The 144179-nt window shown below is 37.3% G+C and overlaps 3 protein-coding genes across 7 annotated transcripts in view; 1 reads left to right on the top strand and 2 right to left on the bottom strand.

Annotated features, from left to right (window-relative positions):
* The window catches only part of AGMO (alkylglycerol monooxygenase), a 182446-nt gene extending 157303 nt beyond the window's left edge, over nt 1-25143 (bottom strand). For all 5 annotated transcript variants that reach the window (XM_042888540.1, XM_042888542.1, XM_042888544.1 and 2 more), the window contains exons 1-3: nt 25017-25143; nt 18232-18362; nt 6303-6454 (exon numbers count right to left, since the gene is read on the bottom strand). In XM_042888540.1, the coding sequence (XP_042744474.1) occupies nt 6303-6454; nt 18232-18362; nt 25017-25121 (388 nt within the window). In that variant the 5' untranslated portion in view covers nt 25122-25143. The remainder of the gene's footprint in view (nt 1-6302; nt 6455-18231; nt 18363-25016) is intronic.
* Nucleotides 25144-44091: 18948 nt separating this feature from the next.
* On the bottom strand, nt 44092-97064 carry MEOX2 (mesenchyme homeobox 2). The gene is made up of 3 exons (XM_042889050.1): nt 96152-97064; nt 57781-57953; nt 44092-45367 (listed from the first exon to the last, which is right to left on the bottom strand). The coding sequence occupies exons 1-3, from the start codon at nt 96660-96662 to the stop codon at nt 45143-45145; spliced, it is 909 nt and encodes a 302-aa protein (XP_042744984.1). The 5' UTR covers nt 96663-97064; the 3' UTR covers nt 44092-45142.
* A 1101-nt stretch (nt 97065-98165) lies between these two features.
* LOC122189412 lies at nt 98166-135610 on the top strand. The gene is made up of 5 exons (XM_042888582.1): nt 98166-98186; nt 99886-99956; nt 127605-127745; nt 129811-130039; nt 133923-135610. Coding segments are annotated over exons 2-5 (618 nt in total). The 5' UTR covers nt 98166-98186; nt 99886-99954; the 3' UTR covers nt 134169-135610.
* The last annotated feature ends 8569 nt before the right edge of the window (nt 135611-144179 follow it).

The raw sequence follows: 144179 nt of genomic DNA, 5'->3' as shown, positions 1-144179 counted from the left end.
AAGTCTTTAGTAACTTCTCTCCTTATATCCTTCCATCATCCAACAATTATATAAAAGCTTATATATAAAATATAATAAAAGCTTATGCCTTCTCAGACTAGATGCTGAACCCAGATCACCACGCTTAATTCCTCACCTATAGCAACAAGCTATATGTACTAATTTCTCCTCTGGAGCACAGCTTATAGTAGTTCTAAAAAGCCAAAAGTCAGCAGTCAATGCCTTTTTCTGCAATCTAACCCATCAGAGAATTTGTTATTACCATCAATCTTAGTACCCTCTGGCATATAACACACTTAGTAAATCTATTCACTTGTAATCATCTTCTGAAGATTCAGAACAGAGAATTAATCAAATATTTTCTCTCATTCTCATCTTCTAAACTTGTCAGATCACAAGAATTTTCCAGCAAGTCACTTATCTCACAATTTCTAAAACAGAACAGAAAGAGGTCTGTGATACCTGCGTGTGCTACAACACATTTAACGGCCAAAATACATCCACCTCAAATCAGCACATTATTCTTGCCAATATACAAGAAATCAATCTTTTACACAATACAATACAATAGCAACCTGAAGACAATACAAGCAAGCTCCTATAATTCTGCAGGATTCTGGACCACTCCACGTCAGGAAGCCTGATTGCAGCTGAGGGTTTTTCAGAACAACCTTTTCTGAAACAAAATGTAGACTTGGCTGTCAGCAGAAGTGGTATCATTTTGGTTTGGTGAGACTGATTGTGGGTCTTCTGCAAATTTACTGCCCACTCTGAAAATTATATAAAAGGAGCACCTCTTGTTTCTGAGAAGAAATGTAAAAGATATGGTTGTAAAAATAAGGATATAGAAACAACAAAAGTTGTAATTTATTTACAGTGGAATTTGGCGGCAGGGAATGAATCATAATCACATGAACTCACTCTATTTATTTTTAATTCATGTTATGCTGTCTGCAGGTATTAGATTAGAATCAATGAGAAGACAGAACAGAAAATATGGCAACCAGCTACGGCTTTTGCTATTTTTTTGAAGCAAGCAGAGTCAACGTTTTAATATCTTGCTCTCCCAAGCCTGTTTAAATAATAAGAAAAAATAACAACTGCCAGAATGACAAAAAATGTATTCTCTAAAATTCACAAAAAAACATTTTTCTCTTAATCACTGAGTATCAATTCCCTTTGCAATCAATACAAGCTGTGACAAGAAAAAGAGCACAGCTTCATTCAATCACTTGACAGTTTCCAAAGTTTTCTGTCTTTCATTGGGGCTGAATTAAACATGCTAGATAATCTATATGCTATATAATCTATAAGCTTACAAACAAAACAAAACAAACTAAAAAAAAATACTCACCACACAACCATTCCTTTGCACCCCAAATGGAGCCTCTGGCATGTAAGAGAATATTTTCATTTACTGCTTTTCCAAGGGAAATGAAGGTTTTTCTGAAAAGAAAACCTTGTGTTCCTGACCATGTTCCCAATAACAAAAGTCAGACATCATTTCAAGGGAAATTCATTATAGTAAAACTTAAATCCCTTAAACCCAAAATTATTTCAATATACTATCAATTCTTAATATAAAATCTGCTTAACAAGTCCATTTTGATATACTGACTTCAGACAAGCACATTATAAAATGCAGATGAAAGGAGCACTTCAAAGGGAGGAATGGGTCAGATAAATAAAGATGGCATGATCATATGATTCCAATACACTCTCCAAAAATGAGTGGTGAATATAAATGCTGAAAAAAAATTTAGGCTCTACTGTCTCCTTCTTTAACAAGCTTGGAAGTTCAAACTCATCTTCTCATTGAACAGTAAATATAGCACTGTGCTAGCATCCAACATGCTAACATATTAGCATTATTAACTGCATACATGTATGATTAACAAAAATATTTGGACTGGTTTTTACTCTTGCATATCCTTATATTTTTAACAGCATGAATCATGAGACATTGTCTGTCCCCATTTATCCATATATGGTTTATAAGGATGACTTATCCACCTGTGCGCTACTGATTCAAAAAAAGCCTTTTCTGTTCTCCCTAAAATCTCCAGATACTGCACAGATTCTGTGCAGTAAACATGGCTTACACTGTCTCAGTCCTTGATTAGTGGGCAATTCCTGTACCACTGCTAAGTTGACCCCATGACGACTGAAAAGAGTTAGCTTTCTCTCTTAGGAAATCCAAGAGAATCCTCTTTCTAGATACAATTTCAATGATTTCATGTACGTAGTCACCACACAGCAGGTTTTTCAGAATTCAGTGGGTGATGTAAGGAAGAACAGCTAGGAATTGCTGAATTGTTCTATGAAATTGTAACTAAAGATGCTTATTGGGAAAAGGGAAAGAAGCTACATTACAGGTAAATAGGGCTAAGAGAGACCCTATTTTAGAATTTTAGGAAGTTAAAAGTTCTAATTATTGGAAATCTTAGAAGTCCTCCTCAGCACACTCAGCTGAAACATTCTGCCACAGATTGGAGGCATGGCCTTTTGAGGGCAAAGCCAAAATGACTTCTTGGGGTTTCTTCTTTGCCTTCTGACTCCTCAGAAGTTGTTTCAGCCAAACACTTGGTCCTATGGAGTGGGGGAATATGAAGAGTTCAGAGGCTGTTGCTTCAGAATATGCCTGATTTATTTCTTATCCACCATAAATAGAGAATTATTAAGAGACACTCCATTAACTCAAAAGTTTACATAGCAGCTGGAGAATCCAGCTAGAATATACTTATCAGCTGATGCCTGTTTCATGTGCACCACACGTAACTCAAAGCATGGGCTGATATTGGCTCAGGCTGCTGCTGACAGGGACCCTGTCACGTATCCCTTCTGCAGCTGACACGGCCGCCTCGAGCCTGGCAGAACAATGCAGCCGCCAAGGTTGGCCCAGCCAAAGGAAACTTGCTTCTCCCAGGTTGTCTGAGGGGAGGGACACTGAAGCAATGGAAATTCCCCAGCAGTAAAGGAGAACAAAAGAAAAGGTGTTGGAAGCTGCTGTTAGAAAGAGACAGGCTCTCGGAACCTACCGACTGCCAAACCAGTCTCCCAGGGCCTGAAAGCAGAGAGAAGAGACCCCAAACCGTCCTCAAAACCCACTGCTCATCACCAACCTGTCTCTGAGAGACAGCTCCTTGTTTTTGCATAGACCAGGAAGTCTCTAGATTTCCTTCCCTGATTAAAAGGTGTGGCTGCTGAAGAAATTAGTTTACGGAGTCTCTAAATTCCTTACTGCCGCTATCATATATCTGCCACAGACATATCAGTGAAGCCAGAGCTCAGGGAGGAGCGTGCTCCACCACAGCTAGAGCTCTGCGCTGCCTTGGGACCAGCAAATCCCATTTTCCAGCAGGAATAACTCTGCAAAGGACTCTGCACCTGGAGAGGAAGCTTGAGGAGTAATCCATACATGCTAGATTAACATGTCTGCTAAAAATCCCCTAACTCACGCATATCCTTCCCCCCATCCAAACAAAAAAAAACCTCAAAAAACTGTTATTTTACAGCTTATTTTCTTTAGTAGTATGGCCATACTGATTGTTTCTACTGAAACAATGGAAAAAATTACAGCAACTTATAAATTCATTAAAACACCGAGAGAAAAAAACAGTGGCTAACTAAATTCTCCCATTGACTGCCATGGCTTTTGGATCAGGCCCAGAAGAACGCTGGAATAAGTGGTGAAACATTTTATTTTCTAACTTTTCAGTAGCTACTGCAAACAATGGAAAACACGAGCACATACTTAGAATAACTTTATCCTTTACAAAAAAAATGAGGTCACACCTAAAAATACTTCCTCTTGTTTCTGTATAACTTCAGTTTATGATAATAGCTATTACACACATATAGTGAAGAGGAAAAAATAGCTTCCCAAGTACTGGGTAAAAACTTGATATTCCACATTAGAGTTTCTGCTCCAGAGGAAACTCTGAAGTCTGAAAGGATTCAGCTCTTTTATTTAAATAGCAGACTGAATAATCCAATTATTGGAAGGACAATGTGAAAATAAGGTAGTAAGTAGCTGCAAGTTTGTCTTATCAAAAAACTGCTTGGAGACAGGAAAAGCTATGTGATAACGACAAAATTTATCTGAACTTTAGTTCTTCATTTTGAAACAATTAGTGCCGTTATTTACATCCCTAGACAAAGTCCACACAGTTTGAATTTCCTGGGATATATACATGTGCTACTAATTTGTAACTTTGCTCTAGAATCCAAGCCTGAATCATCAGGCCCTGTCACTTTCTAGCACAAGGGTGTGTTTGTCCACTTATACCAGAGACTGATCCAGCATCTCCACATCTCCAAATGCGGAGATATTTTTCAAGAATCTACATTTTAAAAGCATATCCTACATTCAAATTTTCCTTTCCAACTTCTGAATCTATCTACTTTTTGCAGCTGTGTTGCCTTGTTCCAGATATTATCGCTACTCAACCAGAGGAAGACTGTTGTTTATGCTAAAATGCACATTTAGAGTGATTTTTCTATAACGCTGCATCAGTTCCCTGCTGAGAACACAGACTTGACAGCAAGCAACGTTCCTGCAGCCTCCAGAAAACTAACTTAGCTTTTACAGATAGCTCAGTGCTGACCTTGAGACATGAACAACATTTTACACGTTTTCCATAGCATCGTTACGTACTGAGAGAGCTATCTTGGATTTTAATTCTAAAACTGCTAGCGTGATTCATTTCTGAATACGCAGTCCCAATGTTCCTCTCAAAATATAGAGAAGCAGATGAAAGTGAATTCACAGTTGCTGTAGGAACAGAAAAACGTGCAACTGCTTTAGAAAGCATAGAGCTGATCCTGCTTCTTTCTCTGGCACTGGGTATTTTACCACTGACTGGTGAAAATGGAGCCAAGATAGCAATTTTCTAACAATTTCAGGCAACAATTTTTCAGCTAAAAACACAGGAATATCCTCCCACCCTGGTCCAGTCCTCAGCCGGAGCCGCAGCCCTGCCAGCACTGTTAATGTCATTGTTTGTGAAGCATATTCCCAGTCTCGCGCACACCCACGCAGGGCTCCAGCTCCCAGCCACGATGTCCCCCCGGCACATTGTTCCAGCTCCCCACACTTCCTCACCTCCTGCCCCGTCCCCCTGTGAGCCCTGGCCCCCCACACCATTGTTTGTCCCCCTGCACCCACCCTGCATTGTTCTCCCCACCTGGGAGGGACCTTTCCTACCTCCCACTCCCCACAGAAGTTCATGCTTTCTCACCCACTTCCACATTCTCCACACACCTATTGGCATCAAAACATTTTCACTTTTTGAAAGCATGTTACATAAACTTTCATTACAACATTTCACAGCTTTTATGGGTTGTGGGCACTCTGCCTTGAGAGGCCAAGTCCAAAATATGAAACAATAAGAAGACTTGTACTTCTTCACTCCGGGCTTTTGTATCAGTACTAATCTTAGGCCTGATCTAAGTGTTACTGGACTTGCACACAGAACACAAAAGGATAGACCAAACATACACTGTTACCATAGAAGGAAAATACATAATGTATACAAAGAGAAATTGACATTATTATGCTCTCACAGTATACAAGAACGGAAGTAACTGGCATGATTTACACAGCCTCCACTGTTACAATAAATACAGGTTGAATCCTTTTCAAATTCATGTATAAGGCCAAGTAAAATAAAATTAAAATAAAAGAAAATTTAAAATGTACTTCTCGAAAAGAGAATAGTAATAACATGCAAGTCAAGCATTAATTATAGACAGGATATATAAACATAAATATAAACATATGTGGGTGTGTATATACATATGTACAAAATGTGTGCCTATCTAAACAGAGTACAAAAATACTTTCATTCATTTCTCAATTATGTAATTATTGATATTTTTTTCCATTCAAAATGAATAGAAACAGATGAAGCTATCCAGATAGCCTATCACTGTTTTGGCCACCTTGTTTTCTTTTACACTTAATTTTGTATGAAGCTGTATTTTTCACATAGGCATATGGGATACTATAATACACAAGTTATATTTGCTTCTCATTCCTTTCCTGTAAGATGCTACTTTAGCTATGCTACTTTCAAAAATATACTCCCTCTTTCCATGAAATCATATCTATTAGACAAATAGTATGATTTACAAACTGTACATCAAGCTTAAAGTATCAGTGAATCTTTGTTAATCCTTGAGAATAAAGCGGCTAAGCATGCCCAAAGTAGATTAGGCATAGAGACAAAAATAAATACTTCATTCTATTCAGAAATATTTAACACAGTTGATATTTTAATACACAAAAAGCTCACACTTACCATGACTGATGCGGTGAAACCAGTAGTATGCGAAGTCCACTCCCAGAAATGTCAAATACCATGTCCACGGTGAGTCCCAGGGCAGTTCAAAGAGTCTGTAGTTATTCCATACGTAGATGTAACTAACTAGGTCAACACTTCTGAATAAAACACTGAAACAGAAAACCAAATAGTTTTATCAGTCTATTTACCACAGGAGTCTTTTTGTAACACACATAAATTGTGCAAGCCTCACAATCTTTGTCAACTAATAAAAACAACACTGACTTCATAGATCTGAAGGAACAGTACTACTGAGTTTTTTAAAACAAGCTCTCACCCACTCATCACCTGCATTTTGGCATGAAGCATGCTCATTAAGCAACCATTAAGCAGTCATTCCTTCCAGGTGGCACAGTGCTTCTGTTCTCACCTGCCTGGAAGAAACTCATTAATTCTCAAGTTCAAAGTAGTGGCAATCATTTTCAATTTTCAATTGTATGATTATTGTAAAAGAACTAAAATCTTTACCTTAATATTGTAAATATGATGCAGTTTGATATGAGACTGAGGATGAGTAAGAGAAATTACTAGAGAATCTTACAGGCTCAAAAACTGTGCCCATGAGAACCTAATGAGTTTTAACCAAGGCAATGTGCAAGGTGTTACACTTGGGTTGAGGCAATCTGAGATAGGAGTACAGACTGGGAGACCTCGCTGAGGACAGCCTTGCAGAGAAGGACTTGAGGTTCCTGATGACAAAAAACTGGACTTGAGCCAGTAGTATTTGCTTGTAGCCCAGAAGGGGAATGGCTTTAAACTAAAAGACAGGAGATTTAGGTTAGATTCTAGGAAGATCTTTTTTACTCAGCAGGTAACAAGGCACTGGTACAAGCTGCCCAGAGAGGTTGTGGATGCCCCACCCCTCAAGGTATTCAAGGCCAGTTTGGACAGAATCCTGGGCTGATCTAGTGGCTGGCAACCCCACCCATGGCAGGAGGGCCTGAACTAGATGATCTTTAATGTCCCCTCCAACCTAAGCCATGATATGATTCTACGATAATTCCTTTTCTGAAGTTCCTGACTGGTTCAGCTGAGTTCAGTATAGAGTGGATTTAATGCTAGGATTGGCACACAGAATGTGTGAGAGCTCATTCTGAGGATGCCATTTGTCTCTGTCCATACCTGCTCATTTTTGTGTCACTATTTTTCATGTAGACGATTTCAGTGTTTTAGTTTACTGCACAGCCCCCTAAAAAACTTGAATCAACAGAACTAAGAGGACATATTATATCCTTTCTCTTCCAAAAGCTTGTTTTACAGCCTGGGAAAACACTGATATGTCTTACTGGCCATGTAGAATTGTACTAAACATTCTTGAAAATAGTATGATCATGCACTGTCCTTTTCAGTAGATGGACTGAAATAGGAGGGAATCTCAGAAAATGTTTCCTTTTCAAGTCAAGAACCATGCTCTCACTGAACTTTGTGGTCATCTTCATATTTTCACGGAGACATATATTCAGTACTTCCATGCCTCCAGCATTAATACTTCTTTCCATAATAGTATTTTAAATAAAATTATTAACAAGAAACAAAGTAAGCTAAAAATCCAAAGTTTCCAATATTGGGCATCAAGTAGGATAGCATTACATCCTCCACATCATGCAGAGAAGATGAAGGAGGTGCTCCTTGGGAAGATGAGAAATAATGTATTTTCCCCGGCCAGCTGCCATACCTTACCTGCAACAAACTCATTCCTACACCTAATACAAATAAACCAATCCACGTTTTAGGCAAAAACAAAATGGCAACAAAACTCAAACATTTTCATTTTGGCAACAGGCAGATTAAAGATTTCTCTTAAGTTGCAATGGCAGGTGTATCTGCAACTTCAAAAAATCAACTGATCTATGCCCAGAAGTTGGACCTTACACACCTGGAACATGTTTAATTTTCATAAGAGCTGTGTTCTATAAATATTTTTAAAGAAGATTATATATGTCCAACCAGATTTTTGCTATTCACCTCATGAGGCATCTGTAAAGGTTAGTATAAATTCTCAATCACTTTCACAACAGGTCAGAAGGGAGCTGATATTATTCAAACACAAAGAAATGGGCATTTCTTAACATCTTTTCAATGGCCAGGAAATTTAAAACACCTTTTGCAACATACAGTATCAGTTATTATTAGGTACTGTTTTCTTACTTTATTCTTTTGCTTTTATTAACATATAATGCCTTTGCAGTACATCCAAAGATATGTGGACTGGTACATTTTCTCCATTTTTGATCAGCTTTCAATATTTCACCCTTGAGTCTTTTTTTTTTTCTTTTCATTTTTTCCACAAGTTGAGGCCAAGGTGTAAAACTTGAGCTACCCTTACAACACATTTTTTATGTGTAATTTGCTGTACAAGTCAGAATTTGCTTATTCTTTCCTTCATGCTTGAATCACAATTCTACAACACATACCACTAGCTGATTACTATAATTAATTTGGAGCAATCCATCATATCACTGTGCAATGCTGGAGAAAGAAGAGTTGCTTAGCTTTTTCTTTTTTTTTTTTTTTTTAATTTACAGTGTGATAGATAGAAAAGTCCAGAGCTTGCATTCAATTACAACTCCGAAAGTTCACTTGGAGTTTTAAAGGTTTATATTGCCTATTTTTTCTCCCTCAAGTTCCATTTTCACTTCTTGAAAATACTGAGGAGAACTTAAGAAAACGTTTTCCTCATTTAAATGTTAGTTTTTAACCATAAATATGACAGAAGTAGATAGCTAAGACTTTTGTCATCTAGTCCAATCCTCTGCATAAGGAGTAATAAATTCTAAAACAGAGAGATTACACAGAAAACCTTATTATATACATTACATTGATTAGTCTTCTTGGATTTTGAATATTTCTACTGAAAATTTTCTTATGATGTACAAAGTAGGCACTTAGGCAACTGTTTTGACTCAGATAGATGGTTTTTCTCTCTTAGTTTCTAAAGTTCATACACACTTTATTTAAAGGTGACAATATTTGTTTTAATAAACCATTTCCCCTTTCTCCTTCCACTAGGTCAGATTATCACTTCCTCTGATTAAAAAAGTCCAAAAAGGAAATTCTGGGAGATGAACTCTCCATGTGGACATGAAGATCTACTTACAGTAGATCCCAATGGGATAATGAAGGAGGGAAAAGGTGGAGAAAATTCAACTGGAAGAACAGGCGGCTGACTCCTGGCAAAAATAACCTGTAAGTCCTGTTTTGCTTCCTCCAGCTCACAGATCAACCTTTGAGCCTGGAATCAGCTTTCAGAAAAAGTCTTCCATGGTCCCCAGAACAGTCAACGAAAGTGAGAAGGATCAGGGGGCAATAGCTGTTGTCTCTCTAAGCACAGGGAAAGAACTGTATATTGAAAGTGAAGTCCGCAAGGAGACAACCTAGGCTCTTGCCACTGCTGCAGTCACCACCTCGCATCACACTGGGACACGACCTGGGGCCCCTGAGCTAAAAAACACAGCTCTACAGCTGGACCTACAAAGCCTCAGCTCTCAAGAGCTTTAACAGACTTGCATCCTTGGAGGTCAGACACAGAGGGAAACATGTTAAGACACCTCGGTCAGGAGGTTATATTATCATTAAAAATAGTGAGGTATTACTAATACATTGTTTCCCTGGGTTAAACAAATTAAGTTTTCCCAGCCTGATTCAACTACATCAATGTAAAGTTTCAAAATGTTGAACAAAGGCAGTTTCTCCTCTGTAATTGGAAATTATTCAGGCTATATACGTAACAGCAGGATATATGAATAATTAAAAGGTCTGTAAGCTTTTGTTTCAGCATGGAAACTGTAAGGATTTCCATTTCCAAAGACCCTCATAGAGCTTTCTTTTTCAGATGAAAAATTGGCTCCAGTCACAATTGAAATAAACATTTTGATAATATGAATTCAGTAAAGAAGAGAAAGGGGAAGGAGGTAGAAGAGCCTTGAGAAAATGTCCATTTGCAAAGCAAAGCAAACCTTCTGCAACTGAAATCCCCTTTTATTTCCTGTACAGGTGCCAGGTTTTGAACAGACACCCAATTTATTACCTTGTCAGCTGACTTATTAGGGTTGACACAAATCGAACTGAAATATGCCTGACATACTGCAGTCAAGGCTTTTTTCACACTTTAGCATAAAGCCAAACTTTTCACAAGATGGAGGGAAGGGGAGAGGGAGCTGTGGGAGTTCTATTCCCTGTTTTCTATCATCAAGATGAATATGATCCTCTCCCATTCTTAATATGCAAAATCAGTCATGAAATAACCTAAGGCTAAAAAATAATTCACCAAAATGATACATCTGGGAAATGATTATCAGGCTCTGGAAAGCCCTTGATTACAGGAAATAGCACCTACATTTTGAAAAAATGTTCCCACCAGACACAAAAGCTGAATTAAATGCTCTCCTCTTCCTCAGTATGGCTTTCTTCTCTGGCATTTTAGTCTAAATAATGCAAATCCCTGGTTTTCCTCACGTGGAAAAAAATATTATCAATTCCAAAGCAAAGTGAAATAGAGGTAAATTTGGTATTCCTACTAGCTGTGCTACATGCCCTCTTAGTCAAGATGTCACCTTACAGAGCTGTTTTTCACCAGACCTGATCCTGCTACACTTTCTTTTTTTGTCCTCCAATTCAAGACACCAGTATTAACTTCTAATAGTGGGTGGTATCAAACATGAAAAAAAAACAGGCTTTGGAAGCAAAAGGCAGTATCTTTATTCTTAATATCTCCTGCCTGTATAATCTGAGTCATTTATTCTTTTCTTTGCTCTTTCATACATAAAGAAGCAATCAATTTTAAAAAATCAATATTAAATATTTAAAATATTTTTGTCAGAAATTCCACTGCCTTTCACAATACAACCCATGGCAATAACACCTCCCATCCTAACTTCATATGCAGTCCTTTGGTAAATTTATGTACAGGTTATCTTTTAAAAATTTTAAATTCTTTATTTCTGTACACCTGTACTTCTGACAAGGAAGCTTGTTCTTCTTCCTTTATAAAATGGAAATTGCATTTCTTAGATCTATTTATACCTAGCCAGAAGGCTTAGTGGTAAAATGAGTTCCAGTAAATTCAGGACATGCAGTGTTAGGAGATACTAAAACATCATTTTACATGAAGCAACAGACCTGATGTTTTAATGTTTATATAAATAACACCATGCAAGTGTAACATAAGAGCTTAGTATGTTCTTTTGATAAAGAATTTTAATCTCTCCTACTTGCTGAAGAGTGGCTATTCCACTGAAGTCAGCAAATCTGCATTAGCATTTGAGTTAGATTAGGAACAAGCCTATTATATTCTCAAAAGTCACATAGGCAGAAGTTATGAGTTATCTAGAACAAAGAAAGAGGTAACACAACTGTTCTCATAGTCAAATAGCTTCAGTGAGATATAGTGCATCAAATGTTGAAGTAAAAAACATTTACATAATTTTTAGTGAACAGCTTTTGCCATGATTCTGAATTTTTCAAGTCATAGTTTGTTGTTCACACAAGACTAATATTTTCATTAATTTAGAAAATTACGGAGAAATTTTTCCCCAATTTCCATAACGCAGCAAACGGTTAGCCAGTTCAAAAATGCTACCCCGGTGCTCCATCTAGTGGAATTCTGATTTAAGCCCAATAAATGTTTTAGCAAAGACCAGTACTTTACCCAGAAAAGTACCCTACATAGTTTGGAGTAGGTGGTTTCTAAAAAAAGAATTCCATGCATGCTCATGAAATTTACCTTACTGAAAAATATAGAATAAAAATATATGCAATAACTAAAGGTTTTGAGAAATTTGTATATTTTGTGAGCTTCAGAGATTACTGAATTTAATAACATGTTTTTGATAAGAGTCAACTCAGTTCACAGCCTGTGTTTTCACAGAAGACCACAAATATATCTGAGAATAAATGTTAACAGATGGTTTTTACATTTCAAGACATGCTGGTGCAAAACTGGGCTCTGATATTTATGAATTCAAAGACCTTTATTTGGGCCACTGTCTAGAAAACAAGAAGTGATGCAGTACTAAAAATGTAAACAAATACAAATTCTGAAAACTGCTGTCTCATTATTAAGAGGTTACAACTCAAAAGAGCGATTGGCTTCCTGACAGGTTTGCATGAAACATGGCAAGCTCTTGAACATCGTCGTAGCGACTAGTTGTTTCAGTCAATTAGTTTGAGAACATCCTGATTCTCCTAAGACTCTCTCCTATATTCTGCTCTTTAATGCTTAGTACCTTATACATCATTTCATTAGAAACTCCGGAGCCTTAAGCTCTGGCTCAGAGCTTTCCTTAGTCATCACCAGAAAGTAGCACGCTACGCACACCAGGCTGTCCACAGCTACTCACTGGTACTCCTGCACTCTGCCAGGAGTTGTGCTCACACAGATGCTTTCCAGCATGTCTCAAACAAAACAAATCAGGTTTGCAAAATTCTCCGTTCAAACTCCTGACTGTCACCAATCTGCCCAGGGGAGTACCCACCACTGCCACAGGTGGAGATGGTAACAGGGGTGCAGGGAGGTGGTGATGAACATATGATGGCAGGCAGGAGGTTCTGGCGTCTTTTACGGGCACAGCTAGATTCAAACTTTTGCAAAGCCAGTGTAGCTTATACCAGATTTATAAAGCTGTGTTAAACCAGGACAGCAAGAAAGTAGCAATATTCATGAGGATTAAATAATCAAGTATTTACTGAGTCACCCCCACTCCATTCATTGATGATGAAGTAGGCCAACAAGAAAAAGGAATTAGAGCAAACCAAGATTGTTCATGTATAGTTCCTGCTACAAGCTTAATTGAACTGAATTAGAAAATTCCCTTCCAGAGTCAGGTCTGCCTGCTGAAAATGCTGCCAATTCCCATGCACAGCCATACCCACTTTGTGATGCTGTTTATTCTATTCTAATTGCTTTACCTACAGAGAATTAGTGACTTATTTCAAAACTTATTCTTACAGAGCTGTGAGGGCTGTGACCTTTGGCAAAATGTGGGAACAATTAGCAGAGCATATGAGACAGTGCAGCCAGGAGGATATTATTATGAAATACATAACTGTGCAACTTATTTGAAGAGAGGGAGGAATGGGATGGTGAGTAGATTCTGTCTCTTCAAACTTGTTATCTATTAAAATTTTTTTATGGAAACGTCTATTGACAGGCAGTGTCCAAATTGCCATAGACAGCTGCTGAAGTTGTGGAGCTGTATGCTGCTTCACTTCAGTGGAGACTAAACCAGTCAAGCTGCTGGCTGCTAGTTCTACTCGCCTGCCTATCTCTCTGCAGTTAAGCAAATACCTTTCGCTCCTATACTGATCTGAAATGCCTTAGCAAGGGATCAGATAGACATCTTAACTAACACAAGAGAAAGGGATGACTATGTCAGTGAACATAGGAAGAAGTGCAGTAGCCAGAAGTACGGTTGGTGTAGAGGCTCAGCAGCCTTGCTATTTAATCAGGTTAAGCGATTACCTTCCCATTTTGGCCCCATCTGCTCATCACTGCCCTAAGTCTGGTGGTTACCAGCCCTCAGACCTGCCAGCATAATTGCATGCATAGCTGCTCCCTGACCCAGCTCTGTCAAAATGAATGCAGCTGAGGTTAAACACCTCTTTTATAGTTCTTGGGGGGCTTTTGTTTCTGCTTTTAGCTGGATCACTTTGTCAGGACCAGGTTAGGGAGCAATTAAATGCACAGTTACGTTGGCAGATCTGAGGGGGCAGCTGGACCAGAAGCAACACATCTGACCATGGTCTAAGTAAACAGCTGTCCAAAGCTTTATTCAAACAGATGTGGAGAAAAATGTAGCTAATAAGTCTTGAAGTGAAATTTTAATTTACAAGAGACTGCACATATCAAATTTTCTTCTAAGAGATACAATCACTAGCTTAGGAGATGATAATTTTCCGCAGTTTTAAGCATAGTGAAATACCTAGGAGGTACTTTAAATGGATGTATTGATGCAGGCCAGTATTTTGCATTCTGTTAGGACAATGCCAGCTTCATGGGGTTGTGAACTGCTTGCACCAGTCTCAAACAAGGGCATTCTAATCATTTCTGCACACTGTTACTAATTAAGCATTGAGAGGTTCTGTTTTCAGACCTCAATTTTACATACATTTAGAAGTGGGTAACTCAGTTCTACAACAAAAGAATCAAATATTACTAATCTTGCTACCCTGACTGCTTTTTTCCATGACCATTTCTTGTTCTGGTACAAGATTTTGTGAAGCCATGGTAAGAACTGATTCAGATTCGTATGATGGGGGAAGGTGCTCAACGTGCTTCCTGGGCCACTTCACCACAGAGCAACACAAATACTGATGCTGGCAAAAGGGGAAAGGAAGATCAGAGACAGAAATAAGCAAACAGAATACAAGTCAGGCAAGGGTGTTTCATTTGGCAGCAGTTTTGACCTAAAATGTATGTGAAACCACCCCTTCAATCTAACTTCTGGAATTATGTGAAATCCAGATCTGTACAGAACTGAACTGTACTGGTTTACAGGAGAAACAGGATTTGTACTCCTCTGAATCAACTACTGCTGATGTGCATCTGAGTATCTGAGCTGTGTAATGTGAACTAACTCAAAAGCATTTTCTGCTTTCTTATGTTCACCACCACTTCAGAGAACTTTAACCTCCCTTGTTTCAGAAAACAAAGTCTTTAATATATAAAACTTGTAGTGTTCTCTTCAGAAATAGGAAGTTCATTGCAGATTTGACTGACAAAACCATTAGACATATAAATTCGCACACACACTACAACTGTACTGCAGATCTGTGCTCTAAAAGCTGGCAATTGAGCATGACCATAAAGAACAGAGACTTTCCCAACTAGTTCGAAAATATACCTACCTCAGTTATCCCCCAAACACTTTTTGATTTGATTTATGTTCTGCTGCTTTAAAAGAAGAAATGGGCCAATATTAAATAATGCACATACTTGTATAGAGGATACTTATACCAAAAATAAACTTTCTCTTGGGACAATATTTTTAAAGCAGCATTTAAAGCTTCCTGGCAATGGTTTGTTAGAGAAGTTAGTTATTTACTTAGAATAAAGTTCTCAGAAATTTTTAAGCCACCAACATTTAAGTTGCAGGGAATAAGGTTAATAATTCAAATTTTTCCCTTTCTTCCGAATTACTTTTCTTTGTATATAAAATCTAGCAATCACACATGCAGAGGGATGCACAGTATTGTATTAAAGCAGAGAAAATTATATTTAAGAAACGTATGGACTATTTTAGAAGAAGTGATATGTATACACAAAGCAACTGTACTTACTGTATGCTGTAGAGTCTAATAAGTCTAAAACAAAACACATTACCTTCTCTGATTAGACTTTTCCTCTTGCACCTATATATATATTTTTTTATATTTGGCTAACAAATATCAATAATTTATGATTTGCATTTTCTCCAACAATGAAGTAAGAAACACTGAATAAATATTGTTTTCCCTGAAGAGACACAGTACTTGTTATACAGACTGTGAAATGGAAAAACATGCTCACAGAATGAATATGGTCTGTGACTCCTAATTTTTCCATAAAATCTAAAGACCTCCATGCAGTGACGCATCTGAAGCTTCATTCTAAATAATAGACTGAAGCCCACCATTTTAGACTCAACCACAGATTTTTTTTAAGGAAGTGGCAAACCATTGCTGCTAGTTGAGAAAATGAAAATTAGTCCCTGGGAGAGGATACAATCAATGGTGTGTTAATCTAACCTTCAGCTGTTAATGATTTGCACTCCTATTTCCCCTGATGCTGTGGGTTCTGCTGAAATATTGTTTTAGCAGTTTCTGTCAGCTTTCCCTACCTTTTTTTCTTCCTGAAAAGGAAAGACTGAAGTGAAAATCTTAGCAACGGGTTTTGTGCGTGCTACTTTTTTTCCAACCCAGTTCTTTCACACTATGGAAGCAGAGGGCAGAAGGGTAAACTGTTTTGTTTTTTCAGTTCAAGCCTTTTTAGCTATTCTAACATTTCAAACTCTTCCTGTTTATGAAAGGGTATCTACTCTAAGCAGTTACTATTGGAACTCTGTTATTAACATGCAACTAAATAGTTTACAAAGTCTGTTGTTTTGCCTGCTTCTTTGATATTCAGTCAGAAATTTCAAAGCTTTTTTTTTTTTGAACCACTGAGAAGAGTCTTGTTTGTCCAGCCATGAGAGAGTAGTGCAAGTGACCCACTGAGGCTTCTTGTGCTGGTAAATCAATGAATAAGTGTCCTGATCCTGTAGATTTGCCTGGTCCTACAAAGTTTGCGTTCCTTAAGGATCGTTTTGTTCACTCAAAATAACTTACAAAATATTTCTTATCCAAAAGAAAACTGCCTAGCCCACAAGCCAAATTCTGCAGCAAAGTACTGAGTGCCAAAATAATAAAAGTACTCAGCACCTTGCTAAGCTGCGTTCCACACATGCAACATTAGTTTTCTTAACAAGCATTTGTTCCAGGAATTAGTGCCTCTGAAGCATTTTAGTATTCCTTAAATGCAGCCAAAAGACCTCAAAAAACCATTTAAACTTCAGCACACATATCTCAGTCCCCATGTTTAACTTCATCTGTCCTGAATATTTCAGATAAGAAAAATAAACATGGTAAATCTGAAGCATACTACTGTCTAGAGAAATATGAATATGTTAAAGAAAATGATATTTGGACTATCTCTGCTTTAGCTGCACGAAAATGAGAGTAAGCTTTCATTAGTGTTGTGTTTTGGTGCACACAAGTTCAGTACTTAAATTTGTAATTTATCCTAGCTTAAAATATAACAAATTCAATGTTCCTCCTTCACAATCATGTTCACAAGTCTTATTAAAAGTGCATAAAATTGTTTGAATACAGACTTCATGCTTTTCCTTTATTACAAAGACTAAAAATACTGTACAAATTCAAACATTCAATAAATAAAGTGGATGACTAGCAGATTTCAGAATTTAAGTAAGAAGAAAATGGATATAACTTGTCAGTACAGATTTTTGTTGTTGTTCCAGTGCTTTTTAAATGTATTTTATCACTAACTTAGATTGTAAAATTCACAATGACAAGAATGAGGGACCTGTAAGTAGTGAAGACTGCATTTCACAGATTCAAATCATTTAAGGATGATCAAATATATCATCCATATATTTCTGTGTGGCCAAATTTAAGAACACATTGCCTATGAATGAGGAATGTAAACCACAATCTAAAAAAAGTATTTGAGGATGAAAGATGGCTCAAAGGACTAACATGGACCTGGGATATATAAAGAGAGGAAGAAAAAGTAGAAATAGAGAACAAATGACTTCATTACTTGGCACTGATGTATCAGTTTCTGAAATATGGAGTGTATTTGAGACATCAACACTAAGAAGGCTGAAAAACTGTTGAGGATTTAAAAAAGAACTGTGGGAATATTGTAAAGAACTGAAAATATATTATACAGTCAGATTCAAATAATTGAAACTTTTCTTCCTGTAATGAACAAATTATATGCAATGATGGTAATCTGTAAATTCACACCTAGGAAACAGAAACCTAACCCCTCTTTAACAGAAAAAAAAGTAATAAAATCTACCATCTGGAAGTTCACATAATGAAAAGTAAGATCTAAAACACAATATTCCCCAGAATTATTTAGAGTATCTGAAAAGCACTTAAGAATTAGTCAGATTCCCCATTAGTATATATTTAGTATTTAATAATAGGCATTTATTTAAAATACATTCACCATGAAGTAATTCAAATTAATCATATGACTTCTATGCAGAACAGAAGAAATAGTGATCATAACATTTCTCTCAAGCATTAGAATCTTTTAGAACTCCACTGAAATCAGACAAGATAATGACTGAATTCAAAGCACTTTGAAAATGACTTTAAGCAATATAACATGCATACTTACTCTGGAAGTCGAGATAGGATACCCAATGAAAGAGAACTTATGCCATCATTGATCCGACCTGGCAATTTATGCTGCTGAACCCAGCTGACAGCAAACTCTAACACAATAAAAGCAATGAAGAACGGAATGCTCTGCAAAACAACGGAAGAAATAAAGAAATCACAACACAAGCAAGATTAGATCCACCTTTTCAGAATCCTTAGAAAGAAACTTTTTACTCAGAAGGTGGTGAGGCTCTGGAATCACTGCCTGAAGGAGGTGTGGATACCCCATTCTTGGAGGCATTTGAGACCCCTAAGTTGGAAGGGCCAACCTAGAATAGCCTGATCTAGTGGGTGACCAACAGCTGGTGCATTGGGAAGGTTCCTTCCAATCCAAGCCATTCTATGATTCAAAGAGCATCTTATGTCACCATATACTTCTCAGCTTGTATAACGCGATGGAAAGCACAGCAGAGCAGCAAAGTCCCAGGCCACGGAGAGTGAGGATCTACTCAAACACAGCAGCAGTGGGCACAGAAACAAGAAACTGCTTACCTTCAGAAGTCCTGTAAGGACCTCATGTAGGCAGAGATCTCCAGATGAGATGCCCTCAGCTCCACTGCCAACACTTAAATGAAGTCAGGGAGGGGTAAAGCCAGGATCTTCCTTGGGTGGCCTTACCTTCCTAGAAGGCACTCAATCACTGGTTCAAGCTGTGACTTAGCATTTCCTTTACAGGCTAGCTGTCATCTTTCTAGCTACTCTTGCACCCTGATAAATCCAGTAATGCTCCTCGTGGATTTTATAAACAAATACAACCTACTAGTCTTTCATTTCATATATACAACCAGCATAAATCCAGTGCAATAACTCCATGCCATATAAATTTATATTATCTGCACATAAATTCTTGAACAGCAACAAAATAAAATACAAAACTCTTTCCAAACTCATTTCTCATATTTAAGTAAATCAGTGGTAGAAGCAACATTAGTGGACACCTCTAACCCCAAGGTAAAACAGAATCTGCTTTCAATTTGTTATGTATTTTTTTGATAGCGTTCAGCTACTGAATCCAGCATCCAATAACACCATCTAAAAGAGATATTAATGTGAGGTTTTTTTCTACTTGGCCTATCTATTACCACGCTTTTCGCTGCCGATAGTAACAGCTCTTCTGTATGAGTTTTCACCAGAGAACCTAGGAACTATGTGAACTAACTATGAAGCCCATTCTGACCTTGGCCATAACATGTTTTCTTTGCAGACCAAGTAGCAATGATGAAATGCACTCTTTTTTCTTTTGTGTTGGCACTAGCTGTGAAATCATTTTCAGCCTTCGAGAAGTAAACTGTAATATTGTGTGAGACAAGCATTTTTCAGTCACAACACTGCTTCAGCCTAGGATTTAACTCACTGTATATCCTGAGTCTCAGATCTACAGACAAATTGAAAACACACAAGAACAGCGCCTACTAGTAAAAGGTATGGGCATAATTAGTAATAGGACTGCAATACTACGACAATGTTATGCTTCATCACTGCAGATGGCTACAGCTATTTTCAAGTTTTCATCAGCATCCTGAAGAATGAAAAAAGACAGACCAGAAGTAATTGGCAGAGCATATGCATTCAGGGGTTTTTGTTTATTTGTTTGTTACTGATTTTTTTTGTTTTTATTGACACAGAAGTCCTAACAGTCTTTGCAGTTCACGGAAGGAAACAGTGATGATGGAGCAGTGACCAGCCCCCACCAGCCACCATCTCCACCACAAAAGGTTATGCAGCAACAAAAATAGGAAGCAGCAATTTTCCTTTCATCAGATCTCTGTGCATGTGAACATTACTTAAACCATCTCACTCTGTAGGAAAATTTAGGTCACCTTTTCTGTGGTATTATAAAGCATAAAATTCCCACCATGTTTTTAAGGGATAGAGAAATGCAACATCAATGAGTTTTTATCCCACCATTAATTGGAAGCAGCATATTGTCAGCGATGTCCCTCTTAGTCTTCTATCACTGCCCCCTTCAAGTGACCTGCAGACACGTGGATCCACACACTGAAACCCTCCACAGTGCTTGTGACTATCCCATATTTTCATGGAAGAAGCATGATGCTTCTGCAAATGCCACTGCATTTTGGAGGGTGCTCGTTTTTGTTGCCAAGTGAGACATGATCCGGGAATTCCTAACAGGCTGGGACACCAAAGAGACTAAGATGGATATAGACCAGATTGCTCAGTCAAAAAAGAATGGGATGATTCAAACCATGCAACCAGCAAGAGATTTATAGTGTCTAGGAAATGTGAAAGTTCATAAACTGCAGCAGCTCAGGGTTAGGTTACAATAACAGATGAACGAAGATTAATATCAACATGGCACTTTTTAATTTAGATGCCTAGCTTGCATTTTAGATATCTAAAGGCCTCCTTGGGATACCCACTAGCTGATGATATAAAACCTTTGAAAGCAAAGGAAAATGTAAGGATAAAACCTAAACAGTTCCCAGCAAAAACAGTGTGGTAAATCTGATACTTGAAACAATAAAAAGCCACCCTCCATTTGAAATCATTGAAGGATTCTAGAAAAATATAAATGCTTCTTGTTTTATTTTAATTCCTTCATTTCTAGGTTATTAATGTTGTGTTTGTTCTTTTTTCTTTTAGTTGCTATAGCTGAACAACAGATCCCTAACTTATCCAACAGGCCAGATAATTGTGCTTGCACAACTAGCGGAAATAAAAATGGTCTTTGCAAGAACAGCTAAGGAATATTTGACCACAATATTAAGAGTCAGCTTTAGCATAGACTAGAGGCAGGTTTGAAGTTATAGATATGGAGCAGCAGAAGCTGCACTTCAAATTGAATGGACTCAGAGCAGAATAACTGGAATTCTTTTTTCATGAAATGAAAATAGTATACAGGTAATATATGATGCTTGTATTCTATGCAGCACTTTACCTATAACTTCTGAAATGGTTAAAATACTTCAATTTATACTAATACAACTTCTTTCCCACTGACTTCATTAAATATTTTCTTCCCACTGTGAAGCTGTGAGGCAGCCAAGATTTGACAGCACTTTTTGACTCACAAACAGGGAGTGTCAGAGTAAAGAGGATAAAGAAACATTCAGGCAGTCTTAACCCCCTGCCCATCAAGGAGCTTGGAAAATTTGTGACATACCTTTTAGTATCTAAAAAATTACTACCTCTCCCCCATACATCCACATTATGCTGTGTTCAAAGCAGATCAAAGTGATCAACTGCATCAAGACTAGCATGTACTATTTCTATGAACATAATACCTAGTAGTTATTTTCACAGGTCAGGATTTCAACAAGTTACATGCCATACAACCAAAAGCAAGTGGAAAAAGTGTAAGACAGCAGAAGGGTAACAATTAAAACTGAAAAAAAGGAGGTGGTCAAAAAAGCAATTTCCAGTAGCCTAAACATTTGTTTTGTTGTTTTTTTGGGTTTTTTTTTTTTTTTTTTTGCTTTGTTTTGTTTGGCTAGTAGTCTTTTTGATTGATTGTTGATTTGGTGGTTTGTTTTGGTTCTTTTTTTCTTTTTTTTTTCTTTTTTTCTTTTTTTTTTTTTTCCTCTCATTTATAATGACTATAAAGACATTTAAGGAACCCCAGGAGGATAGATAGTTCTGGCAAAATTTTTAAGCATTGCCTCTGCAAGCAAACTGGTACAAAATTAAGCAATAGCCACTGTTTGACTCCTGGGTCAGAGACAGCAGCTGGCCCATTTTGATATCTTCTGATCTATAAATGTTTTATTCTGTTTCCACTTTCTTTCTCTTCATCCATCACCAGAAATGCTTAAAGGGGATTTACGTTAGCTTTTGTGGGTTTCGTGAGTAACTGAGCCATAAATTGAAAGTCTTACATCGAGTAAGAGAGTTTCCCTTACAAGTAACCAATACTTAGAGAATGTGAAGGACCATTTTAAACCAATTTTTACTTCATACAGTTGCAAAAAAATAGTACTCTCAGTTGAAACTCAGCATAAATTCACCATTTTATTGCAAGCCTTGAAACAGTTTATTTTCTTAAAGTCCCAGGTCCTCATAATGTAAGAATCTCAACTTTCACGCAGAACTAAATAAGCAGGTTCTGTGCCTCATTATTTAGAAGCAAAGCCTAAAAATGTGAATTGAGTGTAAATGTGAACTTAATTTTTAGGCTCTACAAAGTAAAGAGTAAATAGCAAAGAAAAACAGTAATTACAAAGTTTAATGTTTCCATTTTTGAGCTTTCAGCAGAAGGAACCAGTGCTCTCTCCTCTGAGGTCTGAGTACAGGGAAGTCTTTATTGAGCATAACTGATAATTCTAGAACACAACAAGAAGTGAAATTGTTTCTGCTCATGAAAACAACGATCAAAAAGGATTCCCTCCATCCATCTACTAAGTGTGAGAGAATCCAGGAAACAGAGCACACAAAGTATATTTTTAGATCCATAGCATATGATGCTTGCAAAAGGACAAGGTAAACACTGGTACCCTTTGTTGGAGTCAGGGTCTTCTAACCTGGGGAAATATAACTAACTTGTACTTTCTCTTCACTTTCTTGAACTAAGGGGAAATCATGGCTTTCAAAGCCTACATGACAAAAGCACAAATAAAAATTCCATGATTGTGGTCCATAATTTGGACCTCTTGTCACATAGTTTTGCAGACCAGCTATAAGGGTTATTTCTCCATGTCTCTGCTGCAGAGCTTTGCTTACAGGTCTTTGGTAACTGATCAGCCTATGTTTTGAATGGTATCTGGGGCCTTCACACACAGATATGCCAACAAACAGAGCACAGTGCAGAGATCTGGAACCTCTCTGACTCTGAAAATTGAAGCAATATAACCACAGAGAGAAAGTGCATTGAACAGGTTAGGCTAAGTTACTTGGTTTTCAAAATCAGAGCTACTTCGCTATTTCTGTTGTTTGCCTCACAGATGTAACTACATGACTGAGTCCAGATCAAAGGAGCTGCTCCTACAAAATGACCATTCAAATGAACTTGAAGGTTCCTTCACCCTTCTAAAGACAGAAGGTACATATCCCCACAGCTACATTATGTGATCTAATGAGCTAGGAACATTATCTAGTACATGACAGACCAGACAAGATCTAAATCTCACATCTGAAGCTCAGATTAAACAAAAACCCCCCCCCCCCCCGGGGGGGGGGTAGGAGTCACTAATTTAATCTGTAGCTTGTTTCACATCATCATCATCACCACTGTTTTTTTAGAGCGAGTAATCTGAACTGAAGCCTTCATTTATTACCATCTCAACACAGTTACAAGCAGCCGGAGAGGAACAGAACAGTTACTTTTACCCACAAAGGTACAGCCAGAAGAGCTCAGACCAAGGTTATAGAGTTGAGATAGTTGGACCACTATAAGACTTTTACACACAACAGATTTATACTGACAGCAAATACATCAAGACGGATTCCAGCTAGAACTATTCCAAGACAGCAATTACAGGAAGTTTAACTATTCTGAGAAACCTTTTCTAGTGTAAGTTTTTTGCTAAATACACATTCCCTTATAAACTTATTATGAGAGCTATACAACAGCAGAAATCTACAGGCATTTCTATAATGCTAATTAAGAATACTTCTGCAAATATTCTTAACTGTGTGCTCAGTACCAGGAATAATGGGTTAGGACAAGTTCTGAGCAGAATAGGCAACAAGCTTCTATGGCAGAAGGAAAACCAGGGATGCTAAGGAATGGTGCTGGCAAGAAAATGTGTGACACTCAGCTGAAAATGTGGGAATATGGGAACATTAAAAGAGATAGAGAAAGGCAGTAGGTAGAACTGGAGGGAACAATCAGCTGACTAGGCAAAACTGTCAGGCTCTTGACAGACCTCCTTGACCATCACATTATAGCTTAGTTGCACAACACCTCTGAGGAAAGCAATCCCTCAACCAGACACTGTGTGCACAGGTTGGGTTTGCTTATCCTGTCCTAAGGGACAATGTCTGCTGATAGCCACCATCAGCAGTGGGTTGCTGAATGCTGAGATTTCTGGTAAGCTGCTGACAGCACTGCACAACCCCATAACACCCCCACTACAGCCCAATAGCAGCCGCTGCACGGCAGTTCAAGATATGTGCCATGATAAATATGTGCAATTGGTAGGACAGAAGGGAGCAAAGGTACCTCCATGAAAGCAGATACGCCGGCAGAGTGGGAGGGGAGAAAGTGACACACTGCTGCCAAGGGAGCTCTCACACTGGACCTCTGTACTCTTGCCTCGGAGCTATAGGAGACAGCACTGTCCCAACACAAATATTTGTTCTCATTCTCTTAAACAACCTTTGTGGTTTTTTTTTTTTTCTTTTTTTTTTTCTTTTGAATATGAATTGTTTGTTTAGTTTTTTTTTCTTTTGGGCTGGTGGTACTAACTTTAAGGGCTGAGAGCTGACTTTTTGATCTGTAAAGGTAGGATCTTGGCCTGAATAGCCTGACAGTGCCATGCTTTCTGCTTTACTCAGCACTGCCAATTTGAACAGCATTAACATCAACACTCAGATCTGGGCTGCCCCTCTGAAAACTCTACCTCCTGCTATCAGGAGTAAGTACTCGAGCCTTCATTTATAATGCATTAGAAGAGTACACAGCTTGCAATCAGTGAAAGATAAGGTATTTCATCTTACTTTGGGTGCCCTTTTGAGGTCACATCTTCCCCAGTCCTCTGGAAAAAGGCAGGTGGTGCATTGGCACAGGGTGGGTGGAGAAGCTGGCAAAGGATGCCCCCGGGAAAGAGAAGAGGGGGCTCTCACCTTCTCTACGTAGTCGGGCACCTCCTCCAGCGTGCGGAACGCGCTCTCGCTGGGCGACAGCACGTAGAAGAGAGCTCGGAGCTGCTGCCCCGCCGTGGTGCCCATGGCGCCGCCGCTCCGCTCCGCGCCGACCCGGCTCTGCGGCTGCCGCAGGTGCGCCGATGGCGGGGCCGTCCCTGCGCCCGCTGCACGGGGGCACCGCGGCCGCGCCCGCTCTGACCTGCAGCCCGGCCCCGCGGCCTCGGTTCGTTTCTCCTTGGCGCTGAGGTCTTTGCTGCAGACAAACTGCCTACTTTCAGAATCATGCTGCTGTGCAGATTCTTCTCCTATTATTTTTCAGTGTGTCATTGTGTGGATGACCTTCCAGTATTTGAAGGGAGATTATAAGCAGGAAGGGAAGCAGCTTTTTACCTAATAGTGATAGGTAAGGGGGAATGGCTTTAAACTAAAAGAGGGGAGATTTTGGTTAGATGTTAGGAGGAAATTCTTTACTCAGAGAATGGTGAGGCAGAAGCACAGGCTGCCTGGAGAAGCTGTGGATGCCCCATCCCTGGAGAAATTCAAGGTCAGGCTGGATGGAGCCCTGGGCAGCCTGAGCTGGCGGGTGGCAGCCCTGCCCAGGCAGGGGGGAGGAACTACCTTACCTCTGACGTCCCTTCCAACCCAAGCCATTCTGTGATTCTTTGTTTTCCAGAAACAGGGTGAGGTGTCCCTGGCAGTTCTGATCAGCTGCTCTGGCCAGTCAAGCACTCCACCTGTGCAAAATTCTTATTTTTTAGTTATAAGAAGGGCTTATCAAGCTCAATTTTCTATTGCTCAGATTAATGTGATTACAGCGAAGGCAGTCTCTAGAAGCCACTTATCATGGTTTCCTTTATAAAGGATTGATATGAAAAAACAGTAAAGTCTATTTCTTGCTTGTTCACTGTAGAAGTTTTACAATGACTGGAATAAGAACAGGTGTTGTACATTAGGCTGTTGATCTGAAGCTCAGAAACATGCATTTCCCCATCAAATGTTTGTCAGTCAATCTTCATATGATTGGCAGTTGTAATAGTCAGAACCTTTGTGATAAAATAGATTGTCCAGAAAGAAAATAGCATAATATCCCAACACTCCCTTCCTCACAAGTGTTCAGTTTCATTTACAGTCTTTGCAGATGAAATGGACTGTACGTTCTGCCATCAATGATCTCACTACACACACTGCTAAGTTGTTCGGAAAAAACATCTGCCTTGATGTAACCAATTTTTTTGAAAGGAACTGTGACAGGTACTGTGAGCTGAATTTTTTTGTTTAGGATAAAAAACATGTAGAATTTTACATTAAAATAATTATAATAATGCACCTATGATGTTTGGAGTCATAGAGTTACAGAAACATGGATTCACTAAGGTTGGAAAAGACCTTTATGATCATTATTCCAACTGTCAACCCATCACCACCACTAAACCACATCCCTCAGTTTGAACAGTTAAAGTTTAGATTTGAACAGTATCTTACAGTTTTAACAATGTAACACTACAATAGTACAAGAATACAACTTCACTGGAAATATTTTATATTAAGCTGAACAGAGCACAAGCAGTTAAAAATAATCAATATTTGGGTATTCTCTTAATGTGCCTAGTTTATGCTAGTAAAATGATGTTGGTAATACTGAAAAACTTAGTAAAAATCTTTGAAAGTGCATCCTTGAGTTCCTAACTCCAGTGTTAATTAATGGCTGTTTGAGGTTCTTAAAAAATTATTTCTAATTATTAAATTCTAAAACCTCAATTCATTTAAATGAAACTTCCATATTCACCCAAAAATCATGCTTTTCTTTCTAGGTAGATTTACAGTATGTCGAAAGTTTTCGAATGCAAAGTCATATGGTAATAAATGCCTTTTCACTTAGATTAGCCTAGGTATTCCTGTGGCATTACTCTCGCATTCTGGCTCCTTGACCTCACCCTAACTGAGATTCTCAATCGCAGCATCCTAGTAGGCTACACTGAGCTGTCGCTGGTGTTCATTTTGCTTCACTAGCATCTCACATAGATAAAAATGATCAAACCTGAATCCCATTTAAAAAAGGAACAAAAATAATAAAAATAAATGTACCGGTATCTGGGGATTGATCTGCTGCAAAAAGAACAGTTGCCAGGGCAGGGGAGCCAGGTCTACTGGGGATATTTGAAATATAATTGAAGAACAACTACTTCATATTACACCCTTCTGGGAAAGAAGGGATACAACAACAGTTTTTTGGAACTCAAAACTTTTAAAATTATTTTGGAATCCCTTTTCAGTGTAAATTGTCACTCAAGTATCACGACACTGAAATTCTTGTGTTTGAAACTAGAAGAAACCATTCGGATTTGATTATACCTCACCGGGGAAGCAGTTGGTTGTGTTTACCAATTTCTGTGCACAAGGAAGAATAGATAGATGACAGCAATAAGACAGCTACACCTCTTCTGAGAAGGAGAACAATTTTTAGATGGTCATCCATAATCTGGCTGTACAAATGTCACTGATGTTCTCTAAGCACTGAAATTTGGCATACAATTTCAAGTGCTCACTCTTATCTTTGTTAAGAAAAGAATGGAAAATTAAACATCCAGGAATGTTGCTTTAGTGAAAGGCCTAACTGTTCACTAAACAATGCCCCCTCCATTCACTGACCTTGTACGACCTCCTTAGAAAGGCACCGATTTATTTTTTTTTTAATAGTAAAAAAGACACACAGATTAACAGCATTTTGTGGGTTTTTGTTTTGTTTTGTTTCTCCTCAACAATCGCATCCTTTGCTGCCATCAGAAATGCAAAAGGATGTTCTGTCTGGAGACTGTGATTTTGCTGTTGACCAGCTGATCATTCCAGTAACCAAGGCAACAAAAGCCTCTGTTCTACTTAGAGGAAATTGGGGAGCTGGCCTAACACTGTCTGTAGGTGGATCATATTTTGTTTTCTCCAAAGAACTCTATCCCACCCACTTCATGAACTGAGAACGCCCAGACGCTTCCTGTTTGGGTCTCTCTGAGCACTAAACCAGCACTAAATAATAAACTCATAAAGGGAATTAGGGCAGGTTGAAACTGGGATGAGCAATATAGTCTGCCTTGGCAGTCATTCACAGCAACCTGAATCACATCCAGAGCTGGGCTGGGTTTAGCATACTCTACTTACGTGCTGATATCTTTGTGTGTAGAATCAGTTTATGTAAGTATATTGTGTAGATATAATAGAATTTTCTCATATCTCTGATCCAAGTATTTAGTACCTATATTTAAGCTTGGCAATGAATGTTATTAGGAGAGTGCATCTGTGTTGTTACAAATCTGTTATTACAAAATATTTCAAACGTATTTCCAAGTGATAAACCCTACATTGTATGATACCTTCTCAAAAATATTCAACATTTTTGTTAGCATTAAATAAGCTAACTATATTAATGACCAGTTCTTAATGACATCATAACTGACTCCAGAAACCTGCAGTAAGGATATGCTGTGTAGTGATCATCCTAACATCATGCAATTAGCCATTTGTTGCAAACTCCGCTCTTTTCTTTCTTCTATGCAGGACTGCTAACTATAGAGCAGTAACCAGACATGAATATTCTTGATTAATTGTTCAGCTCATTCAAAGATTGCTAAGATGTCCAGAGAAAGTAATAGAGCTTCTGGTGATCTGTCAGTGAATCTCTCAGTGATACTAAACTTGAAACTTAATCCTCCACGTTTCTTTGTTAGTATCTGTTTTGATCCTCTTGGAGGATTTATTTTAAACAGCGATGTGCCTGGTGTCTTTCACCTTTCTCTTTCAGAAAACAGATTTTTTGCTATCATTCTTAAAATTTTCCTCTGTTCCCAAGTATAAGGACCATTGGAATCAATTGCACCTTAGACTCTGGTGATCCCCATTTGGTGGGTCAGCTGCTGATTTTCCATTGAGAGCAGACAGCACTGCCATCCCCCTTCTCATTTATAACAGGCCTCTTCCTCCTCTCACCTTGCCCTGGCAACCAAATCAAATTCCACGAGTTGATTTAACTCACAAAATTGCTTTGCAATAAACTAGTCCAGAAGATGTGTATGTGTGCATATATATATACACACACACATTATTACTGCTCTAGTGTGCTAATTGGCTTGTAGAAGCCCAGGACACAAAAGATACAACCACACAGTTACAAATCAGAGATGGAGATGGTGTCGAAAAAAGACTTCATTTCCACAGCAGCGTAATATTAGATCAGCTGAACAGCTCATGGATTCACTGTCTCCTATGCATTTGCCAAGTACAGGTTATCATGCATCAGCATGCAACTACATTCAAACAGTTCACATTTCCTTTACATCTTTTTAGTAACTGCCTTTTTAGTACTTATCTATTTATTTATTTTCCTGGAAAACCATCCTCTAGTAGGATGGAAGCTTTTCCTGTTATTTGCCTGTTCACATAAGAAAGAAACATTCTGTGGTACCCCTTATTTTAGCTGACACACAGATTAGATCATAGGGCATCTTCTGCAAGGAGAGAAAGATGGTGCTGTCCTTTGATCCACAAGTGATAGCCAGGCTACAAGAAAGCTAGAATGGTATAGTCCATGAAACACAGTAGGTAGAAAATCTAGCATGGGATGAGAAGGCAGTGGTCTGATTAAGGAGAGAACATAACTGTGCCTGAGAACTGCAGGAGGATGGCTCTCCAGGAGACTCCATAGAACTTGTTTTAACACAGAAAACTAGACAAGGCTGAATAATGAGAAATACAGAGTTTGAAGATCACGGCCCACCCTATTAAGATAAAGTGAGTATCAGAAAAATTGACATTTAGGCTTATATTTGTATTACACTTCTATCAGCAAAACCTCAGTTTTCTCTAATTCAAAAGTTTTAAACTTTTAGTTTAAAAAAAAAAAAAAGCACCACCAATAAAAACTACTAACAACAACAGAAACTCATTGCCACCAAAAAAAACAAAAGCAACCAAAATAATAAGGAAACAGAGATAGAAAACTCTTTAGTGAAGATGCTGTGCTGACTTCAAGGAAGAAGAGGAAGTTCATCCTGAAACTCTAGATTTTTAGGAGCCAGTAAGAAGCAGAAAATACTCAAATCTATTTGCATGTTAACCTTCTTGAGCAGCAAGAGTTTCCCAAGGGAGCCTAAGTGGTTTCAGCTCTCCCCCACTTCCAGCTACATGCTGTATACTCTCACTGCTTCCCTTGTGTAAGCTGGGGTGGTCACTAGGCACTGAACTGAGCCATTTCAAAATGCTTAATCAGCAGAAAAATTAGCCCAATAAAACAAAAAGCCAAAACTGGCTTCAGTTATTATGAACTGAAGTCAGGAGACATTCACATGGAAAGGATGATCAGGAAGACACAGTAGTCTAGATTCTGTCCTGCTGAGGAAAGCTTGGGAACTTGAGAACGTCAAATATATCTCAGTATCTCATACCCAAACTCTGTAAAAAGATGTTTCAAGGCATGTGTTCTAACTAAAATGATTGTTCATCCACATGGCTCATTTCCTGGCTGCTGAGCAGTACAGCTGTCCATGGGTTGCCTCCTAATCTGTCCTGCCCATCAGGTGTTCAGCTACAAATGTAAGTAACTGGTGAACTCTCAGTTAGGTCAGAACCAGTATTGCCCAAAGCTGGCTTCTTGTGCTGCTTATCTCTGTGCAGCCTCTAACAAGTTACTTTTAAACCATGCACATCTTCACACCATCTGATTAATTCATGGACAGTTCTGATACAGACACAGCTGCCTCATGAGTCAAGAAGCAGTCATCAGGGTCCAAAGCCTGAGGAACAACACAGGAGCTAATTTTTAAGGTTTTTTCCTTATTATATTTTTCCAGCATTTTCTTCTCTTGAAATACTTTAACCTTTTGTTCCCTCTGTGAAGAAATATGTTTTGTTTTTTTTGGTGGGAGAGAGGATGGGATGGGAGTTGCTGGAAAAATAAATTCCATCTTCAAGGCAAGCCTATCAAATAACTTTAGAAGAACAGCCTGCCCACCTGTTGCGGGTGTTTCCAGATTTTATTTGGCATGCTCTGCTATGAAATTCCCCACACTTTTATTCCTGAAAAATCTTTTTAGTTTAGTTTATTAGGAACACCAAGAGTCAAGTTGTTGCATGCTGTAACCTGCGTGGTACATCAGCATTATGTAGCACACAACCTTAGATCCAGAGTAGATATCATCCACATCAAAACTATTTGATCAGACACATAGTAACTTTTTTAGTAGGTCTTTGTATTATCTGACAATTGATTATAACTGATTATTTGGTATAACCAGAGCTATCTCTTTCATGTTTTTAAATTAGGTGCATGTGTGTCAACACCAGATAGATCTCAAATTCTGAAACATCTCAACACAGGAATTATGGCACACACTAACACTTCACGTGCGCAGGCACAAGCCATTTGGATTATTTCTGAGTTGAAGTGTGGGAAATACCACCTTTCAAGCAAGACTAGTAAAAACACTGACATTTTTAGCATAAAGAACAGTCCTAAAGAATCATAAAGAATCATTTCCCCTATATTCAGCACTCGTGAGGCCGCACCTCGAGTACTGTGTCCAGTTTTGGGCCCCTCACTGCAAGAAAGATATTGAGGCCCTGGAACGTGTTCAAAGAAGGGCAACAAAGCTGGTGAGGGGTCTGGAACACAGGCCATATGAGGAGAGGCTGAAGGAGCTGGGAATGTTCAGCCTGGAGAAGAGGAGGCTCAGGGGAGACCTTATTGCTCTCTATAACTTCCTGAAGGGAGGTTGTAGTGAGCTGGGGGTCGGCCTCTTCTCTCGTGTCATTAGTGATAGGACCAGGGGGAATGGTTTCAAGCTACGGCAGAGGAGATTCAGGCTGGACATGAGGAAGTATTACTTTTCAGAAAGGGTGGTCAGGCACTGGAATGGACTGCCCAGGGAGGTGGTGGAATCACCGACCCTGGGGGTGTTCAAGGAAAGGCTGGATGTTGTGTTGAGGGACATGGTTTAGTAGGAGCTATTGGGAATAGGTGAACGGTTGGACTGGGTGATCTTTTAGGTCTTTTCCAACCTTAGTGATTCTATGATTCTATGATTCTATAAAGATTATGCACATATATCTTTGAACAAAAACAGGAGAGTTGTCAGCAGAAGATGTACTTAAGAAATTAACTGGGTGAAATTTTAAAGTTTGAGTTGTTCAAGCACCATGTGGCATTAAATAACTATTTTTCTTTATCATTGGAAACAGGGCATCAGTTAATTCCCTTAGGAAAATCAAACAGTTTCTGTTCCTACCTATCATGCAAATCCCCTAGTTCTTGCTCAAGAGAGAGATTCTTTTCGGTGAGTAACTCCCTTAAATAAGCTATGATGAATTACAAGTGCTGAGTGCAATGAACAAGTTTTAATAAAACAACTTACTTAAAGATGAAAATCCCCTTTTATTTTCTTGTAAAATTTCTTCTGGCAGACAACAGTCCTCCAGTGCCAGGAAATCTGGTGGGAGATGGACACCCCACTGTCCCATGGAAGGAAGCCTACTGCCACTGTCCCCTACCACTCAGGGACTAGTTCTCAGCTCTGGCTCACCCTTCTCCATACTCTCCCTTAGGAGAGGTTACTCCCTTTCCTTGCCTTTTAGACACTGAATCCATGCAATGAATTCAGACATGACAGCAAAAAGGAACCTCCCTCCTGTTGCCTAAAGTCACAAGGTAGTAGCCTCCCCCATCCATGGAATTCATCACCTATCAACCTTACAACCCACAGCTGGTTCTCACACTGCTCCAGGGTCTGTAGGAAGATCCATTGCTTCATGTCACCCTTAACACTTCTTCCTCAACACTTCCTCCCACTGCTCCTTTACCCAGTGCCTGAGGGCCTCAAGCAAAACACATCTCTCACCTTCAAGAAACATCATATGCTCTCCACAGCCAAAACCTACAAGCAGAGAGCATCCACCTGCTCCAATTCTTCTAATGCACTGCAGGTAAATCACTTATCACTCATTGGGAATGCCATACAGTACCACTCAATCTTGTAGTACCTGAAACATTTGCAGTATATTCTTTATACTCCAGCTGCCTCTCAGTTACCAAAAGAACTGATAGTTGCACCTCTACTAAAATAAACAGGTTCTTTACTAATCAGCAATCAAGACAGGTGTTGCAAGTCATTTTTGATTAAATCTCCCTCTCAGATGAGAGCTGAAGATGTTAGCTCCAAAACGTCCTAGAATTTTGTAGAAGCAAGTAAATCTGAAATTCAAACTGAAGAAGTGTTAAAACCAGGTCAAGACATAATAAAACAATATCAGCAAATAACTACTACAGTAAAAATAGTACTGTCAAAAAAAAAAAAAAAAAAAGACCCACCAAAACTAAGGAAAGTAAAGGAAGGCCAGACTGTATAGAATTACCATGCTTTTAGGCTATTGGAAATCTAGAGCAGATATGTAGCTAAAGATCTCAGGATAGAGTATCATATGGTGAGGCAATTAAATGGCACCATAATTCATAAGCTCTGGAACTATATGTTAAGCTTAAAGACAAAGTGTTTCAATCCTTGAGTGCTTTTCAGTTTGCAAATTTAAAGCTCATTTTATGCCTGAGACTTTTTAATGTATTACAAAATGCAAGAAAAACTCAAAGTCATTCAGTTAAAATGAAGTATTAGAATACTGTCAGTCAAATTACAAATAATACATATATCACAGTTCACCATAGCAAAAACTTTTTTTTCTTTCTTGCTATCAGTTTTTTGTATCATCAATACAAAGCAATATAGAAATAGAAATTTCATTTATTCATGTACATTACTTTAGGGGAAAAAAAAAGACTATCTGCTACAAAATCCACTTATGAAATGCCAATTCTTTCTCTTTCATTCCAGTTCCAAAATTCAGGTCTCCATATATTCATAAATGTTTCTAATCTCTTTTTATGTTCAGGGAATGAAATAGTCTTCAAATTTGTATGTCATAAGTATGGAATGTATTCCCTGATATTTAGTTTTGGGGAATCCTTCCAGTGTACAGAGTAATTCATACAGCAGCTGTGGTCAAGATGTCTATAAGGTTTTCTTTTCTGAGTTGTTTACCTGTCATGAAACTCTTACTGATTTAATATCTGAGCCAAAGCCTAATCAAAATAGTAAAATTTGTACGTGTAGTGTTTTGGGGGTGGTGAGTGCTTATGGGTGTTTTGTGGCATTTTTCCAAGATGCTGGGAGATAAAATAGTGGAAAATTGATTTAAAAACAATAAGATTTTCTTGAGTTCACATGCAGCTGTCTGGGTCAGTTTTGTCTACTAAAATAGGTTTGCAAAGTATCAACTCCATAATTTTTACATGAATCATCCTCTAATTTTTAAGGGATTCATGAGCTACCTGGAGAATGCATGCTCATTCTTAAAAGATTATGAAATCCAGTACAATCTGCATAGTCCATCTGAATAAAGCAATTATACTTAGAAAGTAAGTTATTTTGTATTTATCTATTAAAAAAATATATGTTGACCTCACAAATCTCTCTAGTTTGGTGCAGATTGGTCATGTTTAAAACCACAGTTCTCTGTCAGCAAAGCTGCTGTTGACATGTTTGAGCCATTTCTGTGATGTTAATCCTTTGTTTCAGACCACAGAGAGGAAAACCTTCGGATATGGAACACAGTGAGAGGAAAGATGGGAAGTAGGGAAACCAAGAATAAACACAGGCTTTTCTCTACCAACTCTGCAGAATTCGGAGAAAAATATTAATATAAAAGTTAGGCTCTCTGACATGTCTTATAGAATACAGGAGTACCTTTGGCATGCAGGCACTGTCACAAAGCTAAAGGAATTTGAACTTGTTGCCCTGTGTCTCCAGCTGAGCTCTCAATGGTTTTTCACCTTTATATATTTTTTTAAGTTTTTTTCACAGTTAAACTTGAGCAAACACTGACTATTATGTAGTGAACAAGAAAAATTTTCAATAAAATGCTTCTAAGAAGATTTTTTTTTTTTATTTAGTTAGTTGTAGTTGCTATTATTGCTTGTTTTGTTTTGATTCCCTCTGCTAGAAACTAGACACAGTGATCACATGCAGATCTGTGTTTGTTTCAGTGTTACATTACTGTAACTAGAATTAGAATCTGGACTGAAACATTTGGTATGTATTCTGAACCAGCAAGTATGCAATTAGGGTGTAAAATGTTGATATCTGCCACATCGAATAGTTCAGCTCCAGTAAAGCACATTCCTACCTGAATTCCCTCCACAGACATCTTGAATTAATTGACATTATTATAATAAAAACATTTTGGACCTTACGTCAATTTCAGAAACTGGCATTTCAGAAGCTGAAAGATGTCCTCTTGTTTGGACAGATGAAGAGAAGAATACTTGTTACATTATTTTCCTTGACTATTCTAAGCAACAATTCTCCCAGTTGTTCCACTGCTCACATTAATACTTAGTCTAATGCTGTTTTTCTGTTTCACACCTATGAGAAATACCAAAGCTACTGCTATAGGGTGGAAACATCTCCAAATTCTTAATATATGTCCACAAGTCTCAATTTTGCTTTGTAAAAGGCTTTGGTGGTTTTTTTTTGTTTGTTTTTGTTTTTTATGATGACTTTTCAACCTGGTTTACAATGAGAAATCGTTTCAAATATCAGAATTCTCCACAGTACAAGAAATACATATTTTTTAAAAGCTCACAGATTGAGTATGATCATAGGTTTGACAGAGATGTAGTAGATTTGAGCCACAAAGAGTGCTGGTGAGTAAGGTTAATTAAATTCAGAGAAATTATTTCTCAGATACATCATGAAGCCTTCACCTGATTTCATAACTCACAAACACACACATGCACAAAAGGATCTTAAACGTCCTTAAAAATAAAAAACCTCTATTGTCCTACACATCACAGTATCACTTCTAAAAGGGAATCTCACGCTTTATGCCAGTTTCGGATATGCTTCTTCATCTTGGAGAATGTAAGAGTGGGAACTGAGAAATTTTTTTTCTTTTCAGGCAAGATATCATGCCTATGCATTATTTTATTTTTGCTAGTCTGAGTAATTTACTACTGCTTTACTAATATGTGCAACGTCATATCTCATATATCTCATATAACATTCATGGTTATATTGCACAAAGTGCAGCTGTAGGCTGTGGTTAGGTACATCATTATTCACATTTACTTCTTCTGTTATTCTTTGAATTGTTAAGCAGCTGCAAATCTTCACCTCAGAGAGAGCTGCACAGCAGTGATAGGCAAAAGTAGAGACAGTGGGGTTTTATAGTTTTCATAAAGCTGCCTATAACTTTCAAAATGATTCTTTAGAAGCAGATTTAAATGTCTGAATGATAATATAGCCTTTATCTATTAAAATCTGTGAGCAGCCTACATCCACGTTGACCCTCACAATTCATCAGATCTCCAGAAAAACAAAAGGACTGTTAAAGTGAGAAAGCCTTTTGCTATACTGGACTAATTTTCTGATAGTCTGAGGCAGTGGAATATTCTTGTATATGTTTGTTACGAGAATTTAGTCTCCTGCCAGAACAGAAAAAAATCTCTATATTGGAGAATCAAATACTGTATTCACAAAGTCTTTCAGAAAGGCCATTGTAGGATGGACTCAGTCACAAACTAGTGTCTTCATCCATATTTAATCCATCATATGATGAGGTATTTAATGGATTTTAGCCTTTGACATATTATAGCACAGGAACAATTTCTGTGCAGTTTTTGGCTTTGTTTTCCTTCCTTTCTAATGGAAACCTGAAAGCTTCTGTTCCACAAATTCCATGAAGAACTCAATCTAATGAGTTAGATTTTGATTGGTATTCAATTTGGGCTAAGTAATTTTTTTTATTGTTGTTTTTGTATTGTTTTATTTGTTTAATGAAATGTCTTTGGTATGTTTCAATAAATGTATTTGTACAAGGTCTGCTTTTAATTTCAGTAGATCCTAACTCCAGCTTCATCAGGCTTATCTTTGCACTGTGGCTGAATCTTTAGTTCTTCTTTTCTTAGTCTCATAAGAGTCAGTATAACTTTTAACAGGAATCTGGCTGAGCCAGAAAGGAAATCATCTCAATAGCACTGCATGCCAGTTCTTTGTGTACATCTCATAATCGCAGTATGCTAAGTCAGTCAGAGGCTAAGCATTATATTGAAAACACAAGAGGAAGTCTTTATCAAAGTAGAACTGCTCTTTGTGATAGAAAACTAGTAGTTCAAAATCATCCAGATGTCTCAGGGTTGATAAAAAAAAATACAACAGTGCTAGATACGCAGTTACTTAAAAGACTGCACTTTATCTCAATGTCATATCAATTTATTGTAAATATTTTGTCAAGGGTTTTGTGTAAGGCTGCAGAAAAATTTTGATTACTTTCATCACTGATAGAGCAAACAGTGCAAAGCCTTACTGTCAAAAGGAGTAAATGTGCCTGTATTTTCCTCATCCTCATTTTTTAAACTGCTAACACTGTTATTCATTCTGAACACCCAGATTACAAAGAGTAAAAAGGCTGTTTATTCAAAAGACTTTCTGAAAACTCCATAGGAAAGAGGAAGCCTTGCATTTGTAGTGGCAATCCCTTACCTCCTAAAAACACTCATCTGCTAGAGACATCTGGCTCAGTGCGGTGAGTTTTCATCTTCTGTTGGGAGGGCTGATGTCATGTAAGAAAGTCAGGGGAGCATACTAACTATTGTAAATGAGAGGCAGCAGCAGTGCTTATCCTGGGAACTGGGACTCCTGGATCAATTGCATGCCTGCCTGCAGCCCCCATGTGTTGATTCTGGCCCATTAATCATCCCGTTAATCTTCAAAAAGCTTAAAAGTGCGAGTGTATGGGAGAGTGAATATAGGTGAGAATTTGCAGGTGTCATTCACAAAATACAGCCATCGTTCTCCTTTCCTTTCAACAAACAGTCCTCCCAGTCTATTATGAAGCACAGAAGGAAATTCTTTCCACCACCTTTTACCCTATCTAAAATTTCTGAGAGCATCAGATTTTTAACATTTTTCAAGACTGCATTGTAAATATGAAGGAGCAGCAACTTCATCCAACCTACATCTATTAACTTTCATTTTTTGAACATCACCACAGTGTATACCACTGCATGAGTCATCTCAGTCCTGTATCAACCAACTTTTCAATTCTCTGCAAATGTTCTGCTGTACTCTTTTGAGAAAGAGCAACACATGAGAACAAGGCAATTCTAGGCAATTCGAAGGTTATATCATGCTTGACACCTGACTTCACTTTAGTAACACCTGCCTGAACAATAATTAGCAGGCCACTTTTAAAGAAAGAACTTCCATACACCACAGATGGCATTTTTCATACCAGACAGGCAACGATGTATGTTGGAAATGAGCCAAACTGTCTGCAAAAACTGTGAGAAATTCAAGACAGACATCTGAGTGGAAGGAAAGTTTTACCTTCCTCAACACCCCTACCTCCTCTCCCCCCCCACAACCATTTAGAAACATCTGTTCAAACCTACCTCTGTATAATGTGCTTTATTTTTCTTATCTACTAATGCTACAAATTATAGTCAAAGGAAAGCAGCATTGCAAGTTTCTTTTATATTGGTTATGAAAACTATGATTTAATAATGTAATGTGATGACTTGCCAGCTATAGAAATCCAATATTATACAACTCCTGTCAGAACCAGGAACAAAATTTTCTTAACTGGCTAGTAATATGAAGTTCTCAACTCACATTTCTATAAAGTGGACTTAATTTTCACTCAAAACTTTGTTGAAATCAGGATACTGTGTGTCATAACGGAGGCACAAAGTCAACAGTCACTTTGGAAATTATTGGCTAATGTCTTAATCCTGGACTGCTCTCTGATTTGTATGAACTTTTGTGTATACCTTGGGCTAAATCCAAATATCTGTGAAATCCATCGTAATCTTTCCATTGCCATCTATAGGGCTTAGATGAAGTCCTTTGCTTCCTTGGAATAGTTATACTTCTTTTTAGCAAAAATATTCTATATAAATGGAATCCTGAGATCTTTTCATAATAATCAGTTGTCAGAATCAAATAGCTTATGCATAAATACTAGTTTTAGAAAAGGACCAGGTATATGTTATATTTAGTAAAATTTACGAACTAAAAATTGTGCATTTTTTATACAATTCCAATGAATAATTATGGACATGAGAATTATAGAAATGCATATATAAAATTATTTATAATGTGTCTTACTTCCAAACTTTTTTGCCCCCAGTACTTTTTACTCTCCTAAATGCATTTCTGTGGTGGTTGCATAAAATATTCTAAGGGTACTTTTCAAGATACATTTTTAATTTGGGAAAATGCCCATTTCAGTATTTTCTCAGCTGTGCATGTGACTTTCTTAGCAAATAATTTAGTAAGCATTCAGAACAAGCATATTTCTAAAAACCCCGCAGACGTAAGAAACATACACAGTGGCTATATAGTCATTGTAACGCTAAAGATGAGAATATGTCCCTAAGTACTATATCACTTATATACATATTTACCATTTTCATTCCTTCAGATAGTTTTACAGATGAGATAATTCAAACAAGGAGACATTAACAACATGAAGGCCATAATATTTTCATGTATGACAAGAAAATTCTTAAGGAAATCAATTATTGTGATGTTTACTTGAAGAATGAGCAAATCTGAAATTTGTTGTTCATGAATATAAAATAATCTTTTTCAAATTTTCTTATATTGGATGATAAATTTTCAAAATTTGCAGATAAAATCCAATCAGCAATAAAGTATTTTGTCTTTCTTTTGAGAGAAAACAAATATTTTTTTTGTTATTTTGTTTGATATAACAACTAAATAATTAAATTCAAATATATAACCTGAATAGAAATATACATAATAAATAAAAATGAATAAAATAATGATATTTCTGTACAAAAAACCAAAACCATTTATGGAAACAACAGAACTCAATTAATGGTCTGAATAGAATACTATTTTTACTATTGTTTAATGTTCTTATTCATATTCTTATATCCTATCGCAATCATACTTTTTATTTGTGGTTTGAAGAACCATGTATTTACTCTTTATTGTGAATCATTTGTTGACAAAAGGACTCAGGGTCTTGAGGGTTGGAAGAGATTATTATAGTAATCACTCAAGGACCAAATAAGACCAAAAAAAGAGCAGAAAAGTGTCCACAGTGCAAACCAAAGTGGTAATAACTCAAAAGGTTTGCTGGGTCCATGACACAAGTGACCAGGACAAATTTCTTGAGTTCACCATCATTTACTCAATAAAAGTACTTTAAAACATACCTTTCTTTAAAAACTCTTTATGTAGACAGAGTCTGTCTACATAAAAGCACTGAAAAATAAAGGAACTATGATTTTTCCCAATTATGATTATTATTTAATGAGCTCTTCATTCACAGTTCTTCTTGGGTTCTTTTCTAGTTATTGATACAAAGCAAGTTTACTGCTGAGATAAGTTTTTATCAACTGAATGTAATCAATGTATCAACCAAGTTCTGCAGACAGGAGTTGTGACGGTTCAGATGCCAAGAGAAAGACAACAAAGATTAATAAGTCTTCAAGCACTTGGGAAGAAGTAAGAAAAAACTGTGAAATCAGAAACCTCTAATACATTTGCATTTTATACAAATGACTGTGATAGCCTCTTATTACACCACATGGAGGCCCTGAATAACAGCTATAGACCTTAAACTATATGGAAATTGATCCACATACTGTACCTTTCAGCTGTAAATGATGTCAAAAAACTATGGGACCTAAATTAAAATGGATAGAAATACATAAAAGCACATGAGGTCTAGTAAATTCTTATTAATATGAGGTCATAGTGTGCAACAACAGTGAGGCCATATGCCAGTTATTACAGGCTATATCAGGTACACTACCTTTTTTGAATGAATATAGACATCAGGTTGTGTACAGAATTCTTCCTTTCAGTACACACACACTGAGTGATATTAAATTATAGTACATTATTGGTTAAACACTGCTCTAAAATTTCTTGAATCTTAAATACTGCATGTACCCTATTAAATACAGGCTCACCCAAGAGACACAAGTAACTGAAGCCAGGAAATTTTAAACAAAGGCTCAAGCTGACTTTTTGTCCCTAACTTATATAACTTTGTTTTCTCATACCAACTAAGAGCACATGTCCTAATGCTATTTTATTTTCGTTCATTTGTGCAAATAACATTGCAGCAGTCTTCATTTAAGAAACCAGGAAACTAGCTTCAAATCTTGCATTTGGTGGAAAGACATATAGAGCCTCTCCTTACATTCCATTTTTGCTAATTTTGATCCAATGGAAAGAAGTTTAGAAAATATATTCAAACTGCTTTGAATAAGTAATTAAGTAAGTCCAGTTAGTTTGCAATGGTATTGTTTTAAACACACCTCTTGAACAACCATTGCCAAAATAAATCTGAAAAACATGAAGGCACAATTAACAAGACAAAATAAAAAGTCGACAGCCATAAGGGAAGAAAAGGAAACCCTGCAAATACTATGTAGTCTTGTACCTCAAAGACAGTAGAAAGAAATTAATTCCAATCATTTATCATGTTGAAAAACTGTCAGAGATCACTCCTGTCCTACAGTCAGTTAGATTATCCGTGTATTCAGATTCTATCTCTGATTCAATGATATTTTGAGCATCAAAGAAAGATGATCTCTGGGCAGATAAAATATGTTACAAGTCCTTAGAAGAAGGGTTCATCAATGATTAGACATAAAACAGATCAGTCACTATTTAATAACAGAAACTAATGAAAATAAGTAAACCAAATGAAGTTTCATCAAACTTCATTCTATCAAGTGCCTGCAAATTGCAAATCACAATATCAGGGGTTGTCTGTGCCCACCCGTCAAGTGGTATACTCTTAGCCATACCGTATGGCTGGATTGGTGAAAGAATCCTTTGTTAATCAGCAAGCAGATAAAAAACCCAGAGTATAAAACAAAACTTTAAGTTATAGTTCAGAAGCCATCAAAGTTGTTTTCAGGAACAACTTATGCTAAAACTTTGATACAATTCATAATATGCTGAGTCAGTTTGTTGATTCCATAAGCTAGTTTTGGAGTAATTCGTATGTTCAGAAGAAGCCATAATACCATCTGCACTGATGAGTTTTGAGTAGAATTGCTCACCCAAAAAGCACTGTTAATGAGCAGAGGGTTCACTGCTGCTGTACACGGCTTGAGCATGAGCTAGTGGAAGATGTGTCTGGATTTCCATGGGGCTGTGCTTGTAAGTAAATTCATTCAAGATCATAGTAGGAAGCTCACTGTGCTTAGAATTTGTAGCTTCAACTTCTGCCAATGTGGGATCTCTGCACTATATTTCGCTTTGCAGTGGTCTAACCACAAAACAGTTGTTTGAAGCCAGCAAACGTTGCTACATCCAGTCAGTGTTTTTTGGCCACATTCAAAGTCTTATCTCCTTTTAAAATATGGAAGACAATCAATTTTGCTAATCTTCCCACACTCATACTCCAGTGTAAAGTTACATGATTTGGTGCTTTGTTTGAAGATTTACTTAAATAAAATTATATAAAAATTCTCCAAGCAATTTACATTCATCTGCATGTTTCTCTCCTTATCCCTCATATCTGTAGAGATTCAGCTAAACAAGGAAAATGGAAAAAGACAATCCTCAAATGGAAAATATTCTACCTTGTAGTGAGATTATTACAGCTCATGATTGCCACCATCACACATATTGGCAAGTATTGCAATCAAATCACACAATAATACATCTCTCAAAATGCCTTGGGCTAGGAAGACATCGCTGGTGCATTTCAAGTAATGTAAATAAGCTATTTCCATTTGTACTGTGAAGTGTCATCTCAAACTTGGCAGAACCCTTTTCAAGTTCAGTCTTAAAGTGTATAAAAGGCACTAATCAATTCCGTGTGCTCAAAAAGGCATTTTGGCAATGATAGTATTTGAAAGATAATAATACTCTCTTACATCTTACATAGTAAAATGGGTCACCTAAAATTTGACTAAAAGTCTTTGTTTTTATAAGAAGGTAGTATCTGAAAATTCAAGGTGGTTTGTTTTAATTTTTTAATTAAGTTTTTTTCATTCTAAAATTCAGGTATATTTCTTTTAGCAGGGAGCAAAACTAGCCTAGAATAAGAAGTATTAGTCCGGGTCACTTTTTATTTCCTATTTTGATAATCACCATCACCACTCAAAAACTTTCCCATTTAGTCATCAAAATGAAAAATATCAAGTATTTGCAAGCTGTTGGATTACTTCTCTATCCTCCTTGTACACTTAGTAATTTTGTATGAAAAAGGCATTTGGAAAAGAACTGAGAAACAAATAGCAAAACCCTTCAACTCCTGGAATCAATAAAGTACTCTTTAAAGTCTTTAAAGACATGAATTATCTACTGTTTGGATATTTTAAACTAAAGGGATCATGACAACAATTAACCTGCAAGAAAGATCAAATCTACAGTGGAAAGGATTTAGAAAACAGACTCAGATCTCTTGATTGCATTTAACTTATATGATGCCCTATTACTCCACATAGCAGAGCTTCAGTGAATACTCTCAAAGACATGCATATTTTCCACTTGCTCCTTCTTTCACTCTGCATCTTCTTTGCTGAACACACTTGAATTAATCCCTTACATTTTTGGAGGTATTTTAATATCTTTCTCTTGAACAGCACTATCATAAAAATTATGTCGTAAGTGTGCATCCCTTTCCTGATGTTTATTCATTTTAATCCATTTCAACAATGTCCAACAAAATAACCCTTTATATTCACTCTAGATCTGGAAAAATGGTTGAACAGACTCTTGTTGTTTTTGGCCAAAGACATCAGTAGCCTCTAGATGCCTTTTTCCTGCTGAAGGAAAGAGTTTCCCAAATGGATGAAGGTAGAAAGTTTATCCAAGATTAAAAGCCTAAATTTGAAAATGCAGCTTTGTTTTGTTCACAGATGAAGTTCTAAAAGACCCAAAAAAGTCAGAGTTCCTTAGGACTTTTACAAAACAACTCTTTTAAGTTTCCTGTGAAATCACTGTAGAGAGACAAGAAATATTTAAAAAGGATTATTTATTAAACATTTTTCTTTACAAAGTACAATCAATGGTTTGCATTAAATTTTGAGTTTTGGTGTTTGCCTGTATGTACACAAAAGCTTATAACAGAAAATGTGTCTTGATTTTACATACGGGACACAATACTGAGTTACCTTCATATTTTGATTCCTACCAACATAAACAGTTGATAATAACTTTCAGCTTACTGCTGTTTTTTAAACTGAAGATGAAGCAACATTTCCGCAGAGTCGGTATTAATCAATGTACTCAGTGATGACAAAGTAGAAATGAATAATCCTTTCTGGGGTTTCCACTGAGCATGAAAATTTTCTGGCAGGTTACTGGACTATCCTTATGATCCTAAAAATCATTTTTTGCAGTTATAAGATAAGAAGAATTGAGGAGCTAGGTAAGTTTAATAATACCCTATTAGCAGCAGTTGATAGTAAATGCAACATAACGTTTGTTTTGTCTGTCATACAAGGACTTGTCCTAGCAGATACTTTCTCTACTTGAACAAAAGTATCTGCATGTATTGTATGTCTTTGGCGAAACAAAACAAAAATAAAGAGACAAAAAGCCATTTATTGTCATGAGTGACTATTGCCATCAGCTAATATGAATGCATTGCTAAAATTAGTGAAGACAGGAAAATGCTGTAAGGTAAATATATACAGAGTTAAAATACATTTCTTATCCACTAGATAGTGATTTTGTGGCACTGTGGTTTTCAGAATATAACGTCTGTTGAGAGCAATGTAATTTTCAGTGCAAGCTAAAGCAAAAAATACCTGCCCGCTGTCATAAACATGACAAACAAATCTGGAATGTTCAATGTTCCACTTCTCCACTCTTGAGGCACCTTTAAGACATGGCACTTACTGTAAACCATCTAAAAATCAAGAAAAACAGACACAATAAGCCTGAATCTTCCATAACAACTTTAAAAATCATTGCCAGAGTCACTTGCATACGTAAACGATGCCTGTGTAAGGCTTGCCAGCAAAGCATCTTTCCTGAGAACGGAGCTGGGACACTCTCTGTGTATCATAAGTGTGCGTGCTCAGAGCTGTGATCGCTGTCATGGCTGTCATCATTCGCTAGTGAGTCCCCTGTGTGCTGGAGACCAGCTGCCCCAATGCCAGAGAGCTCGGAGGGGAGCAGCGTGCCTTTTTTCACATTCACCAGTTCCTTTTCCCGGGCTGCTGCCCCTTGCTGGCCTCCTTTTACCCGCTTCCACTTCATCCGTCTGTTCTGGAACCAAACTTTTACCTTTGTGGAAGAAAGAAAAAAAAACAAGAAAATAGAGATGGAGTCACTGAAGTTTGATAATCATCTTCCTAGCTGTAGAATAGCCCTGCCTTTTTGGTTAAAAGTGCCTCAAGGACTCCCTGAACTGCAAGAGATCAAGTCTGGGAGGGGATGAGAGCCCTGGGGATGTGAGGAGAATGACTGCAGGGGATGGAAAAAAGTTACAGCAAGAAGGCTGCGGGCCCAGCTGCAATATGCATCACTGCTGTCATGCCCTCAATGGGAAGACCTCAAAGCCCTTTAGAAAACACTGGAAATTCAACATGCTCTTGAAAAATGCATTAATGCCATTCCACAGATAAAGAAACAGAGACACAAATGAACCCACAAGGGACTGGACAGGAGATCCCAGCTGTTGAGTAGTCCAGTGTGGTATCCACAGTGCTGCTTATTTTCTAATTACGTTTTAAAGGAAGCTAATCACTTTGGAGATGAACTTCCACTGAAAAATTTTCAGTGTTTTCAGCCTGTTTGTTTCTGTTAACTGGTGGGTTTTGAGCAGAGCACTGTAAAAGTTCTTTTCCTCTTAATTCGCTGAAATGCCTGAAAGAGCATTTCTTACAGTCAAAACTTATTACTTCCCTGTCTATGTTACAAATGCGTTTAAATGAACCTGGTTGATAAATCCTTAATTCTATTCCATTTATTCACATTTTTCACACAAATAAACACCCACAAAGGCAGACAACAAAGCAGTTATAAATTTGAATCAAAATCAGCAGTTAATCAAATAATTTCAGATAAGAATGGAAAATAAATCAATGGCATGAAAGATTAAAAATGTATCTGTACATTTGAAGTTACATTATACCCCAAGATTTTACTCCAGCTGAAACTCATTTCCCCTCCTCCCATTCTCTGTATAGAAATATATGGAAAAAAAAAAAAAAAAAAAAAAAAAAAAAAAAAAAAAAAAAAAAAAAAGAAAAAAGAAAAAAGAAAAAAGTAAAGCTAAATTATTTGCACAGTTCTAAAGTACCAGCTCTGCAAACCACAAGCACTCTTTTTCAATAGCCAGAAGAAAAAAAATAAAAAGGATGTGCATAGCATCTGTCAAATATATTCGACTAGATTAAAGGCTGATTTCAAATCAGCTTATAATACTGTCACTGAAAACACTATTTGTGAATGGAGGGAAGATTGTTGGATTTGATCCATTTAGAGTTAATGTTACTAAAAAATCTGATACATGTGTGTCTGTGCAACACATAATATGAGGGTTCCACAGAAAAATAAACAATATCCGCAACGTTTCCCTCGGAAAAAAATGCAAGAAGGCTTGCAATGCCGGTGTATTCTCATCTGTGCTTAGCAGAATGTGTTTTAGAGTTTTAAAAGAAACAGCAAGAAACCGTCACAGCAGGACACATTGTACAACATGAGTAGTAGAGCCACAAGAATGCTGTCTTGCTGAATCTGTCTTATACATCCAGGAAACACTGTCGTGTTTAACCTTTACTATCACTCAGAATTTTATATTAAAACTTTACTGCAACTGAATTGATAGCTGGCATCGTGATTTGTATCTATGTGTGTGGGAAGGAAGAAAGGTATAGCTATTTTTTTATACTCTATGCTCCAGTTAAAGCCAATATGAGCTGTTAAAGCTGGTCACTTGGGAAAGAGCAAAATGATTCCAGGTTAGTTAAGAGCCTTAAAGCCCAGAACATCCTTTCTTTTAGTCAACTCATTAGAAGCAAAGCATCTGGTATGTACAGTGAAATGAGCGTAAAGGGGAAGGTATTTGTTGGTGGCTGCTGTGATATTAGGAATTATCATACTAAGATCACATATCAGATGTGTCCAAGCAAACAGTCTTCAAAAAGTGGCAGTATTGGTGCACCACTGACAGCAATGTGGGGGAAGTTAAAATGTCAGTTTGTTTATTTTGTGTTGTGTTGGTTTTTTTTTTGTTTGTTTGTTTGTTTTTAAGACAATGAATTTTTTTCTTGCAAAAGCCATGACTACAGTGGTGAAGGGAAGTATCGTAAATGCAACCACAGGCACAATCCAAACGCCAAAAATCAATAGGCTTTGAGTTCACCCTGGTACAACAGAATATTCTCATCCTACTTCTGAAATAGTGGCCCATAAAATTTTGTTTCATAAGAAGAAATAACAGCGCTAGCAAGAAGTTTTAAAAATCTAAGCAATTCTCAGAATGCTTTTATGTTCTTGAAGAAGAACAAAATAATAGTGTATACAATGAGTGGCTTCAAGAAAAATAGAAGGAAACACATAAAACTATTAGAATCCAAAGGAGGGCTATGAAGATGGCTAAGGGTCTAGAGGGCAAGATGGGTGAGGAGCAGTTGATGTCCCTAGGTTGGTTCAGCCCACAGCAGAGGAGCTGAGGGGCGGCCTCATGGTGACTGCAGCTTTCACAGGAAGCAGAGGAGTTGTGCTGAGCTCTGCTATCTGCTGACAGCAACAGGGCCTGAGGGAACAGCATGGAGCTGCATCAGGGGAGGGACAGGTAGGGGCTAGGGACAGGTTCTGCACCAAAGTGGGATGGGCACTGGGACATGCTCCTCAGGGCAGTGGTCACAGCCCAAAACTGCCTGAGTTTAACAAGTGTTTGCACAACACACTCATAAATATTGCTTAAATTTTGTGTAGTCCTGTGTGGAGCCAGGGGTTTGTCTCAATGATCCTTGTGTGTCCCTTCCACCTGAGGATATTCTATGATTCTTTCCAGCTTCCAGGTAATGATCAGAAGAGGTCATCATTCTAGGGAGTTCCTCTTCATTCAGATCACCTATCAAACTGGTGATAATTTAAAAAAAGAAAGAAAAAGTTTTTTAAAAAAAGTCTTAGGGATTTTTTAGCTAATGATTTCAAACAATTCACATCTCAGTTAAAGAATATTAAATAAGAAATTTCATTATTGGTATGGCAATGATTTTTTTTATAATATAATATAATGTAATATTATATAGTTTACATATATATATAAAATATAATTAATTTCAGTGAAATTTGTTATTAAAAATAGTGTGAGATTATTTTTACATCATTTGCTGTGTTAATGTACTGGGGTGCTCATATAGGAGAACCTAATAGTTTAGGTATTCTGTCTCTTTCTCTATATGTATATATCCTTATTTCCTTCATTTTAAAATACTGAAATCCACTTTTAACCCAATTCAAAGCACACTAATATCAGGGGGGAGTGTTTCCATCAAGTCCAGTGAACTCTATATGAGACCTCTTATGCTCAAGTGCTAATAATATGTGACAAGTCCTTCACTTGTTATTTCCTCTGAAGATCAAATTCAGATATAGGAATTCTGAACTTCCTTTGGAGCTGAAAAAGTCAGTTATGGCAGGTGTAGTAGTTTCTGATATGTGATCCATCCATATTTTTGTAACAGGAAGGAGGTGAAACAAACTATGTGAAGTGCTTCAGAGTATCATTTGTTTCAATTCATGGAAAACTGCCTTTCAGTTGCACAGATTATTTGAAACTTTGAAACACACACCAGGCAGTGCGAGGTGAGAAATAATGTGGGAGGGGAGGGAAGAGAGGAGAATATGAAGAGAGGAGAATATGAATGAAAAAAAAAATTAAAGAAACTTTAGAAAGAGAAAAAAAGATGGTCTAAAGACATGAATTTGAAAACCTTGCAGTTTTTTCCCAGTGGAAGAACAAGTTTGTTCCATTTACAACTTAAGCTAAAGCTATGACAAACTTGACAGTGTAGGAGTCCTTTTGCACTGCTTTAGTTATCTTCAGCAGGAGCTGAATGTGCTCACCACCTCCCAGAATCAGGGTCTGATTGCCTATTATGTATTAAAATGCACTCCCTCTTCTCCTCCCTCTGACTAGCACAGAGTAAGTATATAGAGCAAGCATATGTATATCTGGAAAACAAAGGAAGTGGAGGGAAATGAATGATATTAAAGATGATGGTAGCATTAACAGCTGTTTCTACATCAGCACTTAGGAGCCAGTCTATTGAGCACATCTGCTTACTGGCACGAAAGCACAGCCTCTTTTCCCTTAGTCAACAAGTTGTTTAGCATCTGCATCTCCACATCTGATGATTAGGCTGTTACTTAAGATTTGAGTAAATGATATCACGTTCTGCGTCTCCTGATGTACCAGAGAAATGTTTTTGCTGTGACCCATTTATTTTAAGGAGTACTTTGGAAGAATCACAGAACAAGATTCAAAACAAGGGAACTGATATGGTTAGTCTACACTACTTCAGTTATCAGTATATCCTTAGATATAAAAGTCCTTAGTAAGATTAGGAACCACACTGTTCTGTCTTTTACATATAGTTTCAGTACAACTTCATTTTCTGGACATTAGCACATAATTTTGGTTCCAAACAAGCACATCACCTAAAATGCTAATTTAACAATCCTTCTTCAGTGGAGCCCTTCAGTGACATGGAAGTTAAGAATAGTTAACTTATACCATGCTCTATAGATATTTCCTTTCGACAAAGGACTTTAGCATTCTGCAGATATAGAGAAAAGATTAATAGGTATTTTCTACAATTAATGATTATTCCTTAATAAAGACATTCTTCTCTCAAAAATTAAGTGTGATTGAATTCAAAATGAGCAAGTACAATAGTGAGACTTTTTCTATCAAGAAAATAGATATTTCTCTTTCAAAATGCTCTTTTCTGAAATCTTATCTAAAATTAAGTTTTCTGTTCCAGATTTTACAGGCATAAGTCCCATACAAGATTAAAATGTAAGGCACTGATACCTCACAAGCCTTAAGTACTGGAAACAAGAGGGCTGTGCCACTTCAGGCTGTTGTTTAGCTACAAGAGATGCATATTTTTAAGTACAAGCCTTAGAAGTCAGTATCCCAAACTCTATGCCTAAACAATGTGTCAGGAAGAACATATCACTAAGCCTTTTAAACATTTTCTCCCAGGCCAGCCACTGTCCTTTTTCTTGGATTGTTGTTTTTTTAAGCCTATCAATTGAATTTCTTCTAATGCAAGTAAAAATATGGAAAACAAAAAATAATCCTGATTTTTCTAAATTAAAAAGGAAAAGAAGGTTTACTTCTTGATTTTCTTTGGCTTTGAAAATGTTCCTTTTATTTTTAGATAGTACATTTATCTTGCCAAATTTTAAAGAAAGTCAAACTCCTGAACTTTACAGAAATCACTGATGTTCTACAGCTGAAACTTACCTTCTTCACATATGTAGAGATAGCATTTTCATAACAACTTATTCAAAACACTTATAAAAGCAAATAGGAAAGGAAAAAACAGGCATTTTTCTTTTCCTCATCTTGTCTATGAAAAAAAAAATAAGGTCAGCATCAGAGAATCATAGAATGGTTTGAGCTGGAACAGACCCTCAAAGATCATTAGTTCAACCTTCTGTCATGGGCAGGGGGACCTTCCACTAGATCAGGTTGCAAGAATCAAAACCATTAACTTAAAATTGTTTTTACAATTGAAACTATCAACTTAAAATATTTTCAGAAACAAATAAAGATAAGATGAGATTTTAATCAGTTTGATACATGAGTAGTTTTATTCAATTGAACTTAATTTTTTTCCTTATATAATTGGATAGAATTCACGTTTTTAATTAAAAAAAAAAAAAAATCACTCGCAATTTTAAAATATATTTTAAGCTTAAAACCAATTTAAATGTGTGGATATTAAATGTCTTCTAATTTATTATAAAATTGTATCAAAACATATCAGTTAGAGAAATTTAACTTTTCTAAATTATTAAGTGGTACCAAAACCTTCTGATTAAAATTGCTTTAGTCACCTTCTCAATGATCTAACATAATCTACTCAGTGTTACATTACAGAGCTTTGCACCAAGTACTCACAAGTACTTTGCAGCAGCTGTTGAGAAAAAGGGGAGTTTGGCAGGTGCACAAAGGACAGCTGTAACTTTTGGCACCCAGGAAGGTGTAGGAGGGAGTTCTGGATTTTCATTACATAAAAGTCAGTTGAGGTTTGGTTACTGCTTAGGTGATACATTCTGCTTTATACCTCCCACATTTCGACAAGGATGGAATAGACATTATATTTCAGAAGAGAGCAGTGATAAAAGTATTTTGTTCTCCTTTCAGAAATCTTTGACAGCAGTCAATTAACTCCCTGTGCTCCCTCCAAAGAAGTTCCAGCTTCTCCACCAGTGCTCTTTGAAATTACTTCCACGATCACAGTGAATCAGTTAACTACTCAAAGCTTTTCTGCAATAGGTTTCAGGACTAATGCACTTTAAACAGAATTGGACACAATGCATTTCAGGTTGTTTCCTCCTCCTGACTTGCTAAGAGTGTATTTTTGAGTCTCTCTTCTTTGTCTAAAGGCAGACAGGCAGCTTGTGAGGTTACTCCTAGAACTCCCATCTACCTTACCCTCCTATAACACATCTTTTGGGGGATTTGCCTTTAATAAATTCCTTTGCATATATAAAAGAAACTTACAAAAGAAACACAAGGTGGAAAACTAACTTGTGAGGAACGTCTGCTTGAGATAAAATGCTTCTTCACAGCACAAAGTAACCTATGATAGCCCTACAGGACTCTGTGGCTATAGAAGTCATTATCCTTGTACAGGAAAGAAGCACCATCACTTGTATTCATTTAAAGCAGTTCTACAGTTACTTTCCAAAATAAGCCAATCTTACGCCTTTTCATGGCAAACTAACTCAAAATTAACATCTGTTTTTAAAGCTAGTAAGCCTCAAGAAGCTGAAGCTATGTTCAGCAGGGCCTCCCTAAGAAAGAGCTAGTGAAACTAGAAAGAGATTCTACATTTAAAAAGAGTAAAAACGATTCGTTTGTACTTTTCCAATACCATTTATTCTGATTTATTTATTTTCTTCATGTAACCATAAGTCAGAAACTTGAAAAGTTTTTATCTCCTTGAAGGGGTTACAAAACAAGCCATATCTTCATTAGATTTGTGCTTAGGAAAGGGTAGGGAATAGCAGAGCCTTACAGTCTTTGTAAAAGTAGCCATATGAGGAGCTAATATTTCTATCTATTATTACATGCACTGCTTTATGTTGCTTATTACAATCATATTTCTCCCCACCCAGAACTCCATGGGGTTTCTCTGCAGGTGTAAAGTCCATTCACAAGTAACAGCTTGAAGTACTTGGATCTTTGCTCATGGAATTGCTTGTTTGAATTCAGTCAATGTTGCAGCAAAAGCAAATATACTATTTGAAGTTTTGCCATATACATTCTTTTTCTTGCAAATGAAACTTATGCACTAGTTATAATTAAGTTTGCTAGCGGCATTCTTTCCTAAGAGAATGAATTGAGTTAGCACAGTGACTCTTACAGCTAGTATTTATATTGCTCAAGACAAACATAGAAGTATTATAGAATTTTATTTTATTAACGATGTTACTTCAAATAAAACAAACAATCCAAATGATTTTAAACCATGCAGGCTCATTATTATATTGTGCATAGAGAGTGTTTAGCACGTGGAAGCTTAGAATGAGCAGCCGCCTTTCAGAGAAGATTTGACAGCACAATCAATCAGACAGATATGTTCAACTATGTATGATCAATTTATGAACTCTCAGGTGGAGTCTTTCTCTTTGCATTGGCTGTAACCTTATCAGTCAAATTCAGTACCTAAAAAATTCTGTGATTAAATCCCCCTGAGCACACTGATGCTGAAAGGGATTTTAATCAAGTCACTTGTGATCTAGGGCTGAGGTACCATTTGCATGGGAGAAAACTTTCTTTTGGAAAACTTCTTTAATATTTTTATAACCAAAACAATTTAATGTTCCAGTGTGGTTTATGGCCTCAGTGCCCAAGGTACTATATCAACATTACCTAAAAGCATTTAACTTATGATGTTGCCTCCTTCTTTTTCTGATAGAAAGGAGCATTAAAAAAGTTCTTCGTCACTCTTCCCAAGTTGGTACTACATATAGGAAAGCCAAAAAGAAACGCAAAAGTACTCTTCATTTAGAACAAAATGCATCCCTTGTCAACACACAATCAAAGGTTTCAGGCATTTTATAAATGACTGGTGGCTTCTGGGTGGATATTGGAAATTAAAGCTAAGAAGAAATAAACATTCTCGTTGCCATCAGCAGAATTTGATCTGACTAGGTGGGATTTTCTGTTTATGTTGGCAAACAGAAGCATTACGTATTTTGACTGTTTATTCCGGTAACCTTATCTAGCCTGCAGAACTGTAACATTGCTCTTTTGATTAGCTCCATGCAAAAAGATCTTGTGAGGTGGAAAGATCTCCTACTCTTTCTATATTTGGCAAGATCAGTTCCATAAAAATGTCCATTTTACCACGCCTCTGATACCCCACTGCAGCTGCTTCCTCTCCTCATCCCACAGTGAGATATTAAAAAGCCTGAATGGAACCTTCTCCAAGTTTATCTGGATGTACAAAAAAGCCAAGAATGCGCTTGTCAAGGTTACAAATATCTAGGGAGTGAAGATATTTTTTAGTCTAACTGGCTCTTCAAAATATAATAGAGGCCTGCCAGCTGAAAATTATTAACTGCTGACTGAGCAGGGATTGTGAGTGCACTCCATAGGACATGGAGCAGGAATTATATGTACCTATACTTCTGGAATCCTTACAATTTCATAATAGAGCCATCCTACCACCAGATGTGCTTATAATGCTCTAAAAGTGCATTCTTAATATCTAGGCATTTGAGGTACTTATTTCATTTCTTTCTCCTGTCTTGTAACTCAGGTTTCCTTTTCAGGGAGTGATAAGATTAATTCCTTCTCCTGGTCCATATGCTGTGTGGGTTTTTTCATTATTATTTTTGTGAGATGGCCTTCCATGGGTCATTTATATTTGAACTAATTTTGTAAATTTTTTTAAAAGTCAAATGGAGACTTACTTTGATGACTGCAGAAAATGTTAATACCCTTATGTAGCATTTAATATGGTCAGACATATGTTTTTTCTACAGCTTGATTAAATGCCAGAAAGGTAATTATGAAGTGTTAGTTGGTCAGTACCTCGTTTAAGCTGCAACGTATGGTTGAAATTACCACCATAGTCAAGAGGAAGATAAAGCTTTCTTGAGATAATAGACTATGATCTATCTCACATCTTGGGAAATAAACTGAAAGTTGTAACACTACAATACTTTTCTCAAATTATTTTTTGCTCCTCTTCCCTCTGAATAATATAATGTCATGAAAGAGGAAAAAAAGAAAAAAAAAATGAGAAAAAGAGAAGAAAGCAAGAAAGAGAGAGAAAAAGTGAGAAAGAAAGAAGAAAGCAAGCAAAAAAGAGAAAGAGAAAGAAGGGGAGAAGGAAGAGAAGGAAGGACAGGAAGAGAAAACAATATAGAAGAAGAAAAAAAGAATTCTGAAAACAAATATGCTAAATAATTAGGCCTGATTGTTTCTGAGGGGATACATTAGTTCATAAGATATCCACTGCTGTTTTTTTTCATCAGCTGAAGCAAATTTCAATTTTCTTTGGGCAAATTCAGTCTTTCAGGAGCTTGCATCATATATATTTACACAGTTATACAGTCTGTGATGAAACAGAGGTTATAACTACTTGCATGTTTGAAGATTTCAAACAAAGGAATTACTGCCAACCAGGTACCATTTTTTTACACTGCAGCCTTTGTGGTAATACAGGATATGGAAACTACTTCAGAAATATCATTTCTGCATCTCTGGAGAGAGTGATCTGGGTAACCCTACTACTGTGTTCTTATTTAGTCACAATGATTTTTAGAGAAAGGCATGTTTTCTTGTATATGTTTAAAATAAGCATCAAATCTGACCTCCTCAGCTGGAACAGCTAGTAAAAAAAAGGAATAACAGCAGCATGTAAACAAATAGGTGCAATTATCCCATTCATGAATAATAATTCACTCCACTAATGATGAAAAGACAGGTCCTGAATATGAATTCAGTTTATTCATTGAAAAAGAAAGAACAATTAGTCTCACAGCAGATCTGTGCTAGAGTTTTTTCTGGACACTTTTTTAATCACTGAAATACTACTGTGTAACAAATATGTAAGAAGATTCAAGCCTTTTGATTTACTGCTTTCAGTTTCTGAAGACTGCCATACACCATGGAAACCCATGCCCAGTTCCTTGACTATTTTTGCATTAAAGCAAAATATCTGATTTCAAAAAAAGACACTTCTAACTGATAACATTAGAAATCACACCATTACCTGGCTCAGTGTGATCCAGAATCCAAAAACTATGCCTAGATTTTCCTTTCAATTTTCCTTTTCTTTTGGATTAACGATATAGATTTTACGCTATACCTTTTTTTTTTTTCTCTCATACTACCTTATTTCAACAAGATATTGAACTGGATTCTATGGAGATGAATATTTTTTGTTTTCTAAATAATAGTGGCTTTAAAAAGGAAGACAGGAAGGAAAGCAAGGAAACAGGAAGGAAGGAAGGAAGGAAGGGAGGTGTCTATAGCAGCTCAGTTATCACTCTTCGACAATCTGGGGAAGGACAGAAGAATTATTTTGGATAATTAGGTTGGCTAATTATAATTCTATAGAAATTATGAAACTTACCAGGACAATGAACAGAACTGACATTATATGACAATCAGAAAACAAATATACCTGTAACTTAAATGATTTCTCAGCACTAGTCTTGCATAGGATGCCTTTTCTCCTCCAGAGACACTATTCAGTATTTACCCTTACAGTATCTTAAATCCTTTTAATCTATCTACTTCAATCCTTAAAGGAAAGAATAAAACATTTTATCAGGGACAATAGTTAAATTCCAGATCAAATTAACTACTATTGAAAATGGGAATATGTTTTCCAAAGTCAGCAGATTACTTCCCATAAAGTTGCACAGCAAATAGTTAAAAAATTTTGCTGTTGCTGCTCAGTTTTACACAAACTTTAACTTGTTACTGAGGCAAGAATTCATTCCTTCTCTTAGCTGCAAAATGAGGTGTGGAAGATATTCTAATTGTCTAGGCTTACATGAGTATGAATGAAAAGGGCAGAAAGTTATCAGTTGTTGGATACAAAATTGTATGCTTTATAAACCGACATATTTCAGTAAAGGAAAATGACCCAATGGAACCCAGTAACATCTTCAGGTCAAACAAAAAAGCATTGGTTTCTGCTTGCCAAGCTGGAAGAAAAAAAAAATTCTCTAGAAACCTTCAAAGAAAATTGTGTTTCATTCACATGTGTGAGTGAATGAGTGTTCACGTATTCACAGATTCTACCTGAGATGTATAGTTACAGAAGATGTTAATGAAGCTCAAAGCAACTGATTTGATAATTTGTCATACATAGTGCTTGTGGTATTATTCTTACCATCAAACTTGGTCAGTGAAAATATGTGCACATACAGTATTTCTCCACATATTTTTCAAATGTTATTAATGTAACAATAGTGTGATCTGATGACTCTACACACATATAGATAGTTATCTCTACTCAGTGTTATTTTAATGCTGTCTCGTGAATTAATCATCATCTTACTGACTGTAACTAAAGCAATCTCTCAATCATTCCTGAAGAAAGAATGACGACTTATGGGTGTGCAAAATGCTTTCAACTTCAATGATAAAACAGTAAATAACATTTCATCAGATTTGATGTTCTTAGGTCCATTATTCTAAATGCCTTTAATAAAACACATCTTTAAAACACATATGTTAGTGTAATTACTGTTTGAAAGATAACTTGACCACCCATTTAGTGTGTTGGGATGAGATCCTGGAACACTTCTGTACGTATTTAACATGAATATTTCCATTAGAAATTGATGTGACAACATGCACAGTGAAACTTGAGCATGTGCAGAAGTGTTTCCCAGACCAGAGCTTGGTGAGCAGGAAACCAATAACAGTGATAAGAAATTCCATCATCTCCTCTGCTTTCACAGCACTGGGTAAGATAAAGTGGCTAAAAATGCCTGTATTCCAGTTTTGCTAGTGTTCCCATTCTTGCTGCCATCTGGAAACAGGATGTTCAGAAATTCTGGACAAATAGCAACTGCATACATTTAATAGACTAAAACAAGATGCTCATATTTGTTGCATGCAGGCAAACTGACTGCTTGTGCATACAGTACTTGGGTCCTACCACTCAGCCACATCAGCGTGGACAGATTAGAAAAGATATGCACCAGTTTAATATACATATTACTTTTGTCTTCATTTCACATCTCTGCCTCCAAGATAATCTAATCTGTAGGTGGCACATGTAAAAATAAAGATTACTTGCATAACAGAAAATAGATGTATATCTCTTTGATACAAACACTAAATCTGATATATTTAGATATTTGTAAATAACGTAAGCAAGAGTTCTGCTTTGAAGAGTTACTAACCACTAAGCATAACAAATAATGAGAAAGCATGAAAGCATTTGAAGTTCATTGTTTTGCATCATTACCTGTCTTTCAGTGAGGTCAAGGTTTACTGCTATCTCGTATCGCCTCAGCCTAGTCAAATAGTTATGATGAGCAAATTCTGCTTCCAGCTCTCTGATTTGCTCCTTGGTGAAAGCTGTCCTTTCCTTCCTGGGTTTACTGTTGACCTCTGACTTGTAGTTTCCTTCTTGGGAATCTGGAAAAACAAACAAACAAACAAAAAACAAACAAACAAAAATGACACATTGAAGTGTTGGAATTGTACAGCTAAATAGTAAACAACCTCAAATTTAACAACACTGCCTTCTGCATAAGTTAAATTCTTTTTTCAGAAACACACGCTTGTCTTCATACCCATGGATCCTTCCCTGTAAATCAGGAAAACAGCAGAAACCGTGGCAGATATGAGCTGCTACTTCCATTCATGCATGTCAAACATTTGCTCTAAAACCTTGCAGTGTTTCATTTCCGTAATGGTTCTCTGTAGAATTTCTGCAGTTTCAACTCTTTACATTTTTGGCAACTCTCAGTGCATCCAAACATTGCAGGATGTATATCTTTTGATTACTGTTTTAATGAGCAATACTTCAAGAACTGTTCTCTCCTATTACTTCACTTGAGCTCAAGTATTTTAAAGAATACACTTTAAGGTTTATGTTTTCAGTGAAAAGAAACAGACAATTCGTAAGAAATTCAACAAACATCAGAAAGAAAACAGCAAGCATGTCCCATGTGATAATGGGAACCCTCTCCTACTCAAGCCAATGTGTAGGTAAGAAGGCTAAGACATAGCTAGTAAGCTAGTATCAGTATAGAAAATTCCTTACTGCTACAGCTGATCACCTAAGGAGTACAATTGGTGACAGAAGAGTTCTATTTAAAGTTTGATAACCGGTCTCCAGGTTCCTCAGAAGCAGGTACGTTCAGTACACACTGAGCCAAACTACTGGACTCAGTGATAGCAATTCTATGGCTATTAGTAAGGAATGTTTAAATAAAAAAAGATCTAACAGTGGGAGGAGAAATAGACAGACAGACAGACAGACAGAAAGAAAGAACAAACGAACGAACGAATGAAAGAAGGGAAAAGAAAAAAGAAAAGAAAAAAGAAAAGCAAAAAGAAAAGAGAGAGAGTGAAGAAAAACAGAGGAGGATCAGACATTTATATGTTTGGGAATGATACAACACATATAAATCCAAAATTAGCAAGAGAACAGTAGGAGTATCATTAGTCAAATTCTGGCTTCATGAACCATCTTAAAAATGTCACAGATAAATTCACACTTCAGCTGCTTATTTAAATAGAAACCTGCATCAACAATCCAAATGAAAGCCCATAAGAAATCACTCCCTGGAACTCTGTGTCAAATGAATCATCAACATGCCTGAGATAGTCCAACTGGCCAGTGAGTCCAATTTCAAAACTACAGGCAACTACCTACATTTTGTAAAGGTACAAAGGTATTTTGTAAAGGCTTTAGTTTTTATCCATTACTCTGTTGTGTAGAAGAGAATTGAATTTTTTTTCAGTCAGGGAAGTGGTTGATACTTGACTCAGTGCTAGAGTTATTAATTTATATTTTAAAGCTGATAGCTTCAAATCACTGAACCTCTTAGCTTGTGCTGACAAGACACAGAACTTTGTTTCAAACATGGTGTACTGTTGGTGTGCGTACTGAGAGCATATACCAAAGTGGCTGAGTGAGTATGGGAGCTGCTCAGGTCTAGCAGCAGCTGGGCTTCTCCAGGAAAGACTGCACTACAAGGCACATCCATTGGGTACAGCATGGAACCAAGGTCTAATATCCAGACTTGGCACAGAAAACTTGACAGATCAAACCAAGATCGTCATTTTTCCTTTTTACTAGTTAGTTATACTGTCACCGTAACTTGATTTTTCACTTGTAACAATATGCATATAGCTTTAATTCCCCAAAATTCCCTCTTCTGCCACCTCATCATGGGCCTATGTAGGTCCAAATACCATATAGATGACCTGACCATAGATACTTACGCTCCTATTTTAGCTTTCCACTGAAAAGAGACCTCTGAATTATTTTATTTAGCATTCTGACCTGCTGTTATTTATACCAACAGTTTCATATGTTTGAAAGCAGGTAGAAGTGCATGTTGCTTACCTACAGAATGACACAGGAATATATTTCATGCAAGTCACTGCTAAAATCCTCCTAGCATCCTGGGTAAACCTGTGCCCATGTAAGGCCACGAGCCATGCAGTATTCCCATGTCAGTAATTGTAACAAAGATTCATGGATTACTATTTTCCACATTAAAAGTTGTGACCTTAAATAAAGGTGATACATTTACAGATGACAACGTCAACACTGGAATTTCATTATTGCAAATAAAGACAAAAGCCGCAAAAAGCAACAGAACTTGTTTTTAAGTGGCTATTAACTTGTGCTGTGGTTAATAGTTTAAGGCAAGTACTCATTCAAGCATCTCTCAGGAGGATAGTAATCTCTGTAAGTGACTGAAAAACTTTTTCTGTCAGTGAAGGGTTCTGAGAGGAAACCAGAATTAATATTCAGCCAGTAATACCCTAATAAACCAAGTCATCCTTTGGGCTAATACCCAAAGATCACAGTTCTGTGTTCTCAATTTATAAATGGCATCAGAATCTAAATTTCAGGTTCCTGGGACACTGATGTAAGGAAATGTAACTGCAACAGTAACATTCATCCTTCATGTTTGCCAGCACAGAGAATTCAGCACTGCTAGCAACAAGAGCCCACACAGACCCTGTGTGAATATAAGCACGCATGGACATCTGATTATTCAGACATTCCAGCCATTGCTGGATGCTACCTTTAAGTAAATGCCAGGTTGAAAATACTTGGCAGCTGCAGTTCTGTCAGCACTGTGATTTCATCAGTAGACTGACACAGTGGCAAAGTTTCAGTCACTTTTTTTCTTTTTGATGCATGCCACTGAATGCATTTGCCTTGCTTCTTGCTAGGCAGACCCTAGCCTACATGCTGGAAATTTCTTCTGTACACAGATCTCTAAACATTTTCTCATTTTGTCACACACACCTGTCTGGGTTGCCATGGTCTACTAGAGTTCCTTATTCTTCATGTGCAAGGCAGGTTAAACAGGTATTTTGACTAGAGAATATACCTGCTTACCTTTCCTGTAACAACAGAATTTTCGTATCTGTATTATTTCTAGTGTGTTGCTCTGTAGTATCTTTAAACCCTGACAGACAAACTCAGTGTCAAGGCCACTACAGCTCTACTAACAGCCTTCATAGCTTTGTGTGCCCACATAATTGTCTTCAGGAGACAGAACTGCAAGTTTAGCTCTTCAAGTTCATGTTGAAACATCGTAAAATACATGGAAGAGCTCAGTCATGAGCCAATACATTTTTTCTGTTGTTCAGTGTTCATATTTACCCTCTTTGATATACCATAAATGCGAAGAATTTAGAATATTTTTATAATTCATCTCACATTTTGAAACGAGTCTTGTCAACTACATCATTGACGATACCTTCACTGAATCATACTTTTGTAAGAAATCCGTACTTTGTAGAGAAACTTGCAATAGTCAAGATACTCTAAAATAAACGCATTATACTCAAAGTTGGAGAGGTACGCAGAAACCTGAAACAAAGATCACTTCCTCTTTCTCAGTACTGAGGTCCATGCAACAGTAGCACTGTCATTTTTGAGAATCTCTTTTAGCAAAGTTCTGGCTAGTAAGACAATGGTATTTTGCTTAATGCACTAGAGATAGTAAAAAAATTATCTAGAAAGAGACTTAGGTGGGTGTCAGTTGGGTGAACACCAGTTTTGAACTCTTGCCATCATTTCATTTTCTTTGCTATAGTGCTACTGTAGTTAATTTTATTTTCCACTGATATCATGCTACGAGGAATACTAATTTTTAGAAATGTTATCACCTTAAGTTGTTGCTCCACCTTTCAGAGCCCTAAATAGAGCTTTTTTGATTGCATCTTTTTAAGTCTCTGTTGAACCAGGACTGGGAGCTCCCATTTCTTCCTGACATTTGGGTCTCTGCTCACATCACCTGACTAGTTTCTTTGGTGGAAAATGGGTGGGAGACTTGGAAGAGATTTTTGGCAGAACTAATGTTAGCTTACATCTGTTTTGCAGCTGTTGCAACTAAAGCAAAGAAAAATGTCCCAAAAATCTTAGTTTTCTTCTACTGGCTAAATCTTATGCCAAATGGTAGGTGTAGAGTCTGAGAACAAAGCCTACGGGGATCTAAGTTACAGTCCTTGCCTCTCAAAAGGAAAACATAAAATAAATGCAGATGGTAAAAACCACATGATGAAAAATATATCAATCTATGTTGTCTGTCTTCTACCTTCTCCCAGATGAATTCTGGCAATCTCTCAGAAGACACAACTAACATGTAGGTATTAGTACCTTATCAGTCTCTTTTTGCAAACCTTTGTTCTTTGGATGTCACGTAATGTAGGCAGTTAAATGCTGCTTCAAGGAGGGCAGGTCATACCATTTTCTCATAACTGTTCTTACTATTTTCCAACATCTCTTTAATGTCTCCTGGTAATTAAAACTGCTTGTTGATAGCGGATGCAGAAAGTATCATCTAAAAAGGCATTAGAAGTTTAAAATGACTGTATAAAAGACAAAAGGATTTCAGAAGCTTAGATTTTTATTAAGCTTAATATTAGTTCAAAAATTATTAAAAAAAATAAATTACTAATTGTGCTAGTATCCATCCTCCAAAGTTAATCTTACCGTACTCTTAAGAAATGATTGGTGTTAATTCCAATGTCTGTATTGTCAGAGCTCCTTTTTCCTTTGTTGTACATCACTGAGAGATAAAGCATACCAAGCAAGTACAGCATCTCAGTGTGGAATAGATCATTTTGGCAATTTTGCTTTTGATATGTGCTTAGAAAAAAAAATAAAAAATAGAAAATAAAAATAATTTTAAAGAAAGGACTGCTCACGGAATAGGAAAAAAAATACCAACCAATAAAACATCAGTGATACAGAGATCTGCTGCTGAGCATTCTCAGAATCAGATACAAAATGTGTCTGCTATTCTTTCTTATAATAGTTCAAAAACGTTCTGTCCTTATACAGAAATTAACTTTCTGTCAAGACCTGCAACGTAGGATCTCAGATAAGAATTTTAAAAGAGAAGTGACAACAAACATTAACAATCTGTGACACAGGCCATCAGAATTTCACCTCTAGCATTGTCTTTCAATGACCAGCTTCTCAACTTTTCCTCACATTTTCCAGCAATTTTCTCAGAATGTCCCTACCGTGAATAATCTATTTCTAAATTTAAGTCACTATAAACGTATAGAGAAGATGGATAAATTAAATGTTATTCATTGCATACCTTCCTAAAAATGATATTCAAGCATTTGTCACAAACAAGTACTAGGTTATATTTTAATTTAAAATGAAATAATCTATACAAATAAATCAATGTGAAAAACTTCTCACTTCTGAGTAGATCAACACTACTAAAAGCATTTATCTGAAACTTAAGTCCTCTGCATTTGTTTAAATCACTAATGTAAACAAACGAGAGATCCTAAACATCAACAAGATACAACAAAGGCATGTGACTCAATGCCAAAGCCTTCTTTCATAACCTTCAAGATATCTGCAGTATGAGCTCAGGAAAAACTGCTTCAGTGTCTAGGCAATAATCTAGAATAATATCACTTATCTGAGATACACTGATGAAGAAGCAATTTTGCTACATTTGCAAAGGGACGTTAAGAAACAGGGAAAATATATAAATGTTTTTAATGGGTATGAAGTACATGCTGGTATATAGCTGAATTGCCTGACCTGATTGTTTCTGATACTTTATAGTTAACTGCATTTTCTGGCAAAATGAAATAGTTCACAGATACAAGAGCTGGCATAAAGTCCTCCATATGGTTCCTATTCTTTTCCCTGCAGCTACATGTGAGAACAAGATTTACCCAGAAATGGTCAATTTCAAACATTTTTTTTACATTTCATAGAGAATGCTAAGCAGTTTTTCCATTACATTTATTTTTCTAAATTTTCAACTCAAAGTTCCTTAGACTTCATATCTAAACTTACTCAGTGTTTAAAACACTGCTCATTGCTTTCCAGGATCCCTTGGAATGTTTGTTCAGTTAAAAATGCAATTCCAAATCACTAAACATTGTCAGTTGGTCAATCTGTGGCTACAATTCACTAAATGCGTTTAAAGAATCACCTCTGAAAATTGGAACAAACAGCACCTTCAATTCCATAATTCACAGTACTGCCTGTACAAATGGCCCAGTAGCACAAGTCTGATGTCAAAGTGACATGAAATCTTTTCCTTCTAATGAAAGCACATTTTTGTTTGCTTATTGAGTTAATTTGTTCTAACCCAATATGTAACAACTTTCAATTTAAAACAGCCTTATATCCACTCCCCAGAAAAAATAAATTGAAGTGGTGTAGCAAGACCTGTGAATATTCTGAAACACACTATATACCATCCTAAACCATTACATATTCAGTAGTGCTGCCATTTTATTTTATTTTATTTTATTTTATTTTATTTTATTTTATTTTATTTATTTCATTTTATTTCATTTTATTTTATTTTATTTTATTTTATTTTATTTTGTTATTTCAGCCTCCTGAAACTACAAGTCCAGGAATTATACTACAGTATTGGAAACACAGATTCATAATACTGTGATAGCTAATGCTGTAACTTTTGAAGATACCTATGCTGGAAAGCATGTGCTTCTGCCAGGTCATCTGATCTATATCACTATATAGATATAGTAATCATTTATTAGTAAAACTTTGCAAAAATAGAAGCCATTGTAGCTCTTCATATGGAAAACAATGTAAGTTGTATAATTACAGCTTATGCTAGTATGAGAGAGTTGAAGGATCTTTTAAGAAACAACAAAACCTAAAAACCTGTTTAGAAATTCATCACAATATTTCCCTTTCAGAAAGCTTTCAGTATGCATTTAAATTGAATTTTATCTAGCGGGACTTCAAGTCCCATTAAGAGTTCCATAGACACATCTCTTACTTTCAGCACTGGATACACATGGAGATTGTTTATCTATTTACAGAATCATTTCTTTAATTAGCTTTCACATAGAAGAGTTTCATTAATGAAGGCGGGAGATGCCACCATCATCTAATCACAGAATAGCAGTGAGACTTCTTGAGTAAGAATTGATTTATAAAAATAAAACAGGAAATTTTTCACACAGCTTTCTTTAAGAAAGACATCTAAGTGGAAAAATTATAGTTAAGATAGCAGCTCATGTAATCTTCCTTCTCTTGTGTCTCACTTCCTAGATATCTCCCACTGAGGTTCCTTACTACTCAAAGGAGGCAGAATAAAAGTGAAGGGAGATTAAGCCCACCCCAAACACTGTGCATACCTCAGTCATCAGCACTGGCCTGATCAAAGCCTTTCCCTTGACAAGCAGCTGTATCTCTTGTAAAGTAAGCATTATAATACTCCTCTGGGCCCTACTTTATTGTATAAAAATTCTTAGGAAAATAGATTTTTTCCTGCAAATGAAATACATGAAATATCTAAAGCACTACAAAGTGAGGGAAGTGCTTACTTAAGACAAAAGAATACATAACACGAAGAACTTATTCAGATAATCACCTCTCAGCAGATCTTATCTCCCCAAAACACTGAGTTTTCATTTTAGCTTTACAAAGCAGGGAAAGCTTTATGCCCCTAAAAATGCTGGAGGAGCTAACAATATTCTTGGATTCATGTTTAACAAAGAAACATCTGTAATTTCTGTCTGGAAAAACAAAACAAAACAAAAACCATTAAAATACTTAAACAATAAAGAATATAATCAGATAGTAATATAATATGTAATATATAATATATATGATATAATCAGATAATATAATCAGATAATAAGATAATACAACTGGTGAGCTTTTTGCAGAGTTGTTTTCTTACCAGTACGTGTATAACACAGTCTTTGTTAAAATATAGTTCAAGTTGTCCCACAGTGCATTAATTTCATTGTGAGAAGAAAAAAAAAGAAAAAAAAAATTAGCTTCAAGACACTGACAGCAGCAATAGTGGAGGCAAGGCTAGTGAATGGAAAAATATACTGCAGTGACCAGCCATTAAGACATATACACGAAAATTACAGTAGTATATGTCCTGTATGTACTGTTTGGAATTGAAATATCATGCAAATAGTTATAATATATTTATTCTCTACAAAGATAGGCACACACTCGTACTATTAAAAATCCAAAGTATATTTGGAAACGAAACATATGTTGAGCAATGCATTTTAGAAATCTGGTTTCTAAATTAATTTCTTTATATAAATGGTCGTTAGTTTTACATGTTTTCAAATTTACCTTGATAGTCTTCTGCATTTAAAGCAGGAAGTTCCATTGCAAGACCATTGCGAGAATGTCTGCTTCCCAAATGGCGGTTGGCTCTTGCTATTGATTCTGTTGCTTAGAAATTTGGACATTCAAGATACTATTCTTGACATCTGTAACACTTTCACTGAGATGGTGTAAACTTAGTTATTCCTTATAAAGATTTCAGTTATTCACTTTCCAGATATCACTACAATAAATCTTCACTATGAATTTCCAAGTATCATCCAATTAAAAATCACTGTTGTGTTTTATCCATAGGCAAAGAGACTTTTCTACATGCAGTGACTACAGTCACCTTATCCAAACTTTGCTGAAATCAAGGTGTAATTTCCAGACTTCATTGAGCATAAAGTCTGATGCCCTTTCCTCCTTAGGTATATAGATGTTATATAGAAATAATATCACTACCTTCACTTCTAGCAAATTAGATATCTATAGTAATACTGGTAGTTTTGTAATAGACCACACTGTGATGCAACATGTACCTTCACTGGAATAAATGATACAGAACTGAGTGTGTCATCTAGAACAACTTGTAAGTATAAAACAAGTTCCTCCCCAGGTTACAATGGGATACAGGCTGGTGCAAGATCAAGAATTTCAGTGGAAGTGGTTCTCTATCTCCATGATGTCAGAGCTGATTTTGAACCCATTATATGTCCCAGCTTGCTTGGTGTATGAGAAGTCTTAAGTTGATTATATGAAGTTATTTTCCTAGGATCATATGTACAGATTTTCTCAAAATACATATGCAGAACTTAAAGTCAAAATCGTATTGACATAAGTTTGCTTTTTATGAAAATTTCATTGTGAATGTATGAGTTCCTGAATAGCAACAAAAATAAAAAATCTTGCACATAAGCCAAAGAATTCAGGCTTTTAGTTTCCTACATTTAGTAATAAAAGTAGAAAAACGTACAGAATTTTAATACAGTGGGAGTTTCTTTAAGGCTCTGTATTGCTTCACCCACCCATTCCAAAGTAGATCTTCAGGATACAGTCACATAAAGAAAAATATTTTGGATGATATTGGTGGTAGGCAGACAGTTGTACTAGATCATCTTCGAGGTCTTTTCCAACCTTAATGATTCTATGATTCTACAAAACTATAAATGGATAACAATTCTACTTTAACTCTTTCCAAGAGTTATTTTACTGCTATATGAAAAAGGAAGCCATTTCACAGTGGTATTTCTCAGTGCAGTCCTTCCATGTGTGTGACACTGGCTGTGTTTTTGTTTCCATTCATGGAACAGATTTCTCAAGGACTCCTTAATGATGTAATGAAAAATTTATATATGTTGAGCATGTGACAAAAAGAAACAGTGTCTGGAGCAAATCTAATATTCAATATTTCTACTTAATCCTATGTTAGCACGATTTTTCTCCTTTTTCTTTCTGCCTCAAGTGTTTTTTTCCCTTTTAAAACACTGTCCTTCCGGAACACACTTAACCAGACACTGCAGTATCTACAACATTTCACAGAACTGCAGGATCACAAATCGCAATCCATCTCAGTCTGGGTAAATGTCCTAGTCCTCACAAGGCACTGCATGCAGTCATTTTCTGAGTTACTGGATGTTGCTAGTAGACAGGGCTCAGTTTATGTAGTGTAAGAGCGAGCATCCAGTATGAGGAACAAATGTAACCCCTGCCTGGTTATTTAAGAAATATCAGAGATTTCTGTGTAAATGCATATGCCCACATATGTTTTAGTGACACGTTTTGTAAATCCCTCAGAAAGCATTAAAATGAAGTCAACAGTCCCAGCTGTGCCTATAACATACCTTAGTAGATATCCAGACATTTTTAAGGAGAGAAAAGCACATACACTCTTATACCAACTAAGGATACTGTTATGGGTGTATTCTACTATTTCATTCACAGCTTACTTTACAACACTGTTCTGAAGTATAACACTAACTATAAAAATGGAAAAACAGTGGAAAGTACTTTCCCACATGCAATTAAATTGAATTACCTGTCTTTCAGGGGAAACTAAAATAATAAGGGTTACAAAATAAAAAAAATAAAAAATAAATTAAATTATACTACCGACTTTCAGGCCAACCATGACATTTTTCATTTCTCACATATTATTATCAATTAGTGTTAGGCAGAAAACCTTCCAATGACTATTTTTAAAGTCCTGATTATCAGCTGTTTTTGTCTTACAAGTTTTCCTAGCTAGCGAGAGAGGAGAGAAGAGGAAGGGAAAGGGGAAGGAGAAGGGGAAGGGGAAGGGGAAGAATCCTTTAAAGACCACAAGTTTACAGCGTGTTAATCAAATCGAAAGGTCATTTTGTCTCCAGCTTCAATTCCAACTCCTTTTCAATAATGGAAAGTTTTCTGTGGTCATTATACTAACACAAAAGTAGAAACTATTATTTTCCAAAATAAGAGAGGCCATTTGGCACACAAATGTTAAATAGTATGTCCTGACTCTTTCATCATTCATCTCATACAACTTACTGCATCTAAGCTGGAGAGGAAAGGCTCTTTTGGTAATGTGCTAGTGAAATAGTCTGACAGTGCATGTCAAAGCATAGTAAATCCTATGTAAGTTTTACAATCCTATATAGTGTTTGTTTTACTCTTTTAAACAAAGTTCATTTTAAATACCTATCTCTATTGGGGTAAGTTAAGAAACATTCATTGTAATTGAAGATACTGGCTGAGTAAGTACAACTTCTTCCTCAGTCCTTTAACTTGTAAAACGAAATACAAAAGTTATTTAATTCTTCAGTAAAACAAGCTACACTAGTCTCCACATTCTGGGTTTTTGACATTCAAGCAGATATCCCAGTTAGCAGCAACTAGATGTCTGGGCTTTATGCAACAGCACGTGTTGCATTTGCCACTGCTAATGGGGTGAGGAAGGAAAGGTAAAAAAAAAAACCCTCCTCTGAACCTCAAAAAAAAGCCTCCTGAATTCTGTTTTGGCAGCTTGGAACAAGAGTATGAAGCAGCTCTGAAATGGCACAAATTCAAAGGATATATTAAGAAGTGGAATAAAGGCCTGCAGCTTTCTAACAAAATGAGTTATAGCAGTTCAACATGAGTTCTGGGGTGTTATTCTACTCAACATAAAACTTCATTCCATCTAATTTTAAACTACTCAGTCACTGAGTTTCCGCTCAATTAAATAAGATAATTGGTCATTATATTATTTTTATCTAAGGTATCTTATTTTAAAATTGCACAGCTTAGTGCTAAGAAAGGAGATTTTCCAGACTCTTTCATCCATTGATAGCCTCCAGAATACGGGTCTCTCACATTCCTGCACAGGATTTTGAGACGAAGGGGAAGCCTATGACTGAGGGACAGCACAGCCATCCTTGTGATTAGCTTAGAATTTCTACTGATATGAAACAAAAACTGAACTTCCAGTCTCTATTGTCCATAGTGTGACAAAGTGTCATGAAGAGGTTAGAAAGTTAAGCGATGAATAACCTCATTTCCTCTACTACCTGCTATTCTGGTAGAAGCTACTCAGTAACAAAGCAATTTTAGGACTTGTCTGCTTGCTGCCTGATTGCTTACAACATCCAACTAGGATGCCTTGCATCTCCTTTCCTTTCTGTGGTCCCTAGCGACTCCTGTAAGTAGAACAAATGTCACCAGAGGCTTGCATTTAATTTAGATGCTGGACTAAGCATGCTCTGCTACAGCACAGTCCTATAAAAATGGTACTTGCTGAGTAACTGCACTGTTGTATTTTTGACATTGTTGCAATGTTTTCCAGGGAATTTATAGGCCTTTGGGGCACTGAGACATGGAGCAACAGTTTCTTCTGCAGATGTAAACATGGATCTGAGTAAATAGTTAATTTATGGTGGTGTCACAGCACTTGGCAGATGTTCCTGGTCATAAACAAGCTTTCTCCAACTTTCTAAACAAAAACAAAAACTGGATATTGACTTGTGCCATCATCCAAAATGCTAGCTTTCTTAAACAAAATTGGAATCAATTCACAAATGAGAGGCAGAATTCAAAAGGAGAGACTTTAAAATGTTGGTCTATTAGAATTATGACTATGCTAAGCTCATATAAAAGATAAAAAAGCATAACATTTTGATGTATGTGATGTTTTTATGCAGTACTGCCTTGTTTCCATTAAAAAGCAAAGAGACAGCTACTGTTTAATTGAAGAAACTGATGGAAAATCCTCATTGCTGTATAAACAGTGGTTTAGGCATAAAAAGTGTTTATGCATCTGTGCATTTAGCTGAACACTAAGCTTTATCTAAACACAATTTAGTGCCTTCCTACTCCCATATATTTTCACTTTCTTTTTAAAAGCAGGAAATCTGTATCTTCTCATGCCTTAAAATGCAGAACAGAAACAAAAAAAGAATAGAGGGGTGGAGGAAGCTTATCATTTGTTTTACCTAACTCACCAGAGTATCTCAGTATATCACTCCTGTTGTGATTTCCCTTTAAAGTTTCTCTTCAACTTATTTTTTTACCTTATTTCCAAAGCAGACTTTGGTCTACCGTCATCATAAAAGACATCACTGTTTACCTCATCTAACTATTCTATTTTGGGATTTAAATCTTTTGCTTATTTGGTGTTCTGGCACTCAGCTGCTTATCCAGACCCAAAGCTAAAGAAGAAAATGTCACAGTCAAGAAATTATAACAGGATGTTCTCATTTCAGTTCCCTTAGCTTTTAAGTCACATCAATAAAAATATACACATAAACCATTTTTTAAAGGGTGGCTTCTACTTCCGGTTCCACAGATTTCACCTCTTTCAAGCTGACTTAGTCTCTATAGAAAGTCTCAATACCAGCCCCTTCTCTCTTCATTCACTTCCACGACATAAGCCCTTCAAGCCCTTCAAAGGATAAAACTTGTTTTGCAGTTAACTCTCACACAATTCAGCCTTCTGTTTTGTTGGCAAAATGAGTAGTTACGGCAAAGCTGCAAACATAAAAATAATAACTGGCCTTTCCCTTTTGGATTGCATCAATGGTGATCAGATAAGAAATTCAGATTACCCACTATCCTTTAACATATTAATGAGCACTAATTCACATGTATAGTATATAGTATAGTAACATGCAAGGCAAACAGGATTACTTGTCTGGATGGCCTTTTAATCAGATAAGAACTAATTCTGATTTGTTTTCATTTATTTTGCTTTAACTTGAATTGAGATAATTGAAGCCTTTTTCTGTCTGTTTACTCCTGCCTAAATTCTTTGTTTGTTCTCAGAAAAGGAACACTATCAGGGCACTAATACTTGACCTTACTAAATTTTCAAAGGTAATCAATAAATACATACATTTTTATAATACTACTTGGAAAAGCCTAAACTCTAATCAATCACTGAAGAATACCAGTCTTGGGCAGGTAGGCTAATTCCCTAAGATGATGCTTGCTGCAAACAATTTGGAGAGCCTAGGAGCTTTTTCCTTGAATGAAAACATGTATGCAAAATGCATATTATCAGAGAAGCTTCCAACACACTAATTCTTCAGTTTCAGTGTAGTTATGTTACTTGAAGGGCCCTTCTTATTCTAGAAGACTCTGCATTCTTACAAATGAAAGCCCATGCCCCCAAGAGCTAATAATGCATCAAATACACTGCACCTCACTTCTTTGTGACATTGGAAAAAAAAAAAGCATTGTTCACTGCCTATCAGCAATCACTATCATTGCTATTACACCAAAGCAGGTTTTAAGGCAAGACTGAGCAAAAAACTCACTGTTGCTATAACCTTCAACCTAGTCTCCCAATTTATTTAACTGTAAACAGCAGTTCTTTTCTTGAACAAGACTTCAATCCCTATTCAAATAAGGTGTGATAGGAGCTAGCCAAATTTACATAGATTGCATATTGCTTTGCATATAAACAGTATCCTCAAATTTTTGCATTTTAAATAACAGATCTGGACAAAAATTTGAGGATAAGGAGTCAGACTGTATATGATCCAGCTAAAGGTATGCAGACAGGGTGATAGGACAATGTTCAGGTCTCTTCTCAGTAAGGTACAACATGACAGTGCAGCTTGTTTCTCTCATTCAAAGTAGTCTTTTTAACTGGAACAATTCTGAAATTCCTTAGAGTATGCTTATGCAAAAACAAACAAATAAAAAACCCACGAGTATAATTTGTCTCAAAGACTGTGGTAATTGAAAGAATGATAAGAAAAAAACAAACTGTGAACAGTCCTCAGAGTCATTTTCAGCAAAAGGCTGAGGAAGAAAAGTGCTAGGGTCTAAATAAAGAAGAAAAGGACAAAAACAACATCAAAAAATAATATATAGAGTTCTTAAACTTCATAAGCCTTCAGATGCTTCAATATCTGAAAACACGAGTTTTAGTGGGTATAAATCAGCTACATGACAAATTGCAAAGTGGGTATGAGCTATTCAATTTATAACTGAATGATTTAATCAGATGAAGACATTCTTACTCATAGACATCTCACCTGAGCACCCAGAATTACATTTACAAAGTATGAATACAAGCCACAGTCACCCAAAAACTAGTTTCAGACTGGAAGCAATTTCTGGAATTACAGAAGCATCATTGCACAAGCAACAATTTATCTTAAGAGAGCTGATAAAAACAGACATTTATTTTTGTGGCACTTACATCAGGTTACCCAACCACAAAATCACTTATCAGTATTTAGATTGCCATCTTCCTAAGCATACTTAGATGTTTTGAAATATCCTTTCCACACATAAGATGTTTAGGGCAGCCATATCCAGTTTTTAAACGTGGTAAAAAAGTACACAAAGCCGTTGACTGAAATCCAGTTCTGAAAACCTGTTTACAAATAATAATCCCATGGAGCACTCACACGGGATATGAACAATAAGTTGTCTTGCAACACTCAGCTTATGTGCATAATGTGTATGTGAAAATAAAGAAGTGGTAGAAAGTACTACTGCCTTTGTACACATTTTTTTTCCTAAGGAAAATGAACTTCAGTGACATAAAAGGCTGTTCTGGATTAGCTATTTCTCTACAGCTTGTGCTAATATTGACCATCAAATTTATCTATCCCATTTTTAACTGGTTATTACACAGAGATCCTCCTCTCAGACCCAAAACTTTGTGAATCATTTTGAAAACGATATCCTGGGATATCTCTACCTGTCCTTACTCAAAGCTTTCAATATTTCTACAAAAGTAATTTAGGAACCTGAAAGGCAATAATGTTGAGATGCCAAAAATGATGTTCAGCTCCTCATTTACTTTAAATCAATATGAAGAAAAACGTAGAGATGGTAATATTATATCCGGTACAAATCATCACTTGGACAAAGCATAGCTGACTCTAGACAGGACCAAAGTACTTGTCTGAAATGCTTCCTTCTTTCTAAATGCCTTCCGCTTCACCCCCCCAACTCCTGATGTTAAGACGTGAAGGCAGATGCCCTTGTCACTGACTAGCCTCTGTGTATTCACTTGCCTTGATTCTCACTGTTTCTAACTCTCACTCCAGATGATGAAGATTATGCCCTGTCTTACCCGAAACAAAGCAGGCAGCGATGAGCAGAATTTGCTAACTGATGTAATGCATATGCACTTACTAAGTCACACGTCCCGAAAAAAAGTTTGAGCTGATATATAAACACACAAGGAGTCTGCTTAGCATGAAGATTCACATGACATATTACTTTCCCTCTCTGCTCTGTGCACTGGTTCTCCCTTGAAGGAAAGAGTCCACCTCAAGGTCTCTACAGCTGTTTCCAGCCCTCCACAATAATAGCTTTAGAAACCTGGCAACTTTTCCCCTCCAAGATTCTACTTTTCTAACACAACTGTGTTCAACTGAAACAATTACAAAATAGAAGATTGTGAGAGGCTAGCAAATGAGGAGCCAGAACATTTTTTCCTACCAAGACCACATAAGAAATGCATGGCTCCAGCATTCATGGCTTACAAGAAGCGATTCAGAGTACTTTGATTACATAAGCATAAACAAAAGCTGTGTAGTGCATACAGGAAGAAATTCATTCTTTTATGCAAAATGAATATACAGAATTCATGAATACGTCGTCTTCAGGTATTTGTAAGGCAGCTCAAAAATCATAACAAATACTATTTACTATTTTAGTTCAGCACATACAAAAAATACTCAACACAGATAACTAAAAATAGCAAAGCAGTGTTGAAAAACTGGCTACAGCCTTTGCTCTGAACAGCCCCTGAAATTTCATAATGCTAACCTGGAGCTTGCCTGCGTCATTCGAAACTCATGTTTGTGGATTCATTCTCAGAAAAGAATGTCTTGCTGATCAGATTTATACTGCAAACAGGAAATCCAAGCATTTGACTTTTACAAAACAAGCTATCAAGTCAGAGGCAGAGGCAATGCTTTGAGTCTCAGGATTATATAAAATTGTCCAAATATCCCTATTATTTTTTTATCTGGAAAATAAATCCGTGTCTTCACTGCATTCTTTACAGTTCTGGAGATAGCACATGTAAGAACAGGGAAAGGGATCCCATATATGCTCAGTAAAATGTAAAAACATCCTTTATAGTTGTCATATAACTAACATTCCTTGAAGTTCATGTAATGTAAAGCTAAGTGTTAAGCAGTTTTCACAATTTCCTGTTCTTTATTAATCTTCACGTTTTTTCCTGTATTCTTTTAGAGATCAGCTCTAGAATGGCAAAAGCAGAATTTCTGGCTATTCAATAAGCTATATATAATCTGATAACATATGTGAAGATGCTTCTTCATGTGGACATAACTGAATAACATCATCTTTTCTCATTAGTGATGGATCATAAGTCTCTGGGAAACAAGATTATAATTGGAGAAAAGTAATAATATGAAAAAGAAGATAAGGCATGAATAGATTTTCTATCTTGTGCTTCATATTTCTTTAATTCCCACCAGATAGATTTGTAATACAGTATTCTCAGCAAATTCAGCTTTCATAGTCTGTCCTATTGTCTCTGATTCCTCTGACCATTTTGTTATTTATTCCTAATGATGAGATTATGTCTGTGATATATCAGGAGCTAAACAGTTGTACCATTTCAACAAATGGTCCTTTTAACAACTTGAAGCTGCTAAAATCACATTTGCAAAATAATCTCTAAGCACTATTTGAGAGAATGTGTGGATTCAGTTCAGGCTATTTTGGCAAATGTAATTTGGAAAGTAACCTCAGTTTTATAAACAAATAATATATTTTGTAGGAATTGAACTGTCACATGTATGGCAGGCAGCTACAGGCCTTTCTTCTCATTCTATTATTGACAGAAGCATGTGGGATTAAATGAAAGTCAGTAAATACTGGCAGTCAACTGAAGTTATTCTAGAAGTTTTCCAAATCAGATCTGGCACTTGGCACCACAGCAAGTGCCATACTCCTTCTGGTTTGGTTTTATGCCATCTTACCATGGGATTTTTTTTTTTTACCTCACCATCAATGGTGCAATCAATTACTAATGCAGAAAATAAGAAAGGAAGAAGGACATCTCCAGCCCTCTCTCACAGGAAACGTGGTGGGGTAAGCTCCTGGCTCAGGACTGTATGTGGCAAAGTACATTGCTATGGTTTCAACAAGACTGTCTTTCTGTCCATTTCCCTCCACTTCCCTTCCTGTATTTTCCCATCAAGGAAGACCAAGACACTTCAGCACTGCACTGGGAGTGTACAATTGCCAAGTCCATGGCAGAAATGGGACAGGTATAGGAATGTCCCTTTAAGTCACTCCTAGTAAAAACAACTTCTGTTGTTTTGTTTTTCTTTTTTAAATAACGTCCATCTTAACTTATAAAACTTATTAAATACACAAAAGTATCAGATGGTAATCCGAAAACAGAGGTTAGAATAAGCACTTGGACAGGATACAGCCTATGTTTATGCCTGCAGTAATTACAGGAGTAGTTTCTACCTTATCATGTGTTCAAAATGAAAACATTAAATTTGCTATCAATAAAAGTACAGTGGAATCTCAGCACAGGTCTGAAAATAAGTCACTTAAAAGAATGCATATAGGAACAGAATAAATATTTTATTTATATGACTAAAGGCAAAAATATTACTTGCTGGGGATCCACATCTGAGATAGAATTTTCAGTGAGACTGTAACAACACTGCTTTCCAAAAAGAACAAATTACTAATGTTAAACTCTTAAAAAGCATCAAATGATTTAGAAACAAGCATAAATAAGGGAATGGATAAAGTGATTTGAAAGGTTTTTTTTTCAACAATTTCTTATAAACAATGCTGTAATACTGCTGTATTTAAAAATTATTATTAGATTTTGCTGTGCCAGGGCTCCATTTTTAATGAAGAATCATTAAATTTCCCCCCTCCCCCTCCCGAAAAAGAAAATAACTTTTCTTCTGTTATTGATTGTTTCTCTCATGAGATCTGCTACCTTTAACAGATTCTAGTATTTTTCATATTCACAGGCATCTGTACAAGTCAAAAGTCAGCTTTTATAAGGAAAAAAGCTTAATGTTACTTTGCTGAAAATAGCTGCAAACTTTAACTTGAATATTTTCCCTCATTTTTACGAAGAACTTAAATATCCTTGTTAAGAACCTAAAAATGACTCACATAACCTAGCAACAAGATTTTTTTTGTCTTCCCAACAACCATGATAGCCTGTCACAAACTTAACTTCCAAAAACTGCTAGAGCAGTGGAAATACTTCAACAGAGATCAACAAAAATGAATTAAAGACTTTCTACTTCCTCAAGACTAATTTTTCATACTGAAGAAAAGGTAAAAGAGAAGACTTAGGGCACAGATCGTTGGGAAACAGAGATGTAATAAATATGATGAAATAAAAACCGGCTCAAGTATAAAGAAAAAGCAGATGCAAAATAACATGTGAAAACACTCGGTGGTAAAGGAAGCTAAGGCACAGAGAAGTACTCCACGGCATGGAACACCAGGAGCAGCAGGGAGAGGAGTATCTGATTTTAAATGGGACTTGGAGAAGTGTGGAGGTCAGAAGCATGGCACAGGGCAACCAGCAGCTGACTCCATGGATGTCACAAACATCCTGGACTCTGTTTTCAAGTTTCCTACGTCCCTGTGAAACTGGCTTTCTTTAAGTAGTTTCCAAGGGCCTGCAATTCATTTCTTGGCTAAGTAAGCTCACTTTCACTGAAAACTGTGATCTGAGATTTGTTTGAATTCCTGCTGTGTGGAAATCTACTGTACTCTCTAGCAGGTGTGAGAACACTGAGGCTCCTTCAGTTGCAGCTCATTTCCACTTACTAACTACTTTATCTCCGTGGATGAAGCAAAAGTGACTTTTGTGTTTCCTGGCAGTCTGCTGCTTCAAAGAACCTAATAGTGATTTGTTTATTTCAGAGGAAATGGAGACCAGTCAGTGATGACAGATTTATTGGTTAAATGGACATCACAAAAAAATTTTCATGCAGTACAGGCTGGCTCTAACCACTATGAGAACTCATAGTAAAGGGATGATGTGCATTCCAGAAATCCAGTCCTATTTAATCCACTCCACTCTAATCTGTACTTTTATATAGCACCCTTCACACAATTTCCTAGAGCTCTGTACAGAAATGTAATAACAACTGTACTGAAAAATATCCAGGTATATTAATGGCTTACATTTAGACTTGAAAAATACAGCAAAAGAAGCCAGACTTCAATATCTCCTGGCAATGAGTCATTCAGCAACATGCAAGAAAAAACTTGGGCGTCCGATCTCTTCCAGTTCAGTTTCAGGGTATAAGCTCCTAGATCTTGGAGAGACAATTCACAATATGGCAATTCATAATAGCTCCTAGTGTTATGGAATGAGACAGTGGAGAATTTTACACTGGAACAATAAAAAAGGAAAATTGATATGAAACTTTGATGGAAGCCAAGATAAATTGGACAATATGACTGATCAAACTCAGTCCAACAAGAAGGGAAGGCATAGGGTTTTCAGCAGCTGGTTCATTGGCAATGCATGAAGACTTACTCAGAGAACTGCACAGTCTCAACGTGAAAAATAAATAAATAAAATATTCTAGAACAAGATGCTACTAAACTTATGTTTCTATAGTCTTCAAATGCTAGCAGGATGTGGTATTTGCATCTGTCAAAGAAGGTAAAATAGATTTATGGATATTATTTAGGAACCTATGTAGAAAATCCCAGATAACCTGACAACTACTCATTTTCTATCAGGATGAGGAACATCGATCAAGGCAGGCATTGAGATCCAATCAGTTAGCAGGCAATTCCATTTGATCTGGATTCAATTTCATAAAAATGTCTGGCTGAGGTCGTGCATCAGCCAAACAAACACAGCATTTGGAAAGAAGCTGGAATATTTTTTGAGGCTGAGAAATATATCTGTACATCACCTCTATACATATGGTTTGCTGAAGCACATCTGCCAATAATTGGCTCAAAAAAAAAAAAAAAAAAAAAACACAACAAAATGATAAAAATGTCCCTACTTAAAATGATAAAATAAAAAGTGCTTTTCATTGTTCTAGGTCCCAGACCTGCTCAAAAATAACTTGATTGCTCTTTCACCCAGCAATTAGTAACCACTCTGAGGGGACTCTGAAGGTAATGAAACAAGTGGATCCACACAGGGACTGCTGTAAGGTGTATAGTTGGGGTGATGTGTGCAAAATAATGTATTTGCTTCTCAAAAGGGATAGTTTACATGACAAGAGCATTGTGGTGGCCTGTATGTGCTAACTTTCAGCACAGTGGACTGCTTGGGTGCTTCCATGCAAAATTCTTTCAAATTTGTATACAAAGTCTACGGCAGAGTTGGAAATTCAACATTTTGATTTCTTTCTAACACCTTATTTCAAAGCCACCTACCTTCTCTGCATTGAAGAGCAGGGTAGCACAGTGGATTGTTTATTAAAAGTGTCTTTGAGGACCATTTGCAGTCCTCTCATTTTAGTTATTATTTCTAAATTTAAGGAACTTGTAATATAAGAATGAAGTCCAAAGGACCTTTTGAATGAAGTATAATACACCCATAACAAAATGGAAGTTCAAATGGTGCTTTAACTGTTTGCACACAAAACATTTCTAAAGAAGTTACATAAACTTATCAAGAGCCAATAATTTTCATTATAAGAAAGCATACTAGATGCTATGTTTGATAATGATTAACCAGGTCTTGCAGTTATGTATGTCATGATAATCCATGTGCTATGAACTTTGCAGTTTAAGCATAAAATCATGCTCTGAAAGTAATGCCTCCTATTTTAGTATGATGTCAGAGGCAGATGTTGTGGTATGGCAGTACAGACTGAACCTTCTCGCCAATAATACATTCTGTTGCCATGCAACAGATGGCAGCAGAGGGGTGGTCTGACAAAATGGCATCTGTCATAGAAGTGCATGTGAAGCAAAGCTGCACCATGGAATTCCTCCATGTGGAAAAAATGGCACCTACTGACATTCACTGATCCTAGCTGGACATTTATGGAGACCAAACAGTGGATGTGAGCACAGTGAGTCAGTGAGTAGTGTGTTTTAGCAGTGGTGACAGCAACATGAAAAAAAAAAAAAAAAAAATCCAGAGGGCTATGCAGATTTTTACATGCGAGGTGTGAGAACTCTTGTTCTTCACTAGTGAAAACGCATAGCTAATGGTGGTGAGTATATTGAAAAATAATGTTTTGTAGCTGAGAACTTTCTTAATCAAATATTGTTATGGTACTCTTTGTATCTATTGTAGTTTCCATGGATACAAATAGGAGGTATTACTTTCAGAGCGACCTACATACTAACCTCATGGTAAACTTTCCATGACTGAGAGCTTACTGCATGGTAGAAAGTGTACAGCCCTTTTTTTTTCAAGTATTCTGTATTTTCCACAATTTTAAGCCTGAAGCATCTGAGCGTATGACCACACTACATTTCTAAGAGTCCACAGCTTGGTTGAACTCCTCGAAAATGTATTACCAAAATATTAGATGCAGAGCAGTAGATTTCCAGCATGAAAATAATATGAGTGGGACTTATTTTTAAAACTCAGAACAATCTGAAGGGGTTACGGTCCTGCGATTTTAAGAATAGATCTCTTAACTACAAGCAAATGCTTGAAGGATACAGATGAGGGACAATTCTGGAGTAAAATGTTTACAGTTAAATTCTATAGCCAGGAAGAGATACACTGAAGCCTAAAAGCTGCCTCAACACAAAAGGATCAGTTTTCAAGAAAGCTGCACACCCAACTGTTACCATTTAGGCACCTAAATGAAGAACAATGGGGGCTGCTGGGTTCTGAGCTCTTTCAAGCATCTGGTCCAAATTTTTTCTTCCATATGAATCAAAACAAATGTTTAGGCTACCAACTTTCCATTGCCCTTTCAGTTTAATGCCAGCTTTTCTAGCTTTTAAATTCCTTCGCATTATAAAAAGGAATAAAACACCAGCTTAGCAAACTGCCCAGTTAGGGACTATTTGCAATATTATTTTTTTTTATTATTACTAGCAGACTTAAAGATTTTATAAAGTCATTGTATAAATGTATCTTTCAAAACAATATCTTTTGGATCAAGATTTTGGTTTTAATATGTTTAAAAAAAAATAAATCCATAATACTTGGCTAGCAATAAGTGGTCAGATTGGCTCATAGGTTTGAAGACAGTACAGACTGAAAATCAGCTTAAAACAAAACACAGTGGCAGAAACGGTCAGAAAATTACCAACTAATTATGTAAGAAAACAAAAGAGAGATCACATCACGATGTGGAAGTAGAACATAAGCTGATGTGTGATGCACCACATATGCTAAGAGAAGTTTTAAGACTTGACAATTCCTAACACTGAGGGCAACCATGTCCATCCTACAGTGCCTCGGTGGTTAATACAAGAGCTGCAATGCTCTGCAAGAGCCTGGGATGCATCACTGTGCCTGGACCCATCCTAAGATGGATGAAAGTTATGCTATGTAGTTAAACTACCTAGTAACTGCCTTAAGTGTTTGAGGACAACTCTAACAGACAGGCAAATATAACTAGAGACAGTGCCAAGGGTCTGCGGATCCAACAAATGACATAGGAAATGCCCACCATTACCTAACACTAAACTTGGGAGAACAAAGGGCCATTCCCAGTCGCCTTCCCACCATGGGAAAACTTACAGAGATGAGTAAATCCAAACATTTTGGGAAAGATTCTGTTAAACAAAGATATTTTTCTGGCCTATCACAGAATATTGAACCCTTCAACACCTTCAGGAAGTTTCGTGAATAGGCACACAGCTGGACAAAAAAGCAAAGAACAACTGGATATCTCATTTCAATTTTACAACACACAAAGCAGTAAAGGAAACTGTGACCAGTGAAAACAAAACCACAGATGGAAATTCTGTCTTTTTTTTGTTGTCTAGTACGAAAGCTGCTTCAAGAAGCATGTAAACAAAGTTGGCAAGAAGCATCTTTACTAATTTATATGAGCTGATTTAATAAAATTTGGGGGAAGAAAAAAGCATAAAGTCAATTTTCAGCTTTTCTTATATGTAATGAATATTTTCCTCAGTTGTTCTTTTCTAAACTATATTCAGATTTAATGCTTCTACTGCTTTCTGATTCTTAAATATTTTTTGTGATATTGTGCTAAGTAGCTGTCATGCTAAAGTTCCCCCGATCTTAATTTGCAGAAGAAATGCTCATTAAGAAAGGAAACCAAACAGTTTAGAATGAGTAACGCAAAGATAAGCACAAAGACTTGCAGACTAACTAATCCTGTGTAGAAGGATGCGTGAGAACTGTCTCCTAATGCTAGAGGATGAAAAGCAAGGAGGAATTACTTAAGATTGTCTTAGAGCGAGAGACAAGGCTCAGGAAAAGAAAGTTTGGAGTATTTTTAGATGAGTATCAGGCCAAAATTCCTGCAAGTGAGATTTATTACACCATGGAGTCTGTTTCCTGAGACTGCTAATGAAGGCAAGCTATTTTTTAAAGTCCAAATGAGCATTTGATAAATTAGTACCACACTCACGAACCATATACATAACCCGCATTGTCATGCTGACTCGAAAGAAATCAACCCACACTCAACCCTTTTAGTCACCACTACTTCACTCCATCTGTCACTCATCAGTAAAAGAATATAAATATGGGGTGGGAGTACTGACAGGATTGCTGTAGGTAAATTATATGCAACTTTTTTTTTTTTTTTTTTTTTTTTTTCTCCTTCTTTTCATACTGTGTTCTCTGTTTTTCTAATCACTGTTAGGTCCTCATAGCTAAACAGCAAAGTTCTTGTGATTAATTCTCTGGAGTTCAGATCCCATCCACTGTACCATTCTACTGTCTTTCGCATTCATTTCACTATAAATAAAGGCATCCTTAATAGACACTGCATCCTTAAAGGAACTGTAGTTCCTTTATTTCTTGGACCAGAGAAACCTTAGTATGGTATAGAGAGACACAAGCAAAGGGAGGGGAAGAGAGGGGAGAAAAAGGTTGTTTTCTCCTCTCTATGGAGGCTGGAAGTGAAGTGAGGAGAGTAGTGATGAAAGTCAGTATGATTATGACAAAAAAAAGCTTTCAGCTATGACAGTTTTGCACCATTTCCTGGAGGGGGGCAGCCTCTTGATCCTTTTTAATATCCTTATTAGTCTCCAGTTCAAGAAGCGTGTGCGAGGACATGTTTAACTCCCACTGAAGTCAATGGTTCCTAAGCATATGCTCAAATTTTTTCACAAATCAGGACTTTAATCTATTCCTTATGTACATTTAGGATTACAGAGAAGTCTTCTGTTTTTGAAGTTGCTGGAAACATCAGCTTGCTGATGGGTGGTGGGGGAAGGGAGCAGGACTCCATCACTTTCCAAAGTCTGCAACTTTCTTGTTTAAAATTTTTCTAATTTTGACCAGACAAGTATCTGTTTACCAATTTTTCAAAGTACTTTCATACCATCTATTAGATTCTGATGTGCGCTACAGAAATGTGAGTTGCTGACACAACAGCCTAATAGGATTGCATTAAAGTCACGAATGTTAAGGCTGGTGTCTCATTCCTCCCTCCCTCCCCCCCTTCTATAGATTTGATAGAATTCTTACAAAAAATCAAAGAGTTTTATCCCTCGCAAGGGGAAAGAAAAGTTGAGACAGAAGCTGTAAAACTGTCTCCATACTACACCGCAAATGCACCTCAGTTCTGGCATTTCATGCTTTTGGCTATTTCAGTCCTGGAACTGAATCCTTTTCACTGAGCTGAATGGTTGTGCCAAACTTTATGGTGATATTTGTGATATGGGTAAATGCTCACTAGAGATTAGCCGGAAAGCAGCCAATCTTGTGATCTGGTCCTCATGTGAATTTATGCCTCCAGAGTTCAGATTTAATATCTTCTGCAATTTTACCTTGCATTCTATTTGCAGATAATACACTGAAAAATTCTAGATATTCAAAGTAACAGCAAAATTGCTAACCCCAAGAATCCAAAAGCTATCAGCAACATTTCTGTACCTTCTCTTTTCTTTCCCTGCTTACAGCGCCTCCAACCTCCCCAAACTGCTTTAGAAACACATTTAGGAATAAAGCAGCACACCGGAACCAAGTGCTGGTCCAATCAAATCCAGTGGTGTATCCCAGGTCCTCATTTCCTGTTATTTTAGATTCAATACACACATATGCGTGCACACACATAACAAACGTATATATGTGTCTATTATACCAACAAAATTGAATAAAAATGTTTTACTGTTTTACCACTTCTAGGATTTTTCTTACAGGAAACTAGAGTGAAAAGACAAATTGCCAGTGCTATTTAAAGAGTTTACAGGCCACATCAAAATGAGACTTTACTTTGAAGCATGTTCCTTCTGGCAAAAGTAATTATTACCTAAAATTTTGGAATTAAATATTGCCTTTTAAGGAAGCCAAACTCTTCTTTTTTTCACCCAGTTAGTTTAGTTCTCCCTCTTATACAAGAATTTTTAATTTTTTTTTTTTTAATACTGGGTACATCACTGGCATGAAATATTAACCACTGGCATTGCAGTCCCTGGGTCACATCTGATTTCTGCTACAGCCATTTACAGAATCTGGTCTGTGCACCCTAATGAAATTAAAATCTCAAGAAAAAAAGAGAAAACATGAAGCATCTCTTCTATTTATTGTTGTTAGCTCTCAGTTAATCAAAGTATGTTCCTACTAAAAAAAATTGATAATTGGGGACCAAGGATATAATGACAGAATGTTACTTCTGGACATTTTTTTCATGAATGTAAGCTGTACCAGCAAAAGAGAGGAGTGTGAATAGACAGGGGAAGAACATGCTTAGGACAGTACAAAGAAAAGATTTAAGCAGATAACCCTGGATGGGATAAGAGAACAGATGCACTGTCTGGAGTTGTGCAAAGCTTTTTGGAAAAATAACAGTTTAGTTCTAAGTGGATAAACTGGTATCAGAAGAAGGATTCTAGGAAAGGAATTTGAGAGGGGTATGAATAAAAGGTAGGATCATTTGATTACTTTGGGATATTTTTGGTGGGGACAGAGCAGGTATCAAAAGACCACTGGCAGAAAAACTGGATTTGATTTCTGCTGAGTGGTCTAATAGTCATTTGCAAAAAATCTGAAAATAAGTAGGAAAAAGAGAGGATTAAAAAAAAAAAAAAAAAAAAACTACCAAACTCAAGGGGCAAATTATCCATAGCTCTTACCCTATTCAAAACAAGAAGGAGAATGTGGTTCCATCCTGTACTGAGGAAATCAAGAACAGCGCTGTTTTGCTCCTGTAAAAAAGTACTTTGTGATGGTCCCCAGGTCTGGTTTGTGAGCATTTTTCCTACATCTGTGCATTCTTGCTCTCAAAGGAGAAGAAATGCTGTCCTCCTTTACAAAGAAACCAGCTTTATTTGCACAAAGCTACCTCCTAGGTTTTGTAGATATCAGAAGGCATTAAATGTAATGGCAGTGAGAGTACAAGGGAAGACTAGAGAAACCTCTTTTTTCCTGCTTGTTGTGCAGTACACTACAAGCATTTCTTGGCACTGATGCAGTCCACCTTTTCCCAAAGTTGCAAAAACGCACTTGCAGAGGTATTCAGGGACCATGTCCCCCCAGATAAACCTCGAACAAACAAGGCTCCGTGCACATTCACATGAATGCCTCAGTTAAGAGCATTTCTTGCATTTCTAGTTCAGTGTGGATCTCAACTTTGTCTTTTGCAGGAAGTCTGCTGATACGTTAACAAGGTCCTTTTACTTAATAGGCCAGCAGCAACATACAGGCAGACTCCACTACACGGGTAGCATCAAGCTTTCCACTTATCTACATAATCAAGTCACCACATGTTTCAAGGTAAACGTGGATGCAGCTTTAATGTGTGTGTGAATTAAGACTACCAATTAGCTGTGGAAACACGCCTGAAAAACACAAAGCAAGACAGTCTCCATAAATATTTTTATGGTATCTACCCATATGTTTTGTAACTACAAACATGTCTTAGCCTGACATCATCGAGCTGAAGTAGTCAATGACTTAGAAGCAATCAATATGCCGGTGCTTAAGTTTTTTAATATTATACTGTTAATTCCAACATAACTACACACAGTAAATTAAGCTTAGAGCATCACTACGCATATTTATACATTTATCATAAGGGACTCAGCCTGGTAAAGTGTTGGGGAACTTGTGTGGGAGGGGAGGAAATGGCATTCATGGGAACTGTGAAAGACTGGGCCGTTCTGCAAGTTATAGCTCATGAAATGTACTTCAGAATGCCTGGACACATTTAGCTACTGTGCTTGAAACACGCAATCTCTATCCAAAAACAAAAGTGTTTGTTTGGGTGTCATGTCTGGCAAAGCTCTCCTGATATGTTTGCAAATACAAAATCATTAAATTGCAGATATTTCACATGCCAGCAGACTGCAAACTCTACTGACGCCTTCTCTACATGGCTAAATTTCAGTTTGGAACCAGTCGAATAAAGATAGCTTTATAGGGTTCAAATACCGTTAGATTTCTGTATTAAAGTAATAAAGACGTTAGCCTCATAAAGTTGCAGCAATGTATAAAGTGTAAGAAACAAGGAGGTCAGAACAAGTGGAGGAAAAAATTAAAATACAAAGCTGAACCAAACCTACAGGGAAGTTTGACTGCTCTTTTCCTCATAATTTAAACCAATCCAAAACATTTCTGCCCCAATCTTTAGATTTTTCTCCTGTGTTTGTCTGTATCATTTTTTTAAATTTGAAGTAGTTCCATTTTCTACTTTTAATAATAATATATTACTTCAAAGATAACAAATAGATATACTAACAGTATAGACAGATACTCGCCTTATTGGCGCGATAATTGAATATCATGTAAATAATGTAAATTTAAGCAGTAATAATACAAGAAAAGATAATGTTACAGTTTCAAGTCACCTCATGGACGACTGCTAATGAGGTCTCCTATTTTCATCTGACTGCTCTGCTGATCATTCTGCATTGCCTAACAAAGTAACATTACCTAACAGTACAGTTGTATTTAGCTGATCACTGCAGTTCTTCAAGTTAATTTAGATTAATATCTAATGGAAATCTGGAAAAAGAGTGGTATTTTTTGTTTTGCAATAAAACAGGCATTCTTTCTGCAAGAATAAATGGAAACTGAAAAGACATAAAGGAATACACTCATTCAGAAAACAGATCTGTTAAAAAAAAGAAGAGAGCAGGAGGGAAGAGAGGGCAAGGAAAGTGCCGAGGCTGAGGCCGTCAGTATGCATTGTTGCAATGTCCTCAGGAACGCAGAAAGCTTTGCACACAGCTGGTGCTTGAGGTCATTGTGGTACTCTCAAAACAAGAGTATAAGAAAAGAATTGGGGAAAAAAAAAAAAAAAAAAGCTTACAGTACTCTGTCATTTTTAAGTGAATCACAGTAATTTCAAAGTGCAAAAGGCTTGCAGTGTTCTTGGTTCTCCCTAAATCCCACACAAGGTGAGCATGCTGATCACCTTGCAGACTAGTACTAGATTTTAAACTCTACTTCACAAAATACCAATTTGAAAGGAGTGAACAAGCCTTATTCTGCATTAGACTGCTCTTTTCTTCTGACAGAAAATACTGTCAGCTGTTGTAAGCGAAAGGATTTACACTGCATCTTCGAGTAGTCGACATCACCGCAACCGCACGGGTTTCCATTCACATCATTGTTACCAGCTCAGTGTACCGAGGCCTCAAAATATCTGTCATCTTACAGTTTATTAAAGCATCTGACTCCAGTTCTTTTCATTAAAACAGCTGATATTTCTGTGATTTTAGGAGCTATTTAGTCACTGTTTCTATCATTCTGTTCAAAGTTACAAAAAAAAAAAAAAAAAAAAAAATTAACAATAGGACTTGCTTGTCCACAAGTAAAAGGATGGGGTCTGTAGCACTTCCAAAGAAAATGAAAGGCTTGAAGAGTAACCAAGACACCCACATGCCCAACGAGCCACACTTGTGTTTCAGAACCCCCCATTCCAACAAAGTCACTGCACATACTCTCCATACTTTGCAGACTTCTAGGATATGCCACTTTTCCCATGGCAGGTAGAAAACCCCACAGTTCTCTCCATTCCCTTCAAGGCTACGCTGTTGCTTCACATATGTCCAACAGATTTTTAGTATCTATTTTTAGAAGGGCCAAAGTAGGAAACTGTTGTGGGGTCTTTTTTCCACTTGGTAAATTTAAGCTACTTATGCCCCCAATTCAACAAAATGTATAAACATCCACTTAACTTCAGATGTGCTCATATCAAAGTAATGCAACTACTGATGCTTGATATGAAGCCCTGGCTCCAGTCAGGAGTTAACTTCCACTTCAGCACACCCAGGTTTCCATTCATCTCCTAACATCCAAAATTACACATACTGGCATCACTGTAGGATCACAGTTGAATTAAAACTCACAATGGTGGCAAAGGACTCTGAAGTGCATCTAACACAATTTATGTAAAGCAGCGTTTGTTTGAACTTTCTCACTAAAAAATAAAAAGAAAAAATAAAAAAATAAAAAAAAAAAACAGCTATTATAGATCTGAGAGAATGCAAAAGGAAGAAGGACTTCTTTTAAAAGCTTGCAGTAATCTGTTTCAGTTTTGGTTTTTCATATTCCATTTGCTATAAAATAATGCTCAGTCAACCAATTTTTCTCAAGTTCAAGGAAGAAATTAAAAAAAGAAAAAACTAAAGAGAAAAAGAAGGCAGCAAAAGAAAGAGAGAGAGAGAGAGAGAAAGAGAGAGAGAAAGAGAGAAGAGAAAGAGAGAGAAGAGAAAGAAAGAGAAAGATTACTTGGCTTCCAGTTAAGGTTTCATAATGCACTAGATTTTATTGGTTTAGTAAAACTATGCTCTTCCATAATACATGAAAGATTTGCCTCATTCCTTTGAGACTTGTTTCTTCTGTTGTTTGGTCAATTATTTTGTTTTTTCCATTTGTTGAAAAGAAAGATAAAAGGAAACATAGGTTCAAGTACAAAATAACTTCTCTTTCAAAAGAATGTTAAGTTTTTGTGTATGATTTCTTCTGTTCACGCATTGTAATTACCCTTTGCTCTACTGCTGCAAGGCTTGTTTGGCGTAGGTAATTTTAAATGTAAAGTTCAGCTGTTGTTTTATCTAGGTAATTAGCAGGAGGCTCAAGTAACTGCAGACAGCATAGTATTGAATGATTACATAAATCGTTATACAACAAAATGCTAACTACTAAATGTGATTTCTTATTGTTCCTTTAATGTATAAATTGTGTGCATATTTAGTAATATGCATAACTTCCAGTTGAGTAACCTACCTCTAAAAGTATTTGTAAAATCCAGGAATCTATATGGAAAATAAACTCATGCTATTGTCTCCTGTAGGTCCAAGATCTCAAAATGAAGGAAATCCTCTCTCATCTACAATGAATACTGCACATTTAATATTCACATTTTAACATTAGTAGAATTTTGACAGTCTAAATTGTCTATTTACAATGTTTATTAGAACACTTAAGAAGCAGATCCTCATGTAATGGCATCAAACTGTCTACTGTTTTAACACATTATATAAATGATTTTTTCCCACTTTGCATAACTCAGTGAATGTGAGGATATAACAGTGTAACTGTGTTAGCGATATTCCAGACATATATTTAATTCCAGACTGACCAATGTTGCTGTGATTTAAATTTAACTTTTTATCTACTAAAATGTCATTTCAAATGGATATGGGCTAGGTGAACATCTCACAGGATACAGATTTTTGATATATATTACTAAATAATGACAGCACACGTTTTTTCCACCTCTAAGACCCAAGGGAACAGTCCTTCTTCAAATGAATGTTCCTTCACTGCGCTCTTTGTTGTCCATGGAAGCACAGCAGATCACAAAAAGCATAAGCACAACCATGGCTATCTGGTCTGCCTCCTTTGCACAAGCTAAGCTACATTCACAGTAAGAACACACGTCTTAAAATCTGGCCCTATCAAAAATCAGTGGGAGTTCTGTCATCAGTTTCTTCCAGGTGAAATTTCACTGAACACATATGTTTATAAATCATTTATTTTAATAACATTTTTTGGTGATTCAAATGCTTCAAATACATACAAGTGTCCACTACACGCATGTACCACCGTCACATTTGGCTATTTTTGAATTCAAACTTTCATCAAATCCAATTCAAAAGCAGCCATCAAGTCACCGGAGACCCCAGGCACAAAGCTTAGAGGTCTAAATGACTTCTTGTTGCATGCGCCTATGCAGCCAGAAGCAAAGGTGATATCAGTGCCTGCTGAGTAGTGGGCAAAAGATTTTCTGTGATGTGGCTATGCCCCATGCTGCTCATAGCTCATACCCTGCCACCAGTAGTGCTTGAGAAATGGTGATGCAGATCTGGAAGTCTTTAAAGTCTCCTAAAAAAGCACGCACACACTCACACAAAGCTTTTCATTTAATAAGAGCTTATAGCATTTTGCAAATGGAAGGAGGGTACTGGCACTGCCATTGTATGGACTAGGAACACAGGCATAAAATAAATGAGTGGGGCAAAGGCTCAAAACAGATCCTAAGGCTGGGTTCGGTGCCCAGCTGTGCTCTGATGTAATGAAGTAGCCTTGAGCACTGTTTATCAAACTTCTCTAACACCACACTATTTTAGTTACGACCCTTATTAGCGACATATGCAAGTATTTATATTTAAAAAATATGATTTTCCCTTCACATCCTTTCAAGTTGCATTCTTAAGAGTATTAGAACAAGGACACACAATAGCATGAAAAAAAAAAAAAAAAAAAAAAACCTGAACCCAACTACACTAAAACTGCATTTTATCGCTGGATTTCAACTTTGCTCTTTCTGGTAGATGAAAGCAGACTTATTTCACTTCCCTTCTGGAGACTAGCAAAACTGGTTGAATAAAGTTCATTCCAATACTGAAAGAAACATGCTACAGCGGCCGCTACACTGTGATGTAACATTGTCTTTGCTGGAAGCAATAACGCTATGAGCAATATCAGATTATTAGCAGACAGCAGCAAAGATAATGTCACCTTCCCTTAAATTTCAAGGCACAGAACCCAGTCCTACTCTTGAGAATTTCAAAGGTACAGCACATCGAGTCATCCTATCACCGGAGAATGAACATTTACGAATGGCAAACTCTACGCAGATTAAAAGGCTCAATTAAAAACCACTTATTAAATAACCAGCATATCTGAAAAGGCAATAAGTCTGAGAGCAAACAAAAACAAAAGTCCGGAATCTGATCACGTACTGTGCAAAATACTAGAGAAGCTACACTAAATATGTCAGGTTAAATTTTGCCTGAGGGTGCTAAAACCAATGAAATTAAAATTCACTTTATGTATATAAAGCAGGATTAGCAATTCTCAAACTATCCTAGTATTTCATCAATCAATATTTGGAAGAATTATAAAGCATTGCTTTTTCCCTATCATACTACATTAGTTTAAAAAATAAAGGATAACTACAGTCACAATTTCTTGAGTAAGTTTTACTGAAATTTGCGGTTCTCCTGCCAGGCTGCTCCGATCTTTAATCCACATGTGTCCATATCTCTTTCTGCAATTTGATTCCAGCACCACGTTTCTAACTCATCCAGACCCCTTGTGACTTCGCTTTGAAGACTGGATCCTTGATAGTGCTTAATACCAAATAATAAAAGAATAACATGAAGTTACATTTCTGTGCCAAAAGTTTCAGATCAGAGTAACAGAGTCAACCTCCAATGGCTTAAAAAAACCTCCAGAGCTTAAAGAGTTGCACTGGAGTCAACAGACCTTCTCACAAAAACATTTGTGCTCCAGAGAACAGCTACATTGAGACCTCAATGCCTATATGGGTGGGGGAAGTGTAAATCATACTGAATAATATAAGTAAATAGCCAGAAATACATACTTATTGCTGTCCTGACACAATTAGTTTCAGGCAATGGGAAAAAGGGTTGTTTTTTTTTTTTTCAAATTTACCAGTAAAATTGTGTTTGAAATGTTTACAGATCTAAAAATTTGAAGATTGTATTTCTCGAGAAGAACGTGAATGTACAGCAATTTTCGTAAGGTAAATGATTGAGCAAGTACCCCATAGCGTAACCCAATGTTTGCTAATTAATTAGGCTTACCCTTTTTCTCCTAAGATCATTATTATTGTCCACCACATTTGGAACTTGCTTCATTTATGAAATCTACAATGTGTTTTCGGTTGTTGTTGTTTTCCTGTACAATGGTAAGCAACGCTTTGATAATGGATACCAAACAAATTAACTCTTTTCAGAAAAACTGTGCTTTATTATATATTTTTCCTGCTTCCGTTTACAACCATGTTGAAAAGCACAGACACATTGATGAATCAGTTACACAGTTCTTTTTGACTACAAGTGTTTAGCTCATTTTTCTTACTGATGTGTTTCAGAAACCAATCAGAAGTCCTCAAAACCAATGATTTCACAGTATTTACAATCATTTATCAAAATGACCTGCTTTCAAACAAGTGCATATGATTTATGGTATTTAGTTGTGTTTAAAATAAATTCTCTGGAGATGTTACTTTTACTGCATGCTTGTTGAGAATAGGTAGGTTATAAAAGATGTTAAGGCACTGGAGAAAAGAGTACTGTTTTCTTTTTGCATGATTTCTCAATGAACAAAACCCAGCAGAACAGCCACTGAAACGCTGGATTCCTGAGATGTTTTTGTAGGTTTAACAGTAGTGTTTCTATATGACATTATTGTAAATGCAGTAAAAATGTGAATGGACATTATTACCTGCTAGCCTTCCACTGGAAAATTAGGCCATATAGAAACATTTTTCCACGTCAAATTAAGAATAAAAAAATAAAAAATATTTTAAAAAAAGACTTCTCATATCTGGAGGTGTGTTTAATTACGTTAAACTTTCATTCACTAGAATCGAATTTCCTATTAACATATATATCTATATATATATCATAATTCCATGTTTGAGCAGTAGCAATGCCTAGAAGAGCTTCTTTAGTAGGACTCACGCTCCCCTAAACTTTGCAGCTCAGTACTGAATTTTAGGTTTTCTTAAGATACGTTCACTTTCTTTTTGCATTTCTCAGTAAAGTCAGTTTTCACTTCTACGTAGGTTTTTGTCCTGAGCAAAGTTTTAACAAATCTGGGACTGAACTAAGCCAACTGACACAATCACAGTAGTAATTTTTTATCTGATATGTACTGTATCTTCTCAGAAACAAAACCTACTCAATAAAAAAAAAAAAAAAACAGAAAGAAAATGGCCTTAAAAGTCACAAGCAGCTAATGAGAAGGGGAGAAATTAAAATAATAATAATAAATCAAAATATACCATACAGAACAACTCACAACACAAAGCAAGAAAGAGCTCCAAAAATATGTTTTTCATACACTCAACATGGTTTTCATCTGCACCTCATTAGCACACAGATAATCCTGACCATTAGTGCGCTTTAAAATAAGTGAATTTACTTGCAACCTATCCTCAGTTTTATTATCGCCACTTTCCTCCACCATCCTCACCATAAGCAGAGCTGAGCTAGGAGGGCTGCAGACGGCAATACTCACTGCAGAAATCTTGTGTCTATAGACCTGAGGGCATCCCTCCAGCTTGCCTGCACATCTACTGAGTCACTGCTGGGCCTATGCAGGTTGAAAGGAATGTCCTCAGATAGTGAGAGTGACTGCAGAACACAGAGACACTGACAACTGTACTGTGCATGAGTCAATGGCTAAGCAAGCAGTGTTTCCCAGACCTCTATAACAAGAACAGTTGGCAGTGTCACCCTGTCCTTTAGCAGCCGAGTCAATAGCTTCTAAGGGTATTTCTAAAACCTGCGTTAGGCAGAAGAGAACTGTAAATCAGGCAGATTACATGGAAATACTATCAAAGCACATTTCACCTGGCTTTCTGCTTCCAAACAGAAGTGTAACAAAGCATAGCGCAAACAGTGGCTCTCTCCTTCCATTCCTCTGCAAGATGTGAATTTCAGAGAAAAAGAGCAAGCACAGGAACAAGCACACGGCCCACTGCCCAATATTTTGCCTGCCTTCTGGAGTTCCTTCTTAATTGAAAGAATTACCCTCCTGCCATTATAACAAGTAAGCAAAAATGGGCACTGCTTCTGGTAAAGAAGATACTTGTTTGGAGTATCTACACGGCTAAGCAACAATTACTAGTTTGGGAGATAAATGACACAAGTACCACTGACGTTTCACTTTCTTGTAACTATCTATAAACTCAGTTTTATGAATCATCGTTACTGATCTGGTAACGCAGGGATGAAAGCAGTGCAGTGCAAGGAAGGGGTGGCCTAAGGTTAATGCACATCTGACGTACAAAACAGCTTCAGCGCTCAAGAAAACACGGAACATTCTGTGGCTTTATGTGATATGCTTCAGAGCAGAAAATATATCTGTAAATAAGCAGGAGCATTAATAATTGTCTCAGAATACTGGCAGTGAAACTTAAACAGTCTCTCTTTACTTCTTAGTTATTTACTAAAAGGATTTTATACAAACGCCTATTGAAGTGGTTCCAAGTGTGATGAATCTGTCACCAAAAATTGGGGAGGGGGGGGATAAAATGCTTTAAAGAATGGCCATTTGTTTAAAAAAGCAGATTAATGAGAAATAAAGGGAGTGATTTTTAATTTAATGAGAGGCAATTATGGATTACAGATATAGAAATGCAGCAAGTTAACAACAGTTCCTTCTGCCATACGTTAGGATGGCATTAAGTAGCATCAGAGTTTAGGATTAATAAAGGGGTGGGGTTAAATGGTTGTCCAAAATTCTGGCTTTTCCTCAGGAAAGACCAAAGACATTGCAGCTACCCAGCTGCTGTCAGAAGGTGCCTATTTTCAGTTCTAGAAGTTCCTCATTGAGTGAATGGACAAAATGCTTTCTTCCTCAGAGAGAGGAGGAGGCAACCAGCAGTTACCTGCTTGGGTCTTTTGAAAGTCTCAGAAAGTGATGTGTGGAGCACAGCGCGATCAGTGTAAGCACAGTCACAACTCGAGGCTCCCACCCGTGTCCACTAAATCCAACGGAAGGCTCCAGTCCCTTCAGGATACAATCTGTGACATTCCTCAGTGTTTTGTTTTTTTGTTTTTTTTTTTTTTTGGTTTGCATCGGAAAATTAAATAAACAGAAAGCAATACAGATACTTCCCTGACAGTGAAAGGGACCCATTTCCTTTTTTCACTTCAGCTTTCAGTACGCTGACAAATACAAGAAATCCTTAAAACCAACAGGACAGGCATCCAATTATTTTTCAGTAGTAACAGGGACTCAAATTGTAGCACTTCTACCTCACAAAAATCTGACAATTCCTTTTGTTTCATAAAGTACAAGGAAGATGCATCGATGGAATTCACCACCGCTGTTTGACAAAGTACAGCTTTCATTCTTGGAAGACTTTTCAGCCCGGCTACATAAGATAAAACTCAACTAAGCCTATCCTGAATGACAAATAAAAATAATTTACTAATGTAATGATGGTATCCTTCAGGGTCATTTTCCTAAATGGTTCCAATCGCTCACTACTCTACTGAGCCAACAACATTCTGACTGCAAGAGGTCACGGTTTCAATTGGGAACTCCACAGCTATGTGGAAAAGCCTTTCACTTTCTCTTCCTTGATAACAAACAATTTACGACGCCTGCTCTGGAGCTCTCGGAGCACCGCGTCCTCCTTTCCAAGTGCCCACTGCCCCCTCGCTGCATCCCTGACGGCCCTTTGGTTTGCGTGTGCCATCTTTGCATTGCCTGCACCACACGCCTTTAGTCAGAGCTGCCCTTGCTAGGCTCCGCCGGTTTAAGCAGAAATTATGTCTGGGCTTTTGTGAGCCCAGAGCTCCCAAATCACCCTCCTAAAATAACCGCGGCTCTGTATGTTTTTCTGCTGATCTATAAGCAAGAGTTGTGGTGTTGTGAAAAGTCAGACAGCTCCTTCCTTCCCTCTGCCCCCGGCACCAGCAATTTTCTAAAGCTCTCATTCACCCGTTTGGCTGACGGACCCCAGCTTTTGCCCCTTCCCGAGGACTGAGCGGCACGCATATCCAGATCCTACACACAGGGTGCAAAAGGCTCGGAACGGCCCGAGCAGCCCCACGCTGCGATCTCCCTCCACAGTGCCGCAATGCCGCAGCCCGCGGGCAGGGCGGGGGCACCGAGCGCGTCCTGTCCCCAACTTTGGGGCAGAGGTGGCGGATCGACAAGGGGGAGGGGGACGCGGAGCCAGATCCTAAAATCCTCACCGAAACTATGAACAGCTCTCACCCCGTCGGATGGAAACTTTCCTCCCGCCGCCGCCGCCACCTTCACTACTTCATGCGCTATCACGTGCTGGATTTTTCCTTTTTATTTCTCCCCCCCGTGGCCCTAATAAAGTTGCCCTTAATGACGGACATCCCGAGAACGCAGCCGAGGGCAGCCCCGTGGCAGCCCCGCGGCGAAAGCAGCCGAGCCGGGCCGGGCCGGGCCGGGCTGGGACAGCCGGGACCCGGCAGCGCAGCTCCCCGGTACCCTCCGCCCGGGTTCCCACCCCTCAGGGAAAGCCGTCGTTACCTGAGCTGTCGCTTTTCCTCTTGCCGGACCTCTTCTCCGTTTCCACCGGGGACAGAGCCTGCCTGCCATAGTCCCCCGGCGCACACGCTGCCCCCGTAGGGGTGGTAGTGCCCAGGCTGGAGGAGTTCGAACACAGCACGGGGGGGCTGCTGCCCAGCTCTGGGGGTCCTCCTGAGTCCGGCTGGAGGCAGAGGCTGTGCCTGGCCGCGGCGGGAGGAGACGACATCTGAGGGATGTGCCAGTTCGTCTGCAAAGCCTGGTGCTGCTGTTGCTGGTGGTGGTGGTGGTGATGGTGGTGATGATGGTGGTGCCCCCTATGATGCTGGCTGGCAAACATGCCCTCCTCATTGGGGTATCCCGTTATTATGCAAGAGGAAGAAGAAGAAGACAGATCGGGGTAGGACATGTGGTCGGATCTTCCATGCAGGGCAAGAGAAGACTGGGAGAAAGGGTGCAAGCTCTGCGCGGTGGCATGGGGGCTGCGCAGGCAGCCAAAGAGTGTGTGATCCATGGCATGCAAGTCTCAGGTTCCAGGCAGGAGAGCTTAGGAAGGATCCAACTTCACCACCCTTTGTCAACTTTCACTGTAAACAGATCGGGGCTGGGATTTTTTTTTCCAAAACGGCAACGACAGACTTTGCAGCAAGCAACTGAGCTCAGATAATCCAGGTCTTTAGCCCTAGCGGCCAGTCTCCGCTGCATAAACACTCGGACCTAGATGAGCCTTTCTCAGAGCTGCTCAGATGTCAAGAAGTGGGAGAGCTTGAAGCCAATAGAAGGTGGTCCCAGAGAACTGCTTGAAGGGGGAAACGGCTCTGAGAGGTTATAAATACAGTAGTGTGTAATGTGAGCTGGGGGCTGGCTTAGCGGCACAGCACTGACCACATGCAAACTCCCTCCAAAACGCCAGCGCCATCCCCGCGCCGAGCGGCTCCGGCAGCGGGCGGCAGCGCTGCGCGCCCCGGGCGGCGGCGGCGGCGACGGGGGGGGTTGGGGTGGGGTGGGGTGGGGTGGCCGGGGGCGGCCCAGCGGGGAACGGCCGCTTCTCCTCCCCCTCGACGCGGGGAGCGCGTTCGCCGCTCCGCCGGGGCTGTGCGCTCCCCCCTCCGAACGGATACGGGGCAAGGCGGGGGGCGGCCGGGCCCCACGGGGCCATCACCGCACCCCTCCCCACCCCTTTCCCATCCTGGAAAGAAGGGAGAGCGATAAAGGACACCCCGCGGAGTGTGCGCAGGAGCGAGGTGCAGTACATGGGCGAAATCAAATACGCCTGGAGGGCGCGGGGCTGCAGCCCCACCTGAGCTCTCAGCGCACCTGGGCATGGCCTGGCTTGGCTGCGCTAGGCTGCCCGCACACCTCGGCCTTAAAGACAGGAGAACCCCAGTGTGTGTGGGTCTGCGATTAAACACCCGGTGCTCAGCGAGCTGCCACGTGTGTTCGAACACAGACAAGTAGCCTCTTGCCCCCTGCCCCTCCAGAAGCGCAGTTTGCTCAACTTCTTCGTTTGCTGCGTCGCAGTCTTTAGCGTGGGACAACCTGGAGAGGGACAGCCTGGGCTGTGCGTGTCGTGGGATTAGCAGCAACCCCGAGGAAGGCTGTACGTGGGTTTAAACTAGGATAAAGCGCTTATTGATCATTGCTCAAAACGATGCCCACTGCTGAAATGCTGAGTTCCTTTGCCCTTTCTCCTCGCTCTACCTTCCTCCTCCTCCCCGCAAACCAAACTTAAAGTGGAAAAAAAAAAAAAAAAAAAAAAAAAAAAAAAAGCACAGAGCTCTCCCTTTTCAGTCTAAACTCTTGGGTCCATGTGCGAAAGATAAAATGAATTTGAATTGCCATTGGAAAAAATCAGGAATTGTATGAGATTTGCAAGAGCTGGTTTCTTAAACGGAAATTGAGTCCTATTTTGTGGGAAATTAGTTTTGCAGACTTTCTGAAAAAAAAAAAAAAAAAAATCTAAAACTTTTGTTCAGCAGCTGCTCCACTTTTCCCTGCAGTTTCAGGCTGAGCTGGAACCTGCAGCAGTCTTTCGACGGTAAGACTTTCCCCCCTTTTCTGTCATCTAATGCTTTTTAAGAATTGTCTCTAGATTTAACTGTAACAATGCGGTCTTTAAAAAGAGAGCGGCGTCCAAAGCAGAAGTCGCTGCCTCTGTGCACTGTTCAAAACTTGATATTTCTTCAGAATAAAGGAAATATACAGTTACAACACTGATGAAATATTTTGTGCTTTTCATTGTGTTTATCGTTTCAATATGTGCTCTAATATTAAAAAAAAAAAAAAAAAGAGTACAAAGAAATCGCAGTGGCTGAAGCGCGCTTGGTTCCGCGAACCCGCCGGGCCGCGGGCGCGGTGATGCCGCTGTTCCCGCAACGGGGTGTGCCACCAAAGCACGGGGCCACCGGCCCCACCGGCCCCGATCTCATGTCCCCGCCGCGGGCGGCCCCAGGTGAGCGCGAGGAGCGGCCGCCCGGCAACGCTGCGCTCCGCGGCTCTCCAACCTGCTGCTGTCAGTCCGCCCGCCCCGGCCGAGGGGGCGAGACGCCGTCGTGGGGGCCGGGGGTGAAGAAGGGGGGGGGAAGGAATGCAGGGACCCGTCCTGCAAGGGCGGCCGCTGCCGGAGCTCTGACACCGACACGGATGCGAAGGGGCTGGGGAAGTCCCGGACTCAAAGCGCTGTGAAAGTGCTTTTTTTTATTTTTTTTTATTTTTTTTATTTTTTTTTTTAATTCTAGGGGATGGCCGCACAAGATTTCTCGCGCGGGATAAGAAAGGGGGAATAAGAAAGTGAAGCAAAGCGAGAGGGTGAGAGGGGAAGGGAGAAAGATTGGGTTTCCAAGAGAAGGTAAGAGATGGAGCCAAATCGTGCTTTTTAGAGAGAGGTAGGAGAGGCTTGAAAAGGTGAAGAAATAAAAGAGAAAAAGAAAAAATATAAAAGGAATGCAGTAATAAAGCCATAATGGCACGGCAACATCTTTGCCATCAGCTTCATAACCAGACGTGAATAAGTGAGGCTGCATTTCCTTTGGCGCTGGTGACCCCCAATACATACACAAGTCCCACATCAAGTGTTCTTAGCACTTCTTCCATCAGCGCTTTGAAGCACAGAAGAACTGGAAATGCAAACCTCAATTTAGCGTTGTGCTTTCATTTTAAACGATGTAAGGAGAATGCAAACACAGGCAACTCATGATGAGGCAAATAAACAGACATTTACTGGAGCAATCCAGAAAGTTTCTGAACGGAGCTATCGGATAACTATGGTTACGTGATGCCATACTTTGTAAACATTTGTGATTTTTTCAAAGAAAGCTCCAGTGCAAAGCTTCTCAGTGCAATAATTACTGAAGAAAGTGTAAAGCAGCTTTTACCTCTCAATGTAAATGGTTGGATTCTTGTTCATACTGTATCTTTTTAGAATGTGTATTTGACCTACATATGGTACAAAAGCATTATTTAAATCAATGCCAGCAAGTTTGCCCAAAGCTTATAACATCAAGTGAAAAAATAGAATGTTTTAAATATGAAAACAGTAAACCGTTTAACTCATAAAAACATCTGGAGCCAACGCAGTTTGGAACATCATTTATATTTTCATATAAGGGCTAATATTTGCATTCGCTTTGTGTTTTTTTGGTTGCGGTTGTTGTTTCCTTTTTTAACTTACGATTTATGGCAAAAGAGATCATATAAAATTGACCTGAATGAACCAGCACGCAATTTCTTTGCTTTAGGACTTCTGTAGCCTCGTTTGGTATTTTACGTTGAAGGCTAAAAGCACCATCTTCTCAAGCAATGCCAGAATGTAAGTAAAATTCTCAAACATTTCTTTCTGGTGTGCAGTTCGTATATTTGCAGTGTGCATAGGACAAGGAAATCAGACGGTCCTACTTGGGGACCACTGTTTCGATGGGGGTAAACTGCCCTAACTTTGCTGAAGTCAGCAAAAAGGTGGCAATTTATGCCATTTGAGATCGTTCTCCTTACTGTCAAAGAGAAAGCTAACAAATATGAATTCAGTTTATTTTAGCCAAAGATTTTATTGTACTCAAGAGCCTACCAAAGCAAGAGGACGAGATTTTATTGTACTGTAATTATGATCAGTTCGTATTTTTCCATGGCAATTTGGTGAAGGCAGGCATCATTATTTAACCTTAGAGTCAATCCAGATTCACAACAGATGTATGTTTATTTTCAGTCTTCCTTTTTCCTAATTTTTCCCTGCTTAAGTCCCATGGAGGCAATATAATTATTTCTCTTGATACCTGTGCTGCAATGGAAACCTACAGATACAAGCAGCAATAAAGCCAGGGGATTATGCATCATTTCAGAGATGCTTGGTTGCCTTAACTGAAAATCCTCACCCAGAGAATGAATAATTGGTTGGTTGATTTGTCAGAAATGCCTAATCCCTGCCTAGTTAAAGACACTGATAACTGCATTTACCACTCATAAATTGATGGTGTATCGGTGTCTTCTTGGTGACTCACCAGAAAATCAGGGGTGCTTTTTTGAGAAATTCCACTGCCACAAAGTGCACCACATAACTTTAGCACTGCATTTCTGTGGTGTACTTCCAGTTCACTCTTTTTAACGTTTACATGTGCATTGGTTTAACACTTATCAGACACAATTTTTGGTTTAAAGACTACATCATATCTATAAAAACGTTAAGCCCGAATCCATATTTTCAGCTACTTCTCCTGGATACATATGGATTCTGTTCTAATTTTCATGATCTCCAAGTATTACAAATTTTAAAGCTATGCCAGCAATTTAGTATATTACATAAAAGTTGTGCTGAACTATGAGGCCCTCACTGAAAATGATTTACAACTTTGCATTACATCATTAAAAGTTATGTGATTTGCCAACCCACTCCAGCCAGTAAAATATCTTACGCTTCTTATTTATTTTAAATAAACTGATGAAATACTAAAATGGTGAATGTACTTGAAGCTTCACACCTGAGCGATGATGTTTCAGGAATGCTTTTAGAGCTTAAACTGTGGGGAAACTGCATTCCGCATTAGATACTCAAAAGCCCCAGAACAAGTTCTCTTCAAATCCATGGTGTGCGCTCGTACGTCTTAAATAGATAATCCATTTGCAGACTGAACTATCTTGCACAATGCCATTTCTTTCCCAATCTGCATGTTACATTGCAACTTACCAACTGCTCAATTCTTTTCAGTATTATCTCCGCTTAAGAACTCTGACCTAAAAAACAGTTATCTCAATCCTTGTAGGGTGTTTTAATGATCCATATCTCTCAATTGTATTTAGAAATGTATTTGAAGCGCATGTGCAGGCAAGCCAATGATGCCTGAAAAATATGTTTTCCATTTTGTTTTCTTTAGATCTTGACAGTTAGACACTATACTCAGTCAATTCTCCTATTAAAATTACTAATCATAGAGGGAAAAAGGCTTGTTTTTTTTCATATTGTTCATTTCATTATTTAATGAAGTTTGCACTGTGGATTTTGATAGCTACACAAAGGATATTTCACCGGATCCCCCATCAAAATACACACAGATGCAGATGGAAACAGGGTTAAGTGCATTTTAAACCCTTTAAATTTTACCAGTGCTTATTTCATACTGTGCAGTTAATATTTTGATGATGATATTTGATCATCCAGAATAAAAAATGCAGCTGACTCAGATGTTTGTGCATCAAATGTTTCACACTAAGACTTACTCCTGCTTACCGAACAAATAAACAGAGGGTTTACTTTACAAAGACCAAAGTAGAGAAGAAAAAACTGTCATTACCTGAGCTATTTATCATCCCTGGCTGACATTCCTGGGCCCTTCTAGGACCAGCAGCAGGGGGCATATTTCATAATTCTGCTGCTGTTGGGGGCTGGTAGCAGCGTGATAAGTTCCTAATCTTCATCACCTCTTTTGCACATTAATGAGGAAAATGCAGCTTGCAGTGTATATTCCTCGCCACTTCTAATTTTCTCAGCTCTGGAATGAGAAAAAGACACATATGCATAGATGAATGCACCAAGCATAAATAAACATCTACACAGTATCTAGGTTTTACTAGCTGCTGGGATTATGTCACCTACTCTGCAGGTATATATGCCTGTGATTTACAGCGTGATGAGCTCTAGACTCAGAGCAGAAAGCCAGAACTAGCGAGTATTCGGGAGAGAATGATATTCATCACCCCGAGGAGCTCAGGCTCTATTCATTTCACTTGCTTCACGTGGGAGTACTTCTGTGTTTTTACAGAGTCCTGTCTGCGTTCACGGCAATTTGCTCGAATAGAAGCATTTGCGGGGTTGGAACCTTAATGAATAGTAGCTGTAGGAAACAGCAAAAAATCACATGTAGCTTTTTGTAATTTTTTAGGCATAGCTGCATTGTAGCCCTCAGTGGTTAATATAAGATAACGCCAATAACTGATACCGAGGAGGAGAAATCAAATACAAAGTAACCATTTTTTGAAATGATCATTTTAGATTCTGACGTTTTAGCTTATGAAAAAAAAAAAAATTAAAAATAGCAAGCTAGATTTCCTTTAAAAATATTAGCTTAATTTAGAGGAGGATCACAAAAGATGAAATCGTAGCTGTTTCAAAGATATGACCATATTCAGGAAATTATGTTAAGTTTTCTGGAGCCATTGACACTACTGATGTTTAAAAAATTAGACAACTTCTGCAGTATCTTTAAAAACAGTCCAAGCAGAGTACCTTATGGAGACAAATAGATTTATTTGGATAATTCATTTTATTTTCCCCAAACCAAATGTAGCCTCATCAATGTGCTGTGAATATACTGTACTGCTTCTTGCAATGAGCCTTTCCAGGATATTTGTATTCATTATGCTTCGTTAGGCATCACACTTGCACAGTAATACAGATAGGTCTCACGGTGAGCTCAGTAAGCCATTCCACTAAGGGGCTGCCTTTGAGGAGCCTTCACAACATCCAAGTATTAGACTCTGGCACACTCTCAGGAGCCACATTCTTCTTTTTATTGGTGCCTATCTCATATATTTCATCTAAAATAGATGCCCACAATAAAATTGTGAAGCCTATTTATTCTTTATCCCCTGTTTTCCAAACATAAAGTGCCTAGGACTGTGAGCTTGGTGAAGCTCAGCTGTGAAGCAAATAAGCGGTATATTTTTGGCATACTTTTTAGCTGCCTGAGACACACATGCAAAATACAATACATGGAGACGCTATCTGAATTTCTGCAGTTCCCTCATGAGCATTTTGTCCATGTTAGGCATTTGTGCATTTTAGCCATAGAACGTATCACTTACGGATTTAGATTGTATTTAATAATGCAAGAATATTTCAATACAAGATGGCAAACTAAAAATATTTTCCACTTAACTGTTTCAAAATGCCATGTGCAGGAGAACACAACAAAATGGAATTAACTCGTAACATATGCAAGTCTTATTTGTGCAAGAGCAGTATATGCCCCTAAATCCAGAATCCAGCATCTGGAGGCATAGCATGTCTCTAATGGGAGAGAAAGGCATGAGACATGTCAGCTTCTTGGCTATGATACATGGAAAGCTGTGCCTTTTCCTTCATGATACCCAATACAGCTCCGATTAAAACTAATAAAGCAGACAATGTCCAGGTAAGCTGCCTTGGAAGCATTTTGGATTTTTCATCTCATTAGTTGTAGGCAGCAGGATTAAGCTGAGAAAAGTATTTACTACAGTAAAAAACTTTATCTAAAGCTCTTTCATTTGAAACAATCAAGTTGAATGAAAACCAATATCCCATGGTATGAATCATGTATATGTAGTGCATCCAAAATAAAGATTCCAATTTGCAGAAACAAGTTTTGCTGTCACCAAGGTATTCCTGGTGCCTCTTTCTCATTACTATTTCTTACCTCCACCACCATCACAGAATAATGTAGTCTTTCTATGCTTCCATCACTGTGATCAGCTTGGTAGTCTCTGAAAACATTGTAAAGAAACAGTTCATCCTATAAACATTTTAAGACATGAACTGTCTTCAGACTTGACCTTGAGAAGTGCTGAGTCTTTTTTTTTCCCCCATCAACCTCACGGGAGATACTTTACAGGATCAGCTTCATTGTTAGACTGTAATAACAATTTTAAAAGTATGCAGCTGAGCATAATATTCTTCCTTTTGTTAAAAAAAAAAAGGAAAAAAAGGAAAAAATAAATTAAAAAAAAAAAAAAAAAAACACCAAAAAAACCCAAACCCCGGCAACAATCAAAAAAGAAACAACTGAAAATTGCACTTTGAAACAAATGTGCGAAAGAGATCTGCTGGATAAAATATTTTTATGAATGCATTTTCAAATTTTTATTGCACTAAAACATTTAGATGACTTTTTGTTGAAGCTGAGACGCCAAACTTCAGATTTTCTTTTGTTCATTTTTATTTAGTAATCTCCCTTGTTACATTCATAGCAACCAAGGGAGAAGGTATGCCTTTCTATTGTAGTTATTCTCATTTGCACAAAATACAAGTAGAAACAGAGAAGCTGCTTTGCTGCAGAGATTTAGTTATTAAATTTAAAAAATCGTTTGCAGAACAACCTTCTGGATAGATGAATACACTGTAAGAGGGTGTTCAACCTTGCAAAAAATACAAGCATACCTTCAGGCTGAAATATTTAATGTGTGATTCAAACCGATTAGATTAATGATTGTTTTAATAATAGGGAAAGACCTTAGATGCATTGTACAAAAAAAAATAAAAAAAAAAAAAAAAAAAAAAAAAAAAAAAAAAAAAGAATGCCTAACGTTAAAGCAAGAGAAGGAACAGAAAAAGCTTTTTGCACAGTTTACCAGACAAACTTCTGACTTCACTTCCTAGCTGAGAAAATTGTTTGGGAATGTATCTAATCTAACACACCCTATAAAAATGCACAGTAGTCCCTGGTATAACTGGGAGTTGTATGGACATAAAGGTCACATCCTTTAGCAAAATTCCAGGATTTCGGCCTGCAATCCAGTACTGCCTGATGTATTTCTAAATTGTGAAGCTGTGTGCCCATTTTGGAAATTTGGTAGGTAGATTTCCCGTATACCAGTACATTAATTTTATTATGGATGAAATACAGAATACATCTGAGCCCTCATAGATGTGGTAACAAATCTTTTTTTTAAATATACCTTGGCCTGATGATGAAAATATTTTACTCTAAAAATAAGTCATATATTGAATTTCAAGTATGGCAGGCACGGCATGTATCCAGGGGTACATGGAGTAAGTTTACCCCATACAATTTGTAGTCAATCAGACTTTCCAAAATGAAGTCCCATAAATATGAACATACATTGCTTGTTTGTTTTCTTTTTTTCTTTTTTTCTTTTTTTTTTTTTAAGTTTCCTTTATTGGTATCATAATAGTACGACCAAAATATGAGGAAATAACCATGTCATATTAAACACAGGAATACGCTTTCACAGTCATTTATTGTGCATAGCTAGTAAACATTTCCTGGCAAACAATTTAGAGAGTCCATAAATTCCATCTTAACACTACTTCCGTAGCTACATGCACTGCACTATACACAAGGGTATTAGCTCAGTCTCTCTCATCCGGAATGGGTGGATTGGAATTGAAAAATCCCCACCCCCCCATTATAGCACCATATGTCTCGAAAGTCTATCCTCTCTCAGGGCAAACAGCTCCTCTCAGATCTGCCTGATGGATCATGACTAAAATTCTGCTGTCCCTTGCTATTTAATCTAGCAGCATTGCTGAAGTATCTATCAGGAGTACACAACAAGCCAACCGCCCCTTTGGCTCAAGCAGCAGGTCCCCACACAGAGAGTACCAGGAATATGGAATATCAGAGGGAAAGCTCACCACATCGTGATAATTTGTATTAAAAAAAACAAACAAACAACAACAACAAAAAAAAAAAACAACCAACAACTAACTTTGAATTAGAGGTAGGGAAAATAAAATCTCTGGCTCCAGAAAATTAAGCGGCCTTCATGATTTCCTGGTTCCTCATACAATTAGTTAACCAGTATTATAGATCAGCTTTGCAGCATCTTCAAAGGTACTGAGTTTGTCAGAATTTCAGACAATTTTCTATAGATACCTTATTTTTTGCTTATGGAATGTGGGATTATTAGGGAAACAGTTTATCCATGGAGATTTTTGGAAGGTTGGATTTCTGCTCAGTTTTTTTCCAGTCCTCTTGTTGTGAGTGTCTGTCAATTTATGATGGAAAAACACAAATCCTTTAAACAGCCCTCAAACAGCCCAGCATTTGAAGGAATTCTTAGGAAACGATCACGTTAAGGTAGAGTTCATACCGCTAGTACCAGACGCTAAGCTGACATATTTCAGCCAGTTTGTACCCTTATTACAGGTATACACTATTATCATTCCTGTTACAGCTATTATTTCCAGATTATTTTGGATTGAAAACAAAGAGTTAGCAAAAATCTGGACTCCTTCCAAAGACTAGCTCAAAAGCTCAAAGGGGTTCAGTCACCTTGTCAATGTTCTGCTTTATGATCTTTAATTTTACGGGGTATAATACTAAAACCTCTCCCCAGCACCCCTCTGAGCGCTTTTTGAGGAAGAGTTGAGTGATAAAAAAGAGGACTAAGAGCAGAAAGAGAAAGATTTTATTTCCCTGAACATGGAAGTCTTTGTTTCTGTTTTTTAAATCCTTTCATTTATTTGTATGGAATGGAACCACTATTAAACAAATAGTCCTGTTCTTAGTTACTGGCTGGATGTATTTGATAATCCACATGGTATAATCTTTAGTCGCATGTGTCTCAAATGCTCTCCTTTGGAATCTTATTAGATGAAAAACAAAAGCTTTGGAGTAACGATACGATGGATTATTGCACCTTTTGGAGCTAATCCAAATGATCAGGACATCAAAGCTTTAGAATTTTACATATTTTTTTCCTGAATTCCCCTCCGCTTGCTGCTCAACGGCAGACCTTTCATAAGCATCTCTCATTTGCTGGCTGCTCATCTTTTACAACCTCCCTGTACTTCCTCCTAGTCCCTTCAAGGCACCAAGTTCAGCCACAAAGCCCTTCAGTTGCATGCTGAAGAGAAATAGTTTGTGGTCTGCAATTTGCTCCACTTATTGTCTGATGATAAAGGCCCTAATCCCTTTCCTGGATCAGGACCTCCACCAGCTTCCTTTTATTGTGCACACAGGCAAACAGAGCAAGAAGAAAGATAACGCTCCGCTTTTTCAGCACAACTTCAGCACTTATTTTCTCTTTCATGTTTTAAGTCAATTTGATTGCTTGCAAAACCTGCCAGAAAAAGACAAGTCTGATCAGAAAGAGCATGAGCAGAGAAAGTCCAGTTTTCCAGGTACTTCATCTCAGGGACTATTTTCTACTGAGGACAGAGCATATTAATGGACCCAGTCAGCCTTAACCTCTCACAAATCAAGCAAGCATCCCTGCATGTATGAACGTCTTCTAATAAAAATTTTGCAGTGAATACTTGTCTGATTGGTGCAACACACTATTTTCTTTTACTTAGTAGTTTGCTTATGGATTTTTTTTCCCTGAATCTCCTCATGGTACAGAATAGCAATAACAAATTCAATTCATGTGTTTTATATACATTAAATAGTAGGAAATACATCTGTGTAGAAAATGTAGCTAGTTCCTGTGCTTGCAGAGTCTCTCTGGATTTACTGTATTAAAGCCAAATCTATTGTTAATCTGTTTAGCACTGATTGTATTCCTCAAATATGTTTGGTGTTTCCTTTCAGAACTGTCATATACACGTGAGTATTATACCTTCATAAAGTACTAGCACAGAATCACTAGAAACAGGTAATTGTAATCTTGCTGATAAAATACCTATAACCTCACTAATTAATTTTACTTAGTGACCGGTTGAATCATCGGTAACAATTTAGCAGGATGTCTGCTAAGATTTTTACCCTTTTTTGTCAGATGCTATGCACTGAACTGTTCCTCTTAATAGACAAGATATATAGTAAGAGAAATGAGACCGGATAATTATAAGGCAACTCTATCTGAAGTTAGAAACGTATACAAACATTCAGTTTAGGTTTTTCTTAAGAGTAATTTTGCTTGCAACACAAAAAGCAATGCAGTATTCCTCTTTAAAAATGTTTCTAGGAAATTATGTGGCAAGAATTAGGAGATGTATTCCCAAAAAGCCTTCTTAATTAATAGCACTTCTGAATAGGTTTCACTATCTTAAAGGATAGAATTAAATCACAGTGAGGTAACTGGGAATTATGGTCTAGTTAGTGAACTTTACCATGAAGCTAGTGGCAAGTTAAATCCTTATAATATGGAACAGCGCTTTTTTGACAAAAACTGCTGGAAGTCGAGCAGTTTGAGAGCTACTGACTTCAAAGAGGCTAGAATTTCAGTCCCATTTCCAGAATTCTATAATCGTTATAATTGTAGCTGCATTTTCAGTCTGTTATGCATTCCTGCTCAAAGCATTAAAAGTGAGCAATCTGCATTTGATGCTGCAAATAAGCAGGTTACAACAGGACACTGTGAATCTAGGTTCAGACTTTTATTCACACATGCACAAAACCCCTGCTTCTGTAATCTAAATCTTTCACACCTCTCAGTAACTGTGTCAACATTTTTAAAATTACACTCCGTTAGAAAGTAATAATTCAAACAGTATTTTTATCAGCCTGACATTTTATATCTCACTTTTTCTTGTCTCATTTGAAAAATTATCACTGCTGTTTAAGAAATAATTTTAAAGGCCTGTATTTCTTCCACACAAGTCATGAAATATCTTAACATGGAAAAAATACTTAAGGGGCATGGAATAATAATAACATGAGTTGGAAACTTCAGAGTGTCTGTAGTAAAACATCAGCTACATTAAGCAAATAAAAAATGACACTTTCCTTAAGTGCATCCAACATTCTACTAGATTTCAGTATGACAAAGAAAAGTCAGATAATTATAAATTAATTGCTAAATCTTCATTACATTTGGTACGAGCAAATGAATTACAATGCAATATCTCTATCTGGTGAGACAGTCAGCTTTCACAAAGTTGACGGTCAGTGTGAACCAGTTCTTTGGAGAATGTATTCAAGGAAAAGTTTGAATGACAAATTCAGATTGCTAGAGAGCATTTTAAAATCCATCTCAAAAAAAAGCCCAGCAACTACCCAGAAGAAACCACCTATATTTTTGTTTAAAGTAATAAAATGACTTAGAAAGTACATGAAGGCTGATACTAAAACAAAAAACAAACCAACCAACAAACAAACAAACTAAAAGGGACAGGGAAAAAGATAGTAATTAATGTAAATTAGAAGCTGGGAATTAAAAAGCACTGATAAAGAAAGCCAAAGATCACAAAGGGAAAACAGACATTAGGATAATACAACCTTGAACTGAAATCATATTATGAACAAAAAAATCTTAACAATTGCATTGCTCCATTATTAAATCCAAATTACTTGGACTTTTTGTAATAGCTTTTTTATTTTGGGCATTCTCATATAGTTTTCCTCTGTATTTGGGAAGAAAAAATTCAAATGATGTATTCATATCAGATGATTATGATGAAGCTCTATTTCGGTAGTAGCACAGGAGAACGTTAAATAGCAGCTAATAAAACTAGACATTTTTAAAATCAGTAGACCTGAATAATTTGTATGGAGGTATTTTAATACATTTGGCAGAGAATCTGTCTGCACAGCTAGTGAGGATTTTTTAGTAGAACTAGGGAAGAACTAGGGAAATTCCATGGAACTATGCAAAAATTTTTGTTAATTCTTAAAAGGAATAAATGCAATGACTTAAATATCTATAGGCATTTCAACCTTACACTGATCTCAAATAAGGAATGGTTTCTGGGAGTACCAGCTCATTGTAATCAAAGCAGCGAAAACTGAAATTTATGGAAAATTATTATGCCAAGGCTAACTAGATGCCATTTAATAAAAGTATATATTTGGTAAGAGAAAAGTAATTTCAGTAGTATTAAAAAATGCAGAAGAGTACTGGAAAGACTTTCAGCTATTAATAATAATATTTTGATGTATAAAAAATTATTAAAATCAGTATTGAACCTATTAAATAGATTCAAATCTGACTTTCACATACTTAGTAAGTGGGGAATAATAATCAGTGGGGGTAATTTTAATAGTGACCAACAACTCTATGGCCCTGTTATTTTTTCCCCATCTTTGACCCTTCAATCAATAGTAAGAGAAAATATTTAGACAGTTTTCAGTTAAAATGATTGGAACATCAATAAATAAGGAGAGAGCCACCGTGGAACATGGATTGCTCAAGAAACAGGCTAAAGCTAAACAAACTGCAAATTTCAGTCCAGACAAGTGTAAAGCACTGTTCTATTAACAACTTCAAGTCACTGCCACAAGGCAGTGTCCTACCACCTGAAGATCTGAAAAAGACTAGCATGGATAATGGGCTGGGAAGAGCTCTGAACACAGGAAGGTAGACGTGGGTCTGGTACAACCCATGCACACAGAACCAGAGATATATACAGTATGGTTGTTACCTCTGTCCTTGGCACAGATGCAATCAGTTCTGGAATAGTGTGTCCACAACTCAAGAAAGATTGTTGTAAAACTGGAAGAGGTTCAGAGGAAAGCAATGAGACTGATGAAAGGGCTGGAAAACGTTCCTTGTAATGAAAGACTCAAGGATCTTGATCTATTTAGGCTATCGGAGAGAAATTTAAAAGGCTACCTGATCACAGCTTATAAATAACTATGTGAAAAAAAAAAAAAAAAAGAAATTTGATAACACTAGGCTTTTCAGTCTGGTGACAAAGGTATAACAGAAGCCAGTGGTTAGAAGATGAAGTTGGAGAAACACACTGGAAGGTTTATATCAAAATCAAATGCTTTTCTCCATTAAAATCTTTGCTACAGTTAAGCCCCTTCATCTCTCCTCCTCCCCCCCCCCCCAAAAAAAAAAGTAATGAGTAACTGAGAAAAGTTGTGGTACCCCTCACACAGAGGGGCAGACAGAGCAGATGACCATAATAGCCTCTTAGCTTTATAGGCCAGGAATCGACGGCTTTGATTGCAGGCTTCGCTGCTCTATACTTTCTGACGCCATCACTGGGCAGATCCAACCAGCACAATGTTAATGGGAACCAGGTGGAGCCTCTTTGTGCCGCACAAGGGAGCTTCCCCCTGAAGCTACATTGGTTACCACCAGGATTTGACCAGACTTTAGGAATTCATACAGTATGAAAAGCCTGTGTCGTTCGTATTGACACCCATCATTTCTAATTACTGCAAAATTCTTTGATATTTCAGTGGTTATAAAACTTTGTCTTCAGGGTGAAATGTGGTAAATTTTATGTAAAGCGGATTTAACCCCCCCACAACACACACCTTATCGGTTCCAGAGAAAAGAAAAGAAAGGGAAAATTATGCACAAACACACAGCTCTGCTAAAGTGAGCCAGAGTTCTGGAGAGACAGCTTACTCCTTCAGCCTGTTTGTGCTCTTGAGAAGAGAGTAGGTCTGAGCACTTTCCTTCAATCTCTGAAAGTTCTGAATTACCATTCTAGTTAGGATACAGGTGGAGCAACAAAGGAAAGATAAATGCTAACAAGAAAAAAAAAACTAACACATACAAACAATGCAGGACACACACCATATGCCAGCCTCACTTATTTTCTCTCTCTCTAACGCAGTCTAATAATATCAAACATATAGAGGGTTATTTGCACTGCCTATGTTAGGCATCTGATGGAAGTGCTTTGAATAGCAGCCACTCCTTACCCACTGTTTTCCATCTTTTTTTTTTTTTTTTTTAATGATTGCTATGGACAAAAAATTAATTATTTAAATTTCAGAGATATAAAAGTACAGGAAAGTTTACAAATTTACGGCCAGGTCCAAGCTGATACAGTTCATCTATTGGCATTCAAATAAACAGATTGATTCCCATTCACCCCAGCAAAAGTGTAGCCTTCAAGTTGGTTTTACAAACCAAGTTGACTACCTGATTCTGCTGGTTAAAGCACGAACACTTTCATAAAATACAGAAAAGAACATTTTACAGTGTACATCCATTAAGAAAAACCTCAGAGGAGGAAAACAAAACAAAACAAAACCTGAAAAGAAGAGGTTGTGTAGGAGACTGCAAACTGCAGAAAGTACTTCCCTTGTAGAAGCAGAGAAAAAGTGGTGAGAGATCAGCATCTATAACATTTGAAAATAATCTAATTTTTTTTGAGGAAGACTCTTACTTCCCTTTGTAAATAAAATGTCATTTTCCTTAAATTGAAAAAAAAACAAAACCCATAACACTGAATACTCTGTTGCTTCACATCAGCTAATAGATTCGTTATATACTTCACTTGTGCTGGGAGAGACGGCAGCACTCTGAGCAAAGCAGAGCATGTGGATTGCAGCACACTGTAAAGCTGGGTGTTTCACAACAGCAGCAAGGGAACTCTGCATAAGTATTAATGAATGACAGTGAAGAGGAAATTCTGCATCTTCAGTGCAAGTTCTTTAATGCTAAGGTACATCAAAATGTTCCCTATACTTCTAGAGCCCTTCTGCTAAAACGTCTCTAACTCTAGGGACACATTGTGTAAGGCAGTTATGCACCATTTAAATGCAAAAAGCGCACCCTTTACTTGGAAAAAGATGTGTGATGTGAAGTGTTTTTAAGAATAATTGAATGATTTTGTGATTCATTAAATGCTTTTTCCTCAGCAAGCAAGTAATGGCTTTTCCACTAAGCACCCAAAAGGTGAAAAGTCAAATAGTTAGAAGGAGTAAAGCGTCTTTGGGAAAAGGATCATTTACAGAGCTTTTTGTTTTATTCCTTATCTCTCTTTTTTCTCGATCTCTCTCTTTTTTTTCTTTTTTTTCTTTTTTTCTTTCCCCAAGAGGAACAAAACAATGAGGGAGGAAAAAAAAATGTGAATAATTCCATGTAGAAAATTTAAAAAGATTGAGTGCTAGGGACAAAAGTATATGTGGCAGTTGTCTATTCTTGGGTTTAAGAGGAAATACAGAAAAATTGTGGCACCTAAGGCTTACTGAGTATGGCTTCACATCCATATCCCTGCTGAGACCATGGGATCAGTTCTTTTATGGGAGGAAAAAAAGAGCTGTTTTCATATATCCAATATATCTTTAAGCTAAAGTGTAAATCTTTAGTTTCTTTCCCTTTCTTTTCTTTTTCTTTTTTCATTTTCTTTTTCTCTTTAAAAAAAAAAATAGGGAAACAATACACACCTTGACTCCTGCAAAAAAGATCTTTGGCAAAATCACAAGACGCCTGCTTAAGTAATACCCAAAAGGTAACTCCATGCATTCCACTGGCCAGAAATAATTCACAGCACGATGAATCCACAAGAAAGTCAATAGGATATTATAACACTCTTAGGGGAGCTGTAGCCATAAGAGCAATGTGAGGCAATGCCTTAGCATGAGCTATCACTTTATATATGTGCTGTATACATGAGCATGAATTATATTACAACATTTGACACGCTCTGGCTTTTGATCTAATGTGACTTATGACCTCTGTCCTATTGTGACCTTTATGCCTAAATCTGTAGAGAATAGTTCAAACAATAGAACATACATAATAGATGACACCTAGATAGAAGTGTATGAGGAATATAAACACTCATGCTCAGGGCAATAGCTAGACAAAAACTGCCAGAGGTTAGGAAGATACTTCCCCTGGTATATGATATAAAGAATTTTCTTGTACCTTCCTCTGAGGCATCTGGAGCCAGGGTACTAGTCTAGATGGACCACTGCTCTGATTAGATATGGCAGTTCTAATATTTCTATGAACATATGCTAGGTGGAAAAATTCAGCTTATATGTTTAAGAGAAAGATCTGCATAAGACAGGAAGGGCTCTTTGACCAGTTATAAAATCCTTGTGAGCTTTTAGCAGAAAAGCCAGTTGAACTTTGTATAGATTCTGTTTCCACCCAGATCAACAGTGATTTCCAGCTGATTTCAGTAGGAGCAGGAGGAAAGCCGCAAAGAAGCCTCTCATACTGTCTCATATGGGGTGAGCACTGAGATTTCCCACAAACAAATCAAAAATTAGCAACAGTCCCTGTACACTGGGGGTCTCATAAGATTTTCCAGGTAGCCAGGTTTATTTCCTTCCATGGGAGGAAGAATTTGAAGATAGCCTTTTAGAGCTCATCTTTATCAGCCTCTGTTGCTGCTCTATTTTTCAACAGATCCTATTTGGTTAGCCTGTTCCAGCAGCTTTCCAGCTGCAGTCTTGGACTCTGAAGACCTGGCTTCCTGATCATCAACTACCTGGCTCCGCATAATAGTCCAGGGAACAGACATTCATATGCAATTAAATTGCTCTCCAAAAGAAAACTGGAGAGCTAGAGGTACTGTTGGCATGCTGTAGAACAGCAGGAAGATGAAATTCAACTGACAGTCTATATAGCAAAAGACGGCAGTCTTTGGCTAAAACACAGAATTATACTGCATCTTGGAAAAAAAGCATGGACAGGAAAGCAGCCACGGAATGAAGGTATCCATAACACCTCAGCTGGAAAAGTTTTCAGCATTTTTCACCAGATGGATATAGGCACATTAGTAAAACTTTGCTCATAAATCATATTTTCAAGATTATTGTCGCAGCCTTAAGACCTGAAATTTACTATATATTTATAAACCAGAAAAGATATTGCTTGGCTGTGCCAGGTGTAAATATAAATTTATAAATTAATTTAGCTAAAGTGATTTAGAGATAAACAGAATAGAGCAAGGATAGACTTCAATTTTTGCTAAAACTGAATTTATTTCAGTATAATTCCATCTTATTAGTTAAAATGAAACAAGCTGCTGAAACTGCAGCTGAGCCTTGTATAACAGTATTTTTATTTGTTCAAAACAAACTGTATATGGCTAGATTCTCTCATACTGCTGGCTGGGCTGTAGCTGTGTTGAAAATATAAGGAGTTTACCCCAAAGAAAACATGGTGTAGGACAGAAAGATACTCTATTAAGCAAGACCTAGAGATGGCAGACTGCCCTTTCTGATGGAATATTTGCATATATGCAAGCTATTAATACCATCTCCTATGCTTAACAAAATAAACAACCCCTGGGTCAGTCAAATCTCAGGTAATACCTGACATCTACACATTAGATATTCCTGATGTGCTATTGGCAGTGTGATATGAAGTGGTGCTGGAAAGTGAGATGTTGCAAATTACAAGTTGGCTGGACTGAATTTTGCTGTCCTCTTCTCATAATAACTGCTCCTATGGGGGATAGACACAAAGTTTGCTAACTTCCTCTGTCTTAAAATCATTATTACAGAAAATGGCCAACTGTAAATAAAGCCCATTTTGTAATTTATTACATTTTTCTTGATGTATTTCTGCTCTTAGAACTAAAACTAGATATTGTTGTGCTGGTTAAATAATATAGAGGTTAAAAACAGGTTAAGTGGTGAAAAGATTAGGCATCCTGAACTGAGATTCACCTCATGTAACTTAAGCCATTTGTGGCACAGACGACAATAAGCAAACTTGCAGTTGGAAGTAGCAGACACTTCCAAGCACAGCTCGTCTGACTTACTGCAAATACCTACTTCACAGAGGCGCTCCCCAGGCTCTGCTGCCTAAATCTCCAAAGAGCTCATGGTAGCAGAAGCAGAGGCCGGTGAAGAGGTCAGCTTTCTCCACCCTGCTGCAGCAATACTGTTGTCTCCAGAGCCCCAAGAAAAGACAACACTTCTCTCACCATTGCACTACCAGGAAACAAACCTACAAATACGTGGATTGCACGATATCCTGTCAATAATCTAGCTGAGGGGTTGAAGTGTACAGTTATCTAAATATATAAGAAAGCACATGGGTTGTAAAATAATAGGCTGTCAGCAGCACATGCCAATCTATTTAGCATGAATTGAGACAGAGAGGTATTACAGAGAGAAAGTCGACACCAGTGGAGTTTCTATTCCCCCTATGACACTGAGCATGAACCTTGCCTCCAGACCCTTTGTCTTCACACTTCTTTGACATTGTTCCTTTCCCTGTGTTCCTTCTGACTCTCTGCTTTCAAACTGTTCCTCAGACACCTGGGCTTTTTTGATAAATTTCCTAAGCAGTGCTTTGGAACTATGCATTTTTGATCTCACAGATGTATGAACTGAGACATCGTATTTAGTTTAAAGAAAATAAAATGTCAAAACTCAGTATATACTCAGAGCAGAATTGAATGATATAATCTGTTTCCTGGAAAGTAGTTACACTGAACAAATAATAGGGACTTTAAAAAAGAAAAAAGAAACCTGAAAAAGTGCAATAGATTCTAGTCGTTCCAAAACACATTTTTATACTCTCTTACCCAATGTGACACAAAATACACAACATTTCATCGGTACAAAATAGTCTATTTTCATGTGAGAGGAGAGGAGAGAAGAGGAGAGGAGAGGAGAGGAGAGGAGAGGAGAGGAGAGGAGAGGAGAGGAGAGGAGAGGAGAGGAGAGGAGAGGAAAAGGGAATCAAGGTCTATGATTCACAAAAAAGGAGGAGTATTCATACTCATTTCACACAAAATCAGGGCTGATGTTCCTGCCCGGGGAGAAGTTTTGATTCTCTTTTTGTCATGCTAACATGGTGCATCCCCTCTTACAAATATCTTTGTATCGAAGGCAGAAAATGTGATATTATATATCTAAAAGTAAGAGATGGAAGTGCAGTTCAATACAATGATTCTATAGCAGGGAGATAAATCAAAGCTATAATGAACAGAAAAAGTGGTGGACAAATGAACTGAAATTACACTGGGTGTTCCTTAAACAAATATGAGGATACAGATAAAGCTTCCTTGCTTTTTGACAATGTGGTTCACTAAAACCTCTTTAAAAAAACTAAACAGCTGCATGAGAAGACAGGAAGTTTTGCACCTTATTTGCTTAAAGGACAGAGGCAATTCAATGATTAATTTTCAAACTGGGAGGAGGTCTTTGTTCGAGCACTCAGAGACGCCACTACATAAATCTGTGTTGTCCCTAAATATTGCTTCCTGCTTGCAGTTCCACTCAGTATATACATTTTCTGCTTGTCACTATCGCAAGAAAAAAAGAGTAGCAACAGAAGATGAAGCTCATGGAAAAGCTACTGTGAAAGGCTACTTAAAAGACTAAGACTTAGCTTGGAAAAGAGGCAACAAGGAAGCAGTATGATAGAGGTCTTGAAACCTTAAGTGGTGTAGAAAGGGCTAATAAACAATGACTATGTCTCCTCCAACAGAGGAACTGCTGGAATTGAATGCAGTAGGTAGTAACTCCAATATGATCAGAGGCGGGTAGTTTCTCATATAGATGGAACAGATGTGGATGATAAAAATTTGCAGGGATTCAAAGAGTCACCAGTGGAATTTACAGAATTACAGAAATAAGCAGTATGTGTATGTGTCCAAAGTGTATGTGTCCTTCATGGTCACAAAAGTACAGTGTTCTCTGCAGGTTGTTACTTTCTTCACCATGGACACAGACCAGATTTGGCACATGTGGATCCGGAGAAGTGGTAGGTCAGGCATACTGCAGACATACTGATGTAGCAGCTGTATGGCCACCTCAAAAATTTTATCTTTGACTGCTGGCAATCCAAAACATTACAACATTTCCAAAATAATTTTTTATGCATAGCAAAGGGGAAAAGTCCTTCTCATACAGATATTTGAAAGAGCAGTAGAGTCTGAGTTTTGTTTTTATATTTTTTAGAACAGCAGTTCCTCTTGTTTGATCAGGGTAGCTGATCCCAAAATCACATGCGGGCAAAGAGCAGAATGCCATCAGCACCACATCTTAAGCTATGTAAATGCTCACAAAATGGAGGAAATAGAAATGATGAATTAAGTGAGAGGCTTTTGTTATGATTCTTTTAGGTTTTAAGGGTGAAAAATTGAGAATGGATCTCCTCAGAGAGGAAGGAGAGAGAATGGCACATCTAAAGGACGCAATTTATCATCCTGAACACTGGTGACATTTCCATAGGCAGCTGAAGACTAAATATGTCTGTTTTTTTCAACTTGTGCTGGTAAAAGAAAGGAGCCTTATGCTCTCATTTTTAAAAGGCATATCCACAATAAAGTGAGCATAAATCAGTACACAAACTACTAGTAGAGTTGTAGCTAGCATGCTTAGCTCCATAGCATTTTCCTGCATGGTTATTTTGGAAGGAAAGGAATTTGTTTATTTTTGAGGTCATTTTTTATGCTTTTTATCTAAGAGGCCTGTGATGTGTTAGAAAGCATCATGCACACAGAGGAACTGCAGCTCTTCCTGTAAATTCAACAAACTGGTATTTGCTGAAAGAGGCCTCTGAATGATTTACTTTTTTCACAAAGAGAGGTGAAGAGTAGAAGAGGGGTGGGAAAACAACAGATTTTTTAAATTATATTAACAATCACTACCTGCAAAAGCATTTGTAGAGAGTTACCCAAATCTCTTGTGGGCATTTCAGCATAAGTCCAATACAGAAATGCACCAGAAATGAATGACTAGTTGATTGGGCTATGGGCCAATCTCAGCTACAACTGTATGGTATCATAAAACACCTTGGCCCCTTTCACAAGAAGAAATAATCAAGTCTCCAAGATACTGTGTTCCCAAGCAATGTGGTTTTTCCAGGTAATTCTCATTTTCTGAGTCACTGTTAATTTTCTTTAGGCCAATGTACAGTTCACATTCCTGCTACAAAGGGCAACACCTTGAAAAAGAACTGAGATGGTCAGAAAGCAATAGAAAAAGAATGCTAGGAGCAATTACTTCCTCCAAAGACACCAGGAGTCACTTGGGTGTTTTAAAAACATAGGTTAGATTCAACCAGAAGGCTCAGGAAGCCAACCTCGTTTCCTCCCCCTTGGTTTTCTCCCCATGTGGAGCCAGCAGTTCCCTGGACAAGCCTTGCCAGCAGCTTGCACCACTGCTCCACTCAAGCAGTCTCTGTCCTTCTCAAGATTCTGTCCAACTGGGAATGAATAGTGTTTTGTTACTAAAGTTATTGCATTAAGACTCACCACCATTGACAAGTCAGTAAAATTTTCTCCCTATAACTTATTCTAACCACACAAATCTATCAGAAAAAAAAAGACCCACATGTTTCTATATAAAGTTGTTCCAGCAATTATTTTAATTAAATGATTATTATCTTCTCTATGTTATTAGAATACACAGTAGTAGCCCAATGCTTGCAAAGATTTACATTTGTGTTGGAATAATATTCATGAATTGGGAATTAAAAAGTCTCACTCAAACGTGCCTTCATACAGTGGGCCAAATAAAGCAAAGTTGTTCAACAAGGGACTTCTGTGTTAGAGACCTTGAAAATAATGACTTAACAGTATGCTAACTTGTTGAAAAGAATCTCATCAGAGGTCTCTCCAGCTATGACATGTTATGGATTTACTTTGGACTGAGCCAATGGCCTGAGGTATGCCATCACGATGAAGGAATACAACTTGAAAGATATATATGTCTGTTTTAAGTAGGAATGTTCATTCATTAGCTCACTGCTTCATTCACTAAGCTATGCACAAACTGCTACACAAATGAATGATTCAATACAGATGCCTACAGCACATAGCAGTAAGTAAGGAGCAAGGTGCTTGCCGTCATGACTCTCCTGGTGAGACAGGGAAGCAATTTCTTTGTGGCTGTGTTGCAAGGCATCAGCCTAAAATGGAAGAATACAAACTAGAGCAGGTAAAGTATTTTTCAAACAAAAATGACCCACACATTCATATGCTGTCAATCCCTCCTCACATGCCTCGGATAATATGAATTTATTGGGAAAGGGGAGCAGGGGGTAGAAGAAGAAAGTCATTTCAAGGCCCAGGCTGAGCAAAACTGCTCAAAACAGCAGCTCCAGGGGTCACTGAAATAACATACAAGCTTTCATGGTGCAAAGTATGCTAAAGTGAGCAATGCAGTTTGTTTCCACATGTTCCCACCCTCAGTGTGTCATTTTCTAAATGATACAGATGAAATCTTTGAAAACTTTCTTTAGGGGGCCAAACTGTTCAAAAATGGGCAAAAACTGCGCAGAATAATTTTCTAGGATGTAAAAGCAGAAGAAACAAGTAAAATCACATAGTGCTTGTATTTAGAATTTTCAATGTTAATATAATAATTTGTCAAAGCTTACAGAGAACGCTCTTTTTCCTCGAAAGTTTCCAAGTTTAAGAAGTATTCCAGAGGAGAAATTTTAACAAATATCAAACACTGGCAGGAGAATCACAAGAGGAAGCAGAGAAAAGACCAAGTGATGTAAATGATAAAAGTTTTCAAGAAAAGAACGGTGAAATGGCTGCCTATTTGAAGAAACATTGCACTTTACCTATTCTTTTGAAGTCATAAAGTACTGTAACTAAGACTACTAAGAAGTCAATTTGGTAACTGGCTCTAGAAGGTGTTTTAATGAGAGGGCTTAGAATATAAATGAAGGCAAATTCTCACAAGGAAGCAGTGCACCAATGTTTACTTTTTTATTTTTGTAACTAAAAAGAAGTCTGCCTATTACAGTAGAAACAGTAAAAAGTGCATTAGATAACATTAGAAAGAGATGTGACCCAATAGAATTTTGATTTAGCCTATAACTGTAGAACTGAAGACACGACTGACATTTTAACTTGTAGACCTACCCAAAGATAGCGCTAGAGGACTTAGGTTTTCTAAAAGCATAAATGTGCCATTGCAGCTTTATAGCGATTTTTCATTATGTTTTTTCACCATAGTTTCTCTTAGGAAAAACAAACAAACAAGTCCCAGACTTTTAATGGCCTTCCCTAGCAAAATACTGTAACTGCTAATACTCCTGGTGAACAATGGAGTAGAATGAAGTGCCAGTGGAGGGCCTGATTTAAGAAGGACAGAAGATCATAAACACACATGCACTATATTTGTATACCTTTTTTTTTTTTAGGCAGATCCAGCTGTGCTCCAGCTCTTTTTTGAGTAGCTAAAAACAATTGCACCTCTGTATACACAGCCAGTATGCATTAAATCCAGTTGTTTTTTTTTGTTTTTTTTTTTTGTTTGTTTTTTGCAGTGGACACTGTGTTTGACATGTATGCTTTTAACTTAGCTTGGATACACCAGTCTAGACTGCACCAAACAAAAATGATTTGAATTGGAAAAAATAAGGAAGTCAGATGCACTCATAAGCAAAAACAAAACCTTTTGTTGGTGACAGATCAAAAACAGTCCTCCTTTCTTCTGTCACTTAACATGATTTTCTTTTTCCATGTTACTTTTTATTGTGATAGTGACATTCAGAGTACCTATTTATACTGTTGTCTTTCTTACTGCAGTGTACCTTGGTTACTTTTTCTTTAGCTATATTATAAAGCCCAGACATGGCTTTTGGCCCTCTAACTTGACTAACTAGAAATTAGAGAATGAGAAGCAACAATTTCCACATCAGCTAAAATACCTATCTTAGACTGGGTGTTCTTCTGAGAGATATGCTGCAGCTCAATTTAAGAATTGCAGCAGATGGAAAATCCAGCACATTGGTATGTCAGAATTTATTCCAGACATTAATTAGTATAACTTGATACTTCTGCTCTGTTTCCAACTGTCAAAATTTCAGAAGTTCCATTTTTATTATTAACTAGTTAATAATCAAGTGAGAAAAATAACTGACATTTCAACTCAGTTGAAATATTTTATTACTTAACTAAAGAGAAATGATCAAGAACATCCTTCCATAAAGGATAATGTGATAAAATCTCCAAACCTGAGTAAATCAGTTGAGTTTCTTTGGTGGCTCAGTATAGGGCACATTTTCCAGACCTCATTTTTTTTCTTCCAGCTTTCTTCTGAGCTCATTGCAGTTTGTCAGTGTCCTTCTCAAAGTGTAAATGCCAGAACTGGACAGAGTATTCCAAGAATGCTCTCTCTAATGACACAGACAGAGGGAATATCACCCTCTCCATCCACATGCTTAGACATGGAAAGACTGCATCTGACATTTAAATCACAGTATCACTCTGGTAGTTCAGTTTCAAAATACTATTTTTTTTTCTAGAGTACCTGCTCTGGAAGATTCAGCACTACATTAATTCATGGTCCTTTGGTCTCAGATCTGGATATGCAAATATATCTTGTTTTAATGAATCCACCCCAATGAGCATTACTGACTAGCTCATTCTTCTTTTGTCATCATTAGTTGTTTGTCTATCTATTATGTCTGTAAGTTTTGCTAGTAACATTTTCACATTTTCCAGACTTTGCTAAAGGTACTGCACAGTATTGGACAAAGATCTGATCCTTACAGGACTAAATTAGAAATATCCTGCATGGCTATCCCATATCTATGCTTATTTCTTTTGTGCCTCCATTTTAACTAGTCTTAACTTTTTAAGTACATTTCAATTGCAAATATCAGCATTAATATTTTCTAATCCTTTGCCATTTCCCCAGTATTTTATAAATTAAAAAATGATCATTATGCTGAAATAAATCACCTTTGGTAACATCAAGGCTATTATCTGTTCCTTCCCTCTGGAAAAAAACAAAACAAAAAACAAAAAGAACAACACAAAAAACACCTAGCATACGTGTTCAGCATTGCTTCTAGCTGCAGTGGAATAGAAAATGCTTATCACTAGCTTCAAGACAGAAATCGATCGTGGTGTCTTATTCTAGAATAACAGATGTGTATGAGTACATCTACCTTCTGCGCACCATGATCAATGATTTTGCTTTTCTCTCTGAGTACTGGATTTAAACCATTACATCAGAATTTTTATATACGTAAAATGTTGTTTCTTATTTTCCTCAGCCCTCTACAGAGTTTTTCAAAGATAGTTCCAGTTTCCTGTATCAATTGTTCATATTTCTCTAGAGCTGCTTTTAAGCTTACTGCTATTACTCTTGTTTATACATTTGTGATTTTTCACTACTGCCATCATTTTTCTTCTCAATCAATAGCATATTTTTAGGCTGGAGATATCTTTTAGAGTGTATTTTGACGCTGAATTTATCAAGTATGAATTATATTTCACAGTTTCCTGTTTAAATGTTTCCTGTCACATAATTTTACTCACAGTGTTTCTCAATCTTGAGAAATCAGTTTTCTAAAAGATCTAATATATACATTACTAGTAAAGTGTTGTCAAAGCAGATATTGGTGAATCACATAGATATTTCTGATGGGAAAAAAATAACAACATCCTTCTATTTCCCAAAACAAACACTGAAATAAGGATAACTGTAAAAATACCCTGAGTTTGTCTTTTTGTTTGTTTTGTTTTAGGATCTCTCACCAAATTAAATTAGTAATACCTTGTTTTCTAAGAATTTATCAGCTTGCACTGATTTGTCTTACGGAAAGACATACACTAATTTAGAAGTTTATCCTAATCACAAGATCCTTTTCCCTGCTCTGATTGATGTTCTTCGTGACCTTAAAAAAGTCAGTCAGTCATTCTATGCTTCAATTTCCCATCAGTTAAGTGAAAATTACTGTTAATATTGCATACATGTGCATAAAGCCAATCATACCAAGGATTTTCTATTTCCTTTCCTTATGTAGGAAGAGTTCAAAACATTACCAAAAAAAAAAAAACAAAAACCTGTATTAATATATTCTATACAATTTTCAAAGGCTGTATTAGTAGCACTGTAGTTAATTTATGAATCGGTGGATTATTTGACTTTCCATTGAGTGTCACAGAAAGTAAGTTTAGGCCTCGCTGTCTGGATCTTAAATTTGACTGAGTTGTGTTAAAAAGCTCATACAGCTAGGCATGTGACAACCTCACTGAGTACACTGAAGAGCATTACTTATTCCTTCCAAAATCAGAGTAAACTTGCATTACATTTTCCCTTTTTCCAATTAACAGCCCAGAAATAATTTATGTGCTTTGAAAAAAAATAGAATCACTTGGGGCCAAACCCACACTGTCTATTGGAGATTCACCAGTGAAATTGGAGAGAAAATAGACATAACTGTTACAGAATCATAGAAAAATGGTGAATGTAAATGTGAAATACTGCCTGTCATCAGTCCTCAGATTCTCAGTTTATGTTAGCTGATCCGACAAGCAACACTGTCTTTACACATTTAATTAAAGTGTACATAGGACAAACACAAGCCATTTCATACAGGCCACCAAATATGTTTCTTGTTACCACAGCTTCAAAAGTGACTTGCTCAGATTTAGCTCCTATGTCAAGAACTCTTGTTTGTTTTTTCCTTTAGATAGCAAACACATATCTGGCATATAACCACTTCAATTTTGACAGGACAGATTTTGTCTTTTTTTCTATCAATTACTACAGATCTCAGCTCAAATCAGAGCACATCAACCTTTAAAGTACACAAAATTCAAACTCCAAACCCAAACATTTTAAATTTTAGCATCTGATGCAGATTTTGAATGCTGAAGATTTGGTGTTTCCATTCTAGCTTGAAGTTTTATGCAACAAAAAAACAGGAACATCAGAGTTCATAGGTGTTCTTACATGCATGTACACCTTTCACTGTGTTTAAATAAGCTTATATAATCAGGAACTCGGTTAATAATATCTCATTTATGAATTTGCCTATTTAACTGAAAATACCCTATTAATTTTAGTTCACTAAAACATAACCCAGCTGTAACTTGACCCATTTTGAGTAGCTATACTTAAACCAGTGTTATGTTTTTAGTACTAAAGACTGATAACTTGATAGCTCCCTAGGGTTTGTTGGTTACGGTTTAAGCACAGAGCTGACATTACATGCTATTTTTCTGAAAATCCCAGCAGTAATATTACAGATGAGATACTGGTATGTCAAGGCATATTCAACAATTAAGTTGGAATGTGGATATCTTCAAACAAATAGCATCATTCACTATCCTACAATGTAATTCATTTTTAGATCTCTTTAATCCTATGAAAATGGAACTGTAAACCCTAACAAAAACAGTAGCTCAGGAGAGTTCTTTGGGCCCAGACAAAACCAGCCTGGATTCTGTCATCCTCACTGATGGTGAACAGTAAGTTACACTGTAAATACTCCTCATTATTTCAGTATGAATAAAGGTCACAGAATGTGGTGCTTAGGGATTACATAATAATTTTTCATCTGCATTTCCCAACGTGTTTAGTATGCATTACTCATTCATTCCTGCTTCTCAATTGGGAAGCTGATGTAAAGTTAGATCAAATGAGGTATCCTACGTTATTCAACAAGACAAAGGGAGCCAAGGACCTCATTTCTTTTTCTAAACTGATTTTAATAGAACGGGTTGTATTCTATTAACATTTTTTTCTGCTTGACATATCCCAAAAGCTACATTTCAAAGAGCATAGAGGCCCGCCATGTCTATATTTATTAGTCATTTCTTAACACATCAGTGAATGTAAGCAATGATGCTGCCTGATCATGACAAACACTTCAGTCCAAACACAGAAGAAAAAAATAACCATACATAGCAAATCTATGAATCTGAATGATTTAAGGCTTTCATTCAGATTAATGGAGGGTTTTATTCTATTTCCCAGAATTTATGTGTTTGTTTTTTCATATTAAAGGAAGTTTCTAGCTTCTGGTTGTGAAGATAGCCTTGACAATGTAAACCAACATACTTTCATCTTGTTGAGCTCTCATCCTTACCAGCTAAAACAATAGCATCAAGCACAGTTAACTTCCCCCATTCATCTTACTGGAGTGTCAGCCTTGAAGCATAAACATGCACACTTAAGTACCAACACTGTTAACCAATTCACTGCTTAATATAACATGAAAAATATCCAGTCAGCACAGTTAGCGTCTGGATGTTTGTGATGTTCATCCCATGCTATCACTTGATAATCTTTAATAAAATAATGTATTCAAAATGAATATATTGAAATAAGTATGCATATAATGAAATATTAATAAAAAAATAGAGAACAATCTACTAAGCCTAAGGTCTGTTTTTCTGCATAATGTCACATACTAAAGCTTTGGTATGCTTTTCAAACAGCTCCTCTTGCATATTCAAAAGTCTCTAAGCAGTGACTCACCTACTTCCTACTTCTAACTCATGCAGTCCACAACCAATTTCTTGACTTCCATGACAAAAATGTCACTACACATATATATTTAACCTCTTCAAGAGAAGTGTTCAAAATTCACCTGAAAGGACTTGAATACTCATTTATACTGAAATGGTTGAAAAAAAAAGAAAAAAGAGAGACATTATAAAAAATTAAGAGAGAAATTATTAAAAAAACACCAACATCATCTTGGCAGTACTGAAGTATTGCAAAGGTAATGAGGGAAACAAAGAGACTACAAGAAATTTGCCCCTTCTTCTTAAACCTTTCAGACAAAAATAAATAATATTCAGTTATTATACATCAGAATCAGTTTTTCTCTTGAGAAACCAAAACACTTCAATGTGCCCATTTTACAGATGAAAAAAGTGAGGTTTTAACCTGAAAAGGTCATTCAACAGGAGAGCAAAAGCAGAGGCTGTGAAGAACACAAAATTCCAACACATCTGTCAACTTACTGGATCACTCTACCTCTGTACAGGTGGAGTTTTGTGTATTTATTGCAAACTCCATTAATATCTGATAGGAAAGAGGCTAAGCTGCCCTCCGCCTCTTTACCTTGAATCTCTGTATTGTAACATGAACCCACAGCCACAGCGTCAAACACAAGTGCCAAATCTTGCTACCCGAAAGCAAGAAATATTCATGCTTTGCCAATACTGCCAGCCTGACAGAGGACAAGGCTGGTGGAGGAAATCAGCCTCTATTATTGAAAACATTTCATGAGGTCCCCAAACAATGGAAGTAAACTTCAACAGGAACCAAAAGCATATTCCTGATTCCTCTCTCTGTATTGTTCAGTGCTCAGACCAGGAACAAATTAATCTAATTAATACACGCTGTGTGTACCTGATTCCTGGATGTGTATCTATGTTTCCCGCTAGAGATTTTTCTTCTCATCTGCATTCATTTTCTGATAGGCAGCTTTTCACTAACCTTTTTCTGCCTATATCTTTCCCTCCCTGCTTCTTTCATGAGGATACTTCAGATCAATGTTTTTACACTGAAAATACAGTTAAGCACAGAATACATTTTAAAATTGCTACAGTATGAAGAAGTGGGGTGTATTTTTTATGTAAGAAAAGTGAAAAGCACCTGGAGTGTGCATCTTCCAGGGGAAAAAAAGTGTATTTTCAGGCGTAGTCCTGAGAAGATATCTTGGCTGTTGCTTCTATTGAACAACACCTGACATAAATTCATTCAACAGTTATCAAGATAGCATTTAAGTCAAGTTCGTATGGCCCTATGTGATTAGAAGCTTTAAAAACAGATCTCAAAAACTGTATTTACTTTCACTGGTTTAGCTCTTGCAGAAGGAATCTTTCAATCTAGTTTTTATTGAGAAGACACTTCTTTGCTTTCAGCGCAGTTAACAGATACAGTGAAGTACTACACGACTTGCACGATTATTTTGTTGCTGCATTTCTATTTAGGTATGCAGAGCAGCACACAGAACCGCAGTTTGTGTGGAGAACACGAACGAAGGAAAGAGAAAAAGATACCAGACTGGCAGCGATCCCAAGCTGCTCACATGCTGATGTTCAAGACAGCACATGTGTGTGCCACATGAGCAGGTGAAACTGTGATCCTACATGTGCGGAAGGGAGAATAGTAATTAAACAATCAGATGTGCTAAGTGCATCATGCTGGGACACCACTATGCTTCAGATGGGCTACGAGGGTTGAAACCTGAGGCAATAACTCAGGAAGCAGCCAAGTTACAGCTATGATCATAAGGATTTCCATGAGGTCCCTGAAGTGAAACGATGCCTTAGTGTCCCGACACACTTCCCAGCAGAAGTCAGACACTTCACCGCCTAAGGCACCCTTCAGCTACGAAGACGCTAAGATTTCACTCTGGATTCGTTCCACAGCTCCTCTCCTGCCTTAACGGGCTGCAGCCCTCCCCACTGAGACTCCCCACCGCTGCCTGCTCTCCAGGACGGTGACTTGCCCTCGCAATGAGACCGCCTGGACCTGTCCCAGCGGGCTGAGCACTCTGCCCTCTGCCGGGCCGGAGCTGCGGTATCACAAACCATGCACCGCTGGTTGGCAGCGATGGAGGGGCACAGGGAGCCCCCCGGCAAGAAGATTTCCTTCTGATTTTAATTGTGGCTGCCAAAAGGGTAGTGAAAGGGGTTGCAATAAAGCCTGAGGAGTTAAAATCTGTGCTTGCTTTAACAGCTGTCAAAAACTTTCATTCCAGAGCAGCATGGATTTCTGCATCCTGTTTTGTCCTTCCCTCTCCATTTGGACTGATAGTATTTGCCCAGATTTTTTTTATATTTTATTTTTAACTAGAATGTGATCGTTATGTTAAAAATAATTATTATCATTATTTCTTTTGATGTAGAGGCCACAGTGTCTGGAGAACACGGGTTTAGGCTTTGCACTGTCACTGAACTATTAACCTAAACTGCACGGACACGCTATGCCAAATAGCCATGCATTTGTTCAGCTGGTCATGGCCCTTTTTAAAGCAAAACACGGGGATTTTCTCAAGAAGAGATACAGCAGAGGGTCACAGAGGGCACCTACCCTTCTGCTCCAACCCTGACCTGAAGAGCACCATTGGGGCCCTGTTGTTTCTCCTGTCCGAAATTACACACTCAGAGGGTGTTGAGCACCACAGCCCTGATCTCTTGCGCCGTCTCTGAGAACTGCTGTCATGTGAGCAATAAGTGCCCATCAGTGAATATTTCACTCCACTTCTCCTGCTGAATGCAAGGCAGCTTGGAGTTTTGCCTCTTGTGATAGAAGCCTTGTGTACCATGAACCCAAGCTGTACACAGATTACCTGCCTTTACTTAACCGTGTGTAGAATTGCCTACCAGGAATCCCAGTATATTTTATATGTCATTAATGAAGTTAACATTTCTATTAAATACTGCTCCTTTCTGGGATTCTTACTCAACCTTGAGGATAATAATCAAGAAAAAACAAAACAAAACAAAACAAAAAAACCTTTCTGTCACATTATTAAATGTTTGATTGCAACAGCATAGAAGACTTGGGTAGTACAATGCCACATTGGCATCTTTCCAGTATGGGAAATTTTTTCCATACCTTTTTTTTTTTTTTCCCAAGTCAATATATTGCAAAACAGTTGCCTTCTTTAATATCACAGATTTATCCAGAGTTTACAATGCAATCATTGCTCCTTGCTATTGGAAATGATTTATTTAGCCAGTTTTGGCCTTCATTCCAAAAGGCTGAATGCCAAATCATTACAGTGTATCTGGTGTTCTGTTGTCAGAAAATATGATCTAGCATTAAGATACTACTCAGAGACTCTGAAAGCCAGGGAAAATAATTGTGGTAAATCAAAACCTCATAAATACTTTATAAAGTTGTTTTTAATGTCTGTCCTTATGTGTGACAAAAAAGTACCAGTTTACATGCAATGAGAATATGTGAGTTTGGAGGCTTCATTTCCTATACTGTCTAAGTTTTAAAACCTTGTTATAGTCAATCCCATATAGATGCAGAAGTCAGGCAGTTGTTGTCACATTATATTTTCTGGTACTACTGCATTTTAATAAGCCAAAAGACAGTAAACTACTTTTCTAGATTTAACTCCAAATGATGTATTTTCTTTTCTCTTTTTTCTTTTTTTCTCTTTTTTTTTTTTTTTTAAAGAGAGTACCAAGAGTATAAGAACTGTATACATGGCTCTGAAGTTGAGGCCACAACCATGCAAGCATATACACACAGTAAATGCTCAAGGCAGTTAAAGAAAAGCACATGCCAAAGACTTAGGAGCAGCTGGCCCCAAATTCTGGCCTCAACACACCATGTGAAATTGAACATGTGTGGACTAGGTTTGACTCCCTTCAGATGCCTCTGGAACACAATAATATCTCACTGGGTAAGAAATCTGTTCTGTCTTCCAAACTACTTATGCCAATAACTTAATATTTCTCCACCAAAAAATCCATAACGATTTTCCCGTGCAGCACATCACTGTGATGGATCACGGTGATTGCCGGAAGCTTGGAAATGGTAGCATATCGGGGATGGATATTAAACTGACTCTGTCTAGAGGCATGGGAATCATGAGGGAGCAACAGGCAGGATAATAAACTCAAGCAGAGATCATGTTCAGATCTTGCTCTGTAAATATTCCACTTATTTTTGGAGAACCAGAAATCTATCGTTTACCTTTTATGGTTATAAAATTGCATTACCCACAAGTGAAGTGGGGGCCAGAGAAGTTGCTACCTCACATCGTATTGAATACAAATTCAGAAGCAACTAGCCAATGCAATATGGAGAGGTGCTTTCTGCAAAAAGGAAACCACAGAGTCCAGGAGGGAACATTGTGTTGAAAAAGGGGGCTGGGCTTGGAGGTGGAGCTCAGCCTGATCTCACTCAGTTGACACTAACAGTTTAAACCATGGCTTCATTCCAAAGGAGGACAGAATTTGTTTGATCACACTCATGCATCACTCTGAAAGAAACAGAAGGCAATGAAAACACGCAAATCTCTGATGTACTTGATAAGCTATAGAAGCAATAGCAATTTCACCCAGCTTTGTTTTTTCGCTTGGTTGCATTATTGCTTTTTTGTTAGCAAGGAAAGAGTCTGATCTACATGTTCCAGGGTGACCAATAACTTTGTGGTCCTGGCTCAGAAGAAACAAGAATCTATTTCATAGATTGTAAGCAACTTTTATAAGTGTTTCATGCTGAACAGACACATTCAGAATCTTTAAACAATTTCGAAAATTCTGACCATCATGTGGACTTCTTTCTAGCAAGAGTATCTCTTGGGCATCTCACCAAGAAACCCAAAGTGAGGAAGAAGGAATCTGGGGACAACCGTAAAACAACAGTATTTCTCCTTACACCCTGCTTTTAATCTGCTTTTAATCTGTCCTGATTTCCTTGTACATCAATTTTTTTTTTTTTGAATAAGGCAGCCCCTCTACTGACTCTGCAATGACAGTCTCACTTCAAAAAAATTGAAATCACTAGCGTTAATGAATGTTGAATCAAAACCCAACATTCCCGAAAAATGCTTGGCTTTGATCCACATATATCTTAGGATAACAGACCTGCAGAGTACATTCCACTTTAGAAGACTGTAAATATGACTTACTCTCAGCTTATTAGGATTGTGGAATAAGAACTTTTCAGTTGAAGACAGCTTTCAATGGTCTTTCAATACCCTCAAAGTTTGATGATAAGTATGAAATGAAACACTAGCAGTGTAAAAGGGAAAACATGCACTATACAAGAAACAAAGTTTTCTTCACTTACGTTCAACTTCTAAGATATATAATTAAAGCTTTTACCAACCAAAAATACTTTTCACTGAAATATCCTATTCAATCTCTTTCTCTAGGAGATTCCACAGTGTATTTACTTTATGTCTCTGTTTCATTGATGTTATTCTTAAGATAAGAAGAAGTCATCATCCATATTCTTCCACAGAAGTATCATAGAATGGCTTGGGTTGGAAGGGACCCCAAGGATCATCCAGTTTCAAACCCCTCCACAAGGAGGGCAGCCGACCTCCAGATCTCGTACTAGACCAGGTTGCCCAGGGCCCCACACAACCTGGTCTTGAACACATCCAAAGACAGTGCACCCACAGCTGCTCTGGGCAGCCAGTTCCAGCACCTCACCACTCTCTCTGTGAAGAGCTTCCCCCTAACATTCATTCTAAACCTTCCCTCCTTCAGCTTAAAACCATTCCACCTTGTCCTGTCAACAGAATTACAGGCATCAGCTAGAGCTGGCAGACACAATTCACACATGTAGGCATGATTTTTAAAGTTCTACCTCAACAGGTATTCTATTGTGTTTAAAATAACAGCCGCATTCAGTTTAGCTACAATTTTAGGTGTTGAGTATTCTGCAAATTCATTTGCCACAGACTCTGCCATCAGACACCCAAAACAAACAATACACAGTTACTGACTGTTTCTCAGAAGGCGGTTTTAATAGCCTCCTATTACCAACCCCAGGAAGCAGAAGTAGGAAGATAATATCAGGCATCATGAAGATGCTATACATACAAGACTATTTTTCCATCTTCTGCAGTCCCTCAGTACAGCTTCCAGTTTCTGCAACAAGTGAGAACTGTTGCTTTGCTATAGTACGCAAATCCAATCTTCTAACAAGTTCTGTCTGAATACTATTTTTTTTTCCCTGCTAAAATAGGAGATAAACATGCAAGCCAAACATTTCATAATTAAAGTTGCATGAAGGGTTCAGGCTATCTCCACATGTTCCATAGAAAATTCTGCAATTAAGAAAATGCCTCAAAAATCTGTATTAAAAAAATAAGCTTTCCGAAGCTAATCTGTTTTAATGATTCCAACTGTCTGTAGTTTTTAATGTTACATTTTTTTCAAAATAAAAAAAAAACACCCACAAAGTAACAAGAATATTAAACATTTAATTCTGAAAACAAGATAACAAAGCCATGCAGAAGTATCAAAGGATATTCTCTCCTCCCCTATTACCTAAGGAAATCTTTGAAATGGGTAGATGTTAACATAAATTATCCTCAGCTAAGTTACGATATAACCAAAATTTTGAAAACTTTAAAAGCATTGTAGTATTCTCTTAAGTTGCTCATCTATATGTGATTTTCTGCTTCTCTTAAAAATGCAAGCCATAAAATCAGAAGCAAAATGAAATTCTGTCAGATGGTATTAGATTATCATCCATTTAGTTGGCAACATTGAGATCTTTTGCAGACTAGATACTGAGAGTTAATGGAGGAGCTAACAGCCAAAGTACTATTTATGTTTGGGTTTCATTTCCTGTTGCAGAAGAAATTGTGATAACCAGGAACTCAAGACTCATAGAAAGTTTTTTACATTACTATATTCTATAGTTATTCCATACTTTGTCATGATTTCTGCTTGCATCTTCAGAATATATAATTTGCTTGTGATTTTCCTTAAAGATCTATCTGAATTAAGAACTGTTTTGTGTTTACGAAGTACAGCAAGGCCAAGTGGAAGGTCCTGCACCTGGCAGGCATAAGTGCAGGCTAGGCAGAAAATGAATTGAGAGCATCCCTGGGGAGAAGGACTTAGTGTGTTTGTTGATGGGAAGATCAACATGAGCCAGCAATGTGCTCTTGCACCCAGAAAATCAACAGTATCCTGGGCTGCATCAAAAGAAGTATAGCTAGTCGGTCAAGGGAAGGGATTCTCCTCCTTTACTTTGCCTTTGCTTCTCATTTTTATTGCTCAGCATTGTGCTGCATGGTAGGAAATATCCTTTTGACCAGTTTGAGTCAGCTGTCTTGGTTCTGTCCCTTCCCAGCTTCTTCTGCACTCCCAGTTTCCTTACTGGCAGGGCAGTATGAGAAGCCAAAAATCCCTGACTTAGTGCAAGCACTACTAAGTAACAACATCAGTGTGCTATTAACATTATTTTCATGCTAAATAAAAAAATGGCACCATTACCACTCACATTCCCAGTTTCTTTTGCAACCACGTGTTTTTGAGCTCTGAATTCTTTTTTACAAAAGTTTTGAGGAAATACTTATGACAACAACATTTTTTTCGTTGTTAACTATCAGCAAATATTTCATGGGGAGAAGGGATAGTTAGGCATGTAAAGAAAAAAGAATGTTCAAAACAAGAAAAGAAATTTTCAGTGAATTTTGTTTTCTGATTTCAGCTGACAATATGTGAAACTTTAGTACTTTTATGCAAGATGACTGGATTACTAATAGGATGCTTTAAATACTTTCTCTTGGTAAGGTTCTTAATTTTTAATCTCAGGGAAAGAAAAAGAAAAACACAGCAATATTCTTCCAAATACAATGCTCTCAATCCAGAAGAAAAATGAGTACTAGCACAGTAGGTGGTCGCCTTCCTGCTGAATCACTATCAATGCCTGCACCATCTGGATTTTCCTTGGAGACCTCCTATCCAAGAACTGACAAGACCAAATCTTATTTATGTGACGAGATCATATGTATGCAAGCAAATCTAGTATCATTTGTTAAGTTTACAAATACTGTATGAAACAACTAGTGTGTAAGTAGGCTTTATGAAATTCTATGTCAGTGAAATTTTGTGTATTATTCAGTTTACATACACTTGTAAGAAAAATGTACCCAGTAAATAAAATAAGATTTCATTTTTGTTGGAAAAAAAATATAAAAAGTTATTTTACTAAAAATGAATAATTAATGTAATTATTGCCTGTGCCCATTTTTTTTCATCATGCAGAACATCCAAAAGCAGTAGGTCAAGAGGTAGCATAGCAGCCTACAAAAACTGAATTAAACAGAGCTTATACAATGAAATTAAATATTTTGTGCCCAAAAGCTTTGATTTATTAGGTAATTTAACTTTTTAACTGCAGCTTAATTTCATTCTGTTTAGAATTTGAGAAAAATGTATATCCATGTTCAAAGGATTTTAAAGAGAAACTGGTATTTTTTAAACCCTGAAACAATGCATATATGTTTTAGAAGAACCTAAATTACAAACAGACATCTATAAAGAATTATGAATGATAACTGAGAGCAGCAAGCATTTCAAATCTCTGAGCAATGTAGCCATCACAAATATCCCATATAACTCAGAATGAAAGTTATATATTTCATTACGTACAGTTTTATACTAATATCCAAAAATAGGGAAGTAGTGGAAAATCAAGTTCAGAAGTTCATATCTAGGTTTAATACAAACTGAACGAAATTACAAGGCACTATAGTTCTGACCTCCTACTCGCTCATGAATCTTTCATGGTATCAAAATACTTCTTCCCTCTTTTTTTATAGTCAGTAATCTGGCTACTTTCCCAAAGAAGCATTTTTCTACTAATCTAAATGTTACCTACTAGTTTCTCTCTTTTCTTTTTTTTATTTGCTATTTTTTCATTATCATTAATACACATACACTGGATAAATACTTTAGATAACCAATTGAGGAGCAGCACCTCTGCATAAAGAGAAGCCAGAACAAGATTTCCTCCACTGCACCACTCAGGCTATCTAAATTAGAAGGCATTCTCTATAGATCTACAACTGCATGGTGATAAGGCATTCCTAGAGTTGAACCAAGCCTCAAGCTATGAAAAATAACTTTAATCCCTACTTGTTCAGTAGTGTTAAGGATGATGTTGAAGTCTGAATCTGAGAAATGAGCTGCACTGGCAGCTGCTCTCAAGTATGCTTGCTTTATAGCTCAAGCTGGCCTCTGCATGCTGAAGTCAGCAGCTCTTATTATACTACTGAAGAGACTCAGTGTAGCTCAGGTGTTGAACTCAGTTGTGAAAGCACAATTTTCAACTGCCTAAAGAATAAACGGACATTTCTAGTGACTGCAATAGAGACAATAACAATTTTCATAATGTACACATACAGTACTCATAGCCTTCCAAGATTGTTGATGACTATTGCCTTCTCCGTGGCAAGAACACTGCAGCACAAATGATGCCTTCTTACAAACATTTCATTTCCTATAGATGGAACCCTGCAAAGTGGACAGATGTCTACAAGAACATGACAACATGAGGCGTAGACTTGTCAGTCATTCTGGCCCAGCTCAGCCACACATAATCTCTCAGCATATCAGACATTCACGGATTGCAGAGTGTGTCTGAAGCTTAGTCTTACAGGTGTGCTTAACCTTGAGCTCTCACACATGACTTTTTGTCTAGATCCAAGTCACCTGCTTCTTCCCTATTAGTACCGTGGATGCTTGCCTCTTCTGTTACATGCTCTGATATTTATAAAATCATTTTCAAATGTTTTAATTGTCCATTTTCTAATCCTGAAGTATATCACAAACATTGTGCAGCCTTTTTTTTTTTTTTTTTTTTTTTTTAATTTAATTAATTTTAAAAATCACTAGGATAGAAAACAGAGTTCTGCTTCTTTCAGGTGCTTTCTTTAGCTAAAAATTAATAATCAAATGTAAAACTCCTCGACATTTTAAGTCAATGAGATTTGCAAACACACACCAAAAGATCATACAGATGTAATCATGCATTTTCAGAAACAGGTCTGAGTGAGAAGGATATTCTGTTTCTGGGAAAGAAAAGCAAGAGATAAATATACTATTCATTTTTTCACCTGCAGTTACACAACCAGGTAGTGCATTTTGAAAAGCACAGAGTTACATTTATGTGAAAGCCACAATTCCCACTATTGAAAATATACTTATGAATCACATGCTATCATATCTCAGTTGCAGAGATAATTGCAGTATGCAAATGCATATTCCTTCCTTTTGCCGCAGCCTCAGACTGATTCAGACATATGGTTTGCAGAATGCTTGCAACTGTCTCATTTTTGGCACTTCAAGTACAGGAAGCAATACGTTATTTGTATATTCTGTTAAGGACTAATACAACACAAAGCCCAGTGAAACAGTTCAACTTTAGATCATACCTTTCAAGTCTCTCCTGGCTCGTCTACACTGTTTCCTGAAAAGGAATCACTTAGATTTTTTTGTAAAGGTAGTTTGACATCTGCTCTAGTGGTCATCACTAACCTTAAGGCTTCTTTTGCATTGTTCTCTGTTTATGCTGCATTTTTTTTCCATTGCCTCTGTATTAGGACCCAGACCTGAACTCAGTGAAGACAACAGAAATCTTTCCATTACTTTATGATAAAGGATTGGAAACCAAGTCTCCCTCCGGGATGAGAAGTGAATTGCATGACTTCCAACCAGAAAGGCTACAATCTGCATCAGGATGCTTGACTGTCCCACCGCACCCAAGTTTCTGAGTATTTGTACAAAAGCTACAGATTTGCTGTGTCAGCACGTCAGGCAGCAATGCTCCTAAAGACAAGAAATAAAATATGTTTCTCTCATTCAGTGTCAACAGTATTTACATGTCAATCCCAGTTACATTCTATTTTAATATGGCTTAGAGTAATTCAATCACAATTTTTTTTCCTCTTGTGCTTATTTTAGTACCAGAGAAGTTGCCTTTTTAAAAATCTGACTGATCACAGAGAGAGCAATACAAATATTACACCTTAGTCTTTTTAAGCAGTGTACACGCACATTAGTCATTAATTTTCCCATTAGTAAAAGGACACTTATCAGTTCTGTCCTCCAAGATCTACAGTAATGTCTTTTCTTTGAGGAAGAAAACAGGTTAATAAATAATCCAAATTCTGAGGTTTATTGGCCTTTTTTGTCATTCACTTCCAGTGGGAATTATAGCAAGGAACAGTTGCCCTTGTTAACCTGCAAACATTTTTCACTCAGTTAGGTCATTGCCTCTGGCTCAAGGGTCCAATTTTCCTTTCATTCATTAAGCACATTGGGAAGCGGAGTTCCTAACCCTTTCCAGTCTAAATGTGGAACAATCACATCCCCTCACAATCAAGTGCCCATGTGCTGGGACCTTTACGTTTCACCGTGATCTCTCAGTGACGCAAATTTTTAACAATTGAAGGATATTAAGTCAAAAAGTCGTTTTCTAATTGGAGGAGCTCAGGGGATTTCAAATAATGAACTCTTATAAACTGGAAGCTGGTACATGTGCCTTTTTAATTACTATATATTTTTTTTAATTGGGGGAGAGGGCACTGCTAATCTCAGAAAGCAGATTCCAGAAGTTCTGCCTATGAATAAAGGAAGGCAATGAAGGATAACAGTTAAAAAACAGCATAAAAAAATTATTGTTTTCATGAGTTGAACTGACATATTCTCATATGACATTTTACTGGATGGTGTTACAGCTAGAAAACAATGCCATTTTAGTTTTTCAAAGTTTATGTGACATAACTAATTCAGATATTACTTTTGGGGCATTCATAAAAAACAGAGAATGTCTTCTTTCTATTGCTAAAAGTCTTTGCTACAGTGAGTCTCAATGGATGCAGAGATGGATAAATGATGGATGCAGCCTTGTAACTGAGAGCTGAACACTTGAGTTCTATTTAAATAGAGTTTTCCATGCATACAATTGCCTGTGCCAAAATATAATAAATTGAGCAGTAGTGTTTAAACAGAGCCAATGATATTAAGATAAGCAGAAATAATCACTAATCCTTCACAGCAGTATAACTGAAGACTTTGTAATGAAAAGACTTAGAAATGGGAAAAACTGAAAGGGGAACCTCCAAAAAATTGCTCAGAAGGAGCAATAAGGAGAAAGATACTTGAATGCGAGAAACATGGAATGTGGAAAAGATTGAATCCAACATCTTCGTACTGATTTCTGATCATCCTATTGCTCAGTAAAAGTACAGGAAGGATTCCACATGAGCTGTATGTAATGACTTTATGGCACAGTGTGAAGGGGTAAACAGGGCATGAGATAAGCACACTGTGAAGCTGAATTTTGACAATGGGAGACAAAGGGAAGGGGATGCAGACTGAGGACTGAACAGAAGGAAACAATACAAAGAGATCTGGATGTGTGGGATGCATGTAAATAATTCAGTTGCAGACAGAGGAAGAGAAAGAAATTGACACGAACACTGATGTTAAACAGAAAAAAAGAGCTGAGGATGGGATGCTGGCAGAAGAAAAGCTGCTATGGGTCTTCAACTTCCAAATACTGAGCTTATTGTTGTCTATATAGAGATTTCCAGAAAAGACTGCAGACATGTCAGAGGAAGTAGAAATTTGTTCAGTGGGGAAAGATGGAAAGGGAAATTTTGGAATTATGTGTTGGCCAATTGTGGAAGAAATTGGAACTGAGTCAAATTTTCAGGGAGATTCCCAAAGAGAGGGAAAAGCAAATTTGGTGTTTTTCAAAAGCATACACAACCAGCTTCCTTCTTATTAGTACAACTTATGTCTGTGTCAACATTTTGCTATTTCTAGAAAAGGAGAGAAGAAACATTTTGTGTGAACCAAGTGACGGTCTACATGCAGACAGCAGAAGTGTTCAGCTAGAAGACTGTAGCACAGTTTGTGTTCTTTCTGGAATAAACTACCAATGCAGGAAGGCTATTTAGAATTTCTTACATTCTCAGTGTTTCAGAGCAAGAGATTGATCAACCACAGACTATGTCAGAAAATTTTGGAAGACATTTTTTTCTTCATTTGGGTTTTGTCAAAATTAAAATTTTTACATTTTATATATACAAAGGTTGCTCCAAAAGTAACGCCTCCTCCTTCCTTGCATGGAAAATATAACATATACAAAGAGTACAGTAACACAACTTGATAAAGAAAATTATCAGCTAAAAAACACTATTTTTCAACATGTGCACCACCATTACTTATGTGTTTTTGCTTGCATGCCATACTCATAAAAATTTGCATCAGCTGTGCATGGCTGTTTCTAACAAGACTTGTCTTTCCCACTGCTGTTGCCGCTGTTGAAACACAGCCTCTCTGTGCCCACATCCACTGTTTGGGTCTCCAAAAACATTCAGCAAGTGTTGATGAATATCAAGGGGTGCATTTTTTTTTTTTTTTTTCATGGAGAAATACACTTCCATACCTTTGCTTCTTATGCTAATCCATGTCAGATGCCATTTTTCCAGGTTTCCCCCTTTGCTGCCATCTGTCACACAGCAAAAAAATTTAATGGAATATTGGTGGGAAAGTTCACTCTCCCTTTCCATACCACCAACATCCACCTCAGATGTCATGGGCCAACATAATAAAATAGGAGGCATTACTTTTGGAACAGCCCTTATATATTTATGTATGCACACTATGAGAGAGAGAGAGTTTTTTGTTGATATAGTTATAACTCTTCATTTGTCAATACTGTCCCAGATACTGGGTAGATTCTAGATGAGGATCTTTACTCCAACTATTTTTGCATTCAGTCGTGCTAATACAAATTGAGCCAAATCAGGGAGCCAAAAGAAAGAGCTGGAAAATCCTCATTATCCCCTAGGGTTCAGGGCAGGCAGATGTGGCTAGGAGACTGTGCTTCCTAAAGCTTCCAGCCTCCTACTTATTCCGGAACAATTTCTTTTTATTTCTTTTTTAAAAATAAATATTAAAATCTTTTCCATGCAGGAATGAAACAATGCTTGTAAAACTTGTGCGAGTGTGGCAGATTTATGCTGGGGGAATCCAACTGTCTTTCACTTAGTGGCAGTTACAAAGCTTTGGGCAACAGAGATTCAAATTCCTATAGGGCATCAGAGATTCAAGTTCCTATAGGAGCTCTTTCTATAAAAAATAGTTCCACTTCCACACAGCAAAGAGAATCTGAGTGGGACCCATCTCTTCTTCCCAACCTGGCTCATGAATATTTTTCTCTTTTACTGCCCCAAAAAGCAATCAAGCAAACCCAACACATTTCTGAAAGCTTCAATTTTGAGAAAACACTGCCTATTTTTGGGGAGCTCCAATGCAGTGGAACTTTTTTAATTACTTTACCCAAGTGCTTTGGATTGCTTGAATGGCACTGTTACACCAATGCCACTTTCCATGTGGACTTCCTCTAAGTACAGATATTAAGTAAAACTGCCTGAAAACGAGTACATCCATTTCAAAGGGAAAGTATAGACTTATTTTTGAATGAATAAAGATAAATTTAAAAATATCAAAATACTCTCTGAAATAGGATTGCTGCTTTCTGCCTAATTCTAGTAAAAAACACAGGTGTTACTAGAAGCTCAGACATCTCAGCTAAAGGATAAAATGAATGATAGAGAAAGAATGATACCACTGCCAACTCTTATCCCAAAACTGATGATGTTGTCACTGCAGACAACAAACTTTCAATGTCAGCAGTTATTTTAATTTTACTGCAATTTTACTGCTATTTGGGGGTGTTCATGAAAGCTCAGCTTCTGGAATCTTGCAGAGACATGTGAATTTCTGTGTAATTTTCCCCTTTAAAATAGGTTTGTATTGGCCAGCTCTAAATTTTAACTCAAAATGCTCAACCATCACAAAGCAGATGGAAATACCTCTCTCTTCAATATAAGTTTCTTGAAAGTTCATGAATTTTAAGGCAGTTCTCTGAAATTCTGGAGTTCAATTCATAATCTTTGAGTTCTCATGCTTGGCAACATAAGATTTTTTCTTTGCCCACACACAAGCTGATGCAAGCAAGTCATGAAAAAGGCTGAATACATCTTGCTGTAGTGTGCTGCCAAACCTTTGTTTGCTGACAAGAGAAGTATTTTGGAAAGGCCTGAGAAGTGCTGCAAATTTCTTTGCCAGCTTAAAAAAAATTGAAGTTGCACCTCTGTATTCCAGGCCACACAGACTGAAATCATTTCTGAAATTGAGATTACGCAGGAAAGAATGTCCTCATATACATTTTTTAAAGGACTGAAGCCCAAATGCAATACTGACTCTTTACATTATAAGTCAAAGTTACAAGACAAACTTATTTTTGTGAGTGTGCATGGTAATAGTAACAGATTGTGCTAGTCTGTTCAGGAAGAAACACTTGTAGGTTAACTTCTTGATCACATTGAGAAATTATTTAAGAAACACTGTTAAAGTTGTTTACACTTTCCATGTACTATACATAAATATTTGTTTATGGAGCAACTGTGTAGTGCTTTGCCTTTGTCAGCAACTGGAAATTGTTACTAATAACTACATCCAGGGTTTCAAATTCTATAACCTCTATCTGACTCCATGTAATACTTTCCAAGAAACTGCAAAGTGAGAACTCTGGCTTGGACTTCAATGAAAAGTTATGCTGAGATTCACAAAAGTGTTCTGTGAGAAACTCGTTAAGTATTTCCAATACTGCACATTACCCCCTATCTCCACAGCCATGCAGAGAAGTCCCTATATTCTTACACAAAACGTGTTTATAGTGTCAGACAGAAGTTTGAACCCATTCTTAAAATCAGCCCTAACCCCTGCAGTACAATATAGTATCACATCATTCCTTTCTTCTCTACCATCAAGTTTAAAAAGCTCCATTTTTTCCTTTTTTCCATCTAACTAAGTCCCTGAACTGGCCAGCTGTGTAGGGTGCTATTTATACGACAGTAGACATATAAGTCCCAAACTTTCTCCTCCCATTTTATTTCCATCTTTCACTCTTTGGTAATTGATTCAACATAATGAATGTTTACTTCCTGTTATTACATGTTACACAAATAACAGAAGGTCTGAAGTGTACTTTGGAAATTATCTTGTTTGTTTAGTTTTAAGGCATCAGATCTTACTACATTACCTTGCTAACTTAAAGAGAAACTTTAGGTATTCAAGACAGACAAATTAGCTGAGGAAAGCATACAGGGCATTCTGTTGTTCTCCTTCAAGGAGCACTATTCCCAGATTCCAAAAGCTATCCCAGATAAATTAATACAGTATTTGGCCCATTGTTAGCATTCTATCCTTAACAATATCTAGCATAGAACAATACCCAGTGGATTTTGTGGGTTCAGCTTTCTACAAAACTATTCTTTCCTTCATACCAAAAAGGACAAAAAAGAAGAAAACACAGAGGCATGGGAAAGTAAGTTAGGCAGGAAATAAGTTGATATTCACATTTGTTTTCCAAAAGAAATGCATAGTAAAATAATAATAATAATAATAATAATAATAAAAAGATATATACTTAAAAGTATGACTTTTTAGCATTTTATTACTATTTATTCAGAGTCCTCTGGGATAGAATTAGTGACATATCACAGATCAGAAAAATGAATATCCTTAAATTCACACTGATCAAAGTAAAAGCCAAAAACATGAGAACTGAGTATTCTTTCCAGTTTTTTAACATGTACATTTAACCTAGGTCACGATTTGAGAATAGAAAGGCTTTAGAGAATTCATATCACATAAGAATTCTTAGGACAAGAGTTAATTTTACCAAATACTAGAAAAGCAGTTTCAGAGCAGTTCACTCTCTACTACTTAGAAAACTCAGGAAACAAATGACAGACCATAGAGTTTGGGTACAGCATAATTAATTGATGCTCATTTCACATTCATGATACTTGATGAAAACTGAAAGTAAAGAATGGTCACTGTATAGGAACTAAGAGTGGTCTGATGGAGTCAAAAACACTGAAAAATTCACAAACAGAATATATATATGTGAATAAAAGCAAAACATCACTACTGTTAGTCTTAACCAAGTTTCCTATTAGTTTCTTACTGGTAGGTGATCAAGTCCTGGAATTGTAGAAAATCCTCCAGTGACAAAACATCCAGGTTTTTCTTCTCCACATGGAAGTCCCCAAAAGACTTCTCAAGTTCCAGAAATCACACCTACTAACCACTATCATCAAATAAAAGGTGGAGAGATTCTCCATAGTACCTCCCTAAAACCCAAAGAGAGTTTACAGTCTCCAACAGAAAGCATCATCCCTATGGGCCAACCTTTGCCATTACTAAAATCTTATCTGCAACACTGCATATATTTTTTATAAATTATCACTATCATCACTCAAAATCCCATTTTTAATTTATGTTGCACAGATGGGAGAATGCTGCTCAGTTCAGGCTGCATTTTGGAGCACCCGTATCACACACTTAAGCTCTGGCTTGAATTTCTAGAACTCTTGTCTATACAGTCAGCTGCTGACAATGTACAAAACAGTTTCTGTATTTTTTGCACAAGCCGAAGTGTGCAAAGGGATTAAATAGTGTGACCGGATAAGTAAAGTGGAGAGAGGGAGGCTATGCACACATGCTCCAAACACATTGTTATATTTCTGAGCAGTCCACACTATGGACTTTCTGGCTGGAAGAAGTTATAGCACAGATCATACTATGCTGTGTGAAAAAATTGCAAGTGAGAAAAAGAGGTTTCTCTTCATCACCCTCCAACATATATATGAAAAGAAAGAAGAAACGACTCCAGTGTGGATCTGCTTTATGAGACCACAGCAATACAACAAGATATTACTAAAATGGTACACTTGGTTCTAATAGCATAGTTAATTGTTAATTCTTAGTAGGATTTCTTCTCCTAGTACGGCTTTGCCAGTAGGAGGCTCAAAATATTTCCTGAGAAACATTAACATTTAAAAACAAAAGATATTTTCAGGGTTATTTGATGCATTTTTCCATTCAAACAGACTTAAGTTTTGAAAACAACATTATTATCAGCTTAGATTCATATTCTGTAATCCTGTAAAAGAGTAAAAGGGTGGAGATAGTGAGTTTTTC

This window comes from Lagopus leucura, unplaced genomic scaffold (genome assembly GCF_019238085.1).
Source record: "Lagopus leucura isolate 7727_CA_CO unplaced genomic scaffold, USGS_WTPT01 Super-Scaffold_100157, whole genome shotgun sequence".
Classification (NCBI taxonomy): Eukaryota; Metazoa; Chordata; class Aves; order Galliformes; family Phasianidae; genus Lagopus; species Lagopus leucura.
Note: the sequence above shows the minus strand (reverse complement) of the source record. Positions and strands in the feature narration are given on the sequence as shown.

What these genes read in the sequence shown, in the direction of transcription:
- LOC122189412 (XM_042888582.1), top strand. An exon ending in TGTGTGTGCCACATGAGCAG is followed by an intron (nt 127,746 to 129,810) that starts GTGAAACTGTGA and finishes TTTTTTTTAAAG; the next exon opens with AGAGTACCAAGAGTATAAGA. An exon ending in ACACAATAATATCTCACTGG is followed by an intron (nt 130,040 to 133,922) that starts GTAAGAAATCTG and finishes TTTTAATCTCAG; the next exon opens with GGAAAGAAAAAGAAAAACAC.
- MEOX2 (XM_042889050.1), bottom strand. Translation starts at nt 96,662, where the DNA reads ATGGATCACACACTCTTTGGCTGCCTGCGCAGCCCCCATGCCACCGCG. An exon ending in GAGGAAAAGCGACAGCTCAG is followed by an intron (nt 57,954 to 96,151) that starts GTAACGACGGCT and finishes TTGTTTTTCCAG; the next exon opens with ATTCCCAAGAAGGAAACTAC. An exon ending in TTGACCTCACTGAAAGACAG is followed by an intron (nt 45,368 to 57,780) that starts GTAATGATGCAA and finishes TCTTCCACAAAG; the next exon opens with GTAAAAGTTTGGTTCCAGAA.